We start from the raw sequence: 144,179 nt of genomic DNA on the forward strand, positions 1-144,179 counted from the left end.
TTCCTCTAAGATCAAGAGCAAGAGAAGAAGGCCCATTCTCACCGCTTCTATCCAACATAGTACTGGAAGCAGTAGCCAGAGCAATTAGGCAAGGGAAATAAAGGGATCCAAATCAGACAGGAAAACGTCAAATTGTCTCTGATTACAAATGACGTGATTTTATATGTAGATATCTCTTAAAAATTCCACAAAATCCAGGTAAAACTAATAAATTCATCAAAGTTGTATGTATTCAGCCACTTTCAGTTGCTATAACAAAATATCTGAGAGTGTGTAATGTAAAAGGAAAAATGTTTATTTTGGCCTGTAGTTCTAGAGGCTGAAAAGATGCCAGTATTTTCTTGGCTTCAGATGAGGGTCTCGTCCTATGTCATATCATGGCATAAAATGGAAATGGGAAGAAGGAATGTGGGGGAGTACCACAAATACAAGGTGGAAAGTAAAAGAAAGTCCAGGAAGCCAAATTGGTTTTATAACAACCCAGTCTCATAAGAGCCATTTCTGTGAGTATCCTTTACAATTTGAGCTAAAGCTCTGCCCCAGTCCCATCTGCAGGTAGCCATACCTCTGGCTTTGCTCATACTTCCACTTCTTCCTGCCTCTGTAACATCCTTCCTTTGAATACATGAGCCCTTATGATTGGTGACTGTCTGAACTCAATCATGGGGATGTTAAAAGATCATCATTGAAAAAAAAAGATCATCATTGATTCTTCTCGTGTCATCTCAAATATATTCTAATGCATATTTTATGTTAACTTTGTCTATACGAAAAATTGTAAATTTTCTTTTGACAATATTTGTTTACAAATAATTAGTTAATGCATTTAACAGTTAGCTATGATTTTTCAGAACTCATCACACATAACCAGAAATTCCTGAAAAGCAAGGTGTTACACCTAAAGATCATAAATACAAATTTTTTTAAAAAGCAAGGTTCTACAGTCATGCCCCTGCCAGCCCCAAAGTGAATTTTTTCACTGCCCACCAGACCAAATATCTCATTGGAACCAAGAGTACAGGAGAAAGAGAACCAGGGCTAGAACTGAATAGAACTCTTCTGAAATGACCCATCAGAGCCTTCACTCCTTGTGAGATTAAAGACCCTCTTGTGACTGAACCAGCTGTGTCCACACAGTTTCTAACACACGGGGGGCTCTCAGAAAATATGTTAAACTACCAAACTGAAGTGTGATTTTACCAGATGGAAAAATGGACTTGGAAACCTTTACTAAATTTTAAGTGGTGTAACCCCAGCATTTGGGAGACTGACAGGAGAATTAAGAGTTCAAGGCCAGCCTAGACCACAGAGTAAAACCCTGTCTCAAAAAAAAAAAACATTGAAAATTCATTAGCTATTTTATGTTTAAATTAGTTCTATTTCAATTTCACTTATACCTTTGTTTTCCAAATTAATCCATACTAACCAGTTACTAAAGTTATTGGGTTAGTAAGGTAGATTTTTGTCCAGCAGGTGTCAGTAGAACTCAGTTTAATAACTTTTATTGTTAATGAATTTCAAAAATCAGTGAAGAGCACAGGTAATGGGGAAAAAATAAGAACCAAGATACATCATGTACAGGTACAAGCACCAAATAATAAATGTCAATGTATTGTATACCTAAAATATAACAATAAAAGAATATAAGCAAAAAAAAATCAATGAAGATGATAGAAAAAGTTACTTGCACCCAGAATTGCATTTCTTTACTGACATTTGAAGAAATAGTATGAACATTAAAGAATCTACCCAACTACTCAGGCATATCAGAAACACTACAAATATTCATAACAAACATGATTTTAATGCTAAATTTCTCCCATTTCAAAGTTCAAGGCAGTTTGAACTTATTGTTAACTAGAACCCAAACCATGAAAGATGAGGGGACTCCACAGCTGTATATTTAAGAAGATTTAAATACGGGTTATGAGGTCTATTGGAACTATTTTCTGAAGACCATAACTTTATTCCACTTTTTAATTATTTAAATTTTTCTTTTTTCTCTGAGTAATACTAAATGATCCTTTTATTCTGGTAGAAATATAAAGGCCTTTCCATGGCTTTAAAAGGAGAAGGAGTAGAGGAAGCCCAATTTTTTAATACAATTCACAAAGCCCAAAGTATTTTTTTATAAAATATGATTTTAATTCTTGTCTTTAAAACTATAAAGACTATACATGACTTGAAAACGAGCTTGTACTAAACAATGGCCAAAGAATCATCCATTCATTCCTTTCCTTTTATCTGGTCACTCAAAAAGATAAAGTTATCAGCTATGATTGTTGTTGCTTGTCATCTCACATTATTCTTATCCATGTATTCACCGTAGTCTGCTCTCCCTTCCACGAAAATTCGAGACCCCTTTTTCACATACTCATATGCTACATCTCTAAGGCCTGGCAGAAACAGTGATATTCCGTGCCATGCCTTCTTTTGACTGATATCACCTATTTGGTATGCTTCATTGTCCCCTGACTACCACATCTCATTTGTTTCTAGAGAAAAATATGATGACTGGATTTTTTTCCTTCCACCTGTTTCATGAAGGGTCCTGACCCACTCCCCCAGGCAACTGCGCTGATTCAGAGATCTTTCAAGAACCAAACTGCTGACTACTTCAGACTAATGTCTTACAAACTGATGCACCTGTAACACAGGTCTTCAAAAAATCATGGCTAGTATTTTATTTTTTTACAATCTAAACTTTGGGCTCTTCTGCGAAAAAAGAAAAAATGCTGCCTTATTCCCACCAGCTAAGACCAAGAAGCACAAGACTGGGCTTCACCTGCATCGAAGTGGGGATGGGCAGGCACTCTTTCTCAAAGGTGGCACTTTCATTGGATAATGTAGGAGAACCAGAAGAAACACCAAAGTTTCTACTAGCACAGATCCTTCCTCACTCCCTCACCTGACATGCCAGCCAGCATCACAAAGTAGTTTTGAAAAGAGCCTCCTTAGTGTGAGAAACTGATAGTGTAAACAAGGGTTAAAATGCTTAAAATGAATAATTGATAGTTTTGAAATAGGAAGAAAGGTCCAAAGATGAAGGAGTGAAGAGAGGGGAAGGAGAAAGGAAAAGAGGGAAAGGGAAACCTATGAGAAAAGAAAAAAAAATGGAAATGAAACCTATGTAAATAGGGAAGGGTGGAGGGGGTGAAGGGTGCACAGGTAATGGGGAAAAAAAATAAGAACCAAGATGTATCATGTACAGGTACCAACACCCAATGATAAATGTAAACAAATTGTATACCTAAAATGTACCAATAAAAGAACTAAAAAAAAAAAAAAAAGAGCCTCCTAAGGGTGTGCTGCTCCCAGTACCCATGAGTAGGCTTTGGGGCCACCATAGCACCACTCCCAGAGCAGAGGAGGTGAGCCACGCGGGAACCAGCAGCAAACACCCCCAATCGAAATGAGAAGACAGGTAAACAAGCCTCAAAACCAGACTTCCAGATCACCTACAGCAACCCCAAAGGGAAAGGAGATGGAACAATGTGATACTCAACCACTCGGACTCCCTGAACTGGCAACAAAAGAGGATCTAGAAAAAATGAAATCAGAAATAATTTCTCAGATATCAGCAGAGATTGTGCCCATAGTGCAAGACATGATTAATAAATCTGGAGAGGACACAGATGAAAAAATAGAAGAGCTGAGGGACATGATGGAATCCCAACATAGGAAGCAAATGGAATCTATAAAACAGATGCAAACAGATTTCCAAGAGATTAAAAATGCCATTGAAAGTCTACAAAGCAGAATGAGCCAATGTGAGGACAGAATTTCAAATATAGAAGACAAGATTGCAATTAGTGACCAGGAAAAGAAAAATTGCTTTAAAATAGTAAGGGACAATGAGAAACCAATCCAGCAGCTGCTAGATGATGCAAAGAAGAATAACATATTCCTTTGCTGTATTCCACTGCCATGAACTGTTGCCCTCTGGCACTCTGTCTTGGAGCCAGCTGATTAGGGACTGAAACCTCTACAAGCTAAACATATGGAAACAATAACAAGGAGCACCGATCTTGAACATTTCTATGAAATTCTACCATGATAGGTAAACAGACGCTGCTTTCCCATCAGACATACATTTCCAGCTCTCCGCGGGACAGCCAAGCAGCATGAAGCTCCTCAGCTGTATCCCAGTTCCTGGCCACGCCACAGTGAGGTCCCAAGAATGACTTGGAGCTCCGCCTCCATCCAGCACTCCACTTAGCCACACAAAAGGCCCAGTTCCACTGCTGCACCCCCCCTCCAGCCACCACCTTCTGGCTCTTCTGCTTCCTGGTCCCACATTACAGAGGCACAGGGGATTATACTGCACATAGTTAAACGTGATAGATCTAACCAGTTTTCCTTCCTGGTATAAGGAAAATAAAATAGCCTCAGAGTCATTAGAGCCTCAAAACCTAAACACAAGCCATATCTGGAAGACACCTCTGAAAAGCAATCATTCCACAAGGGTTTTAAAGACAAGCAACAAAGATACCTGCAGTAAGCAATTTTGAAATATCAACCCAGAAATTAAACCAAGGACAGTACCAAAAACAAAACTGAGAAGACACTTAACCAAGGCACAAACACAGGCTTCCAGGCCACAAAAAGCAAATTCTGGGGTAAATGAGGTGGAAAAGTCTGATAATCAACCACCTGGACACTCTGAACTGATAGCACAGGAAGTTACAAAGAAGATGAATGAGGCTCTAGAAAAATTCAAAGCAGAAATAATCTCCCAGATAAACACAGAGATGGTGAGTAAAGTGAAAGACATGATTAGAGGCTCTAGAGCAAAAACAGATAAGAAAATAGATGAGATCAGAAACATGCTGGAAGCCATGAATGCCCAGCATAAGAAAGAAATGGAAACCATGATCGCCCAACATAAAAAAGAAATAGAATCCATGAAACAGATTCAAGCAGATATTCAGGAGATTAAAAACTCCATTGAAAGCATGCAGAGCAGACTAAGAGAATCTGAAGACAGAATATCAGATATAGAAGACAAGATTGCAGTGAAGGACCATGAAAACAGAGATTTCTTAAAGATAGTAAGGGACCATGAGAAATCAATCCAACAGCTGGTAGATGATGCAAAGAAGAATAACATAAGACTGATAGGAGTCCACAAAAAAACAGGAGAAAGTACAATTGAGATTAAAAACCTGTTCACAGAAGTAATAGTAGAAAACTTCCCAGACAGAGGTGGAGAATTGGACACAGAGATAAATGAGGCATATAGAACTCCACCCAGCCACGACCAAAAAGAATTTACACATAGACTTATAATAGTCAAGATCCCAGAAACCCAACAGAAGAACAAAATTCTACAGGCAGTTAGAGAAAAGAAACAAATCACCTACAAAGGAAAGCCCATCAGAATCACAGCAAATTTCTCAACACAAACCGTCAAATCAAGGAGAGCCTGGAGTGAAGTATTTCAAGCCCTAAAAGAAAATAACTTCCAACCTAGACTGTTGTATCTGGCAAAATTATCTTTCAAAATCGATGGGGAAATTAGATACTTTCACAACAAAGAACACCTGAGAAATTTCATGAACACTAAACCAGCACTCCAAATAATTTTATGCAATATCCTAGAAAAAGACAATGAAGTTCACAACTCCATGAGGGCCAACAGAGAGAAGACACCACACAAGGTAAGGCTCTAAAGGGAAAGGCGGAAAAATAAGAAATAAAAGAGCCAACAACAATAAAACATCATGGTGAGAATGAGAGATACTGATCTCTCAATTATAACTATCAATGATAATGGCCTCAATTCACCAATCAAAAGAAACAGACTGACAGAATGGATTAAGAACCAAAACCCAGCAATATGCTGTATACAAGAAACACACCTAACTCAAAAGGAAATTCATAGACTGAAAGTAAAAGGATGGAAAACAGTTCTCCACATGACAGGAACCCAGAGAAAAGCAGGGGTAGCAATCTTATTTGCAGACAAAGCAAATTTCAAACCAGAACTAATTAAGAGAGACAAAGATGGTCACTACATTCTTGTGAAGGGAACAATCCAAGAGGAAGAGATGACAATCATAAATATTTATGCACCAAAAATGAATGCCCCCAACTATACAAAACAAATATTAATGGACATGAAAAACCAAATAAACAATAACATAATTGTAGTGGGGGACCTCAATACCCCTCTATCACAAATAGACAGATCATCTAGGAAAAAAATTAACAATGAAATTCTAGAACTGAGCCAAGCTATTGAACAAATGGACTTAATAGATGTTTATAGAGTGTTCCACCCCACAAAATCAGAATACACATTCTTTTCAGCTGCACATGAGTCATTCTCCAAAATAGATTACATGCTAGCTCATAGGGCAAATCTAAGTAAATGTAAAAGAATTCAAGTTATCCCCTGTATATTATCAGAACATAGTGCAATAAAATTGGGGATCAATAACATAAGAAACCGCAAAACATCCACAAACACATGGAGATTGAATAACATTCTCCTGAACAACCAATGGGTCACAGAGGAAATTAAAGAAGAAATTAGACAGTTTCTACAAGTAAATGATAATGCCAGTACAACATACAGGAATTTGTGGGACACAATGAAAGTAGTTCTACATGGGAAATTCATAGCACTGAATGCTCATATTAGGACAACAGAGAGAACTCAGTTAAATAACCTAATGCAGAACCTCAAGCACCTAGAAAAAGAAGAGCATAACAAACCCAAAGCTCGTACAAGAAAGGAAATTATAAAGATCTGAGCAGAAATCAATGCAATGGTGACTAAGAGAACAATACAAAAAAATCAATGAATCGAAGAGCTGTTTTTTTGAAATAATAAATAAAATTGATAAACCTTTAGCCAACCTTATCAAAAAAAGGAAAGGAAAGATTCAAATCCATGCAATTAAGAATGAAAAAGGTCAAGCCACAACAGACCCAGCAGAAATCCAGAGGATCATCAATACCTAGTTTGAGAACCTGTACTCTAATAAAATGGAAAACACAGAAGAAATGGACAGATTCCTAGATACATACGAATTGCCAAAGTTAAATGAAGAAGATATAGAAATTCTAAATACCCCAATAACAATGAGTGAAATTGAAAATGTAATAAAAACTTTACCAACAAAGAAAAGCCCAGGTCCTTATGGCTTCACTGCTGAATTCTACAAGACGTTTAAAGAGGAGCTATCGCCATTACTCTTTAAACTCATTAAGGAAACTGAAAGGGAAGCAAGGCTTCCAAATTCTTTTCTGGAAGGAAGTGTTACTTTGATTCGAAAACGAGGGAAAGACCCAAAACAAAAAGAGAACTACAGACCAATCTCCCTAATGAACATAGATGCAAAAATCCTCAACAAGATACTGGCAAACAGAATACAGAGGGTCATCAAGAAGATCATACACCCTGACCAATTTGGATTTATCCCAGGGGTGCAAAGATGGTTCAACATATGTAAATCAATAAATGTAATACACTATATTAACAGAGTCAAGGACAAAAACCATATGATCATCTCAATAGATGCAGAAAAGGCATTTGACAAAATCCAGCACCCATTCATGATAAAAATGCAACAGAAAATTGGAATAGAAGGTCTTTATCTCAACCTGATTAAGGCTATCTATGAAAAACCAACAGCCAACATCATACTAAATGGTCAAAAACTGAAAACTTTCACACTAAAATCAGGAGAAGGACAAGGATGCCCACTATCACCACTCCTGTTCAATATTGTTCTGGAAACATTAGCCATAGCAATTAGAAAATAGAAAGAAAAAAAAGGAATAAAGATAGGAAAGGAAGAAGTGAAATTGTCATCATTTGCTGACGATATGATACTTTACATAGAAGACCCAAAAAACTCAGCCAAAAGACTTCTAGACCTAATTGACAGATTCAGTACAGTAGCTGGATATAAGGTCAACACTCAAAAAACAATAGCCTTCTTATACGCAAATAGCAGACTCACCGAGAGAGAAATTTGGGGAAAAATTCCTTTTACAATAGCATCTAGAAAAATGAAATATCTAGGAATCAACCTAACAAAGGAAGCGAAAGACCTCTACACTGAAAACTACAGCACTCTGAAAAAAGAGATCAAAGAGGACATAAGAAAATGGAAAGATATCCCTTGTTCCTGGGTAGGAAGAATCAATATAGTGAAAATGAGCATACTTCCAAAACTACTATATAGATTTAATGCAATGCTGATTGAAATTCCAACAATATACTTCACAGAACTAGAGAAAACAATCCAAAAATTCATTTCGAATCAGAAGAATCCTAGAATAGCAAAAGCAATTCTAGGCAACAGAGACATGGCTGGGGGTATCACAATCACCAACTTGAAACTATACTACAAAGCTACTGTGATAAAAGCAGCATGGTACTGGCAAAGAAACAGATCTGAAGATCAGTAGAATAATTTAGAAGATGCAGAAACAACTCCAGACATACTCAGCCACCTCATCTTTGACAAAGGAGCCAACTACCCTCATTGGAGAAAAGGTAGCCTATTTAATAAATGGTGTTGGAAAAACTAGATTTCAACCTGCCAAAGATTAAAACTAGACCCATACCTATCACCATGCACTAAACTAAGATCTAAGTGGATTAAAGAGCTAAATATCAAGACAGAAACAGTAAACTTGCTGGAAGGTAAGTTAGGTAGAACTCTCAATGACATTGGCATAGGAAAAGACTTTATGAACAAATCTGCATTAGCACAGGAGCTAACACAAAGAATCCACAACTGGGATCTCATCATATTAAAAAGCTTCTGCACTGCAAGAGAAACTACCAACAGAGCTAAGAGACAACCTACAATATGGGAAGAAATTTTTAGCAGCTATACCTCAGACAAAAGTTTACTATCTAGAATAAATAAAGAATTGAAAAAAATCAGACCTCCCAAATTCAAAGACCCAATTCAAAAATGGGTATCCAAAATGAACAGACATTTCTCAGACAAAGAAGTAAAAACAGCAAATAAATATATGAAAAAATGTTCAACATCACTGGTCATTCGAGAGATGCAGATGAAAACAACACTGAGATTCCACTCACACAACAAAGAATGGCTACTATCAAGAAATCACCCAATAACAAATGCTGGTGTGGGTATGAAGAGAAAGGAACCCTTCTCCATTGTTGGTGGGAATGCAGACTGGTGCAACCACTGTGGAAATCAGTATGGAGATACCTCAAAGAACTAGGACTAGAGGTCCCATTTGACCCAGCTATTCCCCTACTGGGTATCTTCCCCAAAGAATTAAAAGAATCATACCACAGTGATATTTGTGCACCTATGTTTATAGTGGCACAGTTTGTAATAGCTAAAGTTTGGAAAGAGCCCAAGTGCCCATTAACTGGAAACTAGATAAAGAAGATGTGGTTTGTTTTTTTTTATTATTATAAGGAGTACTACTCAGCCATAAAGAACAAGAAACTAGAGTCATTTATAGCTAAATGGATGCAAATTGAGGCCATACTCTTAAGTGAAATAAATAGGACACACATATGTAAATACCAATAGTATCTCTAGTGTGAGAAACTAAAAGTGTAAATAAGGAGGAAAATGATTAAAACAAATAATTGATAATTTGAAGTAGGAAAATGTTCAAAGGGGTAGGGGTGGCAAGAGGGGAAGGGGAAAGAGAAGAAGGGAAAGGAAAAATTATGAGAAAGAAAAAAATTGGAAACAAAGTCTATGTAAATAGGGAAGGGTGGTGGGGGTGAATGGTGCATAGGTAATGGGAGAAAAAATAAGAACTAAGATACATCATGTTTAGGTACAAACACCCAATGATAAATATAAATGTATTGTATACCTAAAATGTACCAATTAATATATAAATTTTAAAAAAAGAAAAATAACATAAGAGTGATCGGAGTCAATGAAGAAACAGGAGTGCAGATGACATAAAAAAACTTTTCACAGAAGTGATGGGAGAAAACTTCCCAAGCTGGGGAAAAGAACTTCACATACAGATAAGTGAGGAATATAGAACTCCAACTAGCCTTGATCAAAAAAAATCTACACATAGGCATATAATTGTTAAGATTCCAGAAACCCAAAAGAAGAACAAAGTTCTACAAGCAGAGAAAAGAAACAAATCACATACAAAGGAAAGCCCATCAGAATCACAGCAGACTTCTCCATGCAAACCCTCAAGGCAAGAAGAGCTTGGAGTGATGTATTTCAAGCCCTAAAGGAAAACAGCCTCCAACCCAGATTGATGTACCCTACAAAACTATCTTTCAAAATTGATGGAGAAATAACATACTTTCATGACAAAGAGCACCTTAGGAACTTCATGAATACCAAACCAGCACTTCAAAATATTTTAGACAATATCCTAGGAAAAGACAACAAGGACCACAACCCCAGGAATCTCAGCAGAATGAATCTGTTGGGTGCAACAAGAAATTAAGTGCAAAGGGGGAGAATCCAACAACAACAAAAAAGTCATGACAATGATAAGTCAATATGTATCAGTTATAACCATCAATGTGAATGGTCTCAATTCACCATTCAAAAAAAATAGAATGGCAGAATGGGTCAAGAAGCAAGATCCAACAATATGCTGCATATGAGAAACACACTTAATTCAAAAAGAAACTCATAGAATGAAAGTTAAAGGGTGGAAAACCATACTCCATGGGACAAGAACCAGAAAAAAAGCAGGAGTAGCTATCCTCTTTGCAGATCAAGTGGATTTCAAACCAAAATCTGAAACATTTCTGGTCCCAAGAATTTCAGATAAGAGATAGTCAACTTGTATGTACAAATCTATTGTGGACATGTCTTTTCATTTCTCTTAAGTAAAAGCTTAAGAACAGAAATGTTGGTTCTTAACAGTAATACAAGTAATTTCTATGTTGTTTTCCAAAATGGTTTTATCATTTCACATTCACATTAGCAGTATTCGAAAGTTCTAACTGGTTCACACCTAAGCTGCCATCTGTTATTTTAAAACTGTTAACTTCATCTCCCTAATGAGTGTATAATACACTCTTGTTATTGTACTGATTAGTATTTTTCTGATTCTAGTGTTGCACACTTTTCCTTGTGGTGTACTAGCTATTTATCATCTTCTTGTGTCTAATTTTTAATTGGGTTGTCTATTAATGAGCTGTAAGAGTTCCTTATATATTCTGGCCATAGGTTATATGTATTATAATATGGTTTGTTTAAGGACTACTTTTCATTTTTTAATGGTGTCATTTAAAGTTCTAAATTTTGATGGAAGCTCATTTATCAATTTTTTTCTTTTATATGTTGTGTTTTTTGTGTCTTAGGAGATTCTTGCCTACCCGAAATTCATGAACATCCTCTCTTACAATCTCTTCTTAAAGTTTTATAGTTTCAGCCTTTCATATTTAGGTTCATAGATCCTTCCAAATTATTTTTATGTATGGAAATAAAGGGTTAAGTTAAATTTTTACATACAGATAATAGGTGTTCTAGTACTATTTGCTGAAAACACTATCTTTTCCTCTGCTCTTGAGTTGAGTTTATGTTCTATAAAATGTTAATGTTAAATAATCTTGCAAAACTCAGTGGACCATAAATGTGTGGTTCTATTTCCAGATTTTCTGTTTTATTCCAATGATCTATATGTCTTTCCTTACACCAACACTGCCTTGATTACTGTAGTTTTAGAGTTAGTCTTAAAATTAGGTAATAAGGGTTGGAGATTTAGCTCTGTGGTCCCGCCACCTGTCTTGCAAGTGCAAGGACCTGAGTTCAATCCCCGGTACCAAAAAAAAAATTAGGTAATAAATGTCTTCCAACCCGTTTTTTTTTTTTTTCTTTTTTCTTCTTTTGAATTTTCTAGGTCCTTTGTACTTCTACATCACTTTTAAATTTCAATATCCAATTCTACATTTATAGCAAGTATACATAGATCTGTATTTTTATATTTACCTTGTATTTTTTAATCCTGATAAATTCAAATACAAGTTCTAGGGGCTTCTACAGATTTCTTAGTATTTTCTCTGTAGATAATCATTTCATCTACATATGAGGATTTTACTTCTACCTTGCCAGTCCTATGCTAATTGTTTCTTTTTATTGCCAGACTATTTTGGTTTGGGACTATGTTTCAAAGTTTAATGGACAGGTGAAGAGTAAGCATATCTGCCCTTGTTCCCCACCTTAGGGAGAAAGCATTGTTTCTTTTCCATTCATATAAGGCATTTTTGCTGAAGTATGCAGTACATGTCTTATTCGTTGAGAAGGTTCTGTTCTACTTCTAGTCTCCTGATAGCTTTTACAATGAACAGCTGTAGAATTTGGTCCAATATTTTTTTTTGCAATTACTCACAAGATCATATGACTTTTTCCTTTCCTCTGTTAAAATGGTGACTTACAAGAGTGGATTTTCCAATGCTTAACCAACACTGCCATCCTTATAATAAAACCACTTTCTACATACTGCCAGATCTAAGTTCTAATAGTTTGTTTTGTTAAACAAATTTTTATCTATGTTCATGCTTTTTTCTTCTATTATCTTTATCCAGTTTTAGTATTAGCAGAATGTTCATTTCCTGAAATGAGGGGAGAAATGTTCCTTTTTTTCTGCTTTAAAAGTTTGATATAATTTATCAGTTAAAATGTATATGAGCTTATTTTTGTCATATAGGTAGGTTTTCAAGCTAGGAATATTCTTTCTTTAATAGGTACTCTTCAAATTTTATGTTTCTTCCAAAGTCAGTTTCATTAATTTGTCTTCCAAGGTACTTCTTAGAAGTTGTCAAATTTATTTCAAAAATGATTTTGTGATAAGCTTTCTATATCCTTTTAAATTTTGTAAAATCTATGGTAATGTCCTCTAAATTTTGATATTATAATTTAAAAAATGTATACTTGATATTGCATAATAGGAAGAAAAGTTCTAAAGGAAAAGGAGAAGTGGGAGGGGTAGGGGAAAGAAAAGAAGGGAAAAGAAAAAATATGAGAGCAGGAAAAAAATGGAAACAAAGTCTTTGCAAATAGGGAAGGGTGGAGGGGGTAAAGGGAGGGCAGGCTAAGGGGAAAAAACAAGAACCAAGATACACCATGTAATGGTACAAGATCCCAATGATGAATGTAATTGTATTTTTTATCTAAAATGTATCAATAAACTTAATGGAAAATAAAAAGAAAAGAGCCTCCTAAAGCCATCACACTGGCAAACTATTATAATTATTATTATTAGGCTTTTCTTAGCTCTGAATTTTAATCTGTTTGTACCTAAGAAAAATTAGATGTTTTTAGTAAGTATTAAAAAACCGTGTCTTTATCTAGAAGACGTCTGGAATCAGGCCTTGTGTCTTTTGGCCTCTGAATCTGTCTCCAGGCCTCCATCTCCTTCTGGCCCCCAGTGTTTTCTCTGCAGCAGAAACATACTTTCCTTTCAGTCCCTTAAAGGCAGATGCATGAATTCCCCAAAGGAACCAGCTACCATAGGTTCTTCCCAGAGGTCTGTCTGGGCACAGCAGAGATGGGGAAGAGATGTGGATAGAGGGAGGATCGAGAGTCCTTCAGACCCTCTGCCACAGTTTAACAGGCATTTTAGTTGAGTAGCTGTCATGGTAGCTATTACTATTTTTATTCTAATTCCTAAAAGTAACAAACACACACGCATATGTATGTGCCCACTCACACAAACACACACACACACACACACACACAATCTGAAACTTAAATCTCTGTCTCAGTCTTCTTCATATCCTCCTTCCCTCACTCCCACCCAAAATCCCAGCAGGCCCTGATTGCCTTAAGAGTCCCTGATGCACCATTCACAACAGATAGGTACTTTTACTAAAATCATCTTCTGCAGCAGCCCACTTAATGTACTTTTAAGTTACCATATCATAGTGAGGAGAAAGAAAGTTTATATTCTCAGCAATATTAGAGGATAAAAAAAGACAAGAAGCAACTGACTTTTATTAATAACTTTGCTAGAAGGCAGCAAAGCAACATCTGGAATACTTATTACCCATTTGGCATGCTGTTCATCTCCTTGGGTATGATTCAACATGACAAGCTCTGTCAAAAGGAAATAAGCTCCATCTAGTTAAATTAGAATGATTAGGGTCATTTAGGCAGTGGAAGTTTAATTTGTATGGATCTAGAAATTTTACACAAACTGGAATACCTAAGTATTTAATCTTCCCTGAAGCCCAATTTAAAATTGAAAGAGACTGTTGCATAGATCTATAATGAGATGAGACATATTAGAAATTAATTTAACTATTACTGCACTGCAAGCATGTAGCCCAGGAAATCAAAGAATGTTTCACTTGTGGTTTGTACACAATAATAGAAGAAAATGTTCTGTTACAATTCATTAGCCATTCTATTATTTTATGAATTCTTTCAACAAAAACATGACTATCCAAACTGAACTTGATTTTTTTTTACTGTTTTTTAAAAAATTATCCTGCCAAATGTATGCTGCAAAGAAAATTCAACAGAATAGCATCATAACCTTTTCTTCTTAGTGGGGATTTCTAACATTTCTGTGGTCACTGAGCCTTTTAGAGTCCATTGGAAGCTATGGATCCTTTCTCAGAGTAATGCTATAAGCATGTAAAATAAAATATATAGGACTTTTATATATGTACATAACTTTTTAAACTATAAGATTACAAAGGAAATTAACTATTGAAACACAGATATCAAAATACTTTAAATTTTGCAATATAGTCAGACATGTACTTCATTATTAGCACCTCCAGTAACAAAATCCAGTGGTATATCCAATAACCATTGTAATTTTGAAGTCATGATAAATAGCAATAACTTGCACGGGGATATAAAAATGTAGATATTTATATTGGTGACAAAGTCCCAGGTACCAAAAAGAAACCCTCTATTTGTTGCCTGTATTGATAATTGGAGGAAATGTTTAATTTCAGTTTAATTTAGTAAATTAATACATAATTATTTCCCATCCATATGCATAGACCACCAAGTCTATTCCATGACCACCAAGTGGTTGGTTAAGAACCCTGGCTCTAGAATGGGTATGTGATAGTTAAGAATACTATGGGTGACTACTGTAGTAACTGGCATCTGTTGATAGCAAAAAACACAGAATCCAAAGGTGGAATAGCAATTCTTTAGTTGGCTAATTAACAGTGCAGACAAATAACAGGGCTGAGTTACCAGTCTGGATCATAGTAGAACAGCCAAATCAGCTTAACTTCATGCCATGGTGCTAGACAGCACAGGCTCACCCCAGATGTGAAATAATCTGGTTTAAATAAGTAATCAGAGTTCCTCAGTCATTTGGGTAATTCCATATCTCACCCCACTCTCTTATTTAAAATATACAGTCTTAGAATTAAATCTTGATGTGTTCTTGGAAACTCCTTAGTACCTTCTTTAATGTAAGAGCATAATACTTCCCTTAAAAGGTAGTATGTTTATTCAGCACCTATGCTGTGCTGGGTGCTGAAAAGCAAAGCTGAACAAGACCTAAGAACTTACGAACTACTGGGAGAACCAAGTGAATAAATAATTTAATCCACCACCAAGTTGAATTTCTCATAGTAAGTTATGTACCAAGAACTACTAGACTCCAGGAGAAAGAATACTTCTGAGTCTGAAGGAATAAAGAAAACTGTAGAGAGGGGAGCCAGGATAGTAATCTGCAACATGTAGAAAAATGTGGAACACAAGTAGGAATGGGAAGACATATTGGGGGATCATTATTTGCATAGCTCATGCAGATGTGAAAAGGGATGGCATGCTTGACAAAAGACTGGAGAAGCACACGAGTTGCTTGGCACTAAATGTAAAAGTCTTGGGTTTCTTGCTAAGCAGCACAAATCCTATCTTGTTGGCCAGTTGTCATCTGAAGCAGCAGCATCAGCATCACCTGTGACTTCCTAGAAAGTCACACTCTCAGACACCCACTGATCCACTGCCTCTGAAATCTGGGGGTGGAACCTAGAGCTGTATTTTAGCAAATCCTCCAGTTGATTCTGATGTACATTAAAGTTTGAGAACCACTGCCTTGTAACATCATGGTGGAAGGGCATGGCATAGAAAAGCTGCTTGGTTCTTGGAACCGAAGGAGCAGAGCAGGGAAACCATGCCAGAAAGAGGGCTGGGGATCATAGGGAGTACCCACCCAAACACACCCAGGAGCATGCTCCACTAATCTACCAGGGGTATTTTAACACAGTGAAGCTGACCAATCAGGATTGATGGTCATAAACACTATTCAGAATGACCTGCTATCAGGCTTAATGTGGAAAGTGATTGATTCAGGACCAGGGCAAGGAAATATAAAATGAGCTGGAGTCTTAACATGGCTGACTAGAGGAGCAGTCACATCAGAGGAGGCCAGAGAGGATTCTTTGAACCCACAGGTACTCTTTAGAAGGGGAGAGACTTACACCCTCAAATAGAAAAGTAATCAGAAAGATGATACATGTAGATCCAACCAAACATCTGGATCAATGAAAAGGGAAAGCTGTCCCACCACAGCTGGTCCACAGTGCTCCAGCCCATGCCCATCAAGAGAACGGCCATCATGAGAGAATCTCCAACAGCTTATTGGAACAACCAAGTGCTGCAGAGGCTGGACTCCTAGGACAGAGTGCACACACCAGCCTCTTTTTTCATCACTTCCCTTTCAAACACTGGGGAATAGTGCAGCCTAGTGGCAGCCCTGCCAGTGCTCACAGCAGGCAAGGGAAGGTCGCCTCTCCCACATCCTGAGCAGAGAGGACAAACAAGCAAACAGAACCTGTGGACTTCCAAGAGTATGCACCCTGCTCTCCCTTGCCCTCAGAGTCCTGCCTGCAGGAGAATGCTCTGCTGACTTCCCCGGCTCCACGATGGTGTACAAATGCACCCACCAACTCTGCCATCACACTTTGGGTGGGTAGAGTACCTAAGCCAAGCCAAGGGACAGCATCAGATTCTGCCTACTAACTGGAGGGGAAAATTCTTCAGTCTGAATTAGCTTGCATTTGGAGTACAAGGGAAAAGTGGAGAAATTAGAATGACTGACTACAATCAGACTGCATCTAAGGTAAGAAAGAAATTATGTGAACACTCAGGGTTTTTGGCATAGTGGTTACAGGAGAATCGCACGTGCATTCACTTGTTGGAGCATTCAATGTAGATTCCTGTCAGATGGGGTTTTTTACTTTGATTTAGTTGGTGTTTATTTTTTCTCCATCTTCTCATCTCCCTGTTGTCGTCCAACTGAAGTTCATAATAATATCTTATTTTTTACCATTTTCTGTCACTTTTTAAATTCTTCAAGTTTTTTTGTTTGCTGTATTCTGCTATTTTTTAGTCACTCTTATCTTCTGTCATATTAACCTTCTGTCATCTGTACTCTATTCCTTTTGCTTTTCCTTATCTTAACTAGTCCTCTGACTTCCTTGCCTCTTCTCCACTTTACAAGCACACAAATACATACATCAATATGTTCTGACAAGCTCATAACTTTCCTCAATCCCAAAATACACCTCCTTTCTCCTACATCCCACCCTTGCCCCACAAATATCTTCTTAAAACCCTCAACACTAACCGTTTAATCCAAGTAAAAGACCTGCAACAAAATCTGACCTCCATGTCTAAATTTTTTACCTATTATTATTTCTCCTATCTAGCTCTCCTCCTAATGAGTTACACAACTCTTTTACCCATCCCTCCCCTTTTTCCCTTCACTTCCCCCTCCACATCACATATTACTTGCTAATAACACGAGAATATGACTATAAAGAATAATGATAAAGGATAAAAGTGTAAATGCAAGTGATTTATGATTGGATCTGTTGATTTTCTTTTAACCAGTAGTAATTCTTCCTGAAAATCACAGTGACAGGGTCCAAACCACTTAAATTAAATAGCTGAAGAGGTAAAGAAAAGGGAAGGCAGCCTGTAAGTGAAAAGATCTTCACATCAACTACCATCTCTGCTCACCCTACTTTACCTCCACATTCATGGAAACATAGAAAAACAAGGCATCAAATGGTCCCCAAGTTCTCCCAACTCTCCAAATGCAGATTCAGGGGGGCGGCAATGGAAAGAAAAACAAATACCAGACAGTAGAATTTCATAAATTAATTAAAGATGACACTAACAAGAACAACCTAGGGGCTGGGGATGTAGTTCAGTAGCACCATGCCTGCCTCAAAAGCACAAGGTCCTGAGTTCAATCTCCAGTTCCAGGGAAAAAAAAGTAAAGAAGAACAGCATAAGTCTAACTGGAGTTAGAGAGAAACTAGAAGATAGCACACATAGAATAAAAAGTTTGTTTACACAAAGCATAATAGAAAACTTCCCATGAATGAAGAGAGTTCAACATACAGGTAAGCGAGGCTTACAAAACATTAACAAACTACAGTGAAAAAAGAAGCTCCCATGGCACATTTTGGTCAAAATACCAGATGTTAACCCCCCACACACACAAACAACCCAGAATTTTAAAAGCTGTCAGAGAAAAGCAAAATATCACTTACAAAGGAAAATCCTTTAGGATTACAAGACACTTCAACTCAAACTTTGAAGGCCTGGAGAGCCTGGAGTAAAGTATTTCAAGCCCTGAAAGCAAACAACTTCCAACCCAAATTAACACAGCAAAACTTTCTTTCAAAATAGATGGAGAGAGGAATACCACAATTAACTGAGAATGTGTGAAATGTTTACAACATCTATCCAGTATTTTGGGTATGAGAAAGATCCAAGGCTGCATCTACCTAAAAGAAGGTATGTTCAACAGTGTTTTGCAAAACCAAGTTTGTGGGTGGAGTTTCAACTGTGGTGAGATTTACTCAAAGTCCAAATGGAAGGATTCCAAAGGAAACAAAATCCAAGGTAAAAGGACACAAATGAGCATATGGTGGAAGTTTAAAATACAAACTTGTTCCTGCACCTTAACCTTTTTTAAAAAATACAATCTTTCAAGAACTTGGGATCTAATTTGTTTATATGATAGTAATGTTGTTCTGTTACCTAACTAGTATTCTCTCTTCCTTTATATTATCTCTTATAAATGAACATAGATTGTTCTCTATTAATAAGTGTAACTGTGGTCCAATTACTGTGGTTGTGGTTTTAGGTGTATCATCACATTTTTTTTCTTATGCAAATATTTTATGAATTAAGGAGCCTGATATACCTGGTTGGCAGTATATGTAGAAGAAACAATACAAAGAAACAAATGAAATTAAAATATAGAATAAATGTAGCTGACAGATTTTAATTAGTCTAATTCTTAAAGCAAGATTAAGTGTTTTCTGTTGCAAAGAAAATCATTTAGTTAAGGAAGAATTATAAAGCAAGTAGCTTAATGAACAAAGGGAACACAAAGAAGGCTAATATACCTGTACTGAGGTACTGAAAGTTAATCCCTTGAGGACACAATATCAGATTCTGAGATGCGAAAAGATTTTGAAAAGGTTTCCCATTTTAATGTTGTTGGACTATCACATTTCTATATGCATAATAATTGATCTCTGCAACCTTGATTTTTTTTTAAGTTTTATGAGTATTTTATAAAGGTTTGGGGAAAAGTATGTTGTGTGGGTTTATTTGAAATCTCAATATTTTTAAAGGTTTTTGTCAGCCTTTTCATAATCTAATTGACAACCTGTCACTGACTGAGAATGTAGGGTCTAGCAGACTAAATCAAAGTTTTTCTTGAATCTAATACACATTGATCTATTAACTAAATAACTCAAAAGCTTGGTGATTGTTATAATTATTTGCACATTCTGCTTTCCATTTCAAAGTAGTGCAATTCCTTTAGAATTCTATAGATGGAACTATCAAACACCATAGGAATAGGATTTATAGCTTTTATTTTCTTTAGATACACCATTAAAACAGTGTGTTCATTATCTGAATCCTAAAAGTACTAACGTGACATAATCTAACTGGATGTGTTATTTTGGTCCCATATCCTTTCCTGATACTTAACTCAGTCCCTAAGCGTTATTATCATCCTTTCTCTGATACATGCTCATACTTCTTGGCTCTAGGACTGACATTTCTCAGTCTTCATTTGCCCTATCTATCTGTTATGCAGTGCCCAAGTAATTGATAGTATGGAACAGATTTGAATGGACTTAATCTAGAATTAGTTCTGTCTACTATGAGAGGGAAGAGAGATACAGCAATAAATGCTGAATTACAGGAAGTCTAATATCACAGATGGCAGACCTACAGAGTTTTTTGCATCCTTTCAAAAGTATTACAGATTGTTCAACAAAACAGTTGTATGCATCTAAATAATTACCAATAAAGTATAACATACAAGTTTCATCACAAAAAAATGAAGAAATAGGGACAATCCATGAAAAATAACAACTTAAACATCAAACCAGCATTTCAGAAAATACTCAAGAATATTCTAAACAGTGACAATGAAGCCAACAAGCCCAAAATTCCAACGGAATGAATTAATTAAGCCAAGTAAATAGATAAAGAAAAGAAAAACAAAGGAGTCATCAACAGAAATACAATATCAGGAATAAATCAACACCTTTCAGTAATAACTTTCAAGGTGAATGGTCTCACCTGCTTAACTAAAAGACATAGGATGGCAGATTGGATCAGAAAACAAAATCCAACAGTCTGTTGTGTTCAAGAAACTAATCTAGGGCACCCCGGCACCATGACACAGAGGAGGCCAACATCACCCCTGGTGCCCAGGCACTGTCATGTGGATGAGGCCAGCCACCCCCAGACCACTCCGTAGCACAGGTCGTGCCCCTAGACCATGCCTTGTGTGGTATCTAAATCTGTACTGCAGAGGCGCAGGGTGGGGGGCATAAAGCTCATAGTTATGAGCTCCAGAATATGGAGCAGAAGTGAACAAGAGACAGGGCCTCTCTGAGGCTCCTTGATGAAAATTGAAGCCCACTGGGAAAGTGAAGAAAATCTCTGCAATAGAGGCACACTGGACCACTGTGGCTAGTAAGATGGTGGGATCAGCACCTCCCATAGGAACCCGGACTCACTTCAGGGGAAGGGCAGCTGAACCCACAGTAGAACCTTGCAGAGTTCAATCCTGCAAGAGATCAGGGACCTCAACTTGGGCCTTGCAGTCAGAAATCAGCCTGAATCTCAGTGGACTATCGCTGGCTTCCTGAGACTAATCGACTTAGATCTATACACTGCTGCCCACATTGTCTACCATGACAGATATACCCTGAAGGAGGCCCTTTTTTTCTTTTAATTTATATATATCTATATATATATATATATCTATATATATATAGATATATATATATTCTTTTCTTTTTCTCTCTCTCTCCCTTCTTGTTCTGCTTTCTCTCTCTCTTTGTTTCTGTCCCTGTCCTATTTCATGTTGTTTTTCTCTCTTTCCTTCTCTTGATTGTCATTATTCTTATAGGAAGGTGAATACAGTTTTTAGCTTCCCTATTGCTGTTAGTTTATTCTGTTCTTGTTTTTGTTCTTTTTCTCTGTTGTTTCCTCTTTAACAGTTTCCCAAAATTTGTGTGATCTTCCTATGTCCTCTGGCCTCATTTCTAAGCTTTTCCTCTCCTTTTATCTCTCAATACCTCCCTCCCCAACTCCTTCTAATTCCTCATCCAAAAGGGTAAATTTGCTACATTGAAGGGTTTGTTTACTACAAACATATTTTGGGGTGGTCCTCAATTTTGATCTAGTTAATACAGTTAAAAGTGATAGATTAATAGTTACCACAAATTGTCATTTTCTAAACTGTGTTTGATGCTATTGTTGATGCTGATTGTATCACTTGGGCTAAGGTGTCATGACTGATCTTATCAGTTGTCCTCCCTGATATACTGAAAATGAGATTGTCTAAGACTCATTAGAGACACAAAGGCTAAAGACCAGCTATACCTGGAAGACACCTCTGAGAAGCAATCATTCCATAAGCATTCTAAATACAACCAATAAAGATAATACACAATAAGCAATATTGAAGTATCAGCCCCAAAATTAAACCAAAAAGAGCACCACCAACAAAAATAGAACGGAGCAGACACCTAAACAAAGCCCAAACCCAGATTTCCAGCTCACCACAGGCAAATTCTAGGGGCAACAAAGTGGAAAAATCTGTTAATCAACCACCTGGACACCCTGAACTGATAGCACAGGAAGTAACAAAACAGATGAATGAGGCTCTAGAAAAATTCAAAACAGAAAAAATTTCCCAGATAACTACAGAGATGGTGAGCAGAATGAAAGACATGATTAGAGACTCTAGAACAGAAACAGATAAAAAATAGATGACCTCAGGACCATGATGGAAGCCATGAATGCTCAACATAGGCAAAAAATGGAAACCGTGAATGCCAAACATAAGAAATGGAATCTATGAAACAGATTCAAACAGATATCCAGGAGATTAAAAACTCCATTGAAAGTATTCACAGCAGAATGAGCCAATGTGAAGATAGAATATCAGATACAGAAGACAGGACTGTGTTAGTGACCATAAAAAGAGAGATTTCTTAAAAATAGGAACCAGGAGAAATCAACCCAGCATCTGGTAGATGATGCAAAGAAGAATAACATAAGACTGATTGGAGTCCATGAAAAAGCAGGAGAAAGTACAAATGACATTAAAAAAATACTGTTTACAAAAGTAATATCAGAAAACTGCCCAAGCAGAGGAAAAGAATTTGACATACAGAAAAGTGAGGCATATAGGACTCCAACTAGGCATGATCAAAAAAAAATCTACACTAGACATATAATAGTCAAGATCCCAGAAACCTAACAGAAGAACAAAATCCTACAAGCACTTAGAGAAAAGAAACAAATCACATACAAAGGAAAGCTCATCAGAATACCAGCAGCCCTTTCAACACAAACCCTCAAGTCCTAAAATAAAATAACCTCCAACCTAGATTGTTGTATCCTGCAAAATTATCTTTCAAAATTGAGGGAGGAAATTAGATACTTCCATGACAAAGAACACCTGAGAAACTTCATGAATACCAAATCAGCACTCCAAACAATTCTAAACAATATCCTAGAAAAAGACAATGAGGCCATAACTCCACGAAGCCCAAGAGAGCAAAGCCATCAGATAAGATAAGAAATTAAAGAAAAAGGGGGAAAAATAAAAAATAAAAGAGCCCACAACAGGAAAATAGCATGACAAGGATAAGTCAATATGTATCAATTATAACCATCCATGTTAATGGCCTCAATTCACCAATCAAAAGAAATAGACTGGAAAAATGGATGAAGAAGCAAGATCCAACAATATGCTGTATACAAGAACCATACTTAATTCAAACAGAAATTCACAGATTGAAAGTAAAAGGATGGAAAACAATTCTCCATGTGACAGAAACCCAGAAAAAAGCAAGGATAGCTATTTTATTTGCAGTAAAGGTAGATTTCAAAACTAATTAAGAGAGACAAAGTTTGCTACATCCTTGTAAAGGGAACAATCCAAGAGGAAGAGATGACAATCATAAATATATATGCATCAAATATTAGTGCTCCCATATATGTGAAAAAAATATTAATGGATATGAAAAAACAAGTAAGCACTAATGTAATTGTAGTGGGGGACCTCAATACATCACTGTCACAAATAGACAGATCATCTATACAGAAAATCACCAACAAAATACTAGAACTGAACCACACTTTTGGACAAATGGACTTAATAGATGTATACAGAGTGTTCCACCCCACAAAATCAAAATACACATTCTTTTTAGCTGCATACAGGTCATTCTCCAAAATAGACTACATGCTAGCTCATACAATATGTTTAAGTAAATGCAAAGGAAATGAAGTTTTCCCCTGTATATTATCAAATGATAGGATAATTAAACTGGAGATCAATAGGATAATTGTGTCCTATGGGACACAATGAAAGCAGTCTTATGAGGGAAATTCATAGCAATGAATGCCCATGCCAGGAAAACAGAGGGAGCTCAATTAAACAATCTAATGCTGAACCTCAAGCTCCTAGAAAAAGAAGAGCAAGACAAACCCAAAGCTCACACAAGAGAGGAAATTATAAAGATCAGAGCAAAAATCAATGCAAGGGAAACTAAGAGAATGATACAAAAAAAATCAATGAATCAAGTTTGGTCTTCAAAAGAATAAATAAAATTGACAAACCCTTAGCCAACTTTATCAAAAAAAGGAAAGAATCAAATCCATGGAATTAGGAATGAAAAGGGTGAAATCACAACAGATCCAGCAGAAATCCAGAATATAGTCAATACCTACTTTGAGAACCTGTACTTCAATAAAATGGAAAACTCAGAAGAAATGGGCAGATTCCTAGATACATATGAATTACCAAAGCTGAATGAAGAAGATATAAAAATTCTAAACACCCCAATTTCAATCAGTGAAATTGAAAACTTAATTAAAAATTTAGCAACAAAGAAAAGCCCAGGTCCTGATGGCTTCACTGCTGAATTCTACAAGAAATTTAGGGAATACCTAATGCCACTACTACTCAAACTCTAATGAAATTGAAAGAGAAGCAATACTCCCAAATTCATTCCTGGAAGCAAGCATTACTTTGGTTCTGAAAGCAGAGAAAGATCTAACGAAAAAGAGAACTACAGGTCAATCTCCCTAATGAACATAGATGCAAAAATCCTCAATAAGATACTGGCAAACAGAATACAGAAGATCATCAAGAAGATCATACACCTTGACCAAGTGGGATCCATCCCAGGGATGCAAGGACAGTCCAACATATGTAAATCAATAAATGTAATACAGTATATTAACAGACTTGAGAACAAAAACTATGTGATCATCTCAATAGATGCAGAAAAAGCATTCAACAAAATCCAACACCCATTCATGATAAAAACCCTACTGAAAATTGTAATAGATGGCTTTATCTCAACCTGATAAAGGCTGTCTATAAAAATCCAACAGCCAACATCATACTAAATGGTCAAAAACTGAAAGCTTTCACACTAAAACAAGGAACAAGACAAGGATGTCCACTATCACCACTCCTGTTCAATATAGTTCTGGAAATATTAGCCACAGCTATTAGACAAGAGAAAGAAATAAAAGGAATAAAGATAGGAAAGGAAGAAGTTAAACTGTCATTATTTGCTGATGACCAAAAAAACTCTTCAAAGAAGACCAAAAAATCTTCTAGCCTTAATTGACAGATTCAGTAGAGTAGCTGGATACAAGGTCAACACTAAAAAATCAAAACTCTTCTTGTACACAAATAACAGACTCACTGAGAAAGAAATTGGGGGGGAAAACTCCTTTCACAATAGCATCCAAAAAATGAAATATCTAAGAATCCATCTAATCAAGGAAGTAAAAGACCTCTACCTTGAAAACTACAGCACTCTGAAAAAAGATATTGAAAGGGATATCAGAAAATGGAAAGGCATCCCTTGCTCCTGGGTAGGAAGAAGCAATATAGTGAAAATGGTGATACTTCCAAAACTTCTATATAGATTCAATGCAATCCCAAATGAAATCCCAACAGTATATTTCACAAAACTAGAGAAAATAATCCAAAAATTCGTTTGGAACCATAAGAGACCTAGAATTGCAAAAGCAATTCTAGGCAACAAAGACATGGCTGGGGGTATCACAATCGCCAACTTGAAACTATACTACAAAGCTGCTGTAGTAAAAACAGCATGGTAATGGCAAAGAACAGACCTGAGGATCAGTGGAATAGATTAGAAGATGCAGAAACAACTTCAGACATACTCAGGCACCTCATCTTTGACAAAGGATCCAAACACACTCACTGGAGGAAAGATAGTCTCTTTAATAAATGGTGTTAGAAAAACTAGATTTAAACCTGCCACAGATTAAAACTAGACCCATATCTTTCACCATGCACTAAACTGAAATCAAAGTGGATCAAAGATCTAAATGTTAAAACAGAAACACTGAATTTTCCAGAAGATAGATGATATAGAACTCTCGAAGACATTGGCATAGGAAAAGGCTTTATGAACAAAACCTCAGTAGCATGGAAACTACCACAGAGAATCAACAACTGGGATCTCATCCTATTAAAAAGCTTCTGCACTGCAAGAGAAGCTACCGACAGAGATAACAGATGACCTACAATGTGGGAAAAAACTTTTACCAGCTGTTCCTCAGGCCTTTTAAAGAACTACTATCTAGAATGTATAAAGAACTTAAAAAAATCAGATCCTCCAAATATAAAGATTCATCAAAAATGGGCATCTGAAATGAACAGACATTTCTTAGACAAAGAAGTAAAAGCAGCAACTGAATATATGAAAAAATGTTCAACATCACTGGTCATTTGAGAGATGCAAATGAAAAAAATGCTGAGATTCCACCTCACACCAGAAAGCATGGCTGCTATCAAGAAATCAACCAATAACAAATGCTGGTGGGGTTGTGGGGAGAAAGAGGCCCTTCTCTATTGTTGGTGGGAGTGCAGACTGGTGCAACCACTGTGGAAATCAATATAAATAGGCCTCAAAAAACTAGGATTAGAGGTCCCATCTGACCCAGCTATTCCCCTGCTGAGCATCTTCCCAAAAAAATTAAAAGAATCATACCACAGTGATATATGTGCACCCATGTTTATAGTGGCACCATTTGTAATAGCTAAAACTTTGAAACAGCCTAATTGCCCATCAACTGGAGACTGGATAAAGAAAAAGTGTTTTTTTTTATAAAATGGAGTAGTACTCAGCCATAAAGAATGAGAAACTACGGTCATTTATAGCTAAATGGATGCACATTGAGGGCATACTCTCAAGTGAAATAAATAGGACACACATGTGCAAATACCAAATAGTTTCTCTGGTGTGAGAAGCTGAAAGTGTAAATAATACTCAAAATTTATAATAGATAATGTGAAACAGAAAGAAAAAGTCTAAATAGGGAGAGGAAGTAGGAGGAGTAGGGGAAAGGAAAGAAGGGAAAGGAAAAAAATGAGAAAAGGAAAAAATGGAAACAAAGTCTTTGTAAATAGGGAGGGGTAGAGGGGTTGAAGAAGGGGTAGGGGAATGGGAAAAATAAGAACCAAGACATATCATGTAAAGGTACAAATTTCCAATGATTAACGTCATCATATTGTATACCTAAAATGTACCAATGAGTTTAATGAAAAAAAGAAACTAATCTAATCCAAAGATACACTAATAGACCAAAACTCAAAGGATAGAAAACAATATTTCATGCACCAGGATGCCCAAAACAAGTAGGGCTAGCCATTTTACTCTCAGACAAAGCAAACTTCAAGCTAAAACTGATAGAAGAGACAAAGAAGGTTACTACATGCTAGTTAAGAGGACAAACCAACAGAAAAAGATAACACTTGTAAATATATATGTACCCAATAGTGGAGCAACTGTATTCATAAAACAAACACAGCTGTACATAAAAGATCAAATAAACATCAACACAATCATAGTGGATGACCACAATACCCTGCTTTTACAAAAAGAAAGATCAACTAAGCCAAAAATCAATACAGAAATTTCAGAGCTGAGCCACTTGCTCATCCTTGAACAAATGAACTTAATAGATATGTACAGATATCTCAAAAACCCTCGGTAAGATACTGCCAAATAAAATGCAATAAATCATCAAAAGGATCATACATCCCAGGGTTACAAGGATGGTTCACATACCATTCAATCAATAAATGTAATACACCATATAAACAGAAGCAAGGACAAAAAACACATGATCATATCAATAGATGTACAAAAAGCTTTTGATAAAACCCAACATCCATTCATGATAATAAAAATCCTGAAGAAAATAGGTATAAAAGGACCTTATGTGAATCTGATAGAAGTCATTTATGACAAACCAATGGCCAACATTATATTAAATGGGGAAAAACTCAAAACTTTCCCTCTAAAATCAGGAACAAGATGATGATCCCCACATGCAACACTTCTACTAAACATAGTACTCAAAATATTAGCCAGATCAATCAGCCAAGAGAAAGAAACGAAAGGAAGAAGTCAAAGTATCATCATTTGCAGATGACATGATCCTTTACATAGAAGACCCAAATAATTCCACCAAAAGACCTAGAATTAATAAATAGCCAATTTGAGGAATATATCAGGAAACAAACTCAACATACAAAAATCAGTAGGATTTTTTTATACCAATAATGAACTCAGTGAGAAAGAAATTATGGAAGAAATACCATTCACAATAGCATAAAGAAATATTAAATACCTTGGGTCTGTTTTTTGCTAGTATCATGCTGTTTTATCATAGTAGCTTTGTAGTATAATTTCAAGTCAGAGATTGTGATGCCCCCTGCCTTGCCTTTGTTGTCCAGAATTGCTTTTGCTATTCTAGGTCTCTTTTGCTTCCAAACGAATTTTAGGATTGTTTTCTCTAATTCTGTGAGATTATGCTATTGGTATTTTGATTGGGATGGCATTAAATCTATATAACAATTTTGGAAGTATGGCCATTTTCACTGTTAGTTCTTCCTACCCAAGAACAAGGGAAATCTTTCCATTTTCTGATATCCTCTTTGATCTCCTTTTTCAGAGTACTGTCATTTTCAATGTAGAGATCTTTTACTCCCTTCATTAGATTGATTCCTAGATATTTCATTTTTGGGGGATGCTATTGTGAGAGGTGTTGTTTCTCTAATTTTTGAGTTTTGACTTTGAATGCACCTACACTACTGAATTTGGTTATAAATGTATAAGTCTTTTGGTGGAGTTTTTGTGGTCTTCTGTGTAGAGGATAATCCCATCCTCAAATAATGATAATTTAACTTCTTCCTTTCTATCCTTATTCCTTTTATTTCTTTCTCTTGTCTAATGCCATGGCTAATGTTTCCAAAGCTATATTGAATAAGAGTGGAAGAGCCAGGTGTTGGGGTACACGCCTGTAATCTCAGCACTTGGAAGGCTGAGGCAGGAGGATCACTTGGAGTTTGAGGCCAGCCTGGGTTATAGTGAGTTCAGGGGCAGCCTGAACTACAAATGGAGACCCTTCCTCAAAAAAAAAGAACAGTGGTGATAGTAGATATCCTTATCTTGTTCCTGATTTTAGAAAAAAAACTTTTATCAGATTGAGATAAAGACTATTCCAATTTTCTGAAGGGTTTTTATCATGAATGGATGTTGCACTTTGTTAAACATAGCCACCTTATCTTTGAGAAAGAAGCTAAACACTTTCACTAGAAGAAAGATAGCTCTTTCATAAATGGTGCTGGGAAAACTGGCTTTCCACATGTCAAAGATTGAAATTAAACTCATATCTTTCACCATGCACTAAACTAAAATTGAAATGGATCAAAGATTAAATATTAAAACAGAAACACTAAATCTTCTGGAAGATAGAATAAGTAGAACTCTTGAAGACCCTGGTGTAGGCAAAGACTTTATGAACAAAACCCCAATTGCACAGGAAATATCACAAAGAATCAACAACCAGGATCTCATCTTATTAAAAAGCTTTTGCATGACGAAAGAAACCCCCAACAGAGTGAAGAGACAACTCACAGTGTGAGAAAAAATTTTGTCAGCTTACCTCAAACAGAGGACTAATATCTTAAATATATAAATAACTCAAAAAAATTAGATCCCCCAAATTTACAGACCTAATAAAAAAATGGGCATTTGAAATGAATAGACACCCCTCAGTTGAAGAAGTAAAAACAGCAAATAAATATATGAAGAAATGTTCAACATCACAGGTCATTCAAGTGATACAAATTAAAACAATGCTAAGATTCTATTTCACCACAGAAATGATGACTATTATCAAGAAATCAACCAATAACAAATACTACTGGGGCCACTGGGAAAAAGGAGCCCTTCATCACTCTTTCTAGGAGCATAGACTGGTGCAACCACTGTGGAATTCAGTGTGGAGATTCCTCAAAAAATTAAAATTAGAGGTTCCATTGAATCCACTTATTCCCCTTCTTGGTATCTTCCCCAAAGAAAAGCTTTTTACCACAATGTTATATGCACACCAATGTTTATAGTGGCACACTCTGTGATAGCTGAATCTTGGAAACAGCCCAAATGCCCATCAACCAATGAATGGACAAAGAAGATGTGGTTTTTTTATACAATGGAGTACTTCTCTGCCATAAAGAAGCATAAACTTGAGATATTTCTAGTTAAATGAATGCACCTTGAGACCATACTCTTAATTAATTCAACACACAGGTGAAATAAATTGGACACACATGTCTAAATACCACATTGTTTCTCTGCTGTGAGAAACAGAAAGTATAAATAAGGCCCAAAATGTATAACAGATATTGGGAATGGAAAGAAAATGTTCAAATGGGAAAGGGAACAAAGGAAGGGCAAGGGGGAAAGGAAAGAAGAGACAAAAAGAACAATAGGAGAAAAATGGGAACAAACCTTATGTAAATGAGGGGATGAGGGGATGAAGGGAGGGGAGGATAATGAGAACAAAAGAAGAACAAAGATATGTATGGGTACAAGTTCTCTATGATGAATGTGATCATTATGTTTATCTAAAATATATCAATAAAATTTTCAAAGCACACAAAACAGAAAAACTGAACACCAAAGAATTAACCTAATCAAGGAAGTTAAAGACCTCTACAATGGAAACTACAGTGCTCTGAAAAAGGAGATTAAAAAGGACATCAGAAAATGGAAAGATGTCTTCTGTTCCTGGATCAGCAGAAACAATACTGTCAAAATGACCATACTTGGGCCGGGGATTTAGCTCAGTGTTTTGCTGCCTGCTGCTCAAGTGCAAGGACCTAAGTTTGATCCCTGGTACAAAAAAAGAAACAAAACAAAAAAATCTAAAACTCAAAATGACCATGCTTACAGAAATGATATATAGATTTATTGTGATACCAATAAAAGTACCTACAGCGTTCTTCACATAACTAATGAAAACAATCCTAAAATTCACATACAAAACCAGAAGAGACTCAGAGTAGAAAAAAGCAATCCTGGACAGCAAGAGAAAAACAGGAGGCATCACAATACCTGGCTTTGAGTTACACTACAAAGCTGCAGTGATAAAAATCGCATGGCATTGGCACAGAAACAGACACGTGGACCAATGAGGCTGAACCAACTGCAGACACATTCAGCTATTTGATCTTTGACAACATGACCAAAAACATACACTGGAGGAAAGATAGCCTCTTCAGCAAATGTTGCTGGGAAAACTGGCTAAGCATGCAGAATATTGAAACTACACTCATATTTCTTATCACGAACTAAACTAAACATAAAATGGATCAAATATCTAAATATTGAAATAGAAACACTTAACCTACTGGAAGATAAAATAGAAAAAATGCTTGAAGTTATAGATGTAGCCAAGAGCTTTCTCAATAGAAATCCAATTGCACACAAGAAATAACAGCAACACTCAACATATGGAATTATATCAAATTTACAAGCTTTTGTACAACAAAAGAAACAATCAACACAGTGAAGACAACCTATAGAATAAGAAAATTTTTTCCAGCTCATACAGAGAACTAATATTCAGAATATATAAGGAACTCAAAAAATAGAACCCAAAATAAAAAGCCTGATTAAAAAATGGGTAAGTGAAATGATCATCATCAGGGTATTATTTTTTTTTTTTTTTGGTACCAGGGATCGAACTCAGAACCTTGCACTTGTAAGACAGTCGGTGGCACCACTGAGCTAAATCTTCAGCCCTGGGTAAGTGAAATGAATAGATACTTCACAGAGGAAGAAGTACAAATGGCCAACAGATACAAAAAACTGGTCAACATCTCTGGCTATTAGAGAAATGCAAATAAAAACAATGTTAAGATTTCATCTTACACAAGAAAGAATGGCAATCATCAAGAAATTATTATAGACAGCTAAGTTAGGTAAACTATTATAGGCAGTCGATCAGGGCTGGGCTCTCAAAAATATCAGTGCAGAAGATAAGAACATACTACAACTGTGGCTGGAGGTTCATTCATGGAAGGTCGGGCTTCAAGACAAGGTGAAATGACTATACCCATACAATTGCCCTATGGATGAACAGCAGTGATTTATATTCTAAATAGACAAAAATCACCTTGGGTGGGGGACCAAAACCTCCCTAGTCCATTCCTTTCCAGAAAATCCTTGTTCCTTCCATGTACAATTGCTATGTGGCTTACTTTCCCATTTGATATTTAATCAATATACATAAGCAACTATACTTATAATCTTATTGGTTGGGCATAGTTTTCTTCCACCTCATATCCACCTTGTGATTTTTCATCGGATCAATAATACTTAAGCAACCATACCTGTAATCTTATTAGTTGACTATAGTTTTGTCCCACCTTATACCTGCATCACCTCTTGGTTTTACTCTATAAAACTCCTTTGAGAAGTGGTGTCCTTGGGCCACTTACTTTCTGGATCCCTTTCTTCTCTCAAACAGAAGCTATCTGTCCCTCAATAAATATTTCCTACTCTTGACCACCATTGCTTCTATACTTCATTCTTTGATTTTGGAGGACATGAACTCAGTGCATTTAACAGGTTGGGAGTTATAATATTTTCTTTATATCATTTGGAGGTTCTATATCATCCCTGTATCATATGCCTTGTATCAAAATCAAATAATAACAAATGCTGATGTGGCTGAAGTGAAAAAGCAATGCTTCTACAACTTTGGTGGGACTTTAAATTAGTACAACCATTATGCCAATTAGTATGGAAAGTTTGCAAAGAACTGGAAGTAGAAATTCTATTTGACCCAGCTATTCCCCTTGTAGGTATCTGTGCAAAAGAGCTACAGACATCATGTTATAGCATTACATGCATACAAATGTTTATAACTAACTCCTGGAATAGATGAATGGACAAAGAAAATATTGTATTTCTACATAATGGAACACTACTCAGTAAAAAGTATAAACTCCATACATTTGTAGGAAAATGGATTTACCTAGAAAACAACATAAAGTGAAATAAATCAATTAAACAAGATCAAATTTTGTTTGATTTATTTCATTTGAGTAAAAGTACAAATAAAGAGAAAAATAAAAATTAATAAAAGGAATCAGGGAGATAGTTCCTTTTGTAAATGGGAGGGGGTCCAAGAGACCAAGGGTGAGGGGAGGATTGGAGGGGAAGGGGATGTAAAAAGAATTAAGATGCTTCATGTACCTGAACCAAATACACACTGAATGTTATCATTATATGTCACAAACATGAACTAAAATTGTAACAATACTATTAAAAATAATAATGACGGGCCAGGGATTTAGCTCAGTGATTCCGCTGCCTGCCTCACAAGCAGAAGGACTCGAGGTCAATCCCCACATCATCATCATCATCATCATCATCATCATCATCATCATCATAATAATAATAATAATGAAAATGGACAAAGGGGACCTATAGATAAAGGAAAGGGGTGAGCAGGAAAGGGAAGGGAAATAAAAAGAATCAAGATATGTTAAGTACATGTACCTATTCACTCAGGTGAATGTAAACTTCATGTACTACAAATATGTACTACTAAAATAAAAATTTTAAAGAAAGATGATCCTACAACATCTTCTGTTGCCAAAAAGTAAAGAAATTCTCTAAATATAAGGATAAGGACAGGCTGACATGATGTGAGAACCAACCTGAAGTAGCTTCTAAAGAGCAATAATAGGGCTGGGGATTTAGCTCAGTGGTTCCAGTGCCTGCTTCTCAAGCACAAGGACCCAAGTTTGATCCCCAGTACCAAAAAAAAGAAACTGTTTTGGGCCAGGGATTTAGCTCAGTGGTTTTGCCACCTGCCTCACAAGCGCAAGGACCCAGGTTAGATCCCAGGTACCAAAAAAAAAAAAAAAACCCAGAAAAAGAGAAACAATAAAACAATTTAATAAGAAAATCATAATACAGGGTTATAAACTGGAGTAAAACATCATTTCTGGCCCGGCTGCCATTCCACCACTTCCAGAGCAAAGGAGGTAAACCAATCCCAGCACCCAGGAGGAGGCTCCCCAGCCACCATTCCACCACTCCCACAGCAGAGGAGGTGAGCCAATCCCAGCACCCAGGAGGAGGCTTCCTGACTGCCATTCCACCACTCCCAGGGTAGAGGAGGCGAGCCAATACAAGTGCCCAGGAAGAGGCTCCCCAGCCACCATTCCGCTGCTCCTAGGGCAGAGAAGGTGAGTCCCATGGGTGCCTGCAGCACCGCTCCCCCCATGGAAATGAGAAAACACATAAACAAGCCTCAAAAACAGACTTCCAGATCACCTACAGCAACCCCAAAGGGAAAGGAGATGGAACAATCTGATACTCAACAACCTGGACTCCCTGAACTGGCAACAAAAGAGGATCTAGAAAAAATGAAATCAGAAATAATTTCTCAGATAACAACAGAGATTGTGCCCATAGTGCAAGACATGATTAATAAATCTAGAGAGGGCACAGATAAACAAATAGAGGAGCTGAGTAACATGATGGAATCCCAACATAGGAAGCAAATGGAATCCATAAAACATACAAACAGATTTCCAGGAGATTAAAAACACCATTGACAATTTACACAGCAGAATGAACCAATGTGAGGACAGAATTTCAGATATAGAAGGTAAGATTGCAATTAGTGACCAGGAGAAGAAAAATTGCTTCAAAATTGTAAAGGAACACAAGAAATCAATTCAACAGCTGCTAGATGATGCAAAGAAGAATAACATGAGCTTGATTGGAGTCAATGAAGAAACAGGAGAGGGTGCAGAGGACATGAAAAAACTGTTCACAGAAGTGATGGCAGAAAATTTCCCAAGCAGGGGAAAAGAACTTGACATACAAATAAGTGAGGCATATAGGACCCCAACTTGATTAAAAGAAAACTACACCTAGGCATATAATAGTTAGGATTCCAGAAACCAAAAAAAAAAGAACAAAATTCTATAAGCAGTGACAGAAAAGAAACAAATCACATACAAAGGAAAGCCCATCAGAATCACAGCAGACTTCTCCATGCAAACCCTCAAGGCAAGAGGAGATTGGAGTGATGTATTTCAAGCCCTAAAGGAAAACAGCCTCCAACTCAGACTGATGTACCCTGCAAAACTATCTTTCAAAATGGATGGAGAAATAATATACTTCCATGATAAAGAGCACCTCAGGAACTTCATGAATACCAAACCAGAGCTACAATAAATTTTAGACAATATCCTAGGAAAAGACAATGAGGATCACAACCCCAGGAAGCCCAGCAGAATGAATCCATTGGGTGTGACAAATTAAACTCAAAGAGGGAGAATCCAACAAAAAGAAAAAGTCATGACAAGGCATTTAAAACTTTTAACTTCATCTCGCTAATGAGTGTATAATACAATCTTGTTATTGTACTGATTAGTATTTTTCTTATTCTAGTGTTGCACACCTTTCCTTGTTCTGTACTGGCTATTTATCATCTTCCTGGGTCTACTCTTTAATTGGGTTGTCTATTAATGAGCTGTAAGAGTTCTTTATATATTCTGGTCTTAGGTTATATGCATTGTAAATATGGTCTGTTTAAGGACTATTTTTCATTTTAACAATGTCATTTAAAGTTCTACATTTTGATGGAATCTCATTTATCAATTTTTTTCTTTTATACATCATGGTTTTTTTTATTCTAGGAAGTTCTTGCCTACCCTAAATTCATAAACATTTTCCCTCATAATTCTTAAAGTTTTATAGTTTTAGTCTTTCATATTTAGGTTCATAGGTCCTTTCAAGTTATTTTCATATATGGAAATAAAGGGTTGGAGTTAATTTTTTATATATGGATGCCAGGTGTTATAGTGTCATTTGCTGAAAACACTATCTTTTCCTCTGCTCTTCGATTGAATTTATATTCTATAAAATTTTAATATTAAATAATCTTTCAAAACTCAGTGGACCATATATGCGTGGTTCTATTTCTAGATTCTCTGTTTTATTCCAATGATCTATATGTCTTTCCTTACACCAACACTGCCTTGATTACTGTAGCTTTAGAGGAAGTCTTAAAATTAGGTACTAAATGTCTTCCAACACTGTTTTTCTTTTTCTTTTTACTTTTGTAGGTCCTTTGTACTCCTACATAACTTTCAAATTTCAATATCCAATTCTTCATTTATACCAAGTATACATAGACCTGAATTTTTATATATACTTGTGTTTTCTAATCCTGCTAAATTCAAATACAAGCTCTAGAGGCTCCTAGAGATTTCTTAGTATTTTCTCTGTAGATGATCATTTCATCTACATATAAAGATTTTGCTTCTACCTTGCCAATCTTATCCTAATTGTGTCATTTTATTGCCAGATTATTTTGATTTGGGCCTGTGTTTCAAAGTTTAATGGACAGATGAAGAGTAGGCATATCTACCCTTGTTCTCCACCTTAGGGAGAAAATATTGTATCTTCTCCATTCATGTAAGGCATTTTTGCTGGAAGTATGGAGTACATGTCTTTCATCTGTTGAGAATGTTCTGTTCTACTTCTAGTCTCCTGATAGCTTTTACCATGAACAGCTGTAGAATTTAGTCCAATACTTTTTCTGCAACTAGTGACAGGATCATATGGCTTTTTCATTTCCTCTGTTAAAATGATGACTTATGGAGGTGGACCTTCCAATGCTGAAGCAACACTGCCATCCCTATAATAAAACCACTTTCTACATATTGCCAGATCTGACTTCTAACAGTTTTTGTTAAAGAAATTTCTATCTATGTTCATACTTTTTTCTTCTATTATCTTTATCCAGTTTTAGTATTAGCAGAATGTTGATTTCCTAAAATGTGGGGAGAAGACTTCCTTCTCTTTTCTGCTTTAAATGTTTGATATAATTTATCAGTTAAAATGTATATGAGCCTGTTGTTAGTTGAAGGGAGATTAAGAGATTATCACAGATAAGAGGAGACTAAGGAGACAGGGCAACTAAATGCAATATGGGGTCCTGACTTGAAACCCAAAACAGAACTAGATTAATCTGGTAAAATTGAAATAAAATCTGTAACTGACAGTATTGTATGAATGTTAAGTTCCTGGTATCATGAGTTGTACATTGTGTTAACATCTGAGGAAGGTGATTGAAGTGTACACACTCTAAATAATATTTTGAACTTTTCTCCAATTCTAAATTTCTCTCAAAATAGAGTTTTAAATAAAATAAATAATTATCATCATTGGAATACTTTTAAAATCCCATGAAACTGTTCCCAGTGGATGAGAAAAATCAAATATCTCTTCCCTTAGGAACTCTAATGGCTGTCATTCATTCCAAGCTACTTGTTTCTGAGAACTCTGCTTCATGTGTCTTAACTCCCTAAAGAATTTAGACAGAAGATTTACTTTGGAGCTTCAGGAAGCTTAAGCCTCAGGGCTGTTCGTTCACAAAAGGCCTACAGAATTCTGGAAGTTACTGGGAGCTATAGAATGTTCTGTGTAGATAAGGAGGGGAGGCCAGGTTTAGAAAAAAAAACATTTCTATGTAAGAAATTCTGATAAATTACCTAAAAAGCATTCAGAAGAAAGGGACTTAAGTCTCTAAGTCTCCAGCAACTTGTTATGATTTCTTTGATCGTTCTAGAAGTATTCACTCCTAAATATTTACTTAGTTCCTCATTTTTTATTTAAAAATTATGTTTTGTAAAGAAAGCCTCAAGAATTATACAAGATTCACATTCAACTAATATGGATAAATAAGCTTCTGTACCTAGCAAAGGGGCTCAACAAGCATTTTAATTACATTCCTACTTTTATAAAATGGTGCTTATATTGATCAGTCACTTAACAGGAGAGTTTTAAAATCCTAATTTTGGGAAGATTTTTATATAACAATTCTCTATATAACACATTTAATCACTAACAGTATTTTTATACTTACACTCATAGAATGATAGAATCTTTGTAAGATTCTAAGAGACCTTCCAAATACATCCTTTGCAAATGAGTGAATAATGAGTCCCCAAATGGTCCCCAACTGATCAAATTGATTTTTTTTTTTAAATAATGTATAACTTGGGCCGGGGATTTAGCTCAGTGGTTTCACCGCCTGCTGCGCAAGTGCAAGGACCCAAGTTCAATCCCCGGTACCAAAATAATAATAATAATAATAATAATAATAATAATGTATAACTTTATTATAATTCACTAAACACACATATGTACAAAAATTAAAATTATTTAAAGAAAAGCAATGCAAGGGGAAAAAACTATAATAATATTTGAATATAATAGAACTCAACTAAGCAAAACTGAAAAGTACTTAAACATTTTTCATATAATTAAAAAAAAATATCAAGCATTAACAAGACATCAGAAGTTGTGATTTGTTTTAGAAAGATTTTCAAAACTAATGTTGAACAAATAGTGGTCTGGAGAAAAAATTCTAATTAACTAGTAGACTCCACATAGGCCAAATATTTTTTTTATTTAAATTTCAATATAGTCATGTGACACATGATGGAAATATAATCTGAGAAATATGTTATTAGACAATTTCATCCATGTGTATCGCAAAGTACCACACAGAGTGCCAACTTCTTAGTGCAAAGTGAAGAGATATACATCAGTCATCCATGATGGCCCCTTGATATTATCCAAATCCGCAGTTAAACACGAGATACATGAGGCTACCACTGGCATAGCAGCACATTGTTTTATAGTAAACTCTTTTATATATGCAGGATTATGCTCTGAAGGATGAAAAGCACAGCATATTATGATAAGTACCTGAAACAATCATTTATCACACTACTGAGTACTGTCTACTATACATAACTGTATGTGCTTCTTCTGGAAACATACCCTTCTCTCCTTTGATATCAGTGACTCTTCCTTCCCAACCCACTGATGAGCTCCAGCCTAGTCTCTATCTACATCTCTTCCTATAGTTTTAAACACAATCTATATATGGATTCTTTCCAGATTCCAGCCTGTAACCTGATCTCTCCCCTTCCTCAAACTGATGTTTGACTTAAGATTTTCCAACTTTACCATGTTCCCAAAACAATACTCACTTAGCAGAAACCATGCTTCGAATTATGAATTTGGATCATTTCCTAAACTAATGATGTTCAGTAGGTTAGGTGCATTAAATGTATTCTTGACTTAGGATGTTTTCAACTTTCTGAGTGTTTATCAGGTTGTAGCCTATCTTAAACCAAGGAGTATCTGTAATTTGAGGACACAGAGCTAGTGGTAGACCATCTGAGGACCAGAACACAACCATACTGATTTTGAAGAGGGCTGGGAGAGGATTGTTGTCAGGATTTCTATACGTTGTCCTAGAAAAAAAGTCTTCTATTTTTCCTATTACTTTTAACTACTATCCCAGACTCTGTAACAAAAAGATAGCTTTTCCCTCTCTGTACACTCTACAGCAACATAGTGCAATTTAAAGAGGCGATGATTAGATATTAAATTAGCTTTTGGACATTCAGCAATCTCTATGCAGGACTCAAGTCCAAAAAAATCATGCTTCTGTATTAAAAGAATAAGGCTGAGTACCATACAGTAGGAGTAGGGGTTGGGTTGGGATTGGAAAAATGTTTCTTGGAGCTGAAGCTTCTCGTCCAAGTAGCAATGTGCTTGGGGGGAACACTTGATGCTCCAAGCCTCTGCAGTGAATGCAGTCTGTCATCTTTTCTCAGTGACTTCAGACCGAAACCAGATCCACTGTTAGTTTCCCTGCACCAATCTGGAGCCAAGCCTAGAAATAGTTCCATGGCAGCCCCAGTGGCATGTGGGATGGAAGCAAATGTTCTACATGGTGGTGCCTGTTGGCTCTAATCAGATAAATTAAGGAGTTGAGCATGTTTCCACCATTTGGTTTAGTTTATTTTAGTCCCCAAATCCCTTTGCTCCCATTTTAAGGTCTGGCACTTTCTCACTGGCAAAGGCCATTCTGCCTTATCACTGCGAAAAGCTTTCTCAAGTAGAAGCACAACACACCATATAAATCCTAAGGGACACTCGGTGTCCAGAAAACCAATTATGCAACTGTTATGGAAGATCATAATAGCAACCCCTTTTTCTCAGTTCAAAATCATGTCCCTTGACAAATAAACTGTCAGAGAGACTACACTAGGTTATTTTTAAGTGAAGAAAAGGTCTTTTTTTTTTTTTGGTACCAGGGATCAAACTTGGGACCTTGCGTTTGTGAGGCAGGCCCTGGAACCACTGAGCTAAATCCCTGGCCCTAAGAAAAGGTCTTTTTAAAGATTAAGATGTAAAGATTGGATAAGTAGACCATGGCTTTGTTTATAGAGACAGAATTCAATTTAAAGAATGATACCTGAGGTCATTTTTGAAGAGAGTGACTACTCAAATCATATTTTCTTCCAGTGCAGTACTATTCAGTTAATAGTCTACTGTTTTAGATCTAGAAAAAGGGCAATTTTATTTGGTTCAAACACATATTTATTTATCTCTTCAGGTGCTGGTCCAGCTTTCTTTTTATATTCCCCTGTGTTTATTTCTTGGCCTTCCTACAGGCAGGAGATACCCCATAACCACAATAAATGTAAATGATTTGTTCTGGGGTTACTAGAAATCCTGACTGAGAGTTGATTCATGCTGACTTAAGACAGCTTCTCTATGGAAGTTCATAAACTGCCCTCAAAAATGTAAGAAATATAAGGAGGTAAATAAGAAGAAAAAGAAAAGGAGGGCAATACTGATTGCTACTTAGCTTTGCACTCAATTCCCTGTCTGCTGAACTAGCCATAAACTGAACCAGAGTTATGACTATTTATGCCAATCAAATGATTTTACCAATAATTCATCTGCCAAAAGCTTTTTAGATCATGGAGAAGTAAAAATTTTTTCTACCACTTGGAAACAAGAATAAGTATATTCAGAAGTGATGTGCAATACCTGCCTTCTAGGAACATAAAAAAGCTCGCATGACTATGGGGTTAGTATAGAATTAATGAACACCATTTGCCCCTCACCAATGAGCTCAGGGTGAGTAACTGTGGAAATATCTCCAGATAGTACCTACTTCTAAACTAGTTAAATAAAATCATTCTGCATTTAGCTTAACTCCACATAGGAGGAAAGGCCTTTAAGATGTATTCTTATATAAGCCCAAGATATTGCAGGCAGTGTTGGTATTATCTTATTAGCAATGCATTCATGTGTCAGGCACTGGTATAGTAAATAGGCAATAAGCATTTATTAAATTAATGCTAAAAAGGTAGCATTGTTTTATAAAGTGCTTTTCAAGAAGTCACTTAGTGATCTTTTTATTTATCAACACCTGCACTCATCCATTACAACGTGCTGTGAAAATTAATTTTATGACTAAGGAAACAGTATTTGTGTGGTTAGATGTTTTCTTTTCTAAGGATATACATGTCCCTGTGACTGACCAAAATGTAATCTGTTAGCCTTATTCCCATTTAGGACTGTACCTACCTTTCATTAACACTAACATTTCTTGATAAGATGACCATATAAACTTATCTTCCAACCTGAAACTATTTGGTAGTGAAAACAGCATGACTAATAAGGAAAGCAGAATAAGTGTGTCCTATTTATTTCACTTAAAAGTATTGCCTCAATGTGCATCCATTTAGCTATAAATGTCTCTAATTTCTCATTTTTGATGGCTGAGTAGTACTCCATTTCACACACAAAAAAACCACATTTTCTTTATCCAGTCTCCAGTTTATGGACAATTGGGCTGCTTCCAAGTTTTAGCTATTAGAAATTGTGCTGCTATGAACATGGGTGCACATATATCACTGTGGTATGATTCTTTTAATTCTTTGGGGAAGATACCCACCAGGGGAATAGCTGGGTCAAATGGAACTTCCAGTCCTAGTGCTTTGAGGTATCTCCATACTGATTTCCACAGTGCTTGCACCAGTTGACACTCCTACCAGCAGTGGAGCAGGGTTTCTCTTTCCCCACAGCCCTGCCAGCATTTGTTATTGGTTGATTTCATGATAACATCCATTCCTTCTGGAGTGAGGTGAAATCTCAGCATTGTTTTCATTTACATCTCTTGAATGACCAGTGATGTTGAACATTTTTTCAGATGTTTATTTGCTATTTCTACTTCTTTGTCTGAGAAATGTCTGTTCATTTCAGATGATCATTTTGGGATTGAGTCTTTAAATTTGGGAGGTCTTATTTTTTTAGTTCTTTATAGATTCTAGAGGGTAGACCTTTGTCTGAGGAACAGCAGGTGAAAAATTTTCCCAAATTTTGGGTTGTCTCTTCAAATTATTGGTGGTTTCTCATGCTGTGCAGAAATTTTTTAATAAGAAGAGATCCCACTTGTTGATTGTTTGTACTAGTTCACGGGCAACTGAGGTTTTGTTCATAAAATCTTTTCCTACACCGATGTCTTCAAGGGTTCTACCTAACCTCTGCTCCAGCTGGTTCAACATTTGTGTTTTAATATTTAGACCTTTAATCTATTTCAATTTTAGTTTAGTTCATGGTGAAATGTATAGTTCTAGTTTCAATCTTTGGCAAGCTGAAACCCAATTTCTCCAGCACCATTTATTAAAAAGGCTATCTTTCCTCCAGTGAGGGTGTTTGGCTCCTTTGTCAAAGGTGAGATGGCTGAGTGGGTCTGGCATTGTTTCTGCATCTTCTAATCTGTTCCACTGGTCCTCAGCTCCTTTTCTTTGCCAGTACCATGCTGTTTTTATCACAGTAGCTTTGTAGTATAGTTTTAAGTTGGGGGTTGTGATACCCCCTGCCATGTCTCTGTTACCTAGAATTGCTTTTGCTATTCCGGGTTTCTTCTTGCTCCAAATGAATTTTTTGTATTATTTTCTCAAGGTCTGTGAAGTATGCTTCTGGGATTTCAATTGGGATTGCATTAAATCTCTATAGCAGTTTTGGAAGTATGGTCATTTTCACTATATTAATCCTTCCTACCCAGGAGCAGGGGATGTCTATCCATTTTCTGATGTCATCTTCAATCTCTCTTTTCAGAGTGCCATAGTTTTCAGAGAAGAGGTCTTTGATTTCTTTTGTAAGGTTGATTCCTAGGTATTTCAGTTTTTTGGATGCTATTGTGAAAGGAATTGTTTGCCCTATTTCTGTCTCAGTGAGTCTGTTGTTAATCTAGAGGAAACCTATTGATTTTTGGGTGTTGACCTTGTATCCAGCTACTTTACTGAATTTGATGATTAAGCCTAGAAGACATTTGGTGGAGTTCTTGGGGTCTTCTATATAGAGTATCATGTCATCTGCAAATAATGGCAATTTGACTTCTCCATTTCCTATATTTATTCCTTTTATTTCTTTCTCTTGTCTAATTACTGTGGCTAATGTTTCCAAAACTACATTTAACAGGAGTGGTGAGAGTGGACATGCTTGTCTTCTTCCTGATTTTAGTGTGAAGGATTTCAGGGTTTTTTCCATTAAGTTTATTGGTACATTTTAGGTATAAAATACAGTTACATTCATCATTGGGATCTTGTACCTTTACATGATGTATCTTGGTTCTTATTTTTTGCCCTTCCCCTGCCCTCCCTTCACCCCCCCCTTCCCTATTTGCAAAGCCTTTGATTCCATTTTTTTCCTTTGCTCATATTTTTTCTTTTCCCTTGTTTCCTTTCCTGTGCCCCTCCCACTTCTCCTACTCCTTTAGAACTTTTATTCCTATTATACAATATCAATTATACATTTTTATATTACAATATCAAAATTTAGAGGACATTACCACAGGTTTTACAAAATTTAAAAGGATATAGAAAGCATGTTACAAAAATCATTTTTGAGCCCCAGTCGCACAGAACACATGCCAAATCAGCCCGCTGCAGACAGGCAGGTCTGTGCACACCCTACCAAGGTCCTGAGTCACGGGAAAGACGCTGAACCACCCCACTGCAGACAGGCAGGTCTGCCCACACCCTACTGAGGTTCCCAGTCGTGCAGAACACACGTCGAATCAGCCCACTGCAGACAGGCAGCCACCTGATTCCACGCTACAAAGACACACAGGACATCAGACCACCAGACCAAGGTACTGAGTCCCACTGCTCCCGGCCCAGAGGTAGGGGCTTCTGAGCTGGCGTCCCACCGCTCCTGGTCCAACGGAAGGGGCTTTCTGGTCACCACCCCTGCCCCTGCTCCCAGCCCAGAGGACAGGGCTTTTGGGCCACCTTCTGTCTCACTGCTCCTGGCCCAGAGGAAGGGGCTTCCAGGCCACCATCCCTCCCACTGCTCCTGGTCCAGAGGAATGGGTTTCCCAGCCACCATCCCTCTGGCTGCTTCCAGCCCACAGGAAAGGGCTTTTGGGTCACCATCCATACCGCTGCTCCCAGCCCCTGTCCCACCTCACCCAGCTTAGTGGAGATAATGCGTGCAGGCACTAACAGTCCCCCGCCCTAGTCAAAATGAGAAAACATGTAAAGAAGTCTCAAAACCAGATTTCCAGATCACCTAGAGCAACCCCAAAGGGAAATGAGATGGAACACTCTGATACTCAACCACCTGGACCCACTGAACTGGCAACAAAAGGGGATCTGGAAAAAATGAAATCAGAAATAATTTCTCAGATAACAGGAGAAATTGTGCCCCTAGTGCAAGACATGATTAATAAATCTAGAGAGGAGCCGCGGAACATGATGGAATCCCAACATAAGAAACAAATGGAATCCATAAAACAGATGCAAATAGATTTCCAGGACATGAAAAACTCCATTGAAAGTCTACACAGCACAGTGAGCCAGTGTGAGGACAGAATTTCAGATATAGAAGATAAGATTGCAATTAGTGACCAGGAAAAGAAAAATTGCTTCAAAATTATAAGGGAACATGAGAAATCAATCCAGCAGCTGATAGATGATGCAAAGAAGAATAACATAAGACTGATTGGGCTCAATGAAGAAACAGGAGATAGTGCAGATGACATAAAAAATCTCTTCACAGAAATAATGGCAGAAAACTTCCCAAGCAGGGAAAAAGAGCTTGACATACAGATAAGTGAGCCATATAGGACTCCAAATAGCCTTGATCAAAAAAAAAATCTACACATAGGCATATAATTGTTAAGATTCCAGAAGCACAACAGAAAAACAAAGTTCTCCAAGCAGTCAGAGAAAAGAAACAAATCACATACAAAGGAAAGCCCATCAGAATCACAGCAGACTTCTCAGCACAAACCATCAAGGCAAGAAGAGCTTCGAGTGACATATTCCAAGCCCTAAAAGAAAACAGCCTGCCTCCAACCCAGACTGATGTACCCTGCAAAACTATCTTTCAAAATTGATGGAGAAATAAGATATTTTCATGACAAAGAGCACCTTAGGAACTTTGTGAATACCAAACCAGCACTCCAAAGAATTTTACACACTAGCCTAGGAACAGACATTGAGGATCACAACCCCAGGAAGCAAAGCAGAATGAACCCATCTGGCATGACAAGAAATTAAATGTAAAAGGGGGAGAACCCAACTAAAAGAAAAAGTCATGGCAATGAAAAGTCAATACGTTTCAGTTATAACCATCAATGTTAATGGTCTCAATTCACCAATCAAAAGAAATAGACTGACAGAATGGGTCAAGAAGCAAAATCCAACAATATGCTGCATACAAGAAACACACTTAATTCAAAAGGAAACTCATAGACTGAAAGTTAAAGGGTGGAAAACAATACTCCATGTGACAGGAACCCAAAAAAAGGAGTAGCTATCTTCTTTGCAGATGAAGTAGATTTCAAACCAACACTGATTAAGAGAGATGAAGAAGGACATTACATCCTTGTAAAGGGAAGAATCCAAGAGGAAGAGATGACAATCATAAATATTTATGCACCAAACACTAGTGCACAAAACTATATAAAACAAATACTAACAGACATGAAAAGTCATATATGCACTAATACAATTGTAGTGGGGGACCTCAACACCCCGCTGTCACAAATAGATAGATCAACTAGACTAAAAATAAGTAATGAAATACTAGAACTCAATCGAACTCTTGAACAAATGAACTTAACAGATGTTTACAGAGTCTTCCACCACACAAAATCAGAATGCACATTCTTCTCAGCTGCACATGGGTCATTCTCCAAAATAGACCACATACTCACACATAGAACATGTTTAAGTAAGTGCAAAGAATTGAAGTTATCCCCTGTACATTATCAGACGATAGTGCAATGAAATTGGAGATCCATAGCAAAAGAAACTCAAAAAACTTCATAAACATGTGGAAATTGAACAACACACTTCTGGATAATCAATGGGTCACAGAGGAAATTAAAGAAGAAATCGACAGTTCCTTCAATTAAATGACAATGACAATACAACATATCGGAATCTATGGGACACAATGAAAGCAGTCTTATGAGGGAAATTCATAGCAGTGAATATGCATATTAGGAAAACAGAGTGAGCCCAATTAAACAACCTGATGCTGAACCTCAAGCTTCTAGAAAAAGAACAGCAGGACAACCCCAGAGCTCATACAAGGGATGAAATTATAAAGATCAGAGGAGAAATCAATGCAATGGAGGCTAAGAGAATGATACAAAAAATCAATGAAGCCAAGAGTTGGTTCTTCAAAAGAATCAACAAAATTGACAAACCTTTAGTCAACCTTGTCAGAAGAAGGAAAGAAAAGGCCCAAATCCATGCAATTAGGAATGAAAAGGGTGAAATGACAACAGACCCAGCAGAAATCCAGAGGATCATCAATACCTACTTCCAGAACCTATACGCCAATAAGATGGACAACACAGAAGAAATGGACAGATTTCTAGATACATATGAATTACCAAAGTTGAATGAAGAAGACCTAAAAATTCTGAACAACCCAATATCAACCAATGAAATTGAAAATGTAATTAAAAACTTATCAACTAAGAAAAGCTTGGGCCCTGATGGCTTCACTGCTGAATTCTACAAGACATTCAGAGAGGAACTACTGCCACTACTGTTTAAACTCTTCAGTGAAATTGAAAGGGAAGCAATACTCCCAAATTCATTCCTGAAAGCAAGCATCACCTTGATCCCCAAAGCAGAGAAAGACCCAACTGAAAAAGAGAACTATAGGCCAATCTCACTAATGAACATAGAAGCAAAAATCCTTAATAAGATACTGGCAAACAGAATGTAGAAGATCATCAAGAAGATCATACCCCCTGATCAAGTGGGATTCATCCCAGGGATGCAGGGATGGTTCAATATAAGAAAATCAATCAATGTAATACACTATATCAATAGAGCCAAGGAAATAAACCATATGATTATCTCTATAGGTGCAGAAAAATCATTTGACAAAATCCAACATGCATTTATGATAAAAACCCTACACAAAATTGGAATAGATGGTCTCTACCTCAAACTGATAGAAGCCATCTATGAAAAACCAACAGCCAATATCATACTAAATGGTCAAAAACTGAAATCCTTCACACTCAAATCAGGAACAAGACAAGGATGTCCACTATCACCACTCTTGTTCAATATAGTTCTGGAAACATTAGCCACAGCAATTAGACAAGAGAAAGAAATAAAAAGAATAAAGATAGGTAATGAAGAAGTCAAATTGTCATTATTTGCAGATGACATGATACTCTATACAGAAGACCCCAAGAACTCCACCAAAAGTCTTCTAGACTTAATAACCAAATTCAGTCAAGTAGCTGGTTACAAGGTCCACACAAAAATCTATAGCTTTCCTCTACATGAATGACAGACTCACTGAGAGAGAAATAGGGCAAATAATTCCTCTCACAATAGCATCCAAAAACTGAAATACCTAGGAATCATCCTAACGAAAGAAATCAAAGACCTCTTCTCTGAAAACTATGGCCCTCTGAAAAGACAGATTGAAGATGATATCAGAAAATGGAAAGATATCCCCTGCTCCTAGGTAGGAAGGATTAATAGAGTGAAAATGGCCATACTTCCAAAACTGCTATATAGATTTAATGCAATTCCAATTGAGATCCCAGCAGCATACTTCATAGACCTTGAGAAAACAATCCAAAAATTCATTTGGAATAAGAAGAGACCCAGAATAGCAAAAGCAATTCTAGGTAACAGAGACATGGGAGGACGGTATAACAATCTCCAACCTGCAACTCTACTACAAAGCTACTGTGATAAAAACAGCATGGTACAGGCAAAGAAACAGACTTGAGGACCAGTGGAACAGATTAGAAGATGCAGAAACAATGCCAGACACACTCAGCCATCTCATCTTCGACAAAGGAGCCAAACACCCTCACTGGAGGAAAGATAGCCTCTTTAATACATGGTGCTAGAAAAATTGGGCTTCAACTTGCCAAAGATTAAAACTAGACCTGTATCTCTCACCATGCACTAAACTAAAATCAAAATGGATTAAAGATCTAAATATTAAAATAGAAACTCTGAACCAGTTGGAACAGAGGTTAGGTAGAACCCTTGAAGACATTGGTGTAGGAAAAGATTTTATGAACAAAACCTCAGTTGCCCGTGAACTAGCACAAACAATCAACAAGTGGGATCTCTTCTTATTAAAAAGCTTCTGCACAGCAAGCGAAACCACCAGCAGTGTGAAGAGACAATCCACAATGTGGGAAAAAAATCTTCACCTGCTCTTCCTCAGACAAAGGTCTACTATCTCAAATCTATAAAGAACTTAAAAAGATCAGACCTCCCAAATTTAAAGACCCAATCTAAATATGGGCATCTGAAATGAACAGACATTTCTCAGACAAATAAGTAGAAATAGCAAATAAATACATGAAAAAACGTTCAATATCACTGGTCATTCAAGAGATGCAAATGAAAACAACGCTGAGATTCCACTTCACTCCAGAAAGAATGGCTGCTCTCATGAAATCAACCAATAACAAATGCTGGCGGGGCTGTGGGGAAAAAGGAACACTGCTCCACTCCTGGTGGGAGTGTAGACTGGTGCAACCACTGTGGAAATCAGTATGGAGATACCTCAAAGAACTAGGACTGGAAGTCTCATTTGACCCCGCTATTCCACTGCTGGAGATCTTCCCCAAAGAATTAAAAGAATCATACCACAGTGATATATGTGCACCCATGTTCGTAGCAGCACAGTTTGTATTAGCTAAAACTTGGAAACAGCCCAAATGCCCATCAACTGGAGACTGGATAAAGAAAATGTGGTTTTTTTATAAAATGGAGTACTATTCAGCCATAAAAAATGAGAAATTAGAGACATTTATAGCTAAGTGGATGCACATTGAGGCAATACTCTTAAGTGAAATAAATAGGACACAGATGTGTAAATACCAAATAGTTTCTCTGGTGTGAGAAACTGAAAGTGTAAATAAGGACTAAATGTATAATAGGTAATGTGAAATAGGAAGAAAAGGGGCAAAGGAGAAGGAAGTGGGAGGGCTAGGGGAAAGGATAGAAGGGAATGGGATTAATATAAGAAAATGGAAAAATAGGAACAAAATCTTTGTAAATAGAGAGGACTGGAGGGGTTGAAAGGAGGGCTAGGCAAGGGTGAAAAATAAGAACCAAGTGAGACTATGTAAAGGTGCAAATTTCCAATGATGAATGTCATTATATTGTATACATAAAATGTACCAATGATTAGAATGAATAATCGATAATGTAAAATAGGAAGAAAAGGTCCAAAGTGGTAGGGGTAGTGGGAGGGGTAGGGGAAAGGAAAGAAGGGAAAGGAAAAATGATGAGAAATGGAAAAAATGGAAATAAAGTCTTTGTAAATAGGGAAGGATGGAGGGCGTGAAGGGAGGGCTAGGAATGGGGAAAAAATAAGAAGCAAGATGCATTATATAAAGGTACAATTCCCAGTGAGAAATGTAATTGTGTTGTATACCTACAATGTACCAATAAAAGAATTTAATACAAAAAAAATCATTTTTGAAATAAATTTGACAGCTTCTAAAAAGTACCTTAGAAGACAAATTAGTGAAACTGACTCTAGAGGAACTATAAAATTTGAATAGCACCTACTAAAGAAAGTATATTCCTAGCTTGAAAAACCTACCCATATGACAAAAACAGGATCATCTACATTTTAACTGATGAATTATGTCAAACATTTAAAGCAGGAAAAAAAAAGCAACACTTCTCCCCTCATTTTAGGAAATCAACATTGTGCCAACACTAAAACTGGATAAAGATAATAGAAGAAAAAAGCAAGAACATAGATAAAAATTTGTTTAATGAAACAAACTATTAGAACTCAGATCTGGCAGTAGGTAGAAAGTGGTTTTATTATAGGGATGGCAATGTTGGTTCAGCATTGGAAGATCCACTCCCATAAGTCATCATTTTAACAGAAGAAAGGAAAAAGCCATATGATCCTGTCAGTAGTTGCAGAAAAAGTATTGGACTAAATACTACAGCTGTTCATGGTAAAAGCTATCAGGAGACTAGAAATAGAACAGAACCTTCTCAATGGATAAGACATGTACTCCATATGTCAGCAAAAATGCCTTACATGAATGGAAAAGATACAATGCTTTCTACCTAAGGTAGGGAACAAGGGCAGATATGCGTACTTTTCATCTGTCCATTAAACTTTGAAGCATAGTCCCAAACCAAAATAGCCTGGCAAAAAAAAGAAACAATTAGCATAGGACTGGCAAGGTAGAAGTAAAATCCTTATATGTAGATGAAATGATCATCTACAGAGAAAAATACTAATAAATCTCTAGGAGCCCCTAGAACTTATATCTGAATTTAGCAGGATTAGGAAACACAGGTATATATAAAAATTCAGGTCTATGTATACTTGCTGTAAATGAAGAATTGGATATTGAAATTTGAAAGCTATGTAGGAGAACAAAGGACCTAGAAAAGTAAAAAGACATAAAAACAGTGTTAGAAGACATTCGTAACCTAATTTTAAGACTAACTCTAAAGCTACAGTAATCAAGGCAGTGTTGGTGTAAGGAAAGACGTACAGATTATTGGAATAAAACAGAGAATCTAGAAACAGAACTACATATATATGGTGCACTGAGTTTTGAAAGATTATTTAACATTAACATTTTATAGAACATAGACTCAAGAGCAGAGGAAAAGATAGTGTTTTCAGCAAATGGTACTAGAACACCTGGTATCCGTATGTAAAAAATTAACCTCAACCCTTTATTTCCATACATAAAAATAACTTGAAAGGATCTATGAACCTATATATGAAAGGCTAAAACTATAAAACTTTAAGAAGAAATTACAAGGGAAAATGTTCGTAAATTTAGGGTAGGCTAGAATTTCCTAGGATACAAAAATCATGATGTATAAAAGAAAAAAATTGATAAATGAGATTCTATTAAAATTTAGAACTTTAAAAGACATCATTAAGGAAATGAAAAGTAGTCCTTAACCAGAACATATTTATAATACATATAACCTATGACCAGAATATATAAAGAACTCTTCAGCTCATTAATAGACAACCCAATTAAAAATTAGACACAAGAAGATGATAAATAGCTAGTACACCACAAGGAAAAGTGTGCAACACTAGAATCAGAAAATACTAATTAGTACAAAATACAAGACTGTATTTTACACTCATTAGGGAGATTAAGTTGAAAGTTTTAAAAAAACAAATATCAGCTTAAGTGTGAACCAGTTAGAACTTTCTAATACTGCTAATGTGAACGTAAAATGATAAAACCATTTTGGAAAACAATATAGAAATTTCTTGTATTACTATTAAGAACCAACAGTTCTGTTCTTAAGTTTTTACTTAGGAGAAATGAAAACATATGTTCACAATGGATTTGTACATACAAGTTGACTATCCCTTATCTGAAATTCTTGGGACCAAAGGTGTTTCAGATTTTGATTTGAAATCCACTTGATCTGCAAAGAGGATAGCTACTCCTGCTTTTTTTTGCATTCCTGTCACATGGACTATTGTTTTCCACCCTTTAACTTTCAGTCTATGAGTTTCTTTTCAAATTAAGTGTGTTTCTTCTATGCAGCATATTGTTGGATCTTGCTTCTTGACCCATTCTGTCAGTCTATTTCTTTTTATTGGTGAATTGAGACAATTAACATTGATGGTTATAACTGATACATATTGACTTATCATTGTCATGACTTTTTCTTGTTGTTGGATTCTCCCGTTTTGCCTTTAATTTCTTGTTGCACCCAACAGATTCATTCTGCTGTTCTTCCTGGGGTTGTGATCATTGTCTTTTCCAAGGATATTGTCTAAAATTTTTTGGAGTGCTGGTTTGATATTCATGAGGTTCCTAAGGTGGTCTTTGTCATAAAAGTATCTTATTTCTCCATCAATTTTGAAAGATAGTTTTTCAGGTACAACCATCTGGGTTGGAGACTGTTTTTCTTTTGTGGTTGAAGTACGTCACTCCAAGCTCTTCTTGCCTTAAGGGTTTGTCTTGAGACGTCTGCTGTGATTCTGATGGGTTTTCCTTTGTATGTGATTTGTTTCTTTTCTCTAACACGGTGCAGAATTTTGTTCTTCTGTTGGGTTTTGGAATCTTAACTATTATATGCCTATGTATAGATTTTTTTTTTTGATCAAGGCTAGTAGGAGTCCTATATGCCTCACTTATCTGTATGACAAGTTCTTTTCCCCTGCTTGGGAAATTTTCTGCCATCACTTCTGTGAAAAGTTTTTTTTATATCATCTGCACTCTCTCCTGTTTCTTCATTGACTCCAATATGTTATTCTTCTTTGCATTGTCTAGCAGCTGCTGGATTGATTTCTCATGATCTCTTACTATTTAAAGCAATTTTTCTTTTCCTGGTCACTAATTGCAATCTTATCTTCTATATCTGAAATTCTGTCCTCGCATTGGCTCATTCTGCTGTGCAGACTTTCAATGGAGTTTTTAATCTCCTGGAAATCTGTTTGTATCTGTTTTATGGATTCCATTTGTTTCCTATGTTGAGATTCCATCATGTTTCTCAGATCATCTCTAGATTTATTCATCATGTCTTGCACTATGAGCACAATCTCTGCTGTTACCTGAGAAATTACTTCTGCTTTCATTTTTTCCAGATCCTCTTTTTTTGCCAGTTCAGGGAGTCCAGGTCATTAAGTATCAAAAGTTCCATCTCCTTTCCCTTTGGGGTTGCTGTAGGTTATCTGGAAGTCTAGTTTTGAGACTTGTTTACATGTCTTCTCATTTCAATGGGGGAGTGCTGCCAGTGGCCACATGGCTCTCCTCCTCTGCACTGGGAGTGGTGGTACGTCAGCCCAGAAGCCTCCTTCTCTGTTCTGGGAGCAGTGCTACAGCAGCCCAGCAGTCTCCTCCTCTGTGCTGGAATCAGAGGTATGGCAGCCCAGAAGCCTCCTCCTCTGTGCTTGAGAAACCTAGGGTTTCTAAAACACACCCATGTCTTCAGTTATTTTAAAATGAAAAAAATATTATTTCTAAGACAAAGAAAGTCATTTTCCTAATTTTCTTGTTTATTACAATGAAACTCCTATAACATTGATGATGTATTTTTACTTCCCCTACATTAAGAGATAGAACACTCTCAGATATAAATTCACTGAACTTCCAATCAAAGTCATGTTTAAAAGTAACAAGTTCATCTAGAGATTGGTAATGACTTGGGTAAAATTTCATGATCTTCAGATAGCTTTCACTACACTGAGCCTTATTTAATCAATAGTCTTAGTATTGAAGAGTGGCTTAAAGTCAGCTTGAGCTTCACAGTTGCCTGGTCCTTTTGGTAAATTGCAGAAGACTCTACCAATGACAGAGAGAAATGAGACCCATATTTCCTTGCAACCTAGTGACCAGATTGTCATATTATCTATACAAGTAAATGTTAGACCAAATTCTGTCACTTAAACAAATATCATTGACCAGCAGTCAGAAAAGTGACTGTACAGACAATGCAGGTTACTGCGATCTGTTTGTGCAGTCCAGCTCACTGGTTTTCAGGCATCAGACAAGTATGGTGGATTAAAAAAGAAAAAGGTGTTCCAAGGTAGATGTAATGGTCCTTTACCAGTGAGTACTATCAGCTTTCTGGGCAGGACAGGCAATGGAATCACCTGTTTAGTTGTGGGGATGAAATACGTTTGGGTCCTAGAAGTAGAGCACCTTTCAAAAGGTGGTGGGTTTTTGGCTTCTTCACATTTTTAAGTCTCTTTCTAGAGGTGCCTGTTCTGTATTTCTAGCCAATCCGCATGTGTTTAACTTGACTCAATTCAGCACTGTAAAAGTATTTCTAACTTTTCTCCTGCAAGCTAATGAATTCTCTAGTCGGTTCACAGAACATCTGAAGTACTTAAAACCAGTGGGTCTGGATCCCTGAACAGGGTTTTTAAAATACTAAAGAACTGCTGATATAATAAATGAGAAAGAAATATGAAATTCATCAGAATTAAAATGAAATCCCTTCTGCCGATTCTAACCAAAAAAATTAAACAAAATGGAAAGATTACAAAAGAAGCATTCTTACACACTATTGTCTGAGAGTAACTATCACAAAAGACTTTCAGACTACAACATTGCAAAAATACCCCTACAACCTTACACAAAAAGTACTTCTGCAAGTACATCTGTCTGGCATCTGTCTGTTAAACCTCAGACTGACAGAAGCCCCTCATGTTATCAATCATTGTGGTCAAGGACCATTGTTTCAAAATATCTGAGGTAATATTCCTCAGTTTTTTCTTTAGAAACTTCCCTTTGATTCAACCTCCTTAAATATTCCCATAGTTTATTATGGCATGCATATTCCCAATTGCAATGCTCTTCTTTTTTGTTTTGTTTTGGGGTTTTTTTGTGGTACCGGGGATTGAACTCAGGGCCTTGCATTTGTGAGGCAGGCAGGCAGAGTACCACTGAGCTAAATCTCCGGCAGCAATGCTCTTCTTTTCCCAAGTAAATATTATTCTTCAGAGAATAATTAAATTTAGGTTTTAAATTTAGGTTAAAGAAACTTTTCTGCTCTGAGGGTATATATTAAAGTACATGCATACATCATACTCTATGTATTTAAAGAATGTAAGTATTTAAGATAAAATTACAGGTATGTAATACTGAGTATTTGTTCTGCATTATGCAACTTGGGCCACTGAGATAGTGTCTGAGTAACACTGAACCTCTCCAATGACTTTTGCTCTCCCTTCCTCTACCTTCCTCCCCAGGAGTTGAAGCTCAGGAATAAGCCTTGGGGGGAAAAGTCATCAAGGTTGTCACCTTCATGACAGGTACCTGAACCACTGCAGGAGGCCATGAAGATTTAGTAGAAAGGTCCCAGAGGAAACGATTTCTTGTAGAACTCTATTGCTCTTGGAATTCACCCATGTACAGTGTTTTTTCTATTACCTTTCTCGTTTTCCTTGCAAGCTGGTCACTCTGGTAAATTGGGCCTGGAGGTGTCTTTCATCACATTTTGGATGCCAGAAAAGGGGAAAATGAGGTTCAGAACAATTATGTTTGTTAAGGATCTCTCTCTCTCTTCTTTTTTCTTTTTCTTATCTCTTTCTATCTCTATGTCTCTTCCTTTCTCTTATAAGACTTTTGACAAAAGGGAAATAGAAACATGCCCTTTTCTGTTATGGTTTGTGTCTAGATGTCCCCCCAAAGCCCCAGGCGGATGAGGTGGGACTTTCTTTTTCAGAGGTAGTTGAATCTGGAATGTGTAGTGCTGGGGTTAAGGGCCTGTGATTACTAAACACTAGGTTCAAGTGATTAGTTTGGCACTGCCCTAATCCTGGTAGCCTGAATAAGATAAAAGGGGCAGAAAGATGCTGTTAATCTCTCTTGTTGCCTTTGCTCCCTTATGTGTGCCATGTTTTTTCTCCTCTGCAATGCCTGTTCGCCATCCCTGCCTTGGAGCCAGCCAGTTATGGACTAAAACCTCTAGGAACTGTAAGCCAAATAAATCCATTCCCCTCCAAAAATAAAAAGGGGTTAATTAGATGAAAGCATGGAGATTTTCACCAGAAAACCAGTATGTCCCAAAAAAGAATCAAATGTAATTTTCTGAAGTGATGATAACATTCTAACCTCCATGGAGTACAGACTACGCAAGTGTATGCATTTGGTATGCTCCATATGTACACATATAAACTTTGTGCGGTTGACTTTATGTAAATTTTATCTCTAAAGGAAAAAAATTAAATATATATTGAAATACTGTATAGTTGATGATGTCCATGCTAAAATATTTAGGGAGAAGACTATCAATGTCTGTGATTTTCTTTGCAATGCATCTTTTAAAAAATTGGTGGGTGGTAGAAGGGATAGATAGATTGATTCTTGGATTAAAAAGCAAGCTCAGTAAAATGCTAATGATGGACTAGGATTGCAGGTATTCTCTGTAAGTAAAATTCAACTGTGCTGTATATTTTGTTATATAATAAAACATTGATATATATAAAGATATAAATAATATGCTAATAAATTTGACATTTGGATTTAATAATGAAAAAAAAAAGAAACAGGCCCTTTTTACCTGCATAAATCTAGATGTTAGCATGAAAGAGTAAAAAGAGACATCCAAATTCACCTTGACATGACAAAGTAATGTAAGAGGCCAGGAGGGATTTTGGGTCATATCCATAGGAAATAGTAAGGTATATCCATACTTGGATTCTTTCTCAGGGTACCTGTAAGGGCAGCTCTGCAGTGGTCATCAAGATTGAAGCTTGGACCTGTACCCCAGTGCAGTGCCAAAACACCTTAGGTATTCATCCCTTTTGATGACTAATAGCTCTTGTTATTTAAAATCTGTGGTAAATAAGATTTATGATAAAGAGGAGAGGAAAAATAAATTGGTGAATATGCTGATAAAACATCCGCAAACTTGCCAGGGCAGAACCAAATGTTTCCCATTTTGCAATCACATCACTGTTGCATTTGTTAAAAAGATGACTGCCTGAGGGGCACTACCTTCTAGAATACATTTCACTGAGATCCAGCGCTAAGGGACACCAAACTAACATATACTTAAAAGATAAAATACTATGTTACTGTAGGAAAGTCTTCTCAATTCCAGATGTTTTAGTGCTACATGTAATCCCCAACGTCATTTTCTTTTCTGTACTTTTCATTCAGTTCCTTCTAAGCTACTTAGGAGAAAAGAACAATATTCATGTAATCTCTGAGAACCTGAAACAATTAGATTCAGAACAAAAATATTCAGCTGATCATCATTTTAATACCATAGCTAAAGCTTTTCCCTTTTCCTTTTGAATCTCTCCCATAAACAAGAAGATGCATTTAGAACTAATTACACAAATACTGGTTAGATCATTGTATTCTACAATAGTCTTCAATTAGATGCAATGGTACTATATTTGAAAGAGAACTTTGTACTACCTAAAAAGCTCTAATTTGAAAGACAATGTATATGCCCAGAGACTTTCATGCTATATATTGAATATTAATGCTTTCTAGAGACCTTCAGAACTTTTCAAACATTTCTCCTTAAATGTGGCCATGAAAAACACTTCCTAGGTGTTTAAAAATATTTCAATGATGAGGAGTTCATATTAATTCTTACTTCAAGTCACCTGTACTTATTTAGGACTATTGTACCAAATAAATATAAACTAATATTGATATTACAATTAAAGAAAGTACACTGCAAATGTTGGATTTAGAATCATTATGAAATTAAGAAAACTATTAGAAATTTAGTCAGATAACTGTCAACAAAAGAACAAGATGAATTGAGGTATTTCCCCTGACCTGGTATTTTCTCAATGTAGGAAATTCTAGGATACTTTAACCCTCTGCATCTATTTAGTTGGAACACATGCATTATTTATTCAACAAATATTTAGTATACACCAATGCTATCCTAGTTCTAGGTCTATTCTAGTTCTGACACTCACAACCTAGTTTGAAAATAGTTTTACTCATATGCTGGAGGCACTTAAGATAGTTCCAGAATATACAGAAACTCTGACCCCATAAGTATTCATATACCTATGGATTTTATTTGGAAATGTGAAAAGGCAGTACTGCTGTCACTATAAATGAAATGAAGAATTCCAGAATAAATTTTTCATCCCAGAGCCAAATCTTAAACCCTCTTGTTCTCAATTTCACACTGAAATTATTACCCAGTGTGATGGAAATCTTTCTATACCTCTAAAGGAAGAGTTCTACCAGAAATGTGATATTTTAAGTAAATTGTGCAGGAAATACAATTAGCCCACAAAGTAAAGGAAAGCATAAACCTGTCACTGTTTATAGGCAGAGGGGTAATGAGCCAGAGGGAAAAGTGAATTTATTTTTGAACATGCCATTCCCACTAAAAATCATTTCAATTAGAAGAAAATATAAAGATGACTAGAAGACAAATAGAAGTAGGGCAGTAACTGTGGGAAGAATCTCAAACTTATCCGGACCTTCAGGTGAATACATTAAATGGGAATCCATGAACTTCCTGCAACTATGAATTGCAAAGACTGTGATTGTGTAATATTATCTTCAAACTTTCATTCAAGAACATAAGCCATCCAAATCAGAATAAAGAACTTTAGGAAAAAGAAGACAATAAATATAAAATAAATTTTTAGAGTTATAAATATGGGTTCATGTTTAGAAATAGTTTCTAAAGAAGATGCATTAAAATAATAATCTTGATGTACAATTACAGATTATGTCAACAAATTCAGAGAGAGGGTAAAGTCAAATATGTTCTTAAAGTTTCATCTTTCCCTAGGAGAAGCTGAAGTTGATAGTGAAATAATTTGAAAATATCTTAATGTCAAATTATCTGGCAATGAGTGTAAAACTTCAAAGTAACTAGCAAAAAAGGAAAAAATTAAATGGAGGAAATATAATCAATTCTCAAAGATAAAGAGGTTTATATACATTGGATTCATTATCTCATAAAATTATAGTGAGATGAAATATACAAAGTTGTTAGCAATGATAGTAATCTCCCTGTTTTAATGGGATTTTATTGGAAATACTTAACACTACCAGAAAGCACTACAGTGTGGGCTCCTAGAGTATTTTACAATCATGTCACTTAGCACAGGCATGTTGTGTGAATATTAATAGCTTGATTCCAGGCTGTTCATCAGCAGTGACCTTCAAGCATGCTAAATACTCTTTGTAAAGTTTGAATTTAAAGGAAGAGATCCTGCAGCTGAGCATCTGATTTCTTCTTCATGGTATAAAAGCAATAGAACTGGGAGGAATAAGGATATGCTAGTTATCATTCATATAATACTGTCTTAGTTACTTTTCTCTCATTGCTGAGACAAAATACTCAATACTTGAGTTAAAAGAGGAAGCTTTGTTTAGCTCACAGTTTGTAGAGGCTTCAGTCCAAAATTGGCTGGCTCCAAGGCAGGGTGACATGGCAGAGGAGCATTGCAGAGGAGAAACAGTTCATGGTGGGCAAAAGTAGCAAAGCATGCAAGGGGCAAGACAAGCCTCTTTCTGTTCCTTATATTATATCTAGTCCACCAGCATTAGGGTGGTGCCAATCCAACCAGTGGACTGATTAAGTAATCCTAGCACCCCTAATCCTAGCATTGCACCATGAATCAATCACACACTCTAGATCAAACCACCTCTGAAAAAGCTGCACCTATGGCTGCCTGAGGCTTTGGGGGGACATCTAGAAACAAACCATAACAACTAAGTTCATTTCAATTTATCCATAATCATCAATATACTTGAATATGATATTTTTCCAAAACATAATAATTGGGAAAATCCTCTATCCATACAGCATTTTCGTTAAATAACTATAGTGATTATTCCTTGAGATTATATTACAAGTACATATAGAGAGATCAAAAGAACACAATAGAAATCCCAGAAATAGATTATCAGTTATATGGAAACTTTATTAAATTATTGCTAGATATCAGTAAGAAAAATGGACTTTTCAATACAAACTCATCAAATATTTTATCATCCATATGGAAAAAGTTATTCTTATTTTACATCATACCGAAAAATACAAAAATATCTAAGACAATTTAGGAAAACTTTTAAAACTTTGATTTGGGAAAAGTTTAAAATTATTTTTCTAAAAAATCATAAAATGTGGGCCAGGGATTTAGCTCAGTGCTTCCACCACCTGCCTTGCAAGTGCAAGGTCCTGAGTTTGGTCCCTGGTACAAAAAAAAAAATCATAAAATGTAAAAAAAATTTGACAAATTAAAAACTTGTATGTAACTCATAAATAAAAAGGTATTCCCCGGGGCTGAGGATGTCACTTGGTGGTAGAGCATGTACTCAATATGCCCAAGACCCTGGATAAGAGAGAGAGAGAAAATGAGAGAGAGAGGGAGAAACTATTTAGGGAAGTCACAACAGACAGAAAGATCCCTAAATCTAGGGGGAAATATGGACATTCATGTACAGGAGGCACTTAAAAACCAACTAGTTGTGAACAGAAAAACACCTCCTTAGGTCATATTATAGTTTGCTGACAGAACAAAGAAAAATATTGAAGCTGCATGTGAAAAGTGCTAAAGGAAGGAGGAAATATACACCAGACTGAGAGAAGATATTGACAAACATAAAAATTATTTATATTAAGAGCCCGGGATTTACCTCAATGGTTTCGCCACCTGCTGCGCAAGCGCAAGGACCAGAGTTCAATCACCAGTACCAAAAAATATATATATATTTATATTCATAGTATATGAATACTACAAAACAAGACAGTCATAAATTAGTCTACATACAGGCAATTCACAAAAGTTAAATCTTTTTGTTCCATTAAGTTTATTAGTACATTTTAGGTATAAAATAGTTACATTCATCATTGGGAACTTGTACCTTTACATGACGCATTTTGGTTCTTATTTTTTTCCCCACTCCCCTGCCCTCCCTTCACCCCCTCCACTCTGGCCTATCTACAAAGACTTTATTTCCACTTTTTTCCTTTTCTCATATTTTTTCTTTTCCTTTCTTTCCTTTCCCCTACTCCTCCCACTTCCCCTATTTCTCTAGACCTTTTCTTCCTATTACACAATGTCAATTATACATTTTTTAAAAATTACAAAATCAAGATTTAGAGGACATTACCACAGATTTTACAGAATTTAAAAGGATATAGAAAGTATATTACAAAAATTGTTTTTGAAATAAATTTGACACCTTCTAAGAAGTACTTTGGAAGACAAATTAATGAAACTGACTCTGGAAGAAATATAAAATTTGAATAGCACCTACTAAAGAAAGTAGATTCCTAGCTTGAAAACCTACCTATATGACAACAACACACTCATCTACATTTAAACTAGTAAATTATATCAAACATTTCAAGCAGAAAAAAGAAGTAACACATCTCCCCTTATTTTAGGAAATCAACATTGAGCTAATACTAAAACTGGATAAAGATAATAGAAGAAAAAAGCATGAACATAGATAAAAATTTGTTTAACAAAACAAACTATTAGAAGTCAGATCTGGCAGTATGTAGTAAGTGATTTTATTATAGGGATGGCAGTGTTGCTTCAGCATTGGAAGATCCACCCCCATAAGTCATCATTTTAACAGAGGAAAGAAAAAAGCCATATGATCCTGTCACTAGTTGCAGAACAATTATTGGACTAAATTCCACAGCTGTTCATGATAAAAGCTATCAGGAGACTAGAAGTAGAACAGAACCTTCTCAACAGACAAAAGACATGTACTCCATACTTCCAGCAAAAACACCTTATATGAATGGAAAAGATACAATGCTTTCTCTGTAAGGTGGGGAAAAAGGGCAGATATGCCTACTTTTCATCTGTCCATTAAATTTGAAACATAGGCCCAAACCAAAAGAGTCTGCCAATAAAAATAAACAAATACCATAGGATAGGAAAGGTAGGAGTAAAATCTTTATATGCAGATGAAATGATCATCTGCAGAGAAAATACTAAGAAATCTCTAGGAGCCCCTAGAACTTGTATTTGAATTTATCAGGATTAAAAAACACAAGGTATATATAAAAATTCAGATCTATGTATACTTGCTATAAATGAATTGGATATTGAAGTTTAAAAGTTATGTAGGAGTAGAAATGACCTAGAAAAGTAAAAAGAAAAAAAAACAGTGTTGAAAGACTTTTATTACCTAATTTTAAGACTTCTTCTAAAGCTACAGTAATCAAGGCAATGGTGGCGTAAGGAAAGACATATAGAAAAATGGAATAAAACAGAGAATCTAGAAATAAAACCACACATACATGGTCCACGGATTTTTGAAAGATTATTTAACATTAACATTTTATAGAACATAAACTCAACTCAAGAGCAGAGGAAAGATAATGTTTTCAGCAACTGGTACTAGAACACCTATTATCTGTATGTAAAAAATTAACTTCAACCCTTTATTTCCATACATAAAAATAACTGGAATGGGTCTATGAACCTAAATATGAAAGACTAAAATTATAAAACTTTAAGGAGAAATTATAAGGGAAAATGTTCATGAATTTAGGGTAGGCTAGAATTTCCTAGGATACAAAAATCATGATGTATAAAAGAAAAAAATTGATAAATGAGCTTCCATAAAAATTTAGAACTTGAAAAGACATCATTAAGAAAATGAAAAGTAGTCCTTAACCAGAACATGTTTATAATACATACAACCTATGACCAAAATATATAAAGAACACTTACAGCTCATTAATAGACAACCCAATTAAAAAGTAGACCCAAGAAGATGATAAATAGCCAGTACAGCACAAGGAAAGGTTTCAACACTAGAATCAGAAAAATACTAATCAGTACAATAACAAGATAATATTATACACTCATTAGGGAGATTAAGCTGAAAGTTTTAAAAAAACAAATGTCAGCTTAACTGAATCAGTTAGAACTTTCTAATACTGCTAATGTGAACGTAAAATGATAAAACCATTTTGGAAAACAATATAGAAATGTCTTGTATTACTGTTAAGAACCAACAGTTCTGCTCTTAAGTTTTCACTTAAGAGAAATGAAAACACATGTTCACAATAGATTTGTACATACAGGTTGACTGTCCCTTATCTGAAATTCTTGGGACCAGAGGTGTTTCAGATTTTGATTTGAAATCCACTTGATCTGCAAAGAGGATAGCTACTCCTGCTTTTTTGTGCTCCTGTCATGTGGACTATAGTTTTTCACCATTTAACTTTCACTCTATGAGTTTCTTTTTGAATTTAGTGTATTTCTTGTATATAGCGTATTGTTGGATCTTGTTCTTGACCCATTCTGTCAGTCTGTTTATTTTGATTGGTGAATTTAGACCATTCACATTGATAGTTATAATTGATACATATTGACTTATCATTGTCATGACTTTTTCTTTTTGTTGTATTCTCCCCCTTTGCATTTAATTTCTTCTCATGCCCAGTGGATTCATTCTGCTGAGCTTCCTGGAGTTGTGATCCTTGTTGTCTTTTCCTAGGATATTGTCTAAAATTTTTTGGAGTGCTGGTTTGGTATTCATGAAGTTCCTAAGGTGGTCTTTGTCATGAAAGTATCTTATTTCTCCATCAATTTTGAAAGATAGTTTTGTAGGGTACATCCATCTAGGTTGGAGGCTGTTTTCCTTTTGGGCTTGAAATATGGCACTCCAAACTGTTCTGCCCTTGAAGGTTTGTGTTGAGAAATCTGCTGTGATTCTGATGGGCTTTCCTTTGTAGGTGATTTGTTTCTTTTCTCTAATTGCTTGTAGAATTTTGTTCTTCTGTTGGGTTTCTGGAATCTTAAATATTATATGGCTATGTGTAGATTTTTTTCAATCAAGGCTAGTTGGAATCCTATATGCCTCACTTATCTGTATGTCAAATTCTTTTCCTCTGCTTGGGAAGTTTTCTGCCATCACTTCTGTGAACATATTTTTTTATGTTGTCTGCACTCTCTCCTGTTTCTTCATTGACTCCAATCACTCTTATGTTATTCTTCTTTGCATTGTCTAGCAGCTGCTGGATTGATTTCTCATGGTCCCTTACTATTTTAAAGCAATTTTTCTTTTCCTGGTCACTAATTGCAATCTTTTCTTCTGTATTTGAAATTCTGACCTCACATTGGCTCATTCTGCTGTGTAGACTTTCAATGGAGTTTTTAATCTCCTGGAAATCTGTTTGCATCAGTTTTATGGATTCCATTTGCTTCCTATGCTGGGATTCCATTAGGTCCCTCAGCTCCTCTATTTTTTTTAATCTGTGTCCTCTCTAGATTTATTAATCATGTCTTGCACTATGGGCACAATCTCTGCTGTTATCTGAGAAATTATTTCTGATTTCATTTTTTCCACATCCTCTTTGGTTGCCAGTTCAGCAAATCCAGGTGGTTGCGCATCAGAATGTTCCATCTCATTTCCCTTTGGGGTTGCCTTAGGTGATCTGGAAGTCTGGGTTTGAGACTTGTTTATGTGTCCTCTCATTTCAACAGATGCAGCAGGCTGTGCCTTTGTTGAGGCAACTTTTTGCTCACCCAGTGGTCTTCAGTTCTCATCAAGCCACAGAGCTGCCTTTTCTCTGCTGCTCACCAGTACACTAATTCCTGGGTTCAGAAAGGTGGCCGTTTGGATCCCTAAGCTGACCTATTGTCTGGGTGGACTTCTGGCTGGGGCCTGAGCACACTTGGGATGATAGCTAGGTGTGCCACTGGCTAGGGCCCCTATGTACCTGTTGTCTGGGAGGGTCTTTAGCTGGGGGCTGTGCACCCCAGTTCCTGTTGTGTGAGCAAGCTTCTGTCTAGGGTCTTGCACACTTACTGATGGTATTGGGGGGAACCTCTGGCTGTTGCTTGTGTGCCTGTGCAGCTCTTTCCCAGGCAAGCCCTTGGCTTGGACCAGTGTACTGAAGCCTCTGGGGTTGGGGCAGAGTCCTGGCTGGGATTTGCTTGCAGCCACGCTACTCTGGTCCATACTGCTGCTCCCCCAACTAAGGTGGTCTGGTATGCCTTTATTGCAGAGACTTTCTTCACTTTTCTGGTGGGCTTTAATTTTCATCAAGGGGCCTCAGAGAGGCCCTCTTTATATTGTTCACTTCTACTCTATCTTCTCAAGCACAGAACAATGTCCATTATGACCTCTGCAACTCTGTGGTGTGGATCCAGGTAATGGCTCAGCACAGTGGGGGAGGGAGGTGCTGGCACCCAAGAGGCTCACCTCCTCAGTGCTCCTGGGCCAAAAGTTAAATCTTAATGGTCAATAAAGCATATAAGCAGAAATATCCAATCCTACTTCTAACTGAAGTATAAATTAAAATAGAATATGATGTATATCTATTTATATTGGAAAAATGATTGAAAATTTTCAGTTTTTTAAGTTTTGGTAAGAATTTGTAGCATCTGGATGTCTCACCCACTGACAAGAATGTACAAGTGAGACCCATCTTTGGAGATAAATGCTATATCTGACAAAGTTGGAGATGCCTATACCCTAAGCAAGTCCAATCTCCCTGACCTAAAGAAACTCCTGAAGATATACAAGCATAGATATATAAGAATGCTCATTTTGGTATCAAAATTAGACTGTATAAATAAGTTACAATGCTTTTGTATAGTGAACTATTACACAATGAATGAACTATTACACAATGAAGATAAATGAATTATAGCAACAAGTATCAATGTGGCTAAATCTCAGAAACAATGCCAAGTTAATAAAGCTAGATGAAGAAGTATTTGTGTAGTTCATTATGAGTTTCTCTTTTTATCAGATTTTATTTTCCAGAGAAATTTTAGGTTCACATCAAAATTGAGAAGTAGATACAGTGATTTCCCTTATATCTCCTGCCTTTATGCATATATTAAGTTTAAGAGTTCTTTGTATACTTTGGATAACAATCCTTTATCAGATTTTTTTTGTTAATAGTAGTATGATTAATTTTAGTTTTTTCCATTAAGTTTATTGGTACATTTTAGTTTAGTTTACCTTTACATGATGTGTTTTGGTTCTTGTTTTTTCCCCATTCCCCTGCCTGTTTTTGCAAACATATTTCCTTTTTTTTTTTTTCCAGTACTGGGAATTAAACTCAGAACCTTGTGTTTGCCAGGCAGACATGGTGCTACTGAACTACATCCCTGGCCCTATTTGTAAGCATATTTATGAGTCTCTGGATTATCTTCTTTTTCTTCTGACAGTGTTTTCTTTGCAGATCAAAAGTTCTGAATTTTAATGAACCCCAATTTATCAATTGTTTCTTTCATGGATTATGCCTTTGTGTCATACCTAAAAGGTCTTTGTAATACTCTAGATCATCTGGGTTTTCTCATGTCATTTTCTCAGTTGTTACTGTTTAAAATTTTTTTTTGCTTCTTTCCATCTTTGTTTTTATTCTCTTACTCCATTACATGTGTATTAAATATTTTTGGTTGGCCCACAGTCCTTGAATATTCTTTCTCTTCGTTTCTTTCAATTCCTTCCAAACTTCCTACTTTCCTTCCTTCACTCATTCCTTCCTTTCTCCTTCCCTTTTTCCTTTCTTTCCTTTATTTTCATTTCATTTCATTTATTTATTTGGTCTTTTTTTTCTCTTTGCTTTTCAGGTTTGGAGGTTTCTGTTGATATTGTTTTGAGCACAGAGATCATTTCCTCAGATCTGGTCTACTAATAAAACCATCAAAGGTATTCTTCATTTCCATTATACTGTTTTACATCTCAAATATTTCTTTTGTTTTTTTTCTTAGGATTTGCCTTTATCCATCTGTTCTTGCAAAGTATCTATCCATTATAGTTTTTTGCATGTTAATCATAGTTACTTTAAAATCCTGATCTGGTAATTTTAACATCCCTATCATGTCTAGTTTTGATGCTTGCTTTACCTCAAGTTGTGGTTTTTGCCTTTTAGTATTCTTTGTAATTTTTTCTTGACAGCCAAACATGATGTACTGTGTAAAAGAAATTTCTGAAAATAGGCTTATAATAATAAAGTAGTAAGGCATGGAGGGACTATTGAAAGCATCCTATAGTCCTGTGAATAGATCTTAGTCATTTACTGAGCTTATTCCTTTGGACTGTGAACCTCACAAGTGTTTCTGTTTTTTCTCCCCTCTTAGGTAGGACAGGGTGTCTAGGAAGGGCTAGAGTTGGTTATTTCTCTTCCCCAAGGTCAGTTAGGCTCTGATAATATCACAAAAGGTTAGGTCTAGTTAGCTAGTATCTCTGAGGGTAGGCCTTGTTAAGAAGGGTAGCATGCTCTGATTTACTCCAAAATGGTTCCTTTTTTCCTTCCCCACTGGGAGCATGAAAGGATTTTTCTCCAATATTTATGCAAGAACCTGGTTGAACTCCTGGAGGTAAAACTCACAAAAGGTAAGGCTTATTAATGGGTCCCTTGGAGTTTTTAATCTCTCAATTTGTCTATACTGAGCCTTCAGAAATTTGTAAATTATAGTACAGTTTTTTCTAGCACATCATTAGACTCTGTGGAAGTTTCTACATGGATCTCTGCTGTATTCATGTGTTCATCTCTCCAATCTTGAGGCAGTAACTTGTTCTGTGTCTTCATCGCTCCTGTGGATCCAATAGGAGTTGACTTTTCAGCCTGTTCAGCTCTTTACTTGTTAGTGTAGAGTGGTGATGTCCAAGCTCCTTACATATGGGACTGGAAATTGAAATTATTCCGGAGTGACTCTTTTCAACACGGTTCCCTACATTTCTGTATGCATAAAATACTTCATGATTTTTATTGAGAAGAAAATGAAACTAAAACTTTAATTATAAGTACTAGGAAACAAACAACTAGTATTCCTTGTCAGTGTGCTCCAGAGGGGGAATATATATTTCATATAATTTATCTATTTTTTCTTTCTTTTTTTTTTTTTTTTTTTTTTTTTGGTACCAGGGATCAAACTCGGGTGCCTGCGCCTGCGCAGCAGGCAGCGAAACCACTGAGCTAAATCCCGGGCCCAATTTATCTATTTTTGAAACCACAGAATCACAGTCTCTTCACAAAAAAATGTTGGAGTTTGATAGCATTAAAGGCAAACAAATAATGAAGGAGCCTCCATCGTATTCCTTTGAATCTGAAAAATAACCTTACACAATAAATCATAGACTCGCATATATAACCTACAGAGGCTGCATCTGGAAGTATTAAACAAAAATCAAGAGAAAGGCAAAGAAAGTAGCAGTTAGACTAATGGAGAAGGCTAAATATATATATGTGGGATTGCAAAATCAAGTAAATAAAAATACAAGCTGCTTAGTTAAGTTTGAATTTCAAATAAACAACAAATAATTTTCTAGTACAAGCATATCCTAATATAAAGATACCCTTGTAACTCAGAAATTCACTCAATCCATGGGATTTTCTGTTAGAAATTAATGTGGACTAGCAAAGACAAACAAAGAAAGAAAAAACAGAACTTGCCTGTCTGCCAAATTAGTTTGAATTTTAGCCCTCTAGCTATGCAACTCCAAGCCAAGTTTCATTTCTCTAGGCTCCATTTCCTTATGTATTAAAAAAAAGGATAATAATACCTATCTTATAAGAGTACTAAAATATCATGTACAAGACCATGGCTTATACTAGTAGTTACTCAGTAAATAATTTTTAAAATAAATTTAACAATTATCAAGGAGCTGGGGATGTAGCTCAGTCGTAGAGCACTTAGCCTAACATGCATGAGACCCTGAATTCAATTCCTAGCACCACACACAAAAAAGTAACAAGTATTGAATGCTTTATATCATTGTCTTTTTACTAGTCTTGGGCTATGTTGCGGTCAGGGTTTGCAAAGGATGTAGATTTAATACAGTACACATAATTTATAGGATTATTTTATAATAGTCACCCAAAAAGTCAAATGCAGAGGAGTGCAAGAGATCTAACCACACATTAGAGGTCCAAAGAATCCAGCCAATGCCCTGGATCCCACAACAATGTCCTGCACAAGTCCAGCTGAAGGCCTACAGTCCAAGGCAATGTCCTCCCTGATTCCAGCCAGTGGCCTAGAGCCCACAGCAATGTCTCAAGCTTGTCCATATCAAGGATCTGCATCTGGAAGGCCCAAAGGCCAGTGGTAGATGCCGGAAAACCTACGCTGGTGGGGTGAAGAATTTGTGCCACCAGGCTAAGGGATCTATATTGGAGCCAGGAAGTGATGCTCATGGTGAAGATCATAGCTCTCCTGATGAGAACAGCAGCCATTCCCAATGACAGTGAGGCCTAGAGGACAGCCAAGTTCACATCAGGAAAACCAAACACGGCAAGCTTCTCCTAAAACATCAATAGCCCATCATCTTCCCCTCCAGGTCTCTTTTTATGCCATTGGTAGCAATCCTCAGGTGGGTCTTCCATGCCCAACCATGCTATTCAGTTCAGCTGGGCATTTCAAGTTGACCATTAGGTAATCCACCACAGACTATAAAGATAGATAAAATACCATCTCTTGTTTCAAAAGCCCTCAAGTTTTGTTTTGTGGAAGATATTTACAAACCATATAAAACAAACTATGACCCTGCAACACTGAATGTTCTTTAAGAGCATTGTACAAAAGACAGCCAATCACTTGCTCAGCAATCATCACTATGTCTCTCTCTACATCAGACACCAAGGTTTTGGCCTTACATTCAGGGGCCTCCATGATCTAGTGTAGGAATATCTTTGTAGCTTTATGCTCTATGCCTCCTCCAGCACACATACTCTCCATTCACAGTTCTTGGTTATATTTCACAATTAGATGGTTTTGCCTCTATTGTTTTCACCAGTTCTCCTATTTATATGCTTGTCAAAACCCAACCTCCTCTTTAAGACAGTACTAAATATACTTTCTGCTACATTGTTCTCATTTCCTTCAGTAAGAATTAGTCTTTTCCTCCTCTTTTCTAGCAAGTAAATTCATCTATACCATTGTTGTTGAATTTGAACCTAGATATTGGTTAATCCTATGTCGGTCCACCTCTTATCCTGGATGGTCATGGGCAGGACATTTATTCATTTTTGTGTCATCTTCAGACATAGCATATGGTTCATGTGAAGTCAATGTTTATGCTATTGTTCCAAATAAAATTAGTCTATGATTCCCATGAATCCAAATAAATAAGGTTTTGAATTAAATTGAGTCATGAAAACTTGACCCCCCTTTTTTTGTAGTCTTGACACAGAATTCCCAAGATGACACACTCCAGTGTGGATGGAAATACATCAAGTATATACTGTAAAATAAAACAACATTGCAAAGGAATGTGTAAAGTATAATCCTGTTTTTATTTTAAAGTCATCATCATCATCATCATCATCATATGTTGTTATATATGAGGAACACTGAAAAATATATACTAACTTACTATTTTTATAAAATTATGAAAAGTTTATCCTATATCTGTTAGACTACTGCATCATTTAAATGTTTTATAATGAACAGATATTAGTCTTATAAAGAGAAAAAATAAACTATTTTAAAAAATAGATTAATAATCCCAGAAGTTATATCATTGCCTCTTATTTTCGTTATTTTTATGTTAAATTTTCTACTTTTATTTGGCATTAAAATAAGAGTTTTCTTAAAATAAGCAAGTGGTAGTCATTTTATTTCTAAAATTTAAAAAGTAAACATTTCCTATGCCTTTCTTTTCTTCTGTATTTGAGATCCAAAAGAAGTAGTAATGATACATTATACCATTTGGTCTACTATAAAGTAAAAAAAAAAAAGATTAACTAAAAATATTGTTTAAATTTTTTGTTTGTTTCCATTTTTCTGACATACTTAGGCACTTTATTTTTTGATGTGATGCTCTTCTGTGGAAGTTGAAAACAAATTTCTCCAATACTGTACATAGCTGGTCAAGTGGAAACTAGTCAGGTGCACTATTGATTTCGCAGAGAGGTAAGGAAGCAAGCACTTCAATATTTTCCTAGCCCCCTTGGGAAGGTTAAGAAGAACTTAATTCAACCTGAAGTGTTGTAAACACCCTGAGATGAAGTGGCTTTTCACCTGTGAGCTACAGAACTGCTATCTCAAAGTGAATGTGCATGTTCGGTGAACAAGTTTACAGCTGTTCAGGGCAAAGGGCAGAGGCACAAACATGAGAGAGTAGGAACAGAACATGATTTCTATGCTGGTAAGGAAATTAAAAATAACCCCAGAACTATCATTCATCAAATGTTCTTGTCAATACTTAAGGTATCCCTGAGAAAATAAAAAAGGAAGTATATCTCATCTTGGAATGTCCTTGACTGTTCAGTATTTAGTTTTATTTTGGAAACCTCTTCATCTTGGAACACAGCCTCCCTTTCCTTGCTTCTTAGGAGAGAACTAAATGGTGAATTCAAACCAGAACTGAGATGAGCAGCAGTCTTCATTTCTGTTTATGATTAGGGCAAAGCCACATTTCAGAGATATATGTTCCTTTCTACAAAAGCCAAAGTAATAAATGGGTGCTCAACTTCTGTATTTCAGAAGAGTTATAGAATTGCTAGGTGATTTTATTTTTCACAAGCATGATTCTTTTATTGAGTATTCCCTTTATTTGGTGTTTCTTTTATCCATTTGTTCATCTGTTTCCTCAATGAATGCATATTAAACATTCATTATGTCCAAAGCACTGCTAAGTATTTGTCATGATACAATTTCACAGATGCTTAACACCCAAGGACATTGTTAATAGGTTTTTTCTTCTACTCACACAAGAGCAAGGAATGGTCATTACTTTCTTTTTGCATCCTGTCTGCCAGCTCTCATTTCTGTCTGCCTGAGGGGCGCCTCTGTGTAGCATTGACCTTAAATTACTTAAATCTGCATGAACTGATTCAACAGTGCTCAAGACTACATGTGAAGTAGGAGTCAATATGTTTTGAATCAGACTTTAAGGATCTCTCATATAGAAAAAAAGACTTCAACACAATGCTTAATTACTTTACTACATGTTACAATCACCTGAAAGTTCTTCTTTTAATCCCAGAGTCCAGGCTGCGTCCATACTGAATACAGCAGAATCTCCAGGAATAAGACAACAGAAGAGGATCACATTAACATGTATCAGTATTTTTTAACAATTCTCCAAGTTATTCTAAAGTGCAGCCAACGTTAAGACCCAAAGCTTTAACAAACTTAGAGGAAGTTGATCAGATATAGACTCCAAACTAATACTTCTATGAACCCATCCAGACACACTCAGAGCGTGCTTCTCTAATCTTCTTGTCAGCTCTAATCAAGTTGACAATTAAGCTTGACTGTCACAATCCTAAGTCAAATATTACAGACAAACTATATATTAAACCAAAACTTACTTTTACTGATGAAAATGAAGGAAGGCTACCTCTGACTTTTTGCAAAACAACGGTTTCAACAAAGGGTGAAGTCAAAGTTGGAAACACTGGAAGTACATATTAAAAATATGTCAATTCCAATAAAAACAATGCATAAAATGTTTCCACACATGTTGAACATTGTTATAACCTCATTTCAATTCTCACAATCAAGCAACCAAGCTTATAATTCTTAGATTCCAGCACTTCATTGGTATTGTTGAGCCACTTTACTTATTACCTGAGATCTAATTTACTCTTTCTCCCTCTTACAAAGAAAATGTCTATTTTAAATTTGGGACATATCCTTTCAGTCAATAGTGTTATACTTTTATTCTGTCTATTTAGACCTTAAAGGATATTTAGCATTATTTTGCATATTTTAACCTGTACATATGGAGTTATATACTATGTATACTTCTACTACTTGATTTTTCATTTTTCAGCAGAAAATGTGCAAGAGTAATCTATGATGATATTTTATTTTTATTTCTATAAACCATTCCATTGAATGCACTGTCCTATTTTTAATGTTTGCATTGTTATTCATTTCTTTTACATTTTATGCTTCCACATTTTTTCATCCCAATAGCAGTGTTGCAATGCACACTTGCATGCCCAGGACTGGAATTAGTAGGGCAGGGAACATATAAAATTTTGCCTTTACTAGATATTATACTGATCTACAAAGTAGCTGCCCCGTAAATGTATCCCCCAACAAGCCCTGGATGAGAATTCCTAATTATAATTTTCTGGGAGTAGTCTAGAAACTCTCTTTAGTAAAGCTCAGTTAAAAATTACTTAAATAAAAATCATACTATACACCACTTAAATGAGAATCATAGTGAAAGGAATTCGTATGTAAAATGCCACTTTGTGCATCATTGATAAAGCTGGATCTTAGAGCCTCTGAGCCATTTAAGGAATAACAACATGAGTATGTATCATTGGGTCGTGAATAGTTTTAAAATTCCAAAATCATTTTATAAATACATAAAATGTGAACTTAATGATACTGAAGGAAACTCTTTATAGAATAGTTTTGGTGATGGATTATAGCTAAGGAAAGTAGGTATACAACTAAAAACACACATTTTGTGTATTAATTCTGTGTAATAAAATTAATGATCAGGGGCCAGGGATTTAGCTCAGTGGTTCTGCCACCTGCCTTCCAAGAACAAGGTCCTGAGTTCGATCCCTGGTACAAAAAAAAAAAAAATTAATGACCAGAACAAATCCACCAAATGCTTTTTTTAGCCAGAGAAGAAGAAAGGGATAAAACCATTCATGAATAAAAGAGAAGAACTGTCTGAACGGTGTTCAGTGGGCTTCAAGACAGATAGGGTACCTACTCAGACTATGAATGGTCAAAGTTAATAGCACATTTTCTATTAAAATTAATTCTTATTTCTAACCACTGGTAATTATTTATGTTAATCACAGCATAATACCAGTTTTACAGTAAAAAGATCAACCCTATTGTTTACTTTTTCATTCTCTCATTCAAAACATCATATTTGTGAAGACACTTCTGTGAGAAGACATAGGATAAAGATGATTCTACTCACATATAAGACCTGATTTAGGCAGTCCCTAAAGAAATATTTACAGTTCAAGGGAAGAGATAGGATCACACCAAACATCAGACTTGAGCATTTAGAACTTGTTGGTTCCACATTCTTCAGGTCCAAACCGGAAGGCCTTTCTTCCTTTGTGAGAATATTTTGAGTTTCCAGATCCATAATATCACTTACAGCCCTGTAGATTGACTCTATACATTTAGGATGGCACAGTGCAGTCTTGAAGCTGGAGAAATGTACAAGAATATGTATATATCTCAAAAGACTTAATCTGAAGGAAAAATTAAAGGTGTATTTCACTTAACAATTATTAGATTCATAAAAATGATTTAGTGGAAAAGTTTCTGGCACTGCTTAGGGGATTGTGTGACAGTTTTAGAATTCAGAGACCATGTTTTCTGAGTACTCAGACTTAATATTCTGTTTCTGTGTAAGACCTTTAAGACTTTGTTTGCTGAAAAAAAAGAGCATGAAATGTAAGGCCTAGAAGTCACATAGTAACACTGAAGGCTGACCAGGTGCTGAGGGACTTCGTGCTATTTATTTAGCCATGTTGTAATGCCCTTTCCAATCCCAAATTCATTCTTGCTTCTAGAATATTATTGAAATGGGACTTGTGAGATACACAGTCCATTTCAACAAACAGCAATCTAATTCTTCCTTTACACATTCCAAAGAAGACGAAGAAAAAAGTTACCTTGTCTGCTGGCACACAGGCTGAGGTGAGCAGAAACTCCAGAATCCTAACTGCCAAAAGGCACCAGAATGGACTGTAATACACATGGTACAGATATGTCAGAAGATGCATCTATGAGTGGTTTAATCTGTTCATTTGAAAGACTATGGCATGAATAGTCACGCAGGCTCACTTCCAGGGCAGCCAGCATCGCACTCTGTAAAGAATCCCATTGATGAGAATCAATACCTTTGCTTGGTCTTGACTACAAATATTTCATCAGGAGCTGAGAAAAGGGTCATTACCACTCCATTTTGCTCTTTTCTTGTTTTTGGTTCCAACTTCTTTCTATGGTCCCAGCTTCTTTCATGTCAGAACTTCTTTTCCAACTTGGACCCAAATTCTTTCATGTCAGAAAAGTCCATGATTATTTGATTTTAAAACAGAATATATCAGGCAAATTCAAAAGCTAGGGATCTCAAGTTGAAATTTAAAATTCAGGGGAAAAGGAATTTTGCATGTTTAGAATCCAGTGCTGGGCTTACAGTGAGATGAGTATGTCTTTTATGCAGTTCCCTCTTCCAAACACAAGGACTAGAGCTGCTGATCCCTAGATAACACCTAAGGTATCATAGTGTGGCCTCCTGGAGACACAGATAATCTCCTCCTGGGCCAGAATTCGAAAACCTTGATCAGGATAAGAAGAACCAAATGCACCATCAACCACAGGCTATTCTTGGCCTTGCAACTGCTGCTCATCCTCAAAAGGGAGACAACCACACTCATGACATCTGAAGCCCCTAACACAGATTTGAAAACAGGGTCTTCCCATCCCTTTGATTCCATCCAGTATTATTCATTTTACTTTGGAAAGCAGTATTATCTCCTTCCCTTATTGAACTTTCTATTAAATTAGAAAATACATTCCTAAAATATCCAAAAATCTTAAGCATAAATCTTGATGAATTATCAGAAGGTGATGCTTATGTGTCCACCAGCCCACTTCCTACACCATCCTACACCCTTCTCACCAAAGGTAACCACCATTCAGTCTTCTAACACCATCAGTTAGTTTCACTTGACTTTGAACTTTGTATGAATGGAATCATATAAAGTAATTTGTTTTTATCTGAGTTTTCAGCTGGACACTCTGTGAAACTGATCCACTTTATTTCAGGTACAATACCTGTTATTTGTCCATTCTTACTAGCATGTAGTATTCCATTGTACGACTATATCATAATGTCTTTATCCATTCTACTGGTGGTGGGTACTTGTTTTCTCCAGTTTTGCAGTAGTATGAATAATATTGCCAAGAATGTTTGTATATTTGGGTGCACACACACGTTTTACAGTTATTGGCTGGTAAAGTATGCACACATTTAATATAGCTTCTTAATCTTTTTGTCCTGGAAGATGCTTTCCATTTTCTTTCCCAGAAAAATATGAACTTCCAAAAAACTCTTGTCAGTTTGTTTTTCAAGATTTACTAAATATTTTGAGATTAAAGTAGGCTAGTGAACAGACAAAACCCTTGGGTATCTGTGCTCTCAGCTCTCCTTCTCAGGAGGCAACCAAGAAGGATTTCTCACCAAGAGCCTGAGGAATCAGTGGCTGTGCTCTTACTGCCATGGCACCTTTTCTTGAGATAGCATCAGCATCATTTGCCTTTGTGTCACCGTCTGGGATTTTCTGTCCCTTTCGTACTCCCCTCTTGCCAGAATTACATACTACAGTATCAGAATTACACAATGAAGCAAGCTCTGAGCAATTTTAATCACTATAAATATTCTTCCTTGAGAAATCCTACACCTACCTCCAAGGAAGCAGTATGCTAACCATCGGAAGAATCGTGCTGACTCCAGTTCCACGCAGCTTGCTATCTCCTTCACAAGAACTGGTACCAGGTTGGCCCTGGATGTGGCATGACCCTAACAAGGCAACTCTAAGTTCGAAAAGAAAAGTAATACTTGTCTGCTAGTTACACAAGGATTGAATTTATTGAGTGTTATACAAGTAACTCTACTTAAAAACTTAGTGATGAAAGGAGTTGATTTTTTAAAAAATCAACTATATTATCCAATCCTAGTTCCTTACCAAGCTTGTGCTTAAGCACTCATATATTCTTAAGAGGCACAGTTGACAATGTTTCAGAACAATATGGAGTATCTCATACCTCCAGTAATTTGTTTGTTTGTTTACTTATTTAGTTTGTGGTTCTGGGGATTGAACCCAGGGCCTTCACACTGAGCTACATTCCCAGCCTTTTTTATTATTTATTTTGAGACAGGGTCTCACTAAGTTGCTAAATTGCCCACACTGGGATCAAACTTGCGATTCCCTTGCCTCAGCCTCTGAAAGTGCTGAAATTATAAGCATTTGTAACCACATCCAGTTGAAAGTTATTTATTTATTTAATTTTTGGTGGCGGGGGGTACCAGGGATAGAACTTGGGACCTTACGTTTGTGAGGCAGGTGGCGGCATTACTGAGCTAAACCCCTGGCCCGAAAGTTACTTATTTATAACTGAAAATTCTTTTATGTATCTCTGTTAGTCTCTATTAAAAACCAGTAATAACCATTTCCTTAATAGTAATTAAAATCAGTTTTCAGCCACCCTTTTCCTTACCTAGACTATATATTACTAAAGCCCTTATTTTTTTCCAGAAAGTGTGCTAATAGTTTATTCTTTGCTCATCTCCATTCTCCTCATCTACCTGTCCAAGTTCTTTGAATGCTCAAATTTAGGAGCTCCAAGTTGTCTTGAGTAATTTAATTATTAGTTTTGTTTTTTGTTTTTGAGACAGGGTCTCACTGTGTAGTTCAGGCTGGCCTTGAACTCACTATGGAGACCAAGCTGGCCTCAAACTCTCAGTGATCCTCCTGCCTCAGCCTCCTGAGTGCTGGAATTATAAACATAAGCCACCATACCCAACCTTGAGTAATTTAATTATAATTGGACAGTATATAGTTTTTCTCATGTAGTTATTCTTCCTTTGGCCAATAAGAAGAGGTAGTTAAGAGCTTGCACATTAGATTGCCTCAAAAGCATCCTACTTCTGGCTGTGACACTTTTATTGTGTGTAACTATTACATTTCTTTACCTCTCTGATTATACCTACTTCAGAGTTTGAGGATTACAGATGATACACGTTGATTTTCAATAGAAGGCCATTACTAGGAGCAATACTTTGCAAAAAGAAAAGCCACAGAACATAGCAGTATAAAAAGACATTGGATCTTACCCTATACGTTTCTCTGATTTTGTATTTAAGCCTCTCTGAAGCTAAAGTAATTGCCAATAGTCACAAAGCTAGTTAGTAGTAAACCAGATCTCCCTAGTCTATATTCTAATAGAGGAATAATTTAACCACTCATCACCACTTTACCTTTGAGGTTGGGCTTTATAAACTACATAATCATTCTCTGAATTAATCACAAATGCAGTCTGATTCTTGAAAAAGCAGATAGAGATTGGAATAGTGTGTGGTTTAATAAATGCTAGCATTAAGACTGCGATTTTCAGAACTATGAACTCTCCTTTTTCTCAGTTTGTTGTGGGGGGGGCATCAATAAGATGTGACTTCCATATAGATCTCATCCATGGTGTGGGGATTGTGAGTTGCAGACAGCTCAGGCCAGGAAATAAACTCTAGGCAGAAAAGCTTTGTTAAGCAAATTACTGTGCCTGATCTATGTGTCAACTGGGCTAAAATCTAGAGGAGGAGCTGCTGGGAATTGGAATGATGTGAAAGCCACTGCTTTAAGTGCTTGCCATGAGAAAGTTTTCAGGTACACACACATACACACACACACACACACACACACACACACACACACACACACACCAGGAACTGAGCTTAACAGGAAAAAAACCCCAAGCCTTAGTGAGACTGTAACAAGTTGACTTTTGAACTTAACTACAAAGAAGGAAAAACAGAAAATACAGATAGGCAAAAGGAAATTAGTATATAATTCTACCACTTAAAATCACTATTATCTTGGTGTTTATATGTTAATTTACAAACGAAGTTAATTTTTAAAGAGATATGTCAAAGGAATTGATACAAGCTTTCAAATATAACATTTCAGTTCATTATACAAAAAAAATCACCAAATTAAATAAGGACATATCATATCAAAAACTTCAAAATTTCACAATTATTGTGCACTAAGTACTTAATTAACCAACAATCTCTTTTCCTTAGAAATATATAAAGGGCTTATGAAACAGATTCAAGTCTAATACTCCTCTCTTGCTTGGCTCTCAGTCCAATTGTCCTATTGTTATGTGTGCCTCTGTTGATGACTACAAGTCAGCTTTTCCAACTCCATCCTCTCATACCCCCATTTGTATACTCTTTCAAACATTCATCTCAGTTCTCCAAGAGAACTGAAACAAAATCCAACTTGTTCACCAAGTAAAGCCTATCAATGCTTGTGGTCGGTAATCAATATGTGTGAAATAAGTAAATCCCTGTGGTTGCTTCATCAATGGTTAAGCATTTCAGAGTGCTACATGGATCAGTGAAATGAAGGCAAACGCCAGTTGCTTCATTTCTCGAGCCTAACCTTTCCAAATAGAAGATAAGAATTTTATCTTAGTGAAATAAGAAATAGATTAATGTGTGGCAAATCTCAATCACATAATAAGCCATGTGATGAAGGAAACACAATTGGATTAGAAGATTGAATAGACAGACCACCTTTAGCAATAAATTTCCCCCTTCTCTGCCATTCCTCTGTGCTCTGGTAAGCATCTAAAAAAAAAACTTATACAGCAAATGGTACAGTTAAGTATGAGGAATACTTGGAAGATCTGGGCACAGAGCATGTCAGCTGTCACTAAGAATACAAATCCTCAGCTGTTGTCCTTTTTCTCCTTACAAGTAAGTCTTGTCACATAGACCCATATACAGGTCAAGAGAGAAATTTAAAAAGATATTTATTCTAGCTAATGTACTAAATTACTTTAGGATTATAATTTCAGAAAGCCTAGAAATTCCCCACAAATACTTTCTAGGTATAACTAATAATCCCTAAGATACGTAAATAATACCAACCATTTCAAAAAGTCTTCATGCTATAAATTGTGAGCGTAATATACCTGACCAAATACACAAGAGTATTGACTAAGTAGGAAAGAAATCTGAAGATCATCTTTGAAGTTTCAGACAGAGTTTTTCTGTACTAAGTTCTTGATTTTTGTAAAAATAAACTTTTAATTTTAGAATACTTTTAGCTTAACAAAAGGGTAATAAGAAATTTAAGAGAGTTCCCATATATTTCACACAAAATTTCCTGTATCACTAACACAACTGCCTTCACCAATAAAGCAACACTAAAATGTTTTTATCTAGTATCCTTTTTATTACAGTCCTATCTAGGGCATAACATAACATTTATTCATCATTGTTTCTTTATATTCTTCTAGGCTATGATAGTTTCTCAGACTTTTCTTGGTTTAGGTAACCTTGACAGAAGCTATTGTCAGATATTTTGTAGACTCTCAATTTTGGTCTGACTGCCATTCTTCTTATGATTAGCCTCCACTGTTGGTTTTGGGTGCCAAATACTACCCCACCTACATGATCAAGGTTTAGCAACATTTGTGGTTTCTACTTTTCAAGAAAAAAATTCTGCACCAAAGTACTGCTCTCTATGAATTCATAAATATGTGACATATATTTGATAACACAGAGGGATTTAGATATGTAGTACAGTAGGAGCAAGCCATTTTCCCCCTCAATATGAAATAAAATATTCCTATTTGAAGTTTTGAGTATGTGAGTTTTTAAGTTAGATATTATTGATCTTTGCTGACATTACAGAGGTAAAACACATTTTGAGTGAGTAGGTTAGTAAAACATAAAGATTATTTTTTGTTGTTTTAATTTTTCTTCTGTCTCTTAAGAGGACCAAATTATTTTTGTGCATGCATAAAACTCCCCTACCTGTCAACACTGTCATAGATTTTAAGGTATTTCTGCATATGAATGATAGCATTAATGTTTACTATGAATTAAAGCAAGTCCATATTCATTGTTCAGTGACTGCTGAAAACTCCAATCTATTCATTTAAAATCCAAAGGAAAACAAACTGGTAGAGAAATTTCTGTTATTTATAAAAACTATGATTCTATTATACACATAGCATTATTTTAGTTCTATTCTAAATATTTATATATGAAATGATATCCTTATCTAAAATATGTTCAGATTCTCATGATTTTCCTGCATGTAAGAAATAATTATCAACAGCTAAATTTAGGTGATGGATGAGTTTATGGTATGGAGCATAGGGGACGGAGCAAATGTGAAGGCTTTTCCTTAAGCCCGGCACAGAAAGACAAGTAGCACATGACCTCATTCACAAGTGGAATATAAATAAAAATTATCTAATTGAAATTGAGAGTAGAATGGTGCTTACCAGAGGCTGAGATGAATAGGAGGAAGGAAGGATGCGGAAAGATTGAGCAATGGGTACTAAGTTGCTGTTAGAAGCAAGTAGTGCTAGCATGCTACTACACAGTCCAGTGACTGTAGGTAGCAATGTGTGCTGTGTATTTCAAAAAGTTAGAAGAAACAATATTGAATGTTTTCACCATAAGGAAGTGATAAATATTTGGGGAGCTAGATGTGTTTAAACTGATGACACAATGTATATACCTATTGAAACAGCACATGGTACCTCATTAATATGTATACTTTTGTTTTATGTACCAAATTAAAAATTGAGAATGATTTAAAAGCTTTCCCTGAACATATGTGGGTAAAATAATTTGGTAAATCAGGCTACCACAAGAGAAAAGGAGACTGATTAACTGTGTTATCAGTTGTACCTTATAGGTGAATTACTAATGTAAAAGTCTTAATCTCTCTTAATGATAATATATGAAGGGGAATAGTGTCCTTCTCCATGTTGGAAATGTTTTTATATCAGAGCAAAGAAAAGTGACTAATGAATCACTCTCTTTAAGCATAACTATATGTAACAAATGAAATACATAAAATGCACATTTACATATACATATAGATATGTATGCATATATAAACACTATACTCATTTAAAATCTTAAACTAAGTACCATTTCATTTTCCTAATTAATAACTACTGTTCTCATTAACTAAACATTTCTTAAAGCAATAGAAGTGAGGAAGATACTAAGAAGTGATACTAATTACTAATTGTAAAACTCCCTCTCTGGAAGAATCTTCCACTCACTCAGTTATGAAGAGTCCATTAGTTATACTTCTTAAATATGAGTCTACCCTTCAAACTGAGGAAACCACAGGCAAAAAGGAAAAAGTAAAGTTACCAAAACTTTCACAGTATTGATAAAGTCCTTTCTCCTTTATTTCTCTAAAAATATATTTGTCTGTCTAGTACACTAAAAAGATTTAAGTGATAAATAATCAAATTTTAGGTCATTTGGAAAGGAAAATGGGTGGGAGAGAGACAGAGACAGAGACAGAACTGGAGTTTGTGTTCCCTAGAATGGAAACCACTTTAAGACTTGGTTGGCTTTCCTTATACGTCTGCTTTTTATTTTTAAACACTACCACCTCTTTGCTGACCAACATTTTCTTGCAAATTATGGCCAGGAGGGAGGAGCATGAGCAAAGGAGCTGGGTGAAAGTTAGTGATACTCCCTGCCAAAATTCCAAGTTGAAATTGAATCCTTCAGTAAAGGTTCTTAGGCATGGAAAAAAAAAAGATTTACAACTTCAACAGAACTGTACTTCTACCAAGAAAAAGTATGTCAGCCTACTTTGCTGTCACCAAAGGATCTGAAGCTGTCTTTACCATACTTCTTTCTCCTTTATAGATGGAGGTGAAAAAAAAAGTAAGAGGAGTTAAAAAAAACATGGATGAAGCTGTGACCCTGTAGATTCCATTTATAGTCTGAGCCGGAATGCCATCCCCCTCGCCTGGTGAACTGTCCAATCCAGCCACAAGTGTCAAGGTTCTATTAGGCACTAAGTGAAATATATATGCATGCCCTTATACCATTTAACACTTGGGTCCACCTTCAAGACACTGGGCTGTGGATCAAGCGAACCACCACTCCTCTTCCAAGTATCATTTTGACAGGTTCTTTTGGAGGAGTTCCTTCTTTTTTTAACCCATCCTTTTAAACAAAATGGCACCAAAGAAAGATGTGAAGAAACCTGCTGCTGCTGCTGCCCCTGCCCCAGCCCCAGCCCCAGCCCCAGCGCCTGCACCTGCCCCAGCCAAACCCAAAGAAGAAAAAATTGATCTCTCTTCTATTAAGGTAACTAAATGGATGAATTGTTTGGTCACTGAAACACCTTTCAACAGTAGGGAACTCTAGGAACTTGCAAAGAGGTACAGTAAGTTTTTCATGGAGAGGAATGGAAATGGTATTACTCGGTGAACTGGTACATTTTGGAAGCAAAGAACACTGTTTAAAAATATATAAACTGTAGAATAAAATTTCAGTAAAATTATCAAGAGTGTAATATCACATGTGGGACCTATGACTGCTCTATTTTTTGTTTGTTTGTTTGTTCTCAAGTTTTCATTTTTCCCTAAATTGTCAAACTGCAACTTAAGAGAAAAGTATATAATTGTAACGGTGTTGCATATATAAATATCTAAACCAGTATTTTTTAAATGAAATCTCTGTGTAAACTGGATTTCTTACCTTAAGGATGTACCAAAAGGGAAGTTTTAGCTTTTGCGTCTTTCAGAAGTTTAAAGTTAGCTGATGACCCAGTTGTCTGGGATGTATTTATTTGAGCTTTATTTAAGCTGAGAAACAGAAGATTTTTGCAATTCAAGTTAATTATCCCTTCATTTTTGCTTAATAAAATTTGATACAACGCTAAATGAGATTTCTGTGTAGAAAATTATGCACTCAAGTGTTTCAGTGACTATAACTGTCATCTCTTTTATTTATATGCAGTATTTAATTATGAATTTGTGAGTTGCTTCTAAATGAAACTAACCCAAAATATTAGAAAATGTGTTGGTTATATGGCTTTTAGCATATATCTTTGAGCTTTTGCATACTGACCTTGAACTAAGGAAAATGTGATTGATTTTTGTGTCAACACTTTGCTGTGAACAAGGTTTTCAGTTGCCAAAAGTTTATCTACTTTTGGAAAAATGTTACTTCTCAGTGATATGACCCATCAAATGCAAGTCTTCTCCTCATCCACTGAGCTCTGATTGGTCCAAATGACAGTTTGAAAATCTTCAACTAAAGAACCCTACCTTATATGGAAAACTAATGAGTGAAAGTCCTATGAGGTGATCTTTTCACAAAGCCAAAATTTCCATATACATATAATGAATATGAATTTTGCTAACTTAACATGTTTACTTGCATCTGTAATGCTGACCTATAAATAAACATTTCATTAGCCATTTTAGTATGGTCCTATATTTTCAAAGTATGCCTGAAATAAATATTGAATTAGATCACTTAGATATATGATAAAATTAAATAGATATATTCACATTTTATATTTTTATATTCCAGTTAAATATGAAAATTTATATTTCTAACCAAGAATATATTATCACAAATATTTAATCTTAGTTTTAAAGTACCTGAAGTCATACTTGAAAAAAACTGGCCATAGAATCAAATAGTGGTTAGGAACTATTATAAACAAATATCCATTTAGGAGAAGAAATGCATGCCAAATCTTCTAATAAATATTTTTTTACCTTGAAGACTGCATGCTTACAGTTAATTAAGAGGAAACCAAATTCATCTCCAGCAATTCTAGTTAATATCTCTTTATAGATACACACTGACTATATAATGTAACAAGCATGATTATACTCACTGTAATAACTATGATTGTCCCTATTCTTTAACTCTCCACTTTATAGAAACATTAGAGATATGAATCAATGTCAAAGTTATTCTTTATATTTATTGTGATTTATGGACAGTATCATCTCTCCGTATCTGAGATTATAAATTTCTGTAAAAGAAAAAAAATATACGTTCCTTAACTAGGAAGAAAATTAAGTATCTCACTAATGAAAACAGGCATTATTTTCCTTCCCAAGGAACTGTGTACATGTAAATGAATAAAAATTTAGTTTGGCAGATGAGAATTCTCTAAGAAAAGACAAAACATCACTTTGATGATTCAGAAACTAAGCCTCTTGTTATAGTCAGAAAAAAGTGACACTTTTCTGAATCTTAAAAATTTGTTTATCCTTCCATCCCTATGTTGAATTAATGCTAGTATGAGTCAGAAAAACTAAGAAGGAAACATAACAAGAGAGTCACTGTACCAGTGTGAGATACTCCTTTACCATTATTTCATTGTAGAGCAAGAGATGTAGTAGATTCTGATAAGGAACACAACGTGAAAGGAACAGTTAAATCAATCTTGAAAAAATGGGAGGAAATTAACCTTTATCTTTCATTCAGTGGCCTCATACCTAATGGAAAGAGAAACAAAGAAAAGAAATAAAACTATCTTATTTTTGTAAAGGAATTTAAGTGTCTTCAATGACTTGCTTTCACCCATTTGAAATCAGTGCCTATTTGCAAGTATTCTAACAGCCAAAGAATGTGATGAAACTCAAGAATTTTATACAATTTGATTTCATCCCAGTAGGTAACAGAATTAATTAAAAAGTACATTAAAACACTTTATATTATGATGTTTCTAGATATATTACCTCATATAAGTTATAAACTATTTTAAAGCAGAGAAAATGAACTTTAACAAAATTAATAGAGCTGTTATATGTGTTCATTAACTGCCTGAAAACTAAAGAACAAAGTTTAATTGGATTATAAACTTCCATAAATCACACAAGATTAGAAATCTGGCTGTCCGTTTAAACTTCGAAAAATGCTGGAGTTTAAGTATAATTATCTTTATGTAGTGTACAAAAATGGTAAAATTTAATTCCTCAATAGTATTTCTGTTTAAGACCTATGTTCTGTCTTAAAATATACCACATTTAATAGCCACATATTTGACTTCCCATAAATGCTGAACACTCTTGGATACTACTAATTGCTTTTATCGGTTCTTAAATGTGCTTTCCAATATGATGTCCTAATTTTTTAGTTATTTGTTTAGAGTATTTCCTCAATTGTTGTGACACAAAAACCTTCAATATTTTCTGAGGGAATGCTTACCTGACATCTTACACCCATAGATTTTTTTTTATGAGTCTCCTTTTCAAAAACAAACTTCTACTGATATTTGAACCATTAAAGTTACTGTCATTGGTGGTTTGAAGCATCCTTTGCTTTCAGAGAACTAAGCAGAAATGGCCATCCTAAAAGAACACTGGAAAAATTAAAAGCCAACCTAAGTATGGCTGCGAATGCAAACATAGGAATAAGTATTAGTTGTGACCAAGTGAAACAATGAAGGTAAATAAGTAATGAAAATATTTTAAAAGAGCTTCAATATGTAAGTGACTATTGTGCCTGATGCATGTGTCAGATAATACATCAAGATTGCTGTGAGGGGGGAGCTTTGTTATCTCTCTTCTTGTGGTACTTAAATGTTAATTCTCATTGTATTCATCACTCAATCAGATCATCTCTGACTAAATACTGCAGACAACACATCAAAAGTGGCAATAGTACAAAATGCATTGACAGAAATTCTACCAAATAACACATTGTGAAGCAACAACTGACCACTGACCATGTGTTTGAGCAGATTTAAACTTTCAATGTAACAGCAAAGATGAGTCTTTCTATGAGTCTGAGAACTCAGAGAATGCAGATAGTTGTATATGCATCGTGACTTGTTTGAGCCCACATGGGAAAATCTGTTTGTGTTAGCCTATAATAATTTTTACCAACATTCATTGTGAATTTACTCTTAATTATCTTAATTAATGCTCAGAACATTACAATGAAGTTGCCAGTATCCTCATTTTCCAAGCAAAGAAACTGAGCCTAAACAATGCTCATGATCTAATAACTAGTTAAGTGATAAAGGTAGAATTAACTTAGTAGACCATCAAAAGTTGAGTGGATGTCCATATCCTAAGCTACTTTTGGTTTCTAAAGAGTACATTGCTGGTTCTAAGAATGTGTAAAGGAGCCTTTTTGGCTCTCAGACATCAGGTAGCACCATTCTAGTATTACCTTGCACAGTCCTATGTGGCCAGAAGAGGGAGTGACAGGCACACATGAGTAAGTTCACCAAGACTTGATCCTGGCCTTTCATTCTGCACAGCTTCCTCTTATCCAAGCACCTGTTGCTGACAAGTTAGGTGTTCTCTTTTATAGAAGGAGGAGTGAAATCTTAGGAACTAGACGGTCTCCTAGTCACTTTCTTCTAACTTCCTATAAGAAGGTATAAATGGAAATAGACATTAAAATATTGTTAAATGCAACAAAGCATTGAATTTTAAAATGATTTTGTTTTTGTTTTATTAAACACTCTTATACATCAAGCCTGACTTTCAAGTCTTCCCATCAGGCCAATAGTCTGAGAAGAGTATAAGGTCTCTATTTTGCTTACAAGTAATCCATGATTTAAATGGAAATTCCAACTAACATTCTTTAGAATAATATGCAGAAATGCAATGCCACTTGAGTAACATGGTTAAATACTCACATTAACCAGTTTGAGGAAAAGAATTAAATAAAGAATGTTAATTTCTAATTGGAAAAAATAAATCAAAACATTAAGCTGTTTCTAAGTTTTCTTTGTAGACTTTTATTTTCTTTTACTCTGGCCTTTCAGTAGTACAAATTAATCTCTAATACAACTTTAATGACAAGCATTTGCACTATTTACCCATTTGTAGTGTAGCATAACCTCACAAACAAACTAAAATTATTTTATTCCATTGCTAGATATCAGTATCACACTTCATCTTTCATTTACTTACACTGTAAAAGAAGAAAACAGGTGGGGTGGAAGGTAAGATATTCCAGGGCATTTTGTAACTTTCTCTAGAATTACATTTTGAATTATAGGGAACTGAATAATATCTTTGCAAAGTAAAATGCAGTTCACAAAGGAAGATATATGTTCATCAATTGATAGTAAATAATACTGCTCATTTTAAAGATGATGAATTCTTTGCAAGACAAGGAGACCACAAAGTGATAGTGACAAATTTAGCTCTTGACATTTCAGTGCTGCAAATGAACCCCCTGGCAAGTTGTCTTTAGAAGTTGTTCCATAATTACGCAGTATTAAGCACCATCTGACTCATGGAAATTGTGGAAAGGATTATATTTAGTCTGCTGATACTACACTTTCTCCTGATTCTCTTCAGACAAAAATGCTTTTTATGAGAAAATAGGGTCTTATATGATTTGTTTCTGCATTAACTTTCACAGTCTGTTTTTTACCCCAAACCAATATTTAAAGGGCAAACATTATAAAAGTAGGAATGGATTCTATTATACTAGTTAAAACTGAAATTATATGGGTGATAAATCCTGGCTATTTGGATCATAAGCTAATAATAGTGAGTTTAAATCAGGGAAGAAAAGTTTGCCTGAAGACAAAACCATACCTAACCAACTCTGTATTCTTCCACCGTGGAGAGAGAGTTGTATTTTACCAACTGGCTGCCTGCTGATGCACTGTCTCCTATTTATAAAAGTCCAACTGATTTGAACGTGGTCCTATAAAATTGTATTTTACTTAACTTTTGTTTACCTAAATTACTTCAAAATAACTTTATCTACTGAAATTTTAGGCATTTTGCCATTTTCCATGAGAAAAAAAAGTGAGTTGAGGTAGCTTCTACTGACAAAGGGATGAAAGTTCATTATTTGTAGACCCCTAAACAACCCTAGAAATAATAATACTTGATACTGCATATTGAAGAAAAATAACTCAGAGATGTTACTTAAGGCACAGGATTTGTTACAAGAGCCAGAACAAAATTTCTAGCCTATTTTCCTTTCTACCTCATCAAAACACTTGATGTGTCTAGAATGGTAACATATTGACATATTCCTTTTGTTACAGAAAGAACTTTTATTCTAGACAAGAAGGAAAAATCAGATACTTATAATTTCTTAAAACACAACTATACAAAATTTCTCTAATGCTTACATTGTAAAATTACAAGGCAATGGAATAAAAACATAATTTGAGTTTTTAAGAAATTACATGCAACAAATGAACAGGAAAAAAACCCACAACTTTCATGGGATCTTAACATTTCTTTATTAGTTTTATTAACCATGAGAAAGCTAAAGAGAATGCTGAAAAAGAATAGAGTTGGATCACATTTTTAAATTTTTATTAAAATTCATTTAGATGTCTACTAATTACAGTTCTAAATTTTATTATTTTTAACAATTCATCCTTTGCTCTCAGGTGACTGAATTTTGTTAACTAGTCTAGGCCTAGTAAGAACACAATTATGCATTTTGTCTCAGTTCAGGTCAACTTCTCCCATCCAATCTTCTAATGTCTCTTGGTTCAGAGAAAATAGGCTAGTACTGTATTCTCATTTTTCTTAATTTTTCCTGTTTATTATACTAACCAACCTAAGCACGGACTTTTTTTTTTTTTGGTACCGGGGATCGAAGTCAGGACCCTGCGCTTACAAGGCAGGCAACAGCACCACTGAGCTAAATCCCCGGCCCTAGACATTTTTGACAAATTAAAAAAAAGAAAAATATGTCTTTCTTTGACTTGAGTTATTCTGAAGCACAAAATTCTAAGGGTTACAAAATAGTACTTCTATTGACCTTGTACAGTGGGTTCTAGAAACTCTGTGAGATTGTAATGAAACTGGATTTTTTCCCTAAGGGTTTACTTACAAATACATCTAGACCATTAGTCTTTCTGCAGGCACCAATGTTCTCCTGATTGAAAACTGGCCCTGACTAGGTTAGCTTTACCTAGGCTTACCAGTCCTCAGTCCCCATTACATCCCATAGGGATGATGAAATTCTTTGAAGACTGTACTGTAGTCTATGTTCCTGCCTACGCTATTTTCCCCCAGTACTGAACATCACGTATTTCCCAGATTATTTTAACTATGGTTCTTCTTTGTTCCAAAACTTAACAAACATCAATTTTAGAGCCTGTTAAATTAATTACATTTTTATATTTTTCCTATAAATAAATTACTTCTGCATAGAAGAAACTTTATCTTATTTTAGTCAGTTAACCAAACTTCATGATATGATTCCCAAAGTATAAAAGAAATCGGTAAACATTACAATAAAAATTCTTTTTAGCATCAGTAATGTGTAGACTATTACTTACCTAAATCCAAAACCAAGATGATTATACACTAGTGATAAAAATATGGAATGCAGCCATCTACTAACAGTCTAGATAAAAATGTGGGCTAGGATAAGAAAGAGTCCTTAAAAAATAAATTGAAGGTTGGCAAATTCAATGTCTGGATCATAAATATTTATATAAAATCTAAGGGGAGGTACTGGAAATATAAAGTACATATATCAGTAATTCAAGATGACCAGGCCTACTCCATGCTAGGCAGTTCTAAGTCTTAGAAATACAACACTGAAAGAGAATGGATGCAATTTCTCAATGATATAAGCTCTTGAAAAGAACAGATGGAGTCTGGCCTAGGAGAATTTAATATTCTAGAACTAATGTTTGAAGGAGGAGCTTATGAGACCTCCTTTTGTTCAAAAAGTTATAATTGAATAAAATTCTATTGTGCATCTAATAGAGGTGAGTTACCCTGCAGAGTTAAATGGGATAACACCTAAGAACAAGACAGGGGAGGTCCAGGACTCTGGAGATGGGGGTAGTTAGGGCAGGAACACACCCAGGTCCACCTTAGGAACAAATGGCCTTCAGAAATGCCAATGCTTCCAGAAGGTCAGACAGGATGGTTAACAACTTGCAGTGGGAAAAAGGAGCTGCAAGAGTCATAGAGAAGAAAAGGTTCTTTCAAGAACAGGAGAGTTTTATCAGAGCTTTGAAGAATATTTCATTTCTAAAACAAAAAAGAGGACAGCCTGCCAGACAGATTAGAGGGAAGCCAAGTTTTAAAAAATAGCATAACAATTTGAGGCCCAAATTGGCTGACATATTTTCATATCTTGGCTTTCTTCAAAGGGGTGACTATTTACAATGCCGTGGAAGAGATTGCAGTAGGTTTTGTCATTTATAAAAGTGTATTAGTAATAAATTTCATTTCCCACTTATTCTACGAACACAGATTCTAGGCTTTCTAACTTTTAAACAATTGTTCATTCCCTAAACCAGTGATGACAAACCTTTTAGAGCTTTCAATGATACAAACGGCTTGCTGGAGAATGGTGCCATAGGTTCGCCACCACTGCTCTAGACTGAGCTAAACTGTAGCCTTCATGATTGTCAAATAACATAATCAAATTTCTATTTTGACTCTCAGTAGGGTAAAAATAATCTAAAGATTTCTTCTCTATGTAATAAAGATATGGAGAAAGACCATAGTGAAATAATTTGACAATTTCTTACTACTTTTAGCTTCTCTTTGAATTTCATGTGATAACCAAATGATTAGAAATGGGTCTTTTATAACATAAATGCAAATTTTGAATGACTTTCTACTTTACCTAACAGACTTTATACAAATTGACTGTACCTTGTATGTATACAAGACTCATTTTTCTACCTGAAGAAAAGAATAAAATATTAAAATGACTATCATCTCTGCTAAGGTAACTTTGATGTTTAATTCAGTATTTGTAGCTTTACTAAAGATATAACCTAGTTCTCAGTGATAGTCATAAAGCAATTCAAATTAAATGACACAATTACATAAATATAATTACAAAACTGAAGAAGCACAAAATAGTCTGTTCTAATAACTTTAATTTGTGTATCAAAGGTCATGATGTTCCAATTACAAATTTTCACTCTTTTCTTCCCTTCCATTCCCCTTAATAATTCAAAACATTTTTAATTTTTCTATTTACTTTCATTTCTTAACAATCTTTCAAAATCTCATTATGTTTATGAAAATGTATAGGTATATGTACAAATAATTTTAGAACTATATTTTCAATCCTTCAGTCCTAGGATGCAGGATCCTATGAGATCTTTTCATAACCTGTAAACTTTGAGCCAAGTATGATGGACATTTAAATGCTGATTTCCTGTAAAATGGTTTGAAGAGAAGTTTTAAGGCATAGGTCTTTTTAGTAAGAAAGACCACGCTTTTTATGACCATCCTTCAAAACAGTTGCGAAAGAGTACTTAAACTAGAATTCATCTCCAACATACATTGTGCCTGTGAACTGCTTTAAATAGGTAGAAAATGATAAAGAACTTCACGGGGTCCTAGAGATGATCTTTTTACTACTGCTTTTTCCAATACCAGTACAGGAAGGGAATTTCCCCCTATTCTCAGGTAAGTTGCCATGAAAATTCATAGCTAGATAATTCCTTAGATGTCTTTAAAATATTAAAGTACAGTTTTACATTCCACAGTTCTTGACTTGTTTTGTTTTGTTCTCTCATTCTGGAGATTGAACCATAAAGTATTTGACAAAGCAGAAACAGAATCAATATGTTCTAGTAAAAACTTTTGTTAATTTTTTAAAAAGAGCACAAAAACAGTTTATCAGCTTTCTATTAGTTTATCAGTTTATAAGCTTTTTTCTTCAAAATTTCAAAAACTTGACTAGTCAGCCACCATGAAGAAAATATGCAGACCTAATGTCAATGTCAGGAAAATGGTAAAAGCTGGAGCTCAAAACCATTTCTTGCTTAGATGGTACTCCTGAGAATCCAATTTACAAAAGAGCAATATTTCATTGGAGACTGGATTGCCATTGGGTGACTCTGGGAAACACAGAGCGGGCATGGCCTTTTCACATCCTCTGAATCTTACCAAAAGAGACAGAACTTCAGACGATGTTCTTTCTACAGGAGTTGTCATTTCAACCCCCAAGCTAATCCCACCGAAAAGTTTCATTAATATCAAAATTTGCTGACTTGTTTTTGACCAAGTCCATAAAAGGGATCAGTTTGAAATATTAGAAAAATTCTGAGCTCCTCTTCACTGAACAAAGAGGCAGTTTCTTAAAAGAAGACATTGCTGGCGAACATCTGGGAGATGAAGACCTTAAAAGTACTGACAGGTTTCGGTCTCAGCATGGCTGTCCACTCCCAGGATCTAGTTTTCTAAAAATAGCTGTCAGGGTAGAGATCCGTCTTACTCTTTGCCCTAAGAAAGCTAAAGAACTCTCTGGGGGGAGTGGCTACTTCCCTCAGAAATCTGATGCTAGCCGTGAGGTCACAGTTTGTCCAGAAATAAAAGAAGGCCTTGGAGAAAGAGGACTCACTCAGGGACTGAGCAGCCCTCACGCACTCCTCAGCTTCGTTCTGCAGACCAGCAACTCCATCATGGTGGGTCCTACAAGAAAACACTCTGAGAGGAGGATACAGGAATTCGAGGAGCTTATTGAGAAGAAAGGCTGAGAAAGAATAGAATTGAGGAGAGAACATGAGCTGGCACGAATTGTTAGAATCTACCTTTGATTTTTGATAAATAGAAGAAATTAACTGGAGCTATCATGCCAACTGGAACAGTACAACTTACTCCCCAGTACAGTCCTTTATGCTTCACCAACTTTTGCTATATCACATGATGAGATTTATTATATCTAAATTTAGAAAAAAAATCCTGCAACAATAGCAAAATATTATATCTTAAGACACAATCCAATAATACTGATTGGAAAAGTTAAGTAAACTATTTCTGATGCTTTAGGTATTCTATATAAATATAAAAATATAATGCTGAAACAGCAGAAAAACAAGATTCCCTTTTAAATACAATTTATCAGTACTTTTTAATTTAGTGTATCTTATTAGGAATATCTTAGTTACATCATAGGTTATTATATTATTCTAAAAAGTATTTGATTTTGCATTTGTTGCATCGATTCACTGATTAAGATACAGAGAAGTCTCCTAATTATCTTTTGCAATAGATATTTATGTTCCTAGATTTAGCAGTACTTCTTATGCTATGACACTTGCACAGCTTCCTAAAAGTCTCCAAGTACAGAGCACTCATTTTTCTGTCAATGCATTGAAAGAGTACTAGTTGTTTCTTTCTTTCTCTCTCTCGCCACTGCAGTCCTTCAGTGCTGACCAGATTGCCGGTAAGTGGTTTGAGCTTCTCTACTGCAGATGTAGGCAGAGCACTGCCTCGTTTCTGAGATGTCACTAAACTCCAAAGCATGCTACTTTGTGGCTCAACCTGTTAGTGTCTAAGCCATGCCTGAATTCAGAAAAGTAGGCTGATTTTGGAGCTTACTTTGAAGATTATTCAGGGAATGAGCTAGATACACTTAAAAATCAGGACATTTTTGTTTGCTTAAAATATTCTTTGTGATTAATTTCTTTCTAACAGATCGAGTTCTCTAAGGATCAACAGGATGGTAAGTTTAAAAGCTATGGTTGTTAATATGTGTGCAATCGTAAAGATGATATGTGAGAAAACCAGCTCCCTGAAGATGAACTAAGCTCTTCCTAATTATCTGCACTGGTGTTGCCACTCTAAATATAAATGTGTTGAAACTGAAACCTTTGCTTGTAATCAGTAATGAAAGATTTTAGCAAATAAAAGATAAATACTGCAAAGTAAGTCCTTATATTTACTGATTTTTAAATAAAACCAATTTGATCCAATTGATAATATCAGACATGAATATACCCACAAAAGAATATCTATTTTAGAAGGCTAACCAAATCCCTGAAGAGAGATTTTATAAGTCTGAATTGTTCAATTTGGAAAATAAAATTGGTTCTAAAACTGCCTGATTACCAAATCTATGGTGCCAACATTTTAATGGGCACCATAGTGAGTTGTAGGGAGAAAGAGGAAGGAATAATTTATCAAAGGTTTGTGGAAGAACTGTTAAAAATCTACTGGGCCAACCCTTTTTTGGACATGCGGGACAGACATATAGATTATGACATGAGATATAAACAAATATAGGTGACTAATAAGAACTTGTTCAAATCATTTTCTCCCTGAAGAAGTCTACATCCTTTAGTCTATTCCTGTGTCATCTTTGTCTTATTTGACATCAATTAAGAAAAAATGAAACATCATAGTTGATGGTCTTACGCAGACTGAAAAGCTAGTTGATATCCTTAGGTAGACTCAAGATCATTTGAGATTATACTATGAAGGACTATTTTTTATTATTGAAAACATTTAGTAATTCTACTATATAATTTGAGTCCAGTGCACTTTTAAATAATAACGATGTTACTTTATCAGCTACTATCCTGTCAGATATCTAATTTACAGTGTGTTTATGATTGCCATACTACTGTAGCACTGAGCGATGAATGGTTTTAAAACTCTTGCAGGGACAAAAGGACTTGTTGCTAAACATGAAACTTATTACTCCACATATGAAAGAGGTTTTAGACACACAAATTGGGTAAACATTGGTGTAACAGACTAGTATATTCTCGAGTTGGGAAAAGAAATGCAAGCTGTTAAACAGAAATGCTATATTTTCAAAAATGAGTGAAGACTCCTCTAGTCTGTTTCTTTGTTTAAAATTAAAGACTGTTACTCATGCTCATCTATTTGAATCGAAGGAAAGGAAAAAACAACACTGAAGGAAAAAAGAAAACTAGCAAATTGTAGCATTCTAAAGTTTAAGTCCTATGCTGTCCAATAACGTAGCCACAAACCCCAGTAACTATTTAAGATTTAATTAATTAAAAATTAGTAAATTTCAAAATCTATTTTCTCAGTTGCACTAGTGACATTTAAGTGTTCAAGGGCCATAGCTAGTAGTTACATTTTGAAGCAGAGAACAATTTCATCATTATCTAAACATTCTAGAATAACATCATTCTAGACAGCTGTTGGTCTTTACTGGCAGTATTGTCTGTAAAAACAACTCCACTCTGTCACCAAGGTGTGAAAAAAGCCACAGACGATACATAAACAAATGGGCATGGCTGTCTCCCAACCAAATGTCCTTAAAAAAAGAAAAAAAGCAGGCAGCCTGGGGAAGTAATTGGTCAGTCTATGTTCCACACCTTCAAGAGAATAACTTAGCCTTAGGTTAACAATCTGGGGTCAGAATAGTATTTTTCTGGCCTCTGCCTTTAAATCAAAAGAGTTCATGTCAGAGTGATTCCATTACAGCCCATAAAATCCTGCATCTACATCAGCATCTGACAAGGGTAATTTTGAGCCCTTGAGCACTCTGTGTCTGAAAGCCTGGAGCCAGTACAAGAATAATTCGGTCTCACATGTCCCTTAGAAGGATGAAAAGTAATATTTGACTAGTTACACCACGGGGCCCACAGCATGCTAGGGAAATGATCTGTTATAGACAAATCGCATAGGATTTTAGCAAAGAATGGTGACACAATCTATAGCTACTTGTGAATGTAGAGTCTGGTGTAATCTTAGATTAGGGGGTGGAGAGAGAGATAAGATATTTGACTGAGTGACCTATCTAGACAGTGTCCTGTGGTCTGAGACCACTGAGAACCAGAAAAGAATGCTTTCAGTTCTATCAGTTCATTCATAACTGGTTTGTTGGGGGTTTTTTTGAGGGTGGTTAGTACTAATTCTAAAAATTCACCATTAGTACTTCTGGGTTTCTGAGGAAATGTTATTTGATAAGTTTAGAAGTTTCAGTTAAAGTGCCTTTACTAGACCCTAAATTCATAGTAAGCCCCTTTCCAGCCTTTTTGTTACATATTTCAAAATTCTTTGTCATTGTCATTTGAAGGACAACACTAATTCTATCAAAAGATAGTAACAAAAAGTAACAGAAATGACAAATTGAGTGATTGTGATAAGAAGAAATAACACTTTAAAAGGTATATTTAATGCACACCACACACAAATGAACACAAGTACACCAGGGAAATATAAATGGAATCACGGAGTCTACCAATGTGAACAGCCTGTTTTAATAATATACTATAATTTTGCAAAATGTTACATTTGGAAGAAACTGGACAAAGTATACAAGGAGTCTCTCCGAATTATTTCTTACAACTGCATGTGAATTTACAATTATTTCTGTACATTTCAATTTAAAAGATGTACTGAAATTCTAAAGCTAGTATAACAACATGCTGCATCTCTATTATCTGGGGGGAAAAGTGAAGTATAAAGAAAGTCTCATAGCAATCAATCCAAAAGTATTTCTCCTTCTGAATGCTAGACACTAGAAGCCTACTTACAGGTCTGTCTCACCTTTCTAAAACTTACAGGTTTGTCTCACCTTTCTAACTTTTTCCTGAAAAATGAAGTTATTTCTAGGGGGAAAAAACTAGTTAAGAAGACAACTTAGGAAATTGTATCTCAAGAGATTTTCTATATAATTTGAGAAATTTGGGTTAATCTCATATAAGACAACATTGATTAAAAACATTTATTCATAAAACTGTATTCACCTTACTACTTATATGAAGGGTTATGTGAAGATTATTAAGATTTCTCAAGACTTCAGAATCTTTTAACCCAGTCCTGCTTCCCAGCAGGTGAAGGAAATATGACTAAGAGCTCCAGTTTCTATATCTGATTAAAATAACATATGGCTGAGGACAGAGAATGTTGTTTTAACATAATCCCGAAAAGAAACACCAAAAGAATTTGCCAATATTTGTTTGAGATCAGAAAACAGAGTCTGAAGATAACAACTTGAGTGGTTGGCAAAAGTTGTAAAAGACAGAAGAGTTTGAACTGAGTCCTTGAAAGAGTTGGGGTTAATTAGTGTTTGAGGAATTAAACACCACCTTAATGTTCTTTGCTTTTTGCAGAATTCAAGGAGGCATTTCTCCTGTTTGACAGAACAGGTGACAGCAAGATCACCTTAAACCAGGTCGGTGATGTCCTCCGGGCTCTGGGCACAAATCCCACCAATGCAGAAGTCAAGAAGGTTCTGGGGAACCCTAGCAATGAAGGTAACATCAGCAGGTGTTCCAAGATCTAGGGAAGTGCTGTGGTGTGTGTGTGTGTGTGTGTGTGTGTGTGTGTGTGTGTGTGTGTAGTCTGCATAAAGAAGAGAGGGGAGAGGGTGACTGAGAAGTAAATAATAAATTCTACATACTAGAACTCAGTTTACTCTTGAGGATAGCAAATGTACCTCTTGACCATCTGAAGTCTCAGCTTTTTCTACTCATAAAATAAGTTACTCTTCCTTTGAGAATCTGAAAGTAAGATAAGATGTCATGCTAATAAAAAAAAAACCCTAATGCTAAGACTATAACCCTCACCATATCTGACTTTTATAATGTAACTGCCACTGAAATGAAATAATATCCGATTCTGCACATTTCCCAAATTCAGACCCTCAAAAGCAAACATTTTTACAAAGATGTTAAGTATGGCTAAAACACAATGCAGTTGTATACAATTTTGAGTAAATTTCAATGGCATACTTCTAGAGAAAAATTTATTCAATAATTTTAAAAACTGTGGAAATAAAGTTCCAATGTTTTGAAATGATTAAAAAATACCTGCTGACTTTGCCTGTTCTCTGTCCTTTGACACTGCTTCTGGGGCTACCTTCAAAGAAATTTAACTATCTTAATTAAGAATAGACAGATTTACATCTTAATGAGTGTTTTCTGTTTCCATTTAAATTACTGAAAACTTATAAAGCCAAAGCCAAACCTGCATCCATTCTCCCAAGGTAAATCCTGAAACAAAAATCAGTGAAATACATTAGTGGCAAGATTATAGACTTCATTCACTTAATATAGAAATCCAAGCATTACTTGAGAACAAAGAAATTGTTTTTAATCCCAGTGGTTCATGGCAAAGTATAATAATCTATTGGAAAATACGGCTCTAAACAAAAAGAACACAAAACCAAAGTTTTCTCAAGTAGATATTTGGGCTGTTTATCCTTGCCATTAGGGAAAAGGTAGAAGGGAGGGGATAAATAATCTTTCTTTTTTCCTTGATAACTAAAAATGTGGAGATTTTCCTTTATTAAAGAAGGAAAACAAGGGCCAGGGATTTAGCTCAGTGGTTCCGGTGCCTGCCTCACAAGTGCAAGGTTCCAAGTTCAATCCCCTCTACAAAAAAAAAGGAAAACAAACTTGATTTTTAAAAGAACTTACTTCTGAATCAGTCTAATGGAATTTTTCTCACATTTCATTTTCTTTGGAAGAAATTCCAAGTTAAGTCACTCAGAAAGTAGATGAGAGTATGAGATAAAGTAAGGAAGCAACAGGCAAATTTTATTTTATAATAGCATTGTCTAACTTTTCAACATTCTTCTTTCATGAACTTACTCAGAACTCAAATTTAATCTTTCTAATATTACTCAATGTATTCAATTTCTATTCTATGAAAAAAGAACATGACAATTTTTATTTTAGGAGTATATAATTTTATCCATTGATATACATCTGAATAGACATCTAAATTTTACCATGAGTAAGATTTACCTTGTCAGAAATACTAAAGAAAGTTCTGCAATCTCCAGTCTTCTACACTGCAAAGAAGTCAGGATATCACAGAATATTTGACACACACCATATCCTCATAACCTTCTTTTTTTAAATTACTTAAAATTGTAAAAAATAAAGGTCTTACCAAAGCTCAGGACATAGGTTAAATATGTAACAAAGTTCAGTTGTTTTACTATATTGATGGATTTTCTAGTATCCCAATGTAATTTTATATTGCTTCCCTGGTATTTGTAGAAAATTGACAATATTAATAAAATAATAGATAACATTTATTAAACACTCAATTTGTCTCAAGTATTAATAGGCTTTCCGTGCATTAAATTATTTAAGTCTTGGGCTGGGGATTTAGCTCAGTGGTTCCGCCACCTGCCTCATAGCACAAGGTCCCAAGTTTGATCCCCGGTACCAAAAAAAAAAAATTATTTAAGTCTCAAAATAACACTATGAGGTATTTCTATTTTACAGATGAAAATTTGATACACAAATCATTAATGAAGCTGTCCACTGTTACATAGTTGAAAATGGTGGACTGGTGGATTGGTAGATTGTTGATAAAAGCCTGGCTTTAAGACTCCAGAGCTCATACTATTGCCTATCATGAAATTTTTATATTTAGCAATTTACCAACTGAAATTTAAGCTGTATGAATATTTTTTAGGTCAGGGGAATGAACTTTCAAGTTTTATTTGTGACTCAGAGACAGAACTAAATAATAGCTACTAACTTTCTAAACTGCATTTTCTTCCAGAGTTGAATGCCAAGAGAATTGAGTTTGAACAATTTCTACCCATGATGCAAGCTATTTCCAACAACAAGGACCAGGGCACCTATGAAGACTTTGTTGAGGGTCTACGTGTCTTTGACAAGGAAGGCAATGGCACAGTGATGGGTGCTGAGCTCCGCCATGTTCTAGCAACCTTGGGTAAGGAGAATTTATTTCAGTGGATTTAGCAGGACAGAATATATAGGAAATAGCATGACAAGAGAGTTGTATCATAACTGAGATAGGTAAGAAGGATGACTACAAAGGAAAAACAAAAAAATCATCAAAATTAATGACTTTTTTGTCACATGTGGCTATTATATTTATTGGTACATTTTAGGTATACAACATGCTGACATTCATTATGGGAATTTGTACCTTTACATAATATATCTTGGTTCTTATTTTTTTTCCCCCATTCCCTTGCCCTCCATTCAATTGGGCTCAGTTTCAATGTTTTTTTAGGAAAATCGTAACTTAAACTAAGAAGAGGCAATGCATAGTCATTCTTATACATTATAGTTTGGTTGACAAAAGGATAATGTGCATAATTCATTCATTCAAAAATGACTTATTTGCAATCCACTATATGTCAGGGAAAGAGTAAGGGAACAGATATTGTCCTATAAGAATTCTGTGATAGTTCCCAAGGCCCCATGGCTGATCACTTATGGCAGAATATTGAAAATATCATGTGGCCTTGTTTCTACAAAATGGCTTTTGTTTCATCAGGTGAAAAGATGAAAGAGGAAGAAGTGGAAGCCCTGATGGCTGGTCAAGAAGATTCCAATGGCTGCATCAACTATGAAGGTACAACCAGTGTGCACTTGAGGAATCAGCAACTTTTTGCTGATTGGGTTAATGGCAGACTCCTTTTGAACTTATTTTCTTCATTGATATGCACATTGTTTATTATCAATCAATTTCATAACTCTAAAAAGATATCCTATGAGTATCCTGAAATATATATATTCAGATATATATTTATTCCAATGTGTTTTGGCAATCCCGTACATTGCTTTACAGCTTCAAATGCATTTTCACGTGTATTTTCTTGTTAAATCTTCACAGTGTCCCTCTGAGATACACAGGATTTGTGTCAGAGTTAAATTAAATTTAATAGAATATTAAAGTTGAGGAGATGTCAAAGTCTTTCACTAATACCAAACGATGATAAAAATGGGGAAGCTGGAGACCAAGGAGGTTTAGTTACCTAGTGAAGGTCAAATAACTAATTCAGGGCAGGCCTTAAAACTTAGCTCACTTTGTTTAGGGTTCTTGTTCATATGAAAGTTGTCTAATTATTTACATCCTGCTACCATCATAGCACCCTCACCCAAAGGATATGAAAGGAAATCACTACGTAAAATTAAGGTGCAAAATAAATCTGTATGAAATTAATTTGCAAATTTTAAAACTTCTAGTAAAATTTAAAAATGTGTCATTCCCAAGGAAGACTAATCTAATAACATTTCAATAAGCCTCTGTTGATAGCTTTGATGGAAATATAAATTTACAAAGTCTGACAACTGAGAAAAAATGAAAAGCATAGAAGAAAATAAGAAAAGAAAAGAAGGGAAAGGAAGAGAGAAAAGAAAAAGTACTCAGTCAAGCAGACGTTCACTGGCAATCTTGATTGAACTTGACTTTTTTTTCCTCTGAACAATTGTTCACATTTGGTTTTTGCTATAAATACATTGCACTGAAGGATCATTTAATAGTATGGTTTGGATGAGTAGATAGTAATCTAGAAAATAAAGTCAAATCTAAACTTTTCTTTAATTAAATTTAACTGTTTCCTAACTCTACATTGTCTATATTACCCCAACAGCTTTTGTCAAGCACATCATGTCTATCTAAGCGGACCTTTCAAGGTATATCCCTGTTCTGTCTTTAACACACAGGTTTTACTGATTTTTAAAAAATTAACAGCTTCATTTTATATACTGTAGATATAATTAACATTGGTTTCTATAATTAACATTGGTTCCCATTAAATAACTCTTAATTAGGAACCAAAAATATTCAATTCTTGGAGATGGATTATTTAGAAATAAAACATATTTATATGAGCATACAAGCAAAAACTTAATGAGGTTCTTGCTCTCATCCATAAATCCTATCTTTTTAACTGCAGTGTGATTATAGAAGGGAGACTCAACTAACTAGAGACTAGTCAATTAATTTAGTTGGAATATAACAATAATAAAAGCATAACACTAAGCTCTTTGAATAACTAAATTAATTTTTAATAATTGCTGCTCTACAAAACTATTTTGTGACAGTCCAAATTCAAATACTTATAACCAGGTTCTTAAAACATTTCATTTTGTGCTTTGTGTTTGTTTGCACTTCACATTATTTTCCTCATGAATTGAAAAGGTCAAATCAACATCTAACTCATTTTCTAACTCATTTTCTCTTTTCCTTTACAGAACATTGTTTAGGAAGACTGGCTGGAATCACATTTTGATAACACCCAGGACTGATGTTTGGCATCATTTGGAAAAATAAAATATCTGGAACGTTCTAGACTGAAAGACTTCCTGAATTTTTATATATCTTGAGATTTTCTCTGAAGTGTATTGCTACCACACAAACCAAGCATCTGCTGCACTAGACAAAAAGAATAAAATACTGACAATCTCAAATCCCAGTACCACTCTTTATTATCTATCATGGGTCAATAAGCATCCTTAAAATTCTGTATCAATAAATAATTTTGGTCAGTCTGGAATGTTCAAGTCACACTGTGTTTTTATTTTCTTACTTTATGAAAGTAATTTTTGAAATCTCAATTTTTTCATTAAATGTACAGAATATTGATCTATAAACTTATAAAAGAATTGTTGCAGTTTTCTTAGCAGTAACAAACTGAATAATAAAGATAATCATATATTGCCAGGGATTTAGCTCAGTGATTCCACCGCCTGCCTTGTAAGTGCAAGGTCCCAAGTTCAATTCCCGGTACCAAAAAATAATTTTAAAAAGATAATCATATATTGTTGAAAAAGTAAAATTGAGAACTGAGACAACTCTTGTAAGATCAGACATGTTTTAATATAAATTATCCAAGCAAGTAAAGGCAAAAGAGTTTTTCAGATGTGTATTTTATTTTGTTTATGGCTTGATCTGTTTCACTTTTAGTAACAATCTGACCTATTAGAAAACACTAACAAGTCCTTAATTCAACTCCCCAGATATTTTCAAGGATAAAATTTAAAGTGACCTTTCAATTGTTATTTAAAAAGGAAAAAAAACACCTCTCTGGGAATAGAATTATGGGCCCACCAAATCCTATTTATTAATATTCTGTTTCCTATTATTGTCTCCCTTCCTTTGCATGTTCATGTCCTCAAATATCTATTTAGCATTTAACACATGTAAAAACAGTAAGACTATTTGCCAGAAAAAATTATAGTGTAAATTTACTTGATCATCTCAGAATGATATCACAGGTCACTTTTTCATTAGAACAGAATCTGAAAGTTATTATTGAATATTTAGAAGAGTGATAAATGGTTATCTCTAAAAAGAGAATTGTAAAACATGGGAGTATAAAATCTCATAAAGTACCTGCCTATCTACACGGTTTTGGAAGTTGAAACTTTTTCTGACACTGGGAGTCAGTAAGGTCATTCTAGCTATCAAAAGTCACTTGGACTCCAGTAGCTAACACTTCAGATTTAACCTATGGTTTTCTAGTCAATAAGATTCTGGGACATTACAATTACTCCTTTAAGGAGAATGTGTTGTGATTTCATGATCCTAAAGGCTGTTTATCTAAGACCAGGAACTGGAAATCACACACAGCACCAACCAACAGAAACCTCTGTGAGAATGGAAATCTAAATCTGCATTGACCTTATGGTAAGCCATTAGACTCATGTGGTTACTGAGCACTTGAAATGGGGAATGAAATAAGTATATTTCACTTCAATTCAATTCAATTTGAATTTAAATAGTCAATAGTGTCATGGCTGTCATATTGAACAGTACAATTCTCAATATGTTTATGTTTATCTTTAGATACGACATCAGACAAAAACATCATTTTTTTTTTGGTACCGGGGATCAAAACTTGGGACCTTGCGCTTGTGAGGCAGGTGGCGGAACCACTGAGCTAAATCCCTGGACCCAAAAACATCATTTTTTACATTTGAAAATTTCGAAGGTCACAACATAGAGAAATTGACTGGTACAAATAGTCCAATTATAAATCACCTATTTTTGTTTCAGAATTTGTAACTAAATGTCCTATCTCCTGCATTTCCTTAAATTTTTAAATTAGAAAATTGAGATGCCTACAAGGTACTAGATTGTTAGTTTCAACCTTCATATATATAATACTTTTCCTTCAAGACCTTATAAAACTGCTTTATCCACAATGGAATAACATCAAGTACACTGTCATAGAATCTAACTTATTAAATTACCATGTATAAGGCCCGTAACTCAAGTAGTAGCAGGTGCAAAATAGGGTAGCGGGCAGAAGAGTGACAGTAATTTTTAACATCCACACCAGCTGGCAAAAATGACAGGTGCCTAATTCCTCAGACTTTAAAAATAACTGTTGAAAAGCCTACACTGCATAAGCAAATATTTTCAAGTTTGCTTTTTAACTATTTTCATGTTATCTATCTTGTAAAATTTAATTTTAGAAAACTATAAATTTAAATATAAATCAAAAATTAAGATTATAGATTTTATAAAATTTAATTTGAATATTATATGTTAAATTTTGTCTCAAAATTGTCTGAAACTTAAATAGCACACAGGAGTTTAATGTATTTTCCTTCAAGAATGAGATAAACAATGATTATTAATTTAGGAAATAATTTTTTCTGACTTCTCCATAGTATTTCTCAAGAAACATTATACAGGAAAGAAGTTGTAATGTATATTTCTCTAATGCTAATTACTTGTCTTGTCCATGGTGGCGACTATAACTTGAAACTTAATAGAATGAAGAAAGAAATCTTTCCTTGAATCCTAAGTCTATAGAAAAATCATGAATGTACATATCTCTTTAGTAAACTGGGTCTATAATATCAAAAGAAAAGATTAAATAGCAAGTATCTAGAGTTCAGACTAAATAACAGCACTCACTCCCTACACTTATTAAGATAACTGAAGCCAAGAAGGAGCAAAATGAAGAAATAATTCAGGCTCAATTTTATAGTATGATGAGTGAGCACCAGTCTAAGAAAAGTCAGTGCACAGGGAGGGATGATGGGCTCCAAGGACCTCCTGGGAATCTTTCCAGAAATTTCACATCAAGATAGATTTTTCTTAAATAATCATTAGCATTTGGTAGGAATAAAGATTAGCTATACTTTTCCTTGGATTTCACCTACCAGCAATGTGACTGAGCAGAGCTCTTCTGCCTCTACCATGGCAGTGTAAAACCCTGAAGCAGTATCACTCAGACTAAGGGAAGTGTGGTCCATTCCGGGGGCCTCACACTTTAGAGGGCCCCACTCCGGCCCTCCTTCACCACACAACACAGAGGCAAGAATCCTACCCAGAAACAGAGCCAGAAATACAGCATGCCACTCATGCCCCTATTCATGGGCAGCTCCAAATGTACAGGATCCTGAATTTCCCTACCTCAATGGCTCCATGCCAGGCTCTGGGTGAGATGCTTCCTAGGCCCCTACTCCTAAGGGAAGACCATGGTGTTTGTGACTCTAAGACCAAGAAGAGGCCGTTGCCATCTGTTCTTGTTTTGTTTAAGTTAAGGATGGCATTCATTCACCTACAATGATCCCGCAGTGTAGGATGGAGACAGAAACTGAAGAAAGGCAGGCCCCTGCACTCTGGAGAAGATCAACAAGAAGTTCAAGAATTCTGTTCTGATTCTCTGAGTTATTATGAAGCTACATTTGTCAAAGGAACACACCAGAATATATATTTAACAGTTTTATCATAACTAAATATTTAAATTATGGTAAGTGGGCTGCTATTACTACTCTTGGATCTTTTAAGTAGGGATAAAGCTCAATCTTTTTAGGGACAGATCTTAAAGTCACCCAGAAATATTCCTAGTTTGTTTGAACTTTCTGTTTGTTTGTTTGGTTGGTTGGTTGGTTTTGCGGGGGGGGGGGGGCGGGGGGGGCGGGGGCGGGTATTGAGGATTGAACTCGGGACCTTACGCTTGCAAAGCAGGCGGTGGCACCACTGAGCTAAATCCCCCGCCCTGTTTGAACTTTTTAAAAATCATAGGAAATTGTTTGTCAGTGATCATATAGGTGACAGAGAAGGATTTTAATGCCATATAAAATGTTTTTCTTTCTATCCTTGAAAAAACAAGAAAAAAGAGATTTCCTATTGTAGTCCTCTAATTTGTAAAAGAGAAAAAAAACCCTCAATATTCTTCACAAAGAATAAATACAGTACTATTAATATAATAGAAAGTAATTAATAATGCTTGATGGTATAACAAAAAATATAAACTTAGTAAATAAAATATATTTGGAAGGGGTTTTTTTACTTTTTAAAAACTACATTAAAGTTTAAACACATATGCATAAGAGTATACTTCATGGTAATTTTTTTTGGTACCAGAGATCAAACTCAGGACCTTGTGCTTGTGAGGCAGGTGGTGGAACCACTGAGCTAAATCCCTGGCCCTCATCGTAATTTTTGGATGACAAGTAATGGAGTTCAATTTGAAATTCAATTCAGCAAAAATGTTCAAATAGCAAATATATCCTTATTTGTGTTTACTTTTCCATTTTCATCTGTTGGATTTGCTTCAGAGGAATCAAAGCATTCCCTAAAAAGCAGGTGCTTGAAGTCAGACTCAGGTTTGAACCCTACTGGTGCCGCCACTTCTGAGCTGTGTGACCTTACTGAATCTTTTCAAGTTTATCTTTTATAAATGGTACTTAAAAGGATTATTTTGTGAATTAAAATAAAGAATCTGAATTATTAAGTAAGTGGCAAGTACTAATGCACTTTTCTTTTTTTACTACTATCCCCTGGAAGAGGATATGAATGTGGCATGGTATTTGGATTAACTTTCTTTTCATATTACCCATGGAAAAATTAAGTCCAAACTATAAAGAGATGTACCATTCAAACTAGGCAAGGAATTGCAGAGAAAAGAACAGACAGTGCTATGGCCACAAACAATTGAGAACTAGCAAATTCTGTTTAGTTTTCCTCTGATTTTATGCATGTGCAACAAGTAATATCATTCGCCTACTCTGCTAAACCTCTCTCTCTAGGGATCTGTGATGCTACACTCTTGCTTTTCCTCCTAACTCTTGCTGCCTCCTCTGCATCTCTGGTTAAGTTCTGCTTTCTCTGCTCATCTCCTAAATCTTTTTGCTGCTCAGAGTTCTATGCTCCAACCTCTTTTCTACTTAATCAATGCACACTTTCTGGGTGATCTCAACCTCTCCCATGTCTTAGATGATCTATATACCCCTTATTCCTAAATCTTTATCTTCTGCCAGGTTTCTTCCATGGGCTTCAAGATGATGTAAACAATCTTGTCCATGACCAGTGGTCATGTCCCACTGACATTTCAAATCCAAATATTCAAAACAGAGCTCAATTTCTCCCAACAGTGTCATACTTGGCTTTATCTTCTACTTCAAAGTTAGTCCTCATATTCCATAAGTCAACAATGTAGCTCCCTAATATTTTTTAACTAGTCCAACATTTTGCATTTCCAATTATCACTGCCTTTGTTTGTCCAGCCATCAGCGCTTTCCTGGGTGAGTGCTGCAGCCTACTGATTGTTCTCTTTGACTCTCACACCCAGTGTAGTTTCAGCATCCAGCCAGAGTCATCTTGCCAAAATATAAATCTCATAATGTTGCTGTTTTCCATCTGGAAACTGGCCCTTCTCTCAGGGGAACTTCTCCTTTCTATGGTGTCTTCACCTAACTCTTCCTGAGCTCTTAGGGCTCAGCTAAATTCTGAAGTCCTCTAGCCTAAACCAAATTATGTACTTCTCTGTTCTCCCAAGATATTCTGTTCTAACCTGTCATAGTATGTATTGTCCTGGATTTTAACTGCCCAGGCTTATTACTGACACATTGAGCCTTGCTCACTGCTTCTCCAGTTTCTATTATTTCTCTTTGCTTTTATTTCAGCAAGTATTCCATACCAACTATATCTAATTTCTTATGTTCCAATTACTCATCAGTGGGAAAAAATTTGTCTAAACAGATCATATAACTGCACCCTTAGAAAATATAATGACCAAGTCCCCAAATAATTTTTGCATTCTCGACCTTTCTGAAACATTCATCAGTCTGGCCTCTTAAAAGTTTCATCTTCTTTGGCCCCCAGGGAAACAATTCTCTGAGTCCCTCTGCATTCGGCTTCCTCTTAGGTTGTCATATTTTGTCCTCAGCCCTCGTTTTCCTCAACGTAAACTTTTTCATTCTCTCACAGTGCAAATTCAATGTTGGTAGCACTAAGTGTTCGACCAGACCTCTCTCTTGAGCACTAAATCCAGCCATCCCATCACCTACCAGATGTATCTACTGCACATCCACACACATCTCAGTTTCCACACATCCAAAATCAAAGCAACCATCCCCAGAACCATACTCTTCCTCCTTCTGTTGCATCACATCCCACACCCATTGAGTTGCTCAAAGCAGAAACTTAAGAATCACATTCAATGCTTACTTCTCCCTCTCTCCACTTCAATGCAATCACTAAAAGCTGATGATTCTACCTATAGGTTTTTCTCTCCATTTTCACTCTCACTTAGACTTCAGACTTTCCCTCAAACTATGGAAATGGTCTATTATTTTATCTTCCAGTTTCCATTTTTGCATCTCATTTCACCAATATTATCTAAGTATCAAAACTGTTCATGTTATTTTCCAGGTTTAAGTTTTTAATACCTCCCCAATGCCTAGAGTGGAAAGGTCAAAGGTGAAGATACACAAGGAACTTTCTCAGTTTTATCTCTTTGTTTCCCTTAATTATTCTCTCTTAATCATACTAAGTATCAGGATAGATAAAAGTAGAGATTGTCACATCCTAGACAGCAACATTGATTATACCATAGAATATTTACAAAGTCCATAATATAGCTAAAATGTTTTAAGGATTGAATAAACAAAATTAGAATTATTATCATCATAATTCTTTGTAAATATTATGAAAGTTGCTATTTAGTAAATGATTTTTCATCTTGTAGAAATCATCTTGTTTTTCCTTACTTAATCTATGCACAAATGTGTGCCTATAGCACCGTGTGCCTGTTATCATATGTATAATATAACATAATTGTTTGTATCATCTCAGGTCTGAACAGATCCTCTTGAGTAGCTGAGACTACATGCAGACACCACTATGCCCAGCTAAATATTTTGTAAAGGATAAATAAATTGTTGAATGAAAGTTTTCCTAACTTCTCTCATCTCTTTCAATCTTGAAGGTAAGAAATATCATACTGCATTCATATCTTGAGCATTTGGCAGTATAAGAAAACCCAGTAGCTACTAAACAAATATTTAATGAATTATTGAACACACACATGTATTGATAAATGAAAATTCTTACAATTAACAATAAAATAACCCTGCAGCATGAATTTTCTTTCTAGAACCAGGTGCAAATGGGTACAAATCCTTTTCAACTGGCAGTGTTCATTTGGAACACTATATTAACCAGGATTATGTGACTATTCTCAAGCTAAATGGGAAAGAATGTTGTAACTGATTATAATTGAAACTGTTCTTAGTATGATGTCTAACCCAAGATGGGGGGCGGGGGCTGATAATAGAATGCATGCCATGAAGTTGCTACTGCTGCAAGCCTAAGGAGTTTGCTTCATCAATCACTCTCTTCCAATAATGTCATATATATTTTTAGGACAATATTAAACTAATACACTATTTGAAATTATTCCTTTGAGCCCTGCTCTATCTATGGACATCACTGAATAAGGCAGCCCTTGTGGATTTATATTCTGTTGATGGAAAAAAAGGTAATTGAGCAAATAAATGAGTAAATGATATAGTAAATTAGAAAATGGTGTCTTAGTTACTTCTCTCTCATTGCTGAGACAAAATACCTGACACTAAAAGTTAAAGGGGGAAAGCTTGTTTAGCTCACAGTTTGTAGAGGTTTCAGTCCATAGTCAGCTCGCTCCAAGGCAGAGTGGCACAGCAGACAGGCATTTCAGAGCAGAAACAGTTCATGGCAGGCAGAAGGTAGTAAAGCAACCAAAAGACAAAACAAGCCTCTTTCTGTCCCTTATACTGTATCCAGGCCAGCGGAATTAGGGGAGTGCCAAACCAATCAGTGGACTGATTTAGTAAGCACCCACCCTTAATCCTAGCATTGTACCATGAATCAATCACATGCTCTAGAATCAGCCATCTCTGAAAAAACCACCTATGACTGCCTGAGGCTTTCGAGGGACATCTAGACACAAACCATAGTAGATGGTAATGCTATAAGTAAATCTGAAATAGAGGGAGAGAATGAGAAGTGCAATAGAAGGGGATCGCTAGGTAAAGAATTACCAGTAATGACAAGAGAAAATTTAAAAAATTAAAATAGGTTAATCCAATTATTTCATGTTTTAATAGCAAACGCTTTCTTCTCTACAGTTACGTACTCTGAATCCTTAATTAATTTCTCCTTATCAATATATAAGTTTAGAGTTTATCTGTCAAATCTCTTAGGTTGTAATTTAAGAATATCACAAAGGAAATAAAATCTATCAATATTTAAGATATTAAAGATAGTGAATATAGCTTTGTAGGTGATTTTGTTTCAATAAACCAAATTCTGATTGCATTCATATTGCAGATAAAATCCAATAATACTTTATTCCACAAAATATAGCATACAACTCACAAAGTTTAAGAAAAAAATACCAAAATATTATTAATGTTTTTTTTCTAGGCAAGTAAAATTATGAGATTTCTGTATATTTGTTTATATTTTTTCTTTATAGAGATTCTTTACTTCTGCAAAGGAGGCTTATTACTTTTGTAATAAGCAATGAAAATACAAGTTGATTTTAATTCATAAAACATAGTAGCAGTAGAACTAGGGTCAAAGAAAGATTTGGTAACAATAGCATTTTTAAAAGACAAGTACTTCACTTGCCAAAAAAAGGGGGTAGGTTTTAAAAAATGTCTAGCCAAATAAAAATTAAATAGATATTTTAAAAGTAATTTCACATAATTACTGAAGTTACCCAGTATTTAATTAGTTGCTCATAGCAAAGGGAAAAAATTAGCAATTTTATCACATGATTTCAAAACACACGAATGAAATTATTCTTGATGGAAGGACTTTGCAAGAAAACTTGAGCTTTTATTTATTTAGAGAACTACTGCTGCCTGGGGTGCTCCTGGTTTCTTGTTTCCTTTACTTAGCTTTTACTTTTATGTGTTGTATGTACTACCAATGAGGATGGTAAAGCAAAGTGTTAGACTTGGTTTCCAAGTGAAAACATGTGGTTTGCCTTTTGACTTCATGAAGCTCAGAAAAAATTTAATATATTTTGTAATGGCTGCTACATAATTTTAAAAATTTTCTCTACATCTTTTTTATCTCTGTTTTTCACTTTTTTTTTGGTACCAGAGATCGAACTCAGGACCTTGTGTTTGCAAGGCAGGCATGGTGCCACTGAGCTAAATCCCCAGCCCTTTACTTTTATTTTTTAACTGCCCTATTGAAAGTGCTTTTATCGTGAGCCATATCAAATATGTTTGGAAATATTGGTGGTATAAATTATAATAAGCATACTGATAGACTTCATGGTCTTATCTTTATAGACATAAACTTTATTTACTACCCATGAAAATCAACTTCCTGGATCAAATAAAAAGTGATAAAATGGATCATAAGGTTTCTGGACATCAAGTATTTTCTACTACATTGTATTTCAGTGGGTGATGTATAACAAAATAAGAAACAAATTTAATTTTCCTTGAAATTCACATGGATTTAAATTCAGAGTTTAGCATATTTCCTAAACCCAAATAAAAAATGAATTAGCAGAAGTTTTATTAACCAGCAAGACTCTAATTTTTTTCCTACCCCAATTGAAAAAAAGAATCAAGGGACTAGAGGCAGCAACTCTTAGGAGATACTGAGAATCTCAACAGAATCCGCAGGTAATGAGAAACAGAGTCAGGATGCAGGCAACCAAAAAATCCAAAACACAGGAAGGAAACGTAAAGGAGAAGCCCACCAAATGATTACCAAGGGTGTTTAAAGAAAAAAGCAGAGCTGCTTTGAGTCCCATACTGCTTACAGCCCAGGTCTGGTGAATGTACCACCTTGGAAAAAGATTCAACCCCTGCAGGAAGGAGCTGTTCAGCTTCCCTGTTCAGTGTCTGGCCTAGCACTCCTATCCTAGTGTGCACCTGTTCCATCTCTCTTCTCACTGCATGATGGAACACAGGAAGTGAGATATTCTCAAGAGAGGCCTCCTTCGATCAGGGCAGTGCAGAAGGCATGGGTCAGAGAACTAAAAAGGGAGCAGTGCCTGAGTTAGGACCAATGATCCCTAAGGACAAAAAGAAACAAGGACATGATCTTGGACAGGGACCCAGAACCAGGCATTAAGCAATCCATGTGACAGTGAGACACAGAAGCCTGCAGCAGCTATGATCTAGCAGTGGAGAAAAGAAACTGGAGCAGTGCCCACCAAAGGCTGCAAACATTAAAAAGATCATATATCATGACCAAGTCAGCTTTATCCTAAGGATGCAAGGATGGCTCAGCATATGTAACCATACATTTAATAAACCACAAAAACAGAAGTAAGGATACAAATAATGTGACTTTCCCAGTGGATGCAGACAAAGCCTTTGATAAAATCCAATAACTACTCATGTTAAAAAAAAAAAAAAAGTTGAGGGCCAGGTTAGCTCAGTGGTGCAGTGCCTGCCTGGCAAGCACAAGGTCCTGAGTTCAATTCCTGGTACCGAAAAAAAAAAAGTTGAGAAAATTGGTATAGCAGGTTCCTAAACTGATAGAAGCCATTTTTGACAAACTCACTGCAAACATTACACTAAATAAGAAAAAATTTAAAGCATTCCTTCTAAAATCAAGAAAAAGACAAGAATATCCATCCTCTCAACACTTCTGTTCAATATAGTACTTGAAATTTTAGTCAGTGCAATCAGGCAAGAGAAAGAAATAAGGATATGAATAGGAAAGAAGGAAGTCAAATTATCTTTATTTGCATATGACATAATTTTTACACAGAAGACAAAATTCCTCAGAAGATCCTTAGAAGTCATAAACAGCAAATGGAACATGGAAAATCAACACAAAAATCAACAGTGTTTTTATACTGTACACCAACAATGAAGTCATCAAGAAAGAAATTAGAAAAACAATACCATTCACACTAGCTTCAATAAAATTGAATACCTTCGAACTAACTTAACTAAGGAAGTGAAAGACCTTTGTAATAAAAACTACAGTACTCTGGAAAAAGAGACTGAAAAGGACATTATAAAATGGAAAGACATCCCCTGTTCCTGGATATGTAGAACTATCATTGTTGAAACGGCTATATTACAGAAAGTGATACATAAATGTAATGTAATTTCAATCAAAACACCAACAGTATTTTTCACAGAACTAGAAAAAACAATCCTAAAATTGTGTGGAACTAAAAGAGACCCAGAATATGCCAAAGGATTCCTGAGCAAAAAAGATTAAGGCAGGAGGCATTGCATTCCTAGATTTCAAGTTATACTGCCAAGGTACAATAAGAAAAACAGCATGGTACTTGCACAAAAACAGAAATATTCACCAATGGAATAGAACTGAGGATATAGAAACAACCCCATACACCTTCAGCCATCTGATTTTTGATTAAGGAGCCAAGAATACATGCTAGAGAAAAGATAGCCTCTTTAGCAAATGGTGCTGGGAAAACTGGTTAACAACAAAAAGAACATTGAATCTAGACCCATTTTTCTCACCTGGTACTAAAATCAAATCAAAACAAATCAAAGACCTAAATATGAAAACAGAAACACTCAATCTACTGAAAGATAAAAATAGGTAAAATGCTTGAAGACGTAGGCATTGACAAGCACTTTCTGAACCCCAATTGCACAAGAAATAATGCCCAGAATCAATAAGTGGAATTATACCAAATTAAAAAGCTCTGTACAGTTAAAGAAACACCAACAGGGTGAAGAGACAACTTACAAAATAGGAAAAAAATTTTGCCAGCTACAACTCAAACAGAGGACTGATAACTAGAATACATAAAACACTAAAAAAATAGACTGCTCTCCAAAAAATGGGCAATTGAAATTCATAGACATTTCCAAGAGGAGAAGTACAAATGTCCACTAAATACATGAAAAAATGTTCAGCATCTTTGGCCATTAGAAAAATGCAAACCAAAACAACACTGAGATTCCATATTATTCAGTAAGACTGGCTATCATCCAAAATCCAAAACACAACAAATGCTGGCAAAGTTGTGGGGAAAATGGAACCCCTCTACAATGTTTATGGTAAAGTCAACCAATATAACCCCTATGGAAATCCGTACAGAGATTTCTCAAAACACTAAGAGTAGAAATTTTGTTTGACCCAGCTATACCTCTTCTGGATATCTTCCTGAAAATTAAAGACATCATATTACAGTGATACATGAATTCCTATGTTTATGGCAAAGCAACTTATAATAGCTAAATTATGAAAGTGGCCTATATCTCATACAACAGCCATAAAGAAGGATAAATTTGAGTTATTTATAGAAAAATGGATGGATCTTGAGACCATAAAGTTACATGAAATAAATCAGACATGGGTTAAATATCACATGGTTTCTCTTATATGTGAAACCCAAAATATAGATAATTTAAAGAGCAAAATACAGTGGACCCTCAAGTTACAACCAGCCTGACATACAAACAAGTTGGGTTATGAACAGAATTTTAGTTTTAACTCACAACCAGGATTTTGACTTATGATCCGAATGCTTGCTGTTTGCGCTTCCAGATGTTCTCAGATACAAATTTAATCCTTAAAGAATTCTGAAAAGAACACAACATCCTTTCCTGGTGTGGGGTTAATTGAGAAATTCTGGTCCAATGTCTCTCTAAGGACACTGATATCTGCCTATATACAAGAGAGAGACTTTGAAGGCTGTGTAGAGGAGCCTGAGCTTTCAATTGAGCAACTTAAGTTACAACCAGCTCTTGTGAGCAAATTGAGTTCATAAGTCAAGGGCCTACTGTAAAAGAGAAGCTGGGAAACATGGAGGTAGACTTTGTGGAGATGGGAAGGGGGTATGGAGAAGGGGTTAGAGAGTAAGTAGGAAGAAAGGGAAGTAAAAATGGTTGAGATGTGATATGTATATGTACTAGTTTCCCAGGATGAATATGATTATCAGGTATCACAAACATATACCAATAAAAATATATGGGAAAGTGCCAATTGTAAAGGCTATATGCAATTGTATTTCTTCAAATGACAAAATTATAAAAAAGGAGACCAGATTGGTGGTGGCCACTAGTGCAGCATGTAGAAAGACACAGGAGAGAGTTGGATAGAATGGCTATGAATGAAGCTGTAAAAGAACAGGACCAATGTCCGTACAAATTTTTGTTTACCTGGACTGTATCAAAATCAATTTCCAGGTTATAACGTTGTACTCTAGTTTTGCAAGATGTTGAAAACTGAGGAACCCAGGAAAAGGGCAAAATGGAAGGGGTGTCACTATTTCAACTGTGTCAATCTACAATGATATTAAAAGTTTAATTTAAAAAAGAAAAAACATCAAAACTGAGAAATGTCAAAACAGCATAAAAAATATAAACATAGTAATATATAAAATATGACATTGTAATATAATAGAAAATGTGAAGATGTAACAAGTTGGATTCTTTTATCAAGAATTTCCTTACTTCAGAGAACAAACTGGCAGCAAGTTCTCCTTCTTATTACTCTATATAGAACCAGAATTGAAACATAAATCCCACTTCATTCTCTCTTTGATATGGCACCATCACATTCTCATTTTTTTGTTGTTGTGGGTTTTTTTGGGTTTTCTTGGTACTGGGGATCAAACTCAGGACCTTGCACTTGCGAGGCAGGCGGTGGAAACACTGAGCTAAATCCCCAGCCCTCTCATATTTTTTTCCCTTAAACTATGCTAAGTTTGAACTATGCTAAGCAAAAAAAGAAAGTGTACTTGTTTCTCAGATTCTTCAAGATGCTTAGAATTCAATCTTGTCATTTGATAAATTTCTGTACCAATTTTATTAGGTAAGTTTATAAAACAGGAAATAATCACACTGAAGGCATTATTCCCTAATAACAACCTCTTAATTTTTAAAGGTGAGGAAATTAAGTACTCATATCACATCTATTTGCCCATTAAGAAAAACTCTCACAATCAGAAAAATCATCCTGAACAATGGGTTCTTTTCCAGTTTCATAATCCTGTAATCTTATAATTGTCTGTCTTTTTGCCATGATTTATTTGTACATCTCTAGCATCTCTAGTAAGACCTTATAATATGAATTACTGTATTTGAGTCTTTGAAACTCAACCCATGTACAATTTAGTGTTTTAAACACTACTCAGTGAAAATTTTTAGCCAGTTATCAAATGTTAATTTACCTCTCCTCCCTTGTTAGCCTCTAATCAAGTGACTATTTCTACCTATTATTTGATGTTTTTTGTTACCAACAACTCATCTTTGACCAGCAAAATAACCTGCATTCATGCAGTTAATTGTTTATATTCGTATCTTTATGGAATTATTGAGTATTTTCAATGCACTTTTATCTATTCTATAAAAATCAATTAAAAACTGAAAGTTTGTTTGCTTTTATTTTGGGGGGTTTTTTTAGGTTGTTTTTTTTTTAGATAAGTTCTCACTATGAAGTTCAGGTGGGTCTTGAACTCACTTATGTGGCCAAGGCTGGCCTCAAATTTGCAGTGATGCTCCTGCCTCAGCCTATGAGTGCTGGGATTATAGGCATGTGCCACCACACCTGGCTAAAACTGAAAGTTCCTATGGTTCATTTCATGTAAATTAACTAAAATAAAAATTATTAAGTACATCAAAGCAGCAAATCATCCCTACACCATGTAAATATATTGGTTGACTAGAAGTTCAATTATGAGAAAAAGAACAAAATTTAAAAATGTGAGATACTGGAAATACATAATCTACAACTGTGACTAAGGGCAAGGAGGATTCTCTTTATCATGTAAGTCTTTGGGTCAATACTTGCAACACAGCTTTTGTACTCATTTTATAATAAATTTATCTCTCTTGATTCACTTACCTTTCTTTTATTTTCCCCATACGTTTTAATTTCCCTGTTTTCTTTTCTTTTGTATAGCTTATTGCCTTTACCCTATTTTCTTTATAAACATCTTTATCCTTTTGGAATGATGTGAAATATGTAACTATAAATTATTTATTTGTTTTATGAAGTACCAAGGAAAATTATTTGCATTTGCTTTGCTCTTTGATAGTGTGTTGTGATAGAAGATTATAGGCTGGAAAGCAAGAAAGATTTAGATAAGATTGTAGGGAAGCCACCTAATCTTACTAAATTGTTTCCTTTTCTGTAGAGACAGGGATAATACCCCTTCCCAACAATGATGGGATTAGATGGCCTTGAAACTAGCTTACATTTGGTATATAGAGGTTGCTTTGTAAGTGTTAGCTATGATTCTGATGATCATGTATAACTTACTGCTCTGTATTTACAGTTTTGCTTCAGCTGCTTTGTGTGCTTGTATGCATACACAGCTGGTCCTTGACTTTCAATGGGGTTACATCCTAATAAACCCATCATCAGTTGAAAAATTAAGTCAAACATGCATTTAATACTTGTAACCTACCAAATACCATATCATAACTATACACTACACTGTGGAGTATCAGTTGTTTCCTCTCATTATTAGATGGCTGACTCAGAGCTGTAGCTCAAACTCAGGATTTTGAGAAAGGATCATGTAGCCTGTAATTAACCCAGAAGATCAAAATTTAAAAATCAAAATATGGTGTCTATTGAATGTGTGTCACACTCACACCATCCTAAGTAGGGAAACACTTGTATATATGGTCCAAAGGTGGTCTGTGACTATAATATGATATATATATGAATATATATGTATATATATATTCACAGCAAAAATCACTGATTTCCCTGTTTAATTTGCTTGTTAAAGGAACTTAAGATATTTGTGTTGAATTCTTTCTAAAACATCACTTCAGAATTTAATAGAAATAAAATTAGGGAGTGAACTTCGCAACTTATTCTTACAAATTATTAATCTATATTTGGTTGTCACCTAGTTGTCTGACATCCTAAAAACTCACAATACTATACTGACAAGGATAAAATAATTTTGGAAAGGAAACTATTTTTTAAAACATTGTCCTCTTAAGGAACATAGCCTGCTTAAGGACAGGAGGAATGTAATGTGGTCTCTAGTGACTCCTTGTGGCATCTCAATAGAAGACTGGACTTGCAGAGCTAGCTGCAGACCGCTGGTGTTCTCCCTCCCTCTCTCTCTCTCCCTCCCTCCCCCCCCTTTCCCCCTCCCTTCTCCCCTCTCCTCTCTCCCCTTTTCCTCTCCCCTTTCCCCTTTCCCCTCCCCCTCTCCCTCTCTCCCTTAAATCTCATTTGAGGTGGGGAAAAGTGGAAGTGAGATTAATATGGTTCAAACAGTAGAATAAAAGCTCTCCTCCTCCAAGGAAAAAGTCCCAATTTACTTTAATTACTGACACTTATTATCTCACCTTGCGAATTCTAATTATGTAAAGCAAGTGCATTGGTGGTTCTCTTTTAATAGTGCTATTTTGGAATAGGATGACCATTAAATAATTTATAAAGGATAGGAAGACTCTGACAGGAAGACTCCTCTAGTCCAATGCATATTCCATCAGATAAGAGAAAAGCCAACAAATGAAAGGATAATTTTTCACAAATTTTAATCTCCTTATCCACTTAAATATACCAGACATATTTTATGAAATGAGAAAAAGAAACTTGTATTTAATATAACTTTTCTTGTGAAGAGTATTGCATATGTTTTTAAGGAACCATTTAATATATCACATGTACTACAGAATCCAACCTCCAAGTTACTTAACTGCCTTCTAAGGAAGGCAGTTTCAATGAATTTCAAGGTTATATTTTTGAGAGGATTTTGTTTATTTGCTTGCTTACCTGTATATTTTATTAAATACAAAGATGAGTGAAGCAGGCAAATTTTGTTCGCACCAGAAATGCATCAGGTAACATGAGAAAGAATTGATAGGCACAGGGGGCTTTCAAGGAGTATCAATTTGAAGGTGATTTTAAAGTAATTTTCTACAGGCTATATAATGTAGAGCCTTTTCTCGCTTTCAGTATGAAATCTCCAGAAATTTCTTTAGTGACTTGTCCATGTTTAATGCAAGTAGATCCTTTTGGGATAGCAAAAGAGTCAGTTAAGTGGGTAATTGACTTATCTTATTCCTAATAATAACACAAGTCTTAAACTATGTCAACACATCTTCATTAGTATTGTCGTTACAAATGAATTCTTATGTCTGCCTTGGTTCAAATCCAAACTCTTCTCCTTTCTAGTTCTGAACACTTGAGCAAATTACTTAACTATAATTCAGCTCCAGATTCTTGAGTTTTAAAATAGGGAAGATAATCATGATAATGATGACAATAATTTCTATTTAAGATGGGCTATGTGAGACAGTTATGATTGTTTTGTCTTGTGTCTAGGTTTCCCCCAAAGCCTTATGCACTCATAGGTGGGGCTTTTTAGAAGTGGCTGGATCGGAGATGTGTGATGCTGGATTAGGATGTGTGATATTGGGATTAAGAGTATGTGATAAGGAAATTAGTCCATTGATTGGTTTAGCATAGCTCTGGGTGTGGATAATGAGAAGACCTAACCTGTGTGTGGGTGGCACTACCCAAATGGCTTGTAGCATGGATGAGATTAAAGGAGAAAGCTGCTGCTGTTTCCTGTCTGCTCTTCTATGGACTGTTTCTCCCCTGCAATGCCCCCTGCCATGCCACCCTGCCTTGCAGCTGGTCTACTGGACCAAAACCTCTACAAACCAATAGCTGAAATAAACCTTTCCTCCTTTAATTTTTGGTATCAAATAAAATACAAAATAAAACAGATGCCAATTACAGAAGCATCCATACAGCTTACCTTGTCACATGCAGCATAACAAGTATCGCACACCCCAGAGCACAGTATCAGAACACCTCAGCAGAATTTCCTCCAGGACTAAAAAAATTTCAACCAGCAGTTTCACTCCCCTGTCTTCCCAAATAAATAAGTCTGTGTTGAAGAATGTAGGAGGAGTTGTTAAAGCCATTCTTCCTCAACCCTCTTTCATCAAGCCAAATGAGGATCAGCAAGAGAGCCACTGAAAGAACTTGGCACAGGTAGGCCTGTGAGATTAAGGAATCCTAAGGTCTTCTGATTCATCTAAAAGGCTTAAAAAGTCTAAAAGGCTTAAAAGGGTCTGTTTGGAGATGCCCCAAGGCAGCAAAAGTAAGTGAAAGAGGGGAGGAAACTGCTGCCTCCTTAGCAATAAGTGCACAGAGCTTTGCCATAGGCCAGGTGAGCCCAAAGAGAATACCATTTGGGGTCACTTTGAATCTCACTCCAAAGGACACCTGGAGAGTCTCTGAACCCCATGCAAAGATCACCTGTGTGAGGTGCACTTGGACATTCAGGGCTGAGACCTCAGAAAGATGAGCCACACACATTGGTCTATACACATGAAATGTGCATTCCCAGTAGTCAGAGGGAATCAAGGCAACACCATAACACATCAGTCACTGAAAGTTGGGTTCCTTTTTTACCAATCCTCTCTCAACCCTGCTTTCAAGGCCTGACCATCAAGGGTGAGAAGGGAGATCACAGGGGAATGAGGAAGACAAAAAAAGTTAAGGTCATTTTTTTTTTTTTACTGCACATATTCAGGGGTGAGTTAGGGGCAGAGAAAACTATCTGTACTGTGTTTGGGTTCTTACAAGGAATGGGACATTTCAGTTACTAAATAAATGTTTTGTTTTTGGCTTAACTTAACATAGGAGCTTGTTCTGTTGTTTGTTCAACATAAGACTAACTAGAAAATTCACTGTACATGATGGAGATTTTTATCCAGAATGGAAGATACTCAACAAAGCCCCCCCCCCAAAAAAAAACCTATAGGAAAGTGGTGAGGCTAAGTCAAGCTATTTCTCTTCTACCCAATGAGTCCAGGCTGCTCATAAACACAGTTATTTTTGGAACACAATTTCTTGTTATCTCAGCCCTATCTTTTTTTATGAAAGGCAATGATGGCTATGCAACTACCCCACTGCCTGTGCGCTGCATCATCCCATCTCACTGTAAAATTAATTTCTATATCAAATACCCAAAGAATTTTCCAAGTGATTTTCTCACCTCCTCAAAAGTCATTTTCTTATTCATTGCATTTGACCAGTCAAATTCCAAAATCTATTATCTGAACATCATCCATGTGATGTCCCCCGCCCTACCACTTTCCTGTCAATTTGCACCTGTCCGGCCAGCCTGTTTTTATTAATGTTATTTATGAGGTGCAGAAGATTCCTCCTTTCTATATTAAGAATTTATTGTAGGATGGTTTCAATGTGGCTTACACAAAAGTAGGAAAAGCCTTTCAAATTGTCTTTCCCATAAAATATAACATTCCTGAAGTAATGATGTCAGACCACATTTTTCTTCTAAAATCCTTTTAAAGTTTGACATCAAACAAAATATTAAGAATGGGTTGAGCTGAGTAGTATATATCTAATGTTTTATTTGTGTACTTTAGTTGCTCCAGAATTTCTCCCAATGGTGGGAGCAGGTGGGCTGACAACAGCAAAAGGCCAAATTTCCCTAATGTTTTCTCCTCCACTGCCCATGTTGTTGAGACAAGTTTTATGGCTTGTATCTAGATGTCCCCTCAAGGACACTCATATGTGGGACTTCTCAAAGGTAACAGGATATCTGGGTGTGTGATACTGAGATTAAGGGTGTATGATAACTAAATTAGTCCACTATTGATTTAGTATAGTTCTGGGTGTGGATAATTGGAAGCCCCACCTTAAATGTGCGTGGCACAGCTCAGTAGATGGAATCCAGTAGCCTAGATGGAATATAAAGGGACAGAAAAAAGTCCGGCTTGCTGCTGCTGCTTGTTGCTTTTTCTCTCCCTGCCCTGCCATGGACTGTTTTTCCTCTGCCATGCCGCTCTGCCATGCCACCCTGCCTTGAAGCAAGCTGATTGTGGACTGAAACTTCTACAAACTGTGAGCTAAAATAAATATTTCCTACTTTAACTTGTGAGTGTCAAGTATTTTGTCCCAGCAGTGAAAAAGTAACTAAAATAGCAAGAAAACTTACCTACTAGGTTGGATATTTCCCTCACTCTGCCACCACCAAGTGTTTCTAGGAGTTGGCAGGGGTGTTTCACAAATGCTCATATATAGTCTGAGTGAACATCGCAGCCACTTAGCTTGGTAGCACCTGCTGGTTGCTGCCACATGTGCTGGGTACTTACTACTTTCCACAGGCATCCACTGGGTATCAGAATGTCTACTGAGCATTATAATCCACAGTGTGCAACTGCTGCATTTGCTCATGTTTGACACTGTCCTTTTAGGTTAAACTCTATCAAAATGACCCCACTCTGTGCAGATGACGTGGTCAATATTTTACAGTTTAAATGAAATCTGTTTTAGTGAAAGTATGATTATGTATGCTGCCCCAATAGGGTATAGATAGGATGCTGAATCAGAATATACAAGTATCCAGATGAAGAGTGAATAGTGGCTGTTAGCCAATGTAATCCTGAACAAGCCGCTGTTGAGGGGCTCCATGCCCTAGAAAATAGGAAGTCTTTTTCTTCTCATAGTCTACATCATTTGAGCCACTGAGCTTTGTACTGTGGGGGCTGCATTTTCCCAAGAAAGTATCCTTTTCTACTTTGGGCAAAAATGTTATAAGGACTGACAGTAAGCTAAAGAAAATTCATTTAGTGAAGCTGGAAAAGTGAACCAAGTCAAGTGCCTAGTATTATGTGATATTCAGATCCACAGTTCCCTCCATCCCTCCATCCCTCCAAGAACCAAGAACCAAGGTTTTCCTACTTCATCAAATGCACAATTCCATCTTTCTTCTAATTAATTCTTTCAGAAGACCTTTTGGTTCTCATGCCAAGAAACTTCTGGAAAGCTCTCTCATCTAATTTACCAGGAATGACCAGACACAGATTAGTATCATTTAAATTAAGATAGAATCCTACTGTCATTAAATATCCTTTATCTGAATGTGTGATGTAATTTTATGCAGCCTTTTCTGTGATAATATCTAATTAGAACTGCACTTCTTTCCATAAATTAGAGTAAGTTATAAATATTGCCAGACATCTAACTTCCAAGGTCCACATTAACTGTTGGTTGGATTGTCTTTCCCTAAAGACATGCCAGGTATCAGTGGAGGGACAAAAGTGAGCAAGGAGATGTAGCATATTCTACACAGGTCTTTAAGCAAACTTGACTGACTTGAGATACATTTTGATTTAGTCTAACAAGCACTAAATTTGACATCAGAAAACTTGTGCTGTAATTGTAAAATTACCACTGGTTCTGGCCATGTCTAATTTTCTAAGGTTTAAAATACTGGCAAAACCAATTCTGTTTATTTTACATGATTGTTATGAATATGAAATGAAAATATTTGAGAAACTGAAAAAGTACTGAACAAATGTAAGTCATCATTATCATCTGCTATCCATAAGAACCTAGAAAATATTTTATAATGAAAACTATAGTGATGCCTACTGAAATGGGATTTTTAAAAATATATAAATAGCAAAGTATATGTATTCTTCCTTTCATTTTAGCAAACTTTCAAATAGTACCTTTATTGCCAATTAAACTTGAAAGTATAATTTTTTTTTCATTAAAAATTGTTATACAGCTGGGGATTTAGCTTAGTGGTGCCACACCTGCTTCTCAAGCCCAAGGTCCTGTGTTCAATCCCTGGTACCAAAAAAAATTGTTATGCAGCTTGCACATATCAACAATTTATATGCACAATTTACCTCCCAACCTCATGAAATATATGGGAAAAATACGGAAAGTTGAATGTGGGGTCTTGGGTCCATTTCTAACCACCGCTATGAAGTAAGCAGGCCCTATTGAATCTTTAAGTCTCCCCTCCTGGATCCTACAATTGTGAGAAATTAAATAAACAGAAACAGTCAAATACTGGAGTATAGTCTGATTTCTTAGGACACACACTAGCTATCTTTCCTGTGTCTTCTATAGGTGGCTAGGGAATGAGAGAGGCAGAAATATTCTCGAAGAGAGATGCTTTTGTAGCTAGGAGAAGGCTGAGCACAGGAAGGCTGCTCTGAGAACCAAATGAGCCAGTGAAAGTCAAATGTACATTGAATGTCTAACGAAAGTAAGGTCTGTTACTGAAAAACTGAAACAGAGAAGGTCCAGAAGAACCACAGCCAGCATAAGTGGTAGAATATTCTCCTTCATTTCCACATTTAAATGATCTTTGTCTTATCTATTGTTGTATGAAACTAGTTTCTTCTGCTCTTGTGGGTCTTTTTGTATTTTCCATATGTTAGCTCTGAACTTGTAGAGTCAAGGCAAAAATGGAAACAATGGTCTACACTGCCTTCACTATCTTTCAAAAAGTACTGACTTTTTTGCATATGCATGCACAGTATATAAACCCCATTTCTACAGGACACTATGTCAAGAATGTAGCATTAAAACAGCTCAGTAGTGACAGACTGATAAGACACATATGTGGAAAATATTAAAAGAAATTTCCTACTCTATTAAAGGTTGGCAAGTCAACTGAAGTGTCTATCAATTGTGTGTGTGTGGTAAATACAGCTTACAAATAGCAAAAGAGTTCCTTTAAAATTCTATTCCATTCTTCCTCCACAGTTATCCATTCCATTTTAAAATTATATATCCACTGATTCCAATGATTTTTTGTATATATTTCCTAGGATAGCAAATGGGACTTTTTGAAACTTGTTATTTTGTAGATTCACAAGAAGTTACAAATAAATGTGTAGAGAAGTCCTATGAATTTTTCATCCTGCCTTCCTTAATGTTGACATCTTACATAATTATTGTGCAGTAACAAAACAAGGAAACTGACATTACTACAATCCAAAGTGTTTACTCACCTAGCTCCAGTTATATAGTGTGTGCATAGTTCCATACAATTTCATCACATGTAGCTTCTTGTAACTGCTGCTACAATCAAAATACGAAACTCTTTCATATCCAAAAGACTCCCTTTTGCCACCCCTTTAAAGCTATATCCACCATTCCCCTAAATCCTGACCCATTTCTTTCTTTCTCATCACTATTACTTTTTTTAGTTTCAAGAATGTAATAAAAATAAGGCCAGGCATGGCAGCATATGCCTATAATGCTAGGCAGGAAGATCAAGAGTTCAAGACTAACATGGGAAACTTAGTGAGTTACGCATCCCTATCTGAAAATAAAAATAAGGACTCAGGATGTTGCCCAGTAGTAGAGCACTTGCATACCATAGGCAAGTACCTAGGTTTAATCCTCAGTATTGGAGGAAAAAAGAATATAATAAAAATACAATCATACAGGATTGGCTTTTTTCACTCAAATAATTCCCTGAAGTCCATGCAAGTTGTGTATATCAAATTATGTTGTCAAAATCCAAATAAAGTCACAATTATTTAGATGTCGCCTTCAAAAGTCGATTTATGTAATTATAAATATTCAACCCTATTTTCTTTCTTACCAAATATTCTCTCCACCTCTTATAGAAGCTCACTTCTGGTTCCTCTGTTCTTTCAATAAAATGAGAAACAAGAGTTTCTCTGAGAGGAAGATGAGCCAAGAAGTGTTGGAGGTTTGAGAGGAGAGAAAAATGTGTGAAACAATCACCCAGAAGAGTGAGAAAGTAAATGTCTGAGAAACATATAATAGTGTACAGGACAAAGCCCCATGTAAGGTCACAAATGTATATTGAGACTAATCACCAAGTGTACTAGGACAAACTATCTGACAGAATTTAAAGGAGGAGAGGTTTATTTTGCATTAAGATTTCAGAGGTTTTAGTCCATGGTAAGCTAGAACCAAGGCAGAGAAACCATTGCAGAAGAGTGTGATAGAGCAAAGAAGTTCACTTCATAACAACTGGGAAGCAAAACACAGGAGAAAAGTGCCAGAGATGGAGGAAGGCAGACTTGATAGAACCTCTACAATCTACCAGACACATCCTGAATTACGCTTTATTAATCTTCTAGGCTTCATTCAAGCCACTCAAGTTGACAGAATAACTTTCACAGGAAGCTGTTTCTCTGGTCACTTATAACTATGTAGGTATCAGAAAGGAGGCTGACAGATGGATTTGAGCAAGGTTGAGGTTTGGTGTTTACATACTACAGAGTATTACAGGGCGAGAGTTGAAGAGGTGCAGAGAGGTATGATTAAAATAATGAACCATGCAAGACAAGCTAGATGATGAGAGAGTGAGGATATGATGAATGAGCAACAGTAGAGAATTAAATAGCAATAGGATTAATGGTTTGGCAGTTGGAGTTGAATTACTAAAGAAGGTGAGGTGGAAAGGAATTGCTGTGATGCATGAATTTGAGATTTTGGAGGGTATATGGTTATTGGTAACCACACAAGTCTAAGAACATGACAGTGTGAGTAGGTGGCTGAGGTAATGTTAGAAGACAAGATCACTGGAGTAGAAGAAGCTGCATTACTGTGAGTCCAGAACATTGAAAAGATTATTTACATAAATATTTGAACCATCAGTACTTGAGAGTAACATGAGAATCTGTAGATAACTGAAAGGAGAAAAAGTAGCTAAGTAGCAGGAGTCTTAAAGCTGAGGTGGTCTAGAATGAAGGGAGGACGTCCTAGAGTTGATTTACCTTATCTTTTCAGATCTAATACAGATGAAGTGTGGAGAGAAAATACATACCACTTTAAGAAAAACAGAGTTCTGAGGGAAAAGTCACATTTCAGTAAAGAAGACAAATGGAACTTACAAAGAGGAGACAGTGAATATACTTTCTTTTCTTAAATTATTTTATTGGTACATTTTAGGTATACAATATTTACATTTATCATTGGGTGCTTGTACCTGTACATGATGTATCTTGGTTCTTATTTTGTTCCCCATTACCTGTGCACCCTTCATCTCCTCCACCCTTCCCTATTTACATAGATTTCATTTCCATTTTTTTCCTTTCTCATAATTTTTCCTTTCCCCTTCCCCTCCCACCATCCCTACACCTTTGGACCTTTTAATATTTCAAATCATCAATTATTCATTTTAATTCTTATTTACACTTTCAGTTTCTCACACTAGAGAAACTATTTGGTATTTACTTTCTTAATGTGTGTGTTTACTGTTCAACACATTTTCCTTTGAGAGATAAAAATTGCCCATTCTGACACAAAGTAACTTAAAAATATTGCTACCTATCACTGCTACATTAACTGGGAATGAAATACTTATAAAGTGATCTGTATTTTCCTTATAAGGCATAAATTTTTGGTAACAGAAAGTTCAATAGAATGCTATAATGAAGTGTAACATAAGACATATTGGACCAATTAATCTAAAAGCCTGATGTAAGATAAGATTTTTTTGTAAGTAGTCAGATGTTCTGAACATAATTATCTGATTAAAGGAACAGTATTACTTAAAACAAAAGTAGTCAGGTATCATACTGAAAATAGTTATCTCACCTAAAAGTAAATCAGGTTTTCTTTCTTAACAAATTGAGTAAGAAAGATTACCAAATTCTTACCAAAATATTCACCCCCAAAATATTTTATATGTATGCCTGGTCAGCCTCTTAACTTGGGTTGTCTCATAGTCATCTCCAGTGTACCATATCCACATATGATATTCTGCTTTCATCTCCACAAACTCCTCCTCTTATAGGTTCTTCCCACCCTTAGTGAAAAACCTTGGAATCATCCTCAATTCTTCACTCTTCCTGTCGACAAATCCTGTCGACTCTAGACTCAACCCTGACCACTCCACATTTCAACTCTATTGCCAACACCCTGGTTCCCAAAGGACAACAACTCAACTGAATTAGAGTAATTACCTCTGTATTCATCTTTCTTTCTTCTGCCTTACTGCCTGTCCCCTACAACACAATCATAATTATAATTTTTAAATATAAACCAGATTAGAATGATACAAGAGGTGATCAAAATATACAGTAAAAGTTTATATTTTTTTAGAAAATTACAGTAAAAGACACATTGCCATTAATTCCTGCCAAAGTACTTCCCCTCACTTGAAACACACTTATCCCATTGTTCCTGCAACTTTCTGAAGCAGTTCTGGAAGTTCTTTTTCATGAGTGTTTTTATGAGGTACAATTGAAAATATAGTGAAAGATGTTACTGAGTACCATCCAATGGGTATGCAGGTATGTAAAAACATGATGGTGTGTCCTCACCTTACCTCATTCACTGCAACTGGCACCATGTGACTTATGGCTCTTCCCCAAAGTGAAAATTACCATGATATTTAAAGGCTTTGAATTGATTCAGGATATCTAGGCAACCAGTACAGAACAACTAAAGACACTCACAGAAAAGGGCCTGAAGATTTGCTTCAGAAAGTGGCAAGAATGATGGAATATGTGTGTTTGAAATGAGGGGGAGTATCCTGAGGGTAATTAATGGTCATGTTTCTTTTACTGTATAAAAATTTTAAAAGTTAACCATTCACCATATTTCTCAATCACAACTCATACTCACATCCCAGATTTTTAAAACAATTTTATCAAGAAACAATTTTGAGGCACGCCCTACCGAGGTCCTGAGTCACGCAGAAGATGCCAAATCACCCCACTGCAGACAGGCAGGTCTGCCCGCACCCTGCCGAGGTCCCCAGTCACGCGGAACACATGCCAAATCAGCCCGCTACAGACAGGCAGGTCTGTGCACGCCATACCGAGGTCCTGAGTCACGCGGAAGACACCGAATCACCCCACTGCAGACAGGCAGCCACCTGATTCCACATTACCAAGGCACAGAGAACACCAGACCACCAGACCAAGGTACTGAGTCCCACTGCTCCTGGTCCAGAGGAAGGGGCTTCCCGGTCACCATCCCTCCCGCTGCTCCAAGCCCAGAGGAAAGGGCTTTTGGGCCACCTTCTGTCCCGCTGCTCCTGGCCCAGAAGAAGGGGTTTCCCGGCCACCATCCCTCCAGCTGCTCCCAGCCCACAGGAAAGGGCTTTTGGGTCACCATCCATACCGCTGCTCCCGGCCCCTGTCCCACCTCACCCAGCTCAGAGGAGGTAATCCGTGCAGGCGCTAACAGCCCCCCGCCCCAGTCGAAATGAGAAAACACATAAATAAGTCTCAAAACCAGACTTCCAGATCACCTACAGCAACCCCAAAGGAAAATGAGATGGAACCCTCTGATACTCAACCACCTGGACCCACTGAACTGGCAACAAAAGGGGATCTGGAAAAAATGAAATCAGAAATAATTTCTCAGATAACAGGAGAAATTGTGCCTCTAGTGCAAGACATGATTAGTAAATCTAGAGAGGAGATGAGGAACATGATGGAATCCCAACATAAGAAACAAATGGAATCCATAAAACAGATGCAAATAGATTTCCAGGACATGAAAAACCCCTTGAAAGTCTACACAGCAGAATGAGCCAATGTGAGGACAGAATTTCAGATATAGAAGAAAAGATTACAATTAGTGACCAGGAAAAGAAAAATTGCTTCAAAATTGTAAGGGAACATGAGAAATCAATCCAGCAGCTGCTAGGTGATGCAAAGAAGAATAATATAAGACTGATTGGGCTCAATGAAAAAACAGGAGAGAGTGGAGATGACATAAAAAAATCTCTTCACAGAGATAATGGCAGAAAACTTCCCAAGCAGGGGAAAAGAACTTGACATACAGATAAGTGAGGCATACAGGACTCCAAATAGCCCTGATCAAAAACAAATCTACACATAGGCATATAATTGTTAAGATTCCAGAAACACAACAGAAGAACAAAGTTCTACAAGCAGTCAGAGAAAAGAAACAAATCACATACAAAGGAAAGCCCATCAGAATCACAGCAGACTTCTCAACACAAACCATCAAGGCAAGAAGAGCTTGGAGTGACATATTCCAAGCCCTAAAAGAAAACAGCCTCCAACTCAGATTGATCTACCCTGCAAAACTATCTTTCAAAATGGATGGAGAAATAAGATACTTTCATGACAAAGAGCACCTTAGGAACTTCGTGAATACCAAACCAGCACTCCAAAGAATTTTACACAATATCCTAGGAACAGACATTGAGGATCACAACCCCAGGAAGCAAAGCAGAATGAACCCATCTGGCATGACAAGAAATTAAATGTAAAGGGGGAGAACCCAACTAAAAGAAAAAGTCATGGCAATGGCAAGTCAATAACGTTTCAGTTATAACCATCAATGTAAATGGTCTCAATTCACCAATCAAAAGAAATAGACTGGCACAATGGGTCAAGAAGCAAAATCCAACAATATGCTGCATACAAGAAACACACTTAATTCAAAAGGAAACTCATAGACTGAAAGATAAAGGGTGGAAAACAATACTGCATGCAACAGGAACCCCCAAAAAAGCAGGAGTAGCTATCCTCTTGGCAGATCAAGTAGATTTCAAACCAACACTGATTAAGAGAGATGAAGAAGGACACTACACCCTTGTAAAGGGAACAATCCAAGAGGAAGAGATGACAATCATAAATATCTATGCACCAAACACTACTGCACCCAACTATATAAAACAAATACTAACGGACATGAAAAGTCATATATGGTCATATATGCACTAATACAATTGTAGTGGGGGACCTCAACACCCCACTGTCACAAATAGATGAACTAGACTAAAAATAAGTATTGAAATACTAGAACTCAATCGAAATCTTGAACAAATGAACTTAACAGATGTTTACAGAGTCTTCTACCCCACAAAATCAGAATGCACATTCTTCTCAGCTGCACATGGGTCATTCTCCAAAATAGACCACATACTCACACATAGAACATGTTTAAGTAAGTGCAAAGGAATTGAAGTTATCCCGTATATTATCAGACCATAGTGTGATGAAATTGGAGATCTATAGCAAAAGAAACTCAAAAAATTTCATAAGCACGTGGAAATTGAACAACACACTTCTGAATAACCAATGGGTCACAGAGGAAATTAAAGAAGAAATCAGACAGTTCCTACAATTAAATGACAATGACAATACAACATATCAGAATCGATGGGACACAATGGAAGCAGTCTTATGAGGGAAATTCATAGCAGTGAATACGCATATTAGGAAAACAGAATGAGCCCAATTAAACAACCTGATGCTGAACCTCAAGCTTCTAGAAAAAGAAGAGCAAGACAACCCCAAAGCTCATACAAAGGAAGAAATTATAAAGATCAGAGGAGAAATCAATGCAATGGAGACTAAGAGAACAATACAAAAAATCAATGAAGCCAAGAGTTGGTTCTTTGAAAGAATCAATAAAATTGATAAACCTTTGGTCAACCTTGTCAGAAGAAGGAAAGAAAAGGCCCAAATCCATGCAATTAGGAATGAAAAGGGTGAAACTACAACAGACCCAGCAGAAATCCAGAGGATCATCAATACCTACTTCCAGAAACTATACGCCAATAAGATGGACAACACAGAAGAAATGGACAGATTCCTAGATACATATGAATTACCAAAGTTGAATGAAGAAGACCTAAAAATTCTGAACAACCCAATATCAACCAATGAAATTGAAAATGTAATTAAAAACTTATCAACTAAGAAAAGCCCGGGCCCTGATGGCTTCACTGCTGAATTCTACAAGACATTTAGAGAGGAACTGCTGCCACTACTATTTAAACTCTTCAATGACATTGAAAGGGAAGTAATACTCCCAAATTCATTCCTGGAATAAGCATCACCTTGATCCCCAAAGCAGAGAAAGACCCAACCAAAAAAGAGAACTATAGGCTGATCTCACTAATGAACACAGATGCAAAAATCCTTAATAAGATAATGGCAAACAGAATGCAGAAGATCATCAAGAAGATCATACACCCTGATCAAGTGGGATTCATCCCAGGGATGCAGGGATGGTTCAATATACAAAAATCAATCAATGTAATACACTATATCAATAGACCAAGGACAAAAACCATATGATTATCTCCATAGACACAGAAAAAGCATTTGACAAAATCCAACATGCATTTATGATAAAAACCCTACACAAAATTGGAATAGATGGTCTCTACCTCAAACTGATAGATGCCATCTATGAAAAACCAACAGCCAATATCATACTAAATGGTCAAAAACTGAAATCCTTCACACTCAAATCAGGAACAAGACAAGGATGTCCACTATCACCACTCTTGTTCAATATAGTTCTGGAAACATTAGCCACGGCAATTAGACAAGAGAAAGAAATAAAAGGAATAAAGAGAGGAAACGAAGAAGTCAAATTGTCATTATTTGCAGATGACATGATACTCTATATAGAAGACCCCAAGAACTCCACCAAAAGTCTTCTAGACTTAATAACCAAATTCAGTCAAGTAGCTGGTTACAAGGTCAACACACAAAAATCAATAGCTTTCCTCTACATGAATGACAGACTCACTGAGAGAGAAATAGGGCAAATAATTCCTTTCACAATAGCATCCAAAAACTGAAATACCTAGGAATCATCCTAACGAAAGAAATCAAAGACCTCTTCTCTGAAAACTATGGCCCTCTGAAAAGACAGATTGAAGATGATATCAGAAAATGGAAAGATATCCCCTGCTCCTAGGTAGGAAGGATTAATAGAGTGAAAATGGCCATACTTCCAAAACTGCTATATAGATTTAATGCAATTCCAATTGAGATCCCAGCAGCATACTTCATAGACCTTGAGAAAACAATCCAAAAATTCATTTGGAATAAGAAGAGACCCAGAATAGCAAAAGCAATTCTAGGTAACAGAGACATGGGAGGACGGTATAACAATCTCCAACCTGCAACTCTACTACAAAGCTACTGTGATAAAAACAGCATGGTACAGGCAAAGAAACAGACTTGAGGACCAGTGGAACAGATTAGAAGATGCAGAAACAATGCCAGACACACTCAGCCATCTCATCTTCGACAAAGGAGCCAAACACCCTCACTGGAGGAAAGATAGCCTCTTTAATACATGGTGCTAGAAAAATTGGGCTTCAACTTGCCAAAGATTAAAACTAGACCTGTATCTCTCACCATGCACTAAACTAAAATCAAAATGGATTAAAGATCTAAATATTAAAATAGAAACTCTGAACCAGTTGGAACAGAGGTTAGGTAGAACCCTTGAAGACATTGGTGTAGGAAAAGATTTTATGAACAAAACCTCAGTTGCCCGTGAACTAGCACAAACAATCAACAAGTGGGATCTCTTCTTATTAAAAAGCTTCTGCACAGCAAGCGAAACCACCAGCAGTGTGAAGAGACAATCCACAATGTTGGAAAAAAATCTTCACCTGCTCTTCCTCAGACAAAGGTCTACTATCTCAAATCTATAAAGAACTTAAAAAGATCACACCTCCCAAATTTAAAGACCCAATCTAAATATGGGCATCTGAAATGAACAGACATTTCTCACACAAAGAAGTAGAAATAGCAAATAAATACATGAAAAAACGTTCAATATCACTGGTCATTCAAGAGATGCAAATGAAAACAACGCTGAGATTCCACTTCACTCCAGAAAGAATGGCTGCTCTCATGAAATCAACCAATAACAAATGCTGGCGGGGCTGTGGGGAAAGAGGAACACTGCTCCACTCCTGGTGGGAGTGTAGACTGGTGCAACCACTGTGGAAATCAGTATGGAGATACCTCAAAGAACTAGGACTGGAAGTCCCATTTGACCCCGCTATTCCACTGCTGGAGATCTTCCCCAAAGAATTAAAAGAATCATACCACAGTGATATATGTGCACCCATGTTCGTAGCAGCACAGTTTGTATTAGCTAAAACTTGGAAACAGCCCAAATGCCCATCAACTGGAGACTGGATAAAGAAAATGTGGTTTTTTTATAAAATGGAGTACTACTCAGCCACAAAAAATGAGAAATTAGAGACATTTATAGCTAAGTGGATGCACATTGAGGCAATACTCTTAAGTGAAATAAATAGGACACAGATGTGTAAATACCAAATAGTTTCTCTGGTGTGAGAAACTGAAAGTGTAAATAAGGACTAAATGTATAATAGGTCATGTGAAATAGGAAGAAAAGGGGCAAAGGGGAACGAAGTGGGAGGGCTAAGGGAAAGGATAGAAGGGAATGGGATCAATATGAGAAAATGGAAAAATAGGAACAAAATCTTTGTAAATAGGGAGGACTGGAGGGGTTGAAGGGAGGGCTGGGCAAAGGTGAAAAACAAGAACCAAGAGAGACTATGTAAAGGTGCAAATTTCCAATGATGAATGTCATTATATTGTATACCTAAAATGTACCAATGATTAGAATGAATAATCGATAATGTAAAATAGGAAGAAAAGGTCCAAAGGGGTAGGGGTAGTAGGAGGGGTAGGAGAAAGGAAAGAATGGAAAGGAAAAATGATGAGAAATGGAAGAAATGGAAATAAAGTCTTTGTAAATAGGGAAGGGTGAAGGGCGTGAAGGGAGGACTAGGAATGGGGAAAAAAGAAGAACCAAGATGCATTATATAAAGGTACAATTCCCAATGCGAAATGTAATTGTGTTGTATACCTACAACGTACCAATAAAAGAATTTAATACAAAAAAAAAAAAAAAAAAGAAACAATTTTGAGCCCACTGCAGACAGTCAGGTCTGCGGACACTGTACCAAGGTAGCGAGTCGAGCAGAACATACCGAATCAGCCTGTGCCCCAGCAGCAATCCACTGGACACCTGCTCCTCGCTCCTCTGGCCTCTTCTCTGTACAGCCACCTGGTTCCACACTACAAAGACACAGAGGACACCGGACTACCAGACCACTGTACTGGGTAAGTTGGAGTAATCTTCACCTCCCATCAGGACTGGGACTATCTTCAGGGGAAGGGCAGCTGGAACCTGCCACACAACTCTGCAGAGTTCAACCCTACAGGAGGACAGGGAGCTCAACTTGGGACTTGCAGCCAGAAATCTGCCTGAATCGCACAGGTCTGCAACTAGCTTGCTGAGACTCATTGACTTATATCTGCACACTGCTACCCACGTTGTCTATTGTGACAGCAGAGACATGCCCTGAAAGAGGCCCTTCATCTTCACTGTTATTTTTTATTCCCAAAATTAGTATTATTAGTTTGGTTTTTTTCTCTTTTCTTTTCCTTTGTTCCTCTTATCTTTAATTTTTTCCCTACTCTTTGCAAATATTTGTTTTTCTCTCCTTTTTTTCTTTTCTTTTCTTCTTTCCTTTCTCCTTCCTTTCTCTCTCTCTTACACTCACTCTCTTGGCTCTCCCACATTGTTCATCTTCCCTTTTTGTCCATTTTGGTCCTCATTTGGAGTTCTTCTTTATTTTCCTATTATTCTCTTTTTCCTTCTCGCCTGTGTCCTCTGGCCACACTGCTAACCTTCCCCTATCCTTCTTCCCATTTGTCCCTCCCTCCCCAACCACTTCTAACTCCCCATCCCAAATGGTAAAGTTGTTATATTGAAGAGTTTGTTCACTATACATTGGGTTGGTCCTCGATCTTGATTTAATTCACACAGCTAAAGGTGATAGATTAATAACTACCACAAAATGTCATTTTCAAAGATGTACTTGATGCAGTGGTGTTGCTAATTGTATCACTTGGGCTGTGTTGTTATTGATCTAGTCAATGAACCTTCTTAGTATAAGGAAAATGTGGTACCCTTAGAGTCATTAGAGACTCAAAACTTAAAGACCAGCTATATCTGGAAGACATCTCTGAGAAGCAATCTTTCCATAAGGGTTCTAATTACAAGCAACAAAGATACCTACAATAAGCAATTTCAAATATCACCCCAGGAGTTAAAAAAGGACAGTACCAAAAACAAAAATGAGAAGACATTTAAGCAAGGTGCAAACTCAGACTGCCACCCAACCAAGGGTAAATCCTGGGGGAAATGAGATGGAAAAGTCCTATAACCAACCACCTGGATACCCTGAACTGATAGCACAGGAAGTAACAAAACAGATGAATGAGGCTCTAGAAAAATTCAAAGCAGAAATAATCTCCCAGATATCTACAGAGATGGTGAGCAGAGTGAAAGACATGATTAGAGGATCTAGAACAGAAACAGACAAAAAAATAGATGAGTTCAGAAACATGCTGGAAGCCATGAATGCACGCATAAGAAAGAAATGGAAACCATGATTGCCCAGCATAAGAATGAAATGGAATCAATGAAACAGAGTCAAACAGATATTCAGGAGATCAAAAACTCCATTGAAAGTATCCACAGCAGATTAAGGAAATCTGAAGATAGAATATCAGATATAGAAGGCAGGATTGTGGTTAGAGACCAAGAAAATAGAGATTTCATGAAAATAGTAATGGACCATAAGAAATCAATCAAACAACTGCTAGGTGATGCAAAGAAGAATAATATAAGAGATAGGAATCCATGAAAAAACAAGAGAAAGCACAACTGACATAAAAAAAACTGTTCACAGAAGTAATAGTGGAAAACTTCCCAGACAGAGGTAGAGAATGGGACATACAGATAAGTAAGGCATGTAGAACTCCAACTAGCCATGATCAAAAAAAAAATCTACATCTAGACATATAATAGTCAAGATCCCAGAAACCCAACAGAAAAAAAAAATCCTATAAGCAGTTAGAGAAAAGAAACAAATCACATACAAAGGAAACCCCATCAGAATCACAGCAGACTTCTCAACACAAACCCTCAAATCAAGGAGAGCCTGGAGTGAAGTATTTCAAGCCCTAAAAGAAAATAACTTCCAACATAAACTGTTGTATCCTGCAAAATTATCTTTCAAAATTGATGGGAAAATTAGATACTTCCATGACAAAGAACACCTGAGAAGTTTCATGAACACCAAACCAGCACTACTAGCAATTCTAAACAATATTCTAGAAAAAAGCAAAGAAGGCCACAACTCCATGAGGCCCAACAGAGGGAAGCCACCAGGCAAGGTAAGACACTAAAGGGAAAGGGGGAAAAAATAAGAAATAAAAGAGCCAACAAAAGTAAAACATCATGATAAGGATAAATCAATATCTATCAATTATAAGCATCAATGTTAATGGCCTCAATTCACCAATCAAAAGAAATAGACTGGCAGAATGGATTAAAAAGGAAAATGCAACAATATGCTGTATACAAGAAACACACCTAACTCAAAAACAAACTCATAGACTGAAAGTAAAAGGTTGGAAAAAAGTTCTCCATGCCACAGGAACCCAGAAGAAAGCAGGAGTAGAAATCTTATTTGCAGACAAAGTAGATTTCAAACCAAAACTAATTAAGAGAGACAAAGATGGTCACTACATCCTTGTGAAGGGAACAATCCAAGAGGAAGAGATGACAATTCTAAATATATATGCACCAAATACAAATGCCCCCAACTATACAAAACAAATATTAATAGACATGAAAAACCAAATAAACACTAACACAATTGTAGTGGGGGACCTCAATACCCCACTATCACAAATAGACAGATCATCTAGACAAAAAGTTAACGAGGAAATTCTAGACCTGAACCAAGCTATTGAACAAATGGACTTAATAGATGTTTACAGAGTGTTCCACCCCACAAAATCAGAATATACATTCTTTTCGGCTGCACACAGGTCATTCTCCAGAATAGACCACATACTAGCTCATAGCACATGTCTAAGTAAATGTAAAAGAATTGAAGTTGCCCCTTGTATATTATCAGACCATAGTGAAATAAAATTGGAGATCAATAATATAAGAAACTGCAAAACCCCAACAAACACATGGAAACTGAATAACACCCTCTTGAACAACCACTGGGTCACAGAAGTAATTAAAGGAGAAATTAAACACTTTCTACAAGTAAATGATAATGCCAGTACAACATACAGGAATCTGTGGGACACAATGAAAGCAGTTCTACATGGGAAATTCATAGCAGTGAATGTCCATATTAGGAAAACAGAGAAAACTAAGATAAATAACCTAATGCTGAACCTCAAGCTCCTAGCAAAAGAAGATAATAATGAATCCAAAGCTCATACAAGAGAGGAAATTATAAAGATCAAGGCAGAAATCAATGCAATGGAAACTAAGAGAACAATAAAAAATCAAAGTATCAAAGAGTTGGTTTTTTGAAAGAATAAATAAAATCGATAAACCTTTAGCCAACCTTATCAAAAAAAGGAAAGAAAAGGCACAAATCCATGCAATTAAGAACGAAAAAGGTGAAGTCACAACAGATCCAACAGAAATCCAGAGGATCATCAATACCTACTTCGAGAACCTCTACTCCAATAAAATGGAAAACACAGAAGAAATGGACAGATTCCTAGATAAATACAAACTGCCAAAGTTAAATGAAGAAGATATAGAAATTCTAAATGCCCCAACTACAATGAGTGAAATTGAAAATGTAATAAAATATTTACCAACAAAGAAAAGCCCAGGTCCTTATGGCTTCACTGCTGAATTTTACAAGACATTTAAAGAAGAACTAATGCCGTTACTCTTTAAACTCATCTAGGAAACTGAAAGGGAAGCAATACTTCCAAATTCATTCCTGGAAGCAAGTGTTACTTTCATTCCAAAACCAGGGAAAGACCCAAAACAAAAAGAGAACTACAGACCAATCTCCCTAATGAATATAGATGCAAAACTCCTCAAAAAGATACTGGCAAACAGAATACAGAGGGTCATCAAGAAGATCATACACCCTGACCAAGTCAGATTTATCCCAGGGATGCAAGGATGGTTCAACATTCATAAATCAATAAATGTAATACACCATATCAACAGAGTCAAGGACAAAAACCATATGATCAACTCAATAGATGCAGAAAAGGCATTCGACAAAATCCAGCATCCATTCATGATAAAAACCCTACAGAAAATTGGAATAGAAGGTCTTTATCTCAACCTGATTAAGGCTATCTATGATAAACCAACAGCCAACATCATACTAAATGGTTAAAAACTGAAAACTTTCATGCTAAATTCAGGAACAGGACAAGGATGCCCACTATCACCACTCATTTTCAATATAGTTCTGGAAACATTAGCCACAGCAATTAGAAAAGAGAAAGAAATAAAAGAAATAAAAGGAATAAAGATAGGAAAGGAAGAAGTTAAACTGTCATTATTTGCTGATGATATGATACTTTACATAGAAAACCCAAAAAACTCTGCCAGAAGACTTCTAGACTTAATTGACAGATTCAGTAGAGTAGCTGGATACAAGGTCAACACTCAAAAAACAATAGCCTTCTTGTACACAAATAGCAGACTCACTGAGAGAGAAATTAGGGAAACAATTCCATTTACAATAGCATCCCCAAAAAATGAAATATCTAGGAATCAATCTAACAAAGGAAGCAAAAGACCTCTACACTGAAAACTATAGCACTCTGAAAAAAGAGATCAAAGAGGATACAAGAAAATGGAAAGACATCCCTTGCTTCTGGGTAGGAAGAACCAATATAGTGAAAATGGTCATACTTCCAAAAGTACTATATAGATTCAATGCAATGCTAATTGAAATTCCAACAATATACTCCACAGAACTAGAGAAAACAATCCAAAAATTCATTTGGAACCATAAGAGACCTAGAATAGCTAAAGCAATCCTAGGCAACAGAGACATGGCTGGGGGTATCTCAATCCCCAACTTGAAACTATACTACAAAGCTACTGTGATAAAAGCAGCATGGTACTGGCAAAGGAACAGACCTAAGGATCAGTGGAATAGATTAGAAGATGCAGAAACAACTCCAGACATGCTCAGCCACCTCATCTTTGAAAAAGTAGCCAACTACCATCATTGGAGGAAAGATAGCCTATTTAATAAATGGTGTTGGAAAAACTGGATTTCAACCTGTCAAAGATGAAAACTAGACCTATACCTATCACCATGCACTAAACTAAGATCTAAGTGGATTAAAGATATAAACATTAAGACAGAAACACTAAACTTGCTGGAAGATAAGTTAGGTAGAACTCTTGAAGACATTGGCATAGGAGAAAACTTCATGAACAAAACCTCAGCAGCACAGGAACTAGCAGAAAGAATCAACAACTGGGATCTCATCTTATTAAAAAGCTTCTGCACTGCAAAAGAAACCACCAACAGAGCTAATAGACAACCTACAATATGGGAAAAATTTTTTAGCAGCTGTACCTCAGACAAAGGACTACTATCTAGAATATATAAAGAACTGAAAAAAATCAGAGCCCCCAAATTCAAAGACCCAATTCAAAAATGGGCATCTGAAATGAACAGACATTTCTCAAACCAAGAAGTAAAAGCAGCAAACAAATATATGAAAAAATGTTCCACATCACTCGTCATTTGAGAGATGCAGATGAAAACAACACTGAGATTCCACCTCACCCCAGAAAGAATGGCTGCTATCAAGAAATCAACAAATAACAAATGCTGGTGGAGTTATGGGGAGAATGGAACCCTTCTCCATTGTTGGTGGGAGTGCAGACTGGTGCAACCACTGTGGAAGTCAGTGTGGAGATACCTCAAAGAACTAGGACTAGAGGTCCCATTTGACCCAGCTATTCCCCTGCTGGGTATCTTCCCAAAAGAATTGAAAGAACCATACCACAGTGATATATGTGCACCCTTGTTCATAGCTGCACAGTTTGTAATAGGTAAATCTTGGAAGCAGCCCAAGTGCCCATCAACTGGAAACTGGATAAAGAAAATGTGAATTTTTTATAAAATGGAGTACAACTCAGCCATAAAGAATGAAAAACTAGAGTCATTTATAGCTAAATGGATGCATATTGACCCCATACTCTTAAGTGAAATAAATGGGACACAGATGTGTAAATACCAAATAGTTTCTCTTGTTTGAGAAACTGATAGTATAACCAAGGGTTAAAATGATTAAAATGAATAATTGATAATTTGAAATAGGAAAAAAGGTCCAAAGACGAAGGAGTGAAGGGAGGGGAAAGGGAAAGGAAAAGAGGGAAAGGAAAAACTATGAGAAAAGAAAAAAATGGAAATGAAATCTATGTAAATAGGGAAGGGTGGAGGGGTTGAAGGGTGCACAGGTAATGGGGAAAACAATAAGAACCAATATTTATCATGTACAGGTACAAACACCCAATAATAAATGTAAACGAATTGTATACCTAAAATGTACTAATGAAAGAAAAAAATAAAAAGAAACAATTTCAAGCTCACAAAAATTACATTACAAAGAACTATCTTTCACCAGATTTGTAACTGCTAATGCTTTTCCACATTTATGTATAATTTTCTCTTTCATACATACACAAAAGGGGGTAAGTTGGAGACATCATTATCCTTTATTTTTGACCACTTTATTATGAAAGTATCTTATTTCTCCATCAATTTTAAAAGATAATTTTTCAGGGTACATCAATGTGGGTTGGAGGCTGTTTTCTTTTAGGGCTTGAAATTCATCACTCCAAGCTCTTCTTGCCTTGAGGGTTTGTGTTGAGACATCTTCTGTGATTCTGATGGGCTTTCCTTTGTATGTGATTTGTTTCTTTTCTCTAACTTCTTGTAGAACTTTGTTCTTCTGTTGGGTATCTGGAATCTTAACAATTATATGCCTATTTTAGATTTTTTTTTATCAAGTCTAGTTGGAGTACTATATGCCTCACCTATCTGTATGTCAAGTTCCTTTCCTCTGCTTGGGAAGTTTTCTGCCATCACTTCTGTGAATAGTTTTTTTATGTCATCTTCGCTCTCTCCTGTTTCTTCATTGACTCCGATCAGTCTTATCTTATTCTTCTTTGCATAGTTTAGCAGTTGCTGGATTGATTTCTCATGGTCCCTTACTATTTTAAAGCAATTTTTCTTTTCCTGGTCACTAATTGCAATCTTGTCTTCTATATTTGAAATTCTGTCCTCACATTGGCTCATCCTGCTTTGTAGACTTTCAATGGAGTTTTTCATGTCCTGGAAATCTATTTGCATCTGTTTTATGGATTCCACTTGCTTCCTATGTTGGGATTCCATTGTGTTCCTGAGCTCCTCTCTAGATTTATTAATCATGTCTTGTGCTATGGGCACCATCTCTGATGTTATCTGAGAAATTATTTCTGATTTCATTTTTTCCAGATCCTCTTTTGTTGCCAGTTCAGGGGGTCCAGGTGGTTAAGTATCAGATTGTTCCATCTTGTTTCCCTTTGTGGTTGCTGTAGGTTATCTGGAAGTCTGGTTTTGAGACTTGTTTATGTGTCTTCTCATTTTGACGGGGGAGGCGGGGGGCACAAGCAGGGTGCTGCTGGCGCCGGCAGAGTTCATCTCTTGTGTGCTGGCAGGGGTCTTGAATACTTTAGTATACATAGTGATTTCTTAATACCTACCAGTTCCAAACATAAATAATAAGAAATCCAAAAATATAGGGCTGGGGATTTAGCTCAGTGGTTCTGCCACCTGCCTTATAAGTGCAAGGTCCCGACTTTGATCCCCAGTACCAAAAAACAAACAAAAATAAATAAAAATAAAAATACCATTAATTGGCCAACATAAAATGTTATAAATCCACAATGCAATGCTTTCTGATTTCATGATTGAGATTATTAAAATAATATATATGCTGAATTCTTACTCAGTTGATTGATGAGCAACATATACTCTTTATCCTTCTTATAAAGGAATATAAATATACCTAACCATATAAAATAATTTGGTGAGCTTGTAAAAAAATTAGCTTGTATTGAAACTTTTGGTCTTGTCTATTTGTGTGGAATTTGCTTGGGGAGAAGTTTAAATTAACGAAGCATGTTGCATTTAGCTGTTGCCTTTTCCCTTTCCTTGACAAACTGCTTAACCTTGAGAGTTCCTTGCCCAAACTACTTTTCTTCTGCTTTTTTTTCTTACATTAGTATTCTAAATAAAAGCCAGAGATTCTTGGCTTCAAGAGAACTCTCTGTTGGGGGCTAATGCTGGGCATTCTCAGTTGAGGAAGCCCCTCTGGGCCTCTTAGTGATTAAACTAAGTCTCATCTCTGAATAATCTTTCATTCTCGTTGCCACCATGGTCTCACACCGTGACATCTATTAAAGGTATTGCTACTAGAAAAACAAATGCAGATGGTATGTGATAGATGCTGTGATAGTTATCTATTATGTCACTTAAGTAAGAAATGCTCAACTGATTGGCTTAACATAGTTCTGAGTGTGGCTGAATGGATTTACTGAACACAGAAGATCCACCTTGAGTGTGAGTGGCACCAACCAATAGGCCTGTAGTCTGAATGAAATAAAAGGGGAAAGAAGAAGAAAGGCTTACATTGGTTTCTTCATAGGAGCTCCAGTCTTTGCCATCCCCTTAGGATGTCCATCTCCAGGCTTCTCACATAGACTCTTCAACCTCTCAGTTCAGGCTCTTCAGCTTTTCAGTGTAGACTCTTCAGCTGCCAGTGAGACTTTGCAGTGAGCTATAGCTCTTCCACCTTTGATGGGATGGTTTGGCTCTCCAGTGCACAGACAGCCCTTTTGCACTCTTCCACACCTGACTCTGTAGGTGACCATTTTGAATGTTATAATAAAAATATACATATAATGGAGGAAGTTTATATATATATATATATATTTATTTATATATATATATATTTTTAACATGCACCCCATGACAATTCTTCATTCATTGTGGCCCAGGCAAACAGAAAGGGTGGACACTTGTGCTCTAGAGAAAAAGTGTTAATAATTCCTTACTGTAATTCCCAAGTAGAGGAGATTATGTGGGATGGGGGCAGGAAAGGAGGGCAAAAACTGAGAATGAAAGGAACTGTTAGGAGTGGATTGGGTTCCAATGAATAAGAAATGGAGAGGAGGCAAATCTAGTAGGACACAGGGCAAGAGCAAGAACCAGAGCGGAGAACACAAAATGTGCAAATAGGAGCTTCCTGGAGACTTCTCTGGTTGGAGCTGGAATGTGTGTGAAACAGCTGTTAGAGAGACAGCTGGTAAGAGTGGCAGGGCCTGACTATAAAGGACTCTGCATATTAGCCTGTGAATTTTGAACCAACCCATAGGCTTTGAGCAAAGAAGTGAAGTGCAAATTGCTGAAAGTATTTGAACAGAAAAGTAAAGTGTTCAGAGTGGAACTCTAAGAATATTTGGGGGGGGGGGGCGGAATTGAAAAGCAATTGAGAAGGTATCACAACAATCCACTGGTACCGGAGCCTTCACTAAGATAGAATATGAAGGACTTCAATGAATGAGAAGGAAGTTATTATTTCAGACTTTTAGGCCAAGATGTCTAAAGAGTGGTGGCAGTATTACAGTGAGTCAGGAATCCCAGCTTAGGGATAATGTTCATAAGAAAGGAGACCACATCACCTTTGTTCCCAATGTATCCCTAGTAGCTAGCATGGTTCCTGGTACATGGTGGCTGTTTCATTTGCTTAAAAATATGAACAGCTTGATTCAGAAGAATAAGTGAAAAGAATAAGATAGGGTAAAATTAAATTTTTGAAAGCATGTAGACATAACAAAGACAATTAGAAATACAGAATGCAAACTTGGAAGATGAACTTATCTAACACTGGATATATTACAA

The 144,179-nt window shown here is 35.9% G+C and overlaps 1 protein-coding gene, 2 long non-coding RNA genes and 1 pseudogene across 4 annotated transcripts; 2 read left to right on the forward strand and 2 right to left on the reverse strand.

Moving 5' to 3' along the window:
* Positions 1–1,452: 1,452 nt before the first annotated feature.
* On the reverse strand, positions 1,453–2,673 carry LOC101722560 (single-stranded DNA-binding protein, mitochondrial pseudogene; annotated as a pseudogene).
* Positions 2,674–16,736: 14,063 nt separating this feature from the next.
* On the forward strand, positions 16,737–67,915 carry LOC147829365 (uncharacterized). The gene is made up of 4 exons (XR_015449084.1): positions 16,737–17,040; positions 18,621–18,728; positions 65,755–65,830; positions 66,284–67,915. It is a non-coding gene; the product is annotated as an uncharacterized LOC147829365 (long non-coding RNA).
* Positions 67,916–71,582: 3,667 nt separating this feature from the next.
* Positions 71,583–81,986, reverse strand: LOC147829366 (uncharacterized). Of its 2 annotated transcripts, XR_015449086.1 has the most exons (4): positions 74,266–81,986; positions 73,557–73,794; positions 71,971–72,056; positions 71,583–71,677 (listed from the first exon to the last, which is right to left on the reverse strand). It is a non-coding gene; the product is annotated as an uncharacterized LOC147829366 (long non-coding RNA). The 2 variants fall into 2 exon arrangements; XR_015449085.1 differs by having other exon boundaries at positions 71,971–73,794.
* A 116-nt stretch (positions 81,987–82,102) lies between these two features.
* Positions 82,103–102,140, forward strand: Myl1 (myosin light chain 1). Its single transcript, XM_004851114.3, has 7 exons — positions 82,103–82,520; positions 93,581–93,608; positions 96,979–97,122; positions 99,389–99,562; positions 100,136–100,213; positions 101,235–101,277; positions 101,839–102,140. Exons 1-6 carry the CDS (start codon positions 82,389–82,391, stop codon positions 101,261–101,263), a joined length of 585 nt encoding a protein of 194 aa, XP_004851171.1. The 5' UTR covers positions 82,103–82,388; the 3' UTR covers positions 101,264–101,277; positions 101,839–102,140.
* The last annotated feature ends 42,039 nt before the right edge of the window (positions 102,141–144,179 follow it).

The sequence above is a fragment of the Heterocephalus glaber genome, unplaced genomic scaffold, assembly GCF_053883595.1.
Source record: "Heterocephalus glaber isolate CG9 unplaced genomic scaffold, H.glaber_assembly_v1.0 deba00000621, whole genome shotgun sequence".
In the NCBI taxonomy this organism is placed as follows: Eukaryota; Metazoa; Chordata; class Mammalia; order Rodentia; family Bathyergidae; genus Heterocephalus; species Heterocephalus glaber.

What these genes read in the sequence shown, in the direction of transcription:
- Myl1 (XM_004851114.3), top strand. Translation starts at nt 82,389, where the DNA reads ATGGCACCAAAGAAAGATGTGAAGAAACCTGCTGCTGCTGCTGCCCCT. An exon ending in CTCTAAGGATCAACAGGATG is followed by an intron (nt 93,609 to 96,978) that starts GTAAGTTTAAAA and finishes TGCTTTTTGCAG; the next exon opens with AATTCAAGGAGGCATTTCTC. An exon ending in TGGCTGCATCAACTATGAAG is followed by an intron (nt 100,214 to 101,234) that starts GTACAACCAGTG and finishes TTACCCCAACAG; the next exon opens with CTTTTGTCAAGCACATCATG.